A 144,179-nucleotide genomic window follows, 5' to 3' on the forward strand; every position below is an offset into this window, starting at 1 on the left:
ACTTGTGAAGTTCTGTTAAAAACAGTGCTACTCTCCTAAATCCTACCTTCACACATATGTGTTTTTGTGTTTGATCACCTGAAGGTTATAAAGAGTGAATTTCCTTTTTTAATAAATCACCTTCAACCGTATTGAAAAAAAATTATAAAGGAATAAGTATTTTAAAATAGAGAAATATTGCAGATGTCTGTTGTACAAGGATTAGATTTATTTGGATGTTTTTTATCCTGTCCTGGACCACAGGGCAGGACGATAAGATAACCTCTTGATGTCTTGCCTTCCCTTTTTCGTAGCTCTGTAATTGCTTGATATTCTTTCAGTAGAAACTGAGAAACAGGGTTGTCCTTCAGTATTGCATTTTCGTCATGTTTTTGCTTAACGCAGATTGAAGTCAGGGTGACAGGAGGAAATGGTTCTGTTACACCATGTTTAGTAAAAATTCACCTCTCTGCTGTGGTCAGGGAGCTGTATTAATTCATTGCCAGCAACACTTTGGCAAGGATACAGATAAAACTTCAGTCTTTTTCAAGTAAGAGTGCAACTTAAAAGAAAAAATTAAGTGAAGAAATTTTGGGTATCACCAAAGTTTTAAAATATGATTATAAAAGCTGTTTCTCTTGCCCATTAGTGGCCTTTGCCTATCAAGATCAAGTCTCTTCTAGTACAAAAATTATCTTTTTCAGGCACAGCATGTATATTCCATTTCCTAAATGACTTTTCCCTTTTAAAAAATATTTTCTTCCAGGGGTTGGAAAATAGGTTCTTTGAAAACAGCAAGCTCTAACTGGCTTCCAGTGTGCAAAACTTTTAATAGCTTCAAGCAGAGGTTGGTGGATACACAGCAAGGTCACGCATTTGTCATAACCGGTAGTTCTCCTTTGTTTTAAATTTTCTAAAGTGAGAAAGCTTTCTATCTGCAAAATAGCTTCCTACAAGAATAATCCCAGAAAATCTGAGATATTTTGTTGTAATCATCTTAAAATAAGACAAATAATCTTAATTAAGGAGAGTATTATGGAAGTCAAATAAAATTTTAGAAATTAGATAGAGATGGAGAGCTCAGTTTTTTAATAACTAGTTGAAGAGTGTAGAAACCTGTTCACAGTTAGCAAAAGACAAAGGAGAGGCAAAAGTCACTAAGGTAATTAGTGTGAATTATTCAGCCAAGTTGCCACAATTCCTGTGGCAGAAAGTTGCTCCAGTGCATAATCTTTAATTATTGGATAGCACAGGATCTTAGTGTCTGTGAGGCCAAGGAGAGGTAGCTTAGTTATACCTTTGAAAATATATTTGTTCCATCAATACCTTAGGGAGAATCCAAAATTTGTGTCTAGGTGAAGCTGTTAATTTCTGTGGATGCCTCCTTGCTGGTCTCTTAATTTTAAAAACTTAAAAATATGCTATAAGAGAGGAAAAAAAAAAAAAAAGGGCAAATATTTTCCAATCTTCCCTAGCACACAGTGGAAAAGCCCTTACCAAACACCAGTCCCAGATTCATTGTGTCAGAGAACAGAAGCAGAACACAAGTGAATCCATGACAAAAAACGGGGTCCAGCAGAGGCAAGAAGGACAAGTCTAACTTGCAGCATAGGTGAGAAAGGTGGAGGAATTCCTCAAAAGTTGTATATAAGATAAAAAAAATTAGCAAAAGTTCATGTAAACAAAATTTAATCAACTAGAAAAGCAGAGCAATCTTTCCCTTTCAGTTGCTAAAAAAATATGTCAAGAGCACTAACAGAGCTGTAAAGAGGATCTTGACCTTTCTAGCCTAGTAGGGAGGCTCTTCACTCATCATCCTTCTGTATACTTTCAAAAGCAAGGAAGAAATAACAGAGCATTCTGTTGTCAAGTTCCTCTACCCGTTGCTTACCAACGTCTGTTTTCAAGAACAACTCGCTGTGAGAACTTGAAGCAGCTTTTCAAGTTGTGTCCTGTAAGGTTTAAATGCTGCTACATCTGCTTTCCTGCCTAGCAAGTTAGTCAATAAGCAATTGAAAGGCAATTATCACCTGTCTACCTCCCACTCCCAGTATGGATATTTCCACTACAGCTCACCTGAGTGAACATATGTCACAGCAGATACAGGCTGCCAGTGTTTCTGGCACATACTGCCCCGGTACTGCACACATTTTGCAGCAGGTGTCAGAGGCAGATGTATTTTCACTGATATTCGTGGGATGAAGATTTATTTATTCCTACACAGACGTAATCGTGCCAGGAACATTTTGGAAAGCCAGCAGGTAGCGCAGAAAGATTTTTGTGAATGAAAAAACATTTCTGTAACACATTCAAGGAAATATCTAATTAAAAACCTCAGCAATGAGTTGAATGATTTCTCATATTCGGAAGAATAATAATTATATTAAGTCTAGGGTGTCTAATAGCGTTGAGTCATGCAGTAGCAAGCAACTTTAATCCAATTGCTTCCTTTCCAAATACGAGCCCTGGCCATTACTTGGGCATGGAACTGAAAGCTGTAACAAAGTCTTTAGTCCTGTCAGAGCTTCACGAAATCACAGGATCTCTAGGTAGGCTTAAGGATCTGCCAAGTCAATACAAAACAGAATGTCTTGTATGCTAACCTTGCCTTGTATGCAGATGGTGCCTGCCTCAAGGAAATTTGCACCTGTAAAGTTTAAATTTGAACAAATCATCAGGTGAATGTCAGGCAGGTGGCCAAGGCTCTTTAAGCCTAACACAAGTAATCAAGGCTTTGTAGGCATTGTAAATTACACATAAATTGTCATGTCAAAGGGCCTAGCCCTTTGGGAGAAATAGTTTGACAATATGGATTTATGCACTCATTTTGTAATACAAGGTCAAAACACAATGTCAAGGCTATAGAGAATAAAGGACTAGAAGCCATACCTCGATTACATTAAAGAAAATTTCAAACAGGTCTAATAAGTAGTCAATTCCACTACAGTTGAAATTAGTGGCGTCCCCTTGGGTAACCACTGCTCGTGCTTTGAGTACACCATCATCTGCAGCTACTTGGGATGGATCTCACAGGATTTGTGCCGTTTACTGAGTGCACAACAGAATGGCTGTAATGACTGTACTGCAGTCCTCGGAAAAAAAAATGCATCTTCTTTTTCTCATGTGCAAAACCGTGAGAAAAATGTGTAATGATTTGTTAGGCAACATAGGGAAATGGAGCTTTAAAGGCCACATATAAATAGGTGGTAACTAAAATTTAACTCCGGGATACCAACGTTCCTTGGACGCTTATGCATATAAACACATGCACATATATATATATATATACAGATATATAAAACATATGTGCATATAGAGCAAAAAGGGAAATCTGCAGTAATGGAGGAGCAACGTGCTTTCCAAGCAGTACTAGGAATTATCTTAAAGTCATGGACTCCCCTGCAACACTTGCACAGTTTTTCAATACTTTCTTTTTTCACTAGCTTCAGCTTCTTGGCGTTAAATTGAGCTGGCACTGTTGCAGGCCATTTTAAATTGATACTTGCAGAACAGCAAGAAGTGTGAAGCTGCCAATGAAGAGTCAATGAGGAGCCAGTGATAGCAGTTATCAGCTTCTCCACACAAATGTCCTGAGTTTTCTAGCTGTGTGAGCCTTTCCAAATTTGATTAAAAAGGGATTAATTTTCTTTTATACACACACACAAACACACATACATAGGTGTATGTATATATGAACCGGTTTATGTGGGGTTGCAACTTATAACCCTTCAGGTTGATTTACATTTGAATGTATCCCCTTTTCCCAGGGTGAGCTGTGATTACAAGCAGCAGTGAAAATTTTTGATTGGACAAGCTCATACAATTTTACAAGCAGTTTGCATTATTTCACTCTTCAGCCAGAACTGGAAGAGGCTGTGCCTCAACAGGGAAGCCAGTGAGTTGGTTATGACATTATTCCTATCATGCTGAAAATACAGGAGAATCCTGATGTCTGAGTAAGGCAGAGTTTTTCTAATTCCATTGGTATTTGTCACTATTGATGTAATGCAGGGCTTTCTGGGTTAGGGAGGGCAGGTCATGCCATTTAATATGGAATACATGAGCTGCTCCCATCCAGTTCCTTGTCATTGGCTAATCACTTTCTCATCCCTTCAGAGAGAAAACACACTTAATAACAAAACAAAGTGGTTTTTATTTCTTTGGTCTGTGACTTGAATTGGCTCATTTGATATTAGATTGGGTGTTTCTTGGTCAGAAGCAGGGGAAGTGGGAAAGGGATTTGGAAAAGAAGAAGTAGGAATCATGACTTCTGTTGCTGTCAGTTTACCCCATTCACCAATCCCACTGAAACAAGCCTTGGGAACAGAATTAGCTAAATATGTAAAGACAAGATGTTGAATAAAAAAAATGGGTCAGAAACACAAAATTTCTCTCATCTGCAATGTGATAAGAGTACACAGTTGTTAAGACCGCCATGTGAATATGCTGGTACAAGAACTGGCCAGCAGGCCGACAGCATCTTTATATTATGGATTGTATCTGTCAAGATGTATTGCCATTTTGCTTCAGACTGGTTAGACGACATAGGAGGGTTATGTACTGAGGTTGCTGTGGTTAAGTTCTCATTTATGTAAACTGGAATTTATTAAGCTGTGTTTTTCTCTGCATATTTTTCTGTGTTCTTCAGGAAGAAGGGTGCCATGAATGTATCAAACACTACAGATCCTGCAAATCTATTTCTTCTTTTACTCCCTTACTTTAAACTTGTTTCATATACTGGTGAATTGAGCATTTTTTTTTTTTTCATTGATGGGGTAAATCACATGCTGTGATTCTTGGGGTTGTCCTCTATAGGGCCAAGAATTCAACTTTGATGATCCTTATGGGCTCCTTCCAGCTCAGGATAGTCTATAATTCTACCCTATGCTATGAAATCTCTGTTTGCCTCTCTGCTTTATTTCTCTTTCCACTCTCATCTGAGCAGCCCACTTGTGCTGGTACGTGTTAGATCCAGAAATCCTATTATAAACGAATTGCTTTTTCAGAAAGCTGCTAATGTATGTTGCTGGAACTCTTTCTTCTGACTTAATTATAAGCCACAGAGAGGAACTGCCTACTGGCAGAGTTGGTACAAGGTAAAGGATGGAAGTATTCACCTGGGAGCAGAGAAGGAACTAGGACTTTCAAGGAATTTTCATATAGCTTGCTGTGCTTTTCTACCAAGGAGTCTCCAGGCTGAAGTTTGTCTCTCCTCATAATTTGCTTTGGATCTGAACACATAAGGCAAAAAGGAACAACAAACTTTCTCGCTTTTGATGAAATTTAGCTCAGTTCATCCTGTCTTGTGGATTCATGCCTTAAACACTACATTCAGGCTTGGACTACATGCCCTCATAGAGAACTAAGGCCTGTATACACCTGTGTATGCTACTCAGACCTTTTTCTGAAGGCAGAAACTGCTATTGTTCACTTCCAGAACAAGTTATTGAAGACATTGGGAAATTTTGGATTTGACTCCCAAAACCTTATACCACAAACTGTTGTCTGTATGGGCCAGACACAAACAGGGAAATGGTAGTTCCTAAGAGATGCCTTGTATACACTGGTCAGAAATAATTTAGAGTGATACAAAAGTCTGATGTGCTCACTGACTGACTTTTAGCTGATGATCACTGCAGAGGACAAGCACAGCACAGCAGGTGCTTCTCACTGCATTGGAACTTATTCAAGATACTGTCATCTGCATTTTAGCCAACCCTATCAATATTTATAGTCAACATTTACTGTTAAAAATATAAGATTTTAAACACCTATGTACAGTCTCTTTATAGAAGACAGAAAGATCTTTGAGATCCCTGGAGTTTTTCTGAAGACCCTTAAGTCTCCTAGAATCTGCTCAGTAGCAGCACAGTCATTAGCTCTCTGGTCATGGGCCCAAAAAACTTGTGCTTGGTTGTCTGAGAGCAATACTTCAGTTTCCCAAGTGCTGAGCTAATTTGGCTTTGCCACGGTCCTGCTTACCTGAAACTGTGGTTGTGTGGGACTCTTCCCTTCTGCTGCAGGTCTCCCCACCTGCTGAGCTCTCCCACGTGTAAATTTCAGCTGATAGAAATTAACGCTGCCAAAAGAGATGGGATGCTGTGTCTGGAACAGTCTATGTGCCAGTGCCAAAACAAAAGAAGGGCAGATGGACGTGTCCAGGGCAGAGAGAAAGCTAAAATGACTGAATGAGGTCTAGTGGTTTTTTTTTTTTTTTTTTTTTTTTTTTTTTTTTTTTTTTTTCATTTTCTCCTGGCAGATTTTATCCCAGCTTCTTCTGCCTCCTACTGGAGGTCTTATGTAGTCCTCCAAGAGATTAAAAAAAAAAACAACTTGAATCACTTGAGTCACAAAGTGTATTTTCATATTTAAAAAAAAAAAATCTCATTTTAGTGTTCTTGCTTGTAAGACAGACCTCAAATCTCTGAAATACAGTCTCCCAGTTAGCCTTATTAGATTGAATGAAAAACTATTTAAAGCACTAACTACCTCAGAATCAATGACAGTCAGAAAACAACTTATCATCTCCCTTTTTTTTTGGCACCCATTTCTTGTGGATACACAATGAAGTGCTGCTTAAATCCGTTTTTTCTTCTCCAATACTGAGAAACAGAGGTTTTAATTGCTCTCTTTTTCACAGTGTATATTTTACTTAGTTGTCTGGTCTTGGCATCCTGCATGTTTTGTAATTATTGCAAAGGCAAGAAATCTGACTGAGGTATCCTTTATTCAGTTCCCGTGATTTTGCGGGTCAAGGCTGTGCTAGCCTTTGCACAACCACCACAAACTGGCTGTGAGTAGTTTTGAGTAGAACACAAGGAGAGGGTTACTCGCCTCCAAACAAATGTTTTTTCAATAGCACTGGAGGAGTTTGATCAGCTGGTGAAAAACACTGTCTGACTGGTGCCTGCAGCAGTAGAAAACTTAGTTCAAAAGATCCTGAAGTTAAAAGAGCCTTTCTAAAAGAAACTTTCACCACACTGTCTAGAAAATACTGTTTCAGTAATGCCTCTTCTTTTTAGGAATTTTTGTTGTACCCATTGTAGTACCTTAGCACTTCATGTGACTTTTGGAACCTGTGTTAGAGACCTGTGTCCTAGTATAAATGTACATTTATCTGTTTTTTGAAATAGTTGAAAACATAACAAAATAATTCCGTCAAAATTATCCCCTGTGTCTATGATTTTAAGCATTCTGAGAAATCATTATCAGTCCTACTGATGAGTTCATTGTACTAGGATCTCTTCCACCTCAGACAAATATGATTATTAAGGCTGTACTAAAGTTTGGGTTTATTAAAACTTCCCTTCCAAATCAAAATGATGAATTTGAGTCTTAATGGAATAGTGAATTAAACAGTTTTTAAAAAATCATTACGTTCTACTAGGTTAATTATTTTAAAGTTATTGTTTAACTGTATGAATTGCCCAGACAGAACAAGGGTCCTTCATCCTTTCTTACAATTCATCTTCTGCTGTGATAAACTGCTTTGTCTCCACTTGTAATTACCTTCTGTAATTGCCACTGCCCCTCTTGTAATATTTGCTTGACAGACTGAAAGCTAATATATATTTAATGATTATAGCACCTTTAATATTTGCTGTTGTCAACAATACAAAGCTCAACTGTGTAAAGCTGTACTGGTAATGGATAGTGCTGTCGCTATTGTGCTGCTAGTAGTGAATTGGTGTGATGCCTTTCATCTGCAAATGCTGGCAAGGTCTTCAAGTGTGTCTTCCATTTGAAGACTATGGCACACAAGACCTGATGGTGGGCCTGTGTGATCACAGGAATGATTTGCTTATCTGTCTGGACTGCTAGAACCAGTGTCAGTAATCATCCCTGAACGAAAGCACCTGCCAAACACAGACCTGATTCTTCTGTAGGTGACTAGTGAGACTTCTGGAACAGGATGCCACATCCATCCTATGCACTATTCACGGAGCTTCCCAGACCCTCAAGCTCTCCATGGCATGAGGATATATATCTTGTGGCTGTTGGCTATGTGAAGATTTATAAGTTGTGGGGTCAGCAAGCTTGATGTCTTGTCCCTGCAGTATAGATGTTCTTTAGCAAAGAGCCTGTACTCTGTTCCAGCTAAATATTTGATTCTGATAACTAACCCCATGAGTCATGTGCAGAGGAGATGCCTGACTATTTCTAGGTTGAATTACCTTATTAATATTAATGTGTGCTAAGAATGTTCATAAAATTAAAACTTCTCCTTATCCACCTTCGATACTCCATTCTTAATCTTGTTCTTTGTATTTCTCTCCTAGGAAGTAAAACCCTTGTATTCTATATGAATGAAAACCATTAACAACCAATCAGAGTGGCACAGTTAAGTTACTTCTCTTCCTTTCAGGGCTCTTTCTGCAGTCTTTACAACTGCAGTATTATAATTGTGTGTTTTGAGGCTGAACTTTTATTCAGTGTAATTTCTTTCAGCTCTTTTCATAGCATAGAGAATGAAATAAATTACAGAGAGAAGCACTACAAAATTAGCTTAACTCTGATGGCGCAAGATCTGCAGTGACCACAAACTTTTCATTACTACCCTCGATGGAGCTTTATTGCCCTAGTTTGAGCTAAATTCTTATGTGTCACTTTGAAACTAGAAGTTATCTTACACTCATGGGCTCCAAACATTAAGAAATTCACTTGAACTCCTTTAATAGTTATGAGGTCATTCCAGCGTGATCTAAATTTAGTATATAATGGGGAGCACGCCACTCAGCTGAGAAGTCACTTAGCGATTTTTTGCTGTGTTTATCTGAATGTTGCTTCTCTTGAAGGAGATCATGTTCATATTTACACTTCCTCTGCTTGAAGTTTATAGGTATGGACCAAAACTCTTTTTCCTCATGGCTTTGTCTTCCATTGTAAAGTTATGATAAGAATTTTGAAACAGCTCAAAATTATTGTGCAAAAAGAGGGGGAAGAGGTGGCTGGCAGCACATGAGTGAGAAACAAGTTTTTAAAACTCTGAAGGGAAATTTTTTCTTTAAGTCATGTGGGTTACACCTTTATTGTAATTAACTCTTTTTTCTGGCTCATGTGCCCTTCAAGAAGTGTCTCCTGAGTCAGCAGAACATTAAAACTACCTGGCATTTCTGCTGCCAGCTGAAAATCCTTTTGGCAAACATGCTTAAGAGGCCCTTTATACTCTGCCTGTTCCTCAACATAGGTGGTAGGGAGAAGGCCATGGGCAATGTAAGGACATTTGTTATCCTGGCAGGCAATCCTTGGTCATGAGTCAGAATCCCAAAGTCCCTCTAAGCCTTTATCCCAGACTTCTCTCTTTAACCATGTGTCAGAATGGCGATATGAGGTCAGATTACACCTTCTTCCCTGTAAAGACACGAGTAGGCACCTGGCACTGAAGGCCAAATTTGTTTTTCTGATGTCACAATTTTTCCTCACTTGCCGGCCTGACTTGTGACAGCCCCATGAGTTCTCACTGATTTTTTGTTTCTTGGTGGGTTTTTTTGCTTGTTTTTGTTTAATTCTTTGGTGCCTCTTTTCCTATATTTGATCCAATTCAAGTCCATTCTCCTTAAATCAGGTGCTCTGAAAAGGTCAGTCCTATTTTCTTATTTTCTTTATGTATTGGCTTGTGACAATTATTTCCAAGCATGGGATAGTTAAGGAATGCCTACAAGGCATGTGGGCTACAAAAGAAACCCCCAAAAAACCAAAAAACACAAACCCAAACAAAAAAAACCACCCCACAGCTATTGTGTTGTTTATTAGTGAACCATTTAGTTTATTAGCAGCAGGTCATGAATTTAAAACAAAAACTTCTGGATTAGTAGAGAGAGACAGGTTCTCCTCTCTATCTTTCCTATCTGTATCTAGTACTCCTACATCCTGGAAAATTACTGTCTGTAGCCTAGTAATAGACATGGGAAGCCCTTTGAACTGCATATTATATATGAATGGCTCAACAGTGGGGCTGCTGGAATGAGCAGTCGTGTCAGAGGGTTACTCTCTGTTCTAGTAACATATTTTTGCAGATATCTGCACTCTGTAGAATAGACTGTCGAAGCAGATCTATCTCTGAGGCACACAGGAATAATGGAAAAAAGCAGGTATTTGTATTCATGTCTCTGTAGCAGCAGTATAGTTGAAGGCAGAAGAACCTCGGATTTCAATGCTTCAAGTGAAACGAAGTAGGTATCCCTGTAATTTGGACAATAGATGGCACCCTTTGTTTCTTTCTTAAAAACACCATCTCCTGCTGCAGTTTCATAAAGCAGCAAGTCTGCAGGGGAAGGGTGACAACAGTGTGTGTGCTGGTTCCCAGCCAGCTCAGAACAGGAACCTTTCTTTGTTTTCTTTATTGTACCACAATGGAAAGCAACACAGCAAGAGCAATAAAGCTGTGTTGATCCACAGTGTGCTGCTATGGTTTTCAGGGGTAGAGAGTCGCTTTGTCCTCTCAGACACATTATACAAATAGGCTGCTGTGCTATAGCAGCCAGGTCCAGTTTGTGACCTGGCTGCTCACTAACCTGAGTTTGTGCGACCAGGTTTTGGTTGGAGGGGGGAGGGGGGGGGGAGGGGGCTACAAAAGTTTCTGTGAGAAGCTGCTGGAAGCTTCCTCTGACAGACCCAGTCCCTGGCAACTTTAAAGATGGATGTGCCACTGGCCAAGGCTGGGTGAATTAGAAATGGTGGTAACACCCCTGGGATAACAGATTTAAGAGAAAGGGAAAGGTTATTGCACTGATGTAATTCTGGCCAGAAAAGAGCAGAGTGAGAACATGTGAGAGGAACAATTCTGCAGATATCAAGGATACGAGAGAAAGAGGGACAGGAGATGTTGTAAGCACTGGCGGTGAGATTCCTCTGCAGCCTGGGATGTACACCATGGCAAAGCATCTGTGCTCCCCATGGAGATCCACAGGGATTCAGAGATCCACCTGCAGCCCATGGAGAAGCCCCAGGCTGGAGCAGGTGGATGCCTGAGAGGAGGCTGTGATGCCATGGAAGGTCTGTGCTGAAGCAGGATCCTGGCAGGGACTTGCAGACTTACTGAAAGAGGAGCCTATACTGGAGCAGGTTTCCTGGTAGAACTTGTAAACTCATGGGGGACATACACAATATAAGCCTCTCTGTGAAGGACTTCCCCATGGAAAAGTAACCCATGTTGGAGCAGTTTGTGGAGGACTGTTGCCCATGGGATGGATTCAGATTGGAAAAGTTTGGGGAGAACTTTCCTGTGGTAGGGTCCTCACATTGGAACAAGGAAAGGACTACTCTTCCTGAGCAGTGAGAGGAACAACTGTCATGAACTGACTGTAATCTCAGTTTCCTGTTTCCTTGTGATGCCAGGGTGGAGGAAGTAGAGCTGGAAAGGAGGAAGGGTAGGGGGAAGGTGTTTTTAAGATTTATTTTACTTCTCATTATCCTTCTCTGAATTTGTTACTAATAAATTCAATTAATATCCCCAGTCAATGCCTGTTTTGCCCATTATGGTATTGGTGAGTGATCTCTCCCTGTCCTTACCTCAACCCAGGAACATTTATTATATTTTCTCTACCCTGTCCATTTACAAAGGGGAGTGATAAAGAAGCTTTGGTGTGTGCCTGGAATCCAGCCAGGATTGACCCACTACACCTGCCTAAGCAGGGTGTTGCATTTGGTCTATTTTCTCCTGAGCTCCTGACAGGCAAAGGTGACTATAAACGGAATTGAGTTTTCCTATATTTCCCCTCCTTCTTCCAGGTTTAATTGTCCCTGGAAAGCTATGAGTTTTGTTCCTTCATAGTGCCCTGTTACACCTTGATGAAGATATGCATCCCCAAAAAGAGCCTGTGCTACTTCACTGACTTGGTCAGAGTGGAGGGATCCTGTGGTTGGCTCCCTTTAACGACACATCTAATGAGGCTGTCTCCTAAGCTTGGCTCCTACCAAAGCCTCCTGTTCTCAACAATTACTGATCAATCAAATGTAACACACATCTAATTTCTGTTCATTCACACCAGTGGGCTCCTGGTGGGCTCTTGTGTCTTTAATTTGTTGCACAATTAAATGTAATGAGAGAGATCAATAGATGACATGACCATTATTTAGTTCAGAAAATGTTTCTTAAATTAGGTGATTCAGTTCAGTTCAAATCAGGTACAAGTGTAAGTAGCTCTAAATGGAATCTGTGGTTGAGTAAAACTATGCTTCCACTTACAAATGTGTGCATCATTCACACAGAAGGCTGATCGTTAATTCTAATGTAATTTCTGACATGTTTCCATCTTGGGAATCTTTGTAACTTTGTTAACAACCTCCTGGGAGGATCTCAATCAGTCATAGCCTTGTTGTCTACTCAGAGTCTGTGTCCTGTAAAACTCTGGGTTTTAAGTGCTACATTTCTTCCTCACAATGCCTGCACAATCCTTCATGAACTCTTAGACATTCTTCCTGTCATGACTTGAATGTCCTTGCATGTTTACTGGAAGTTGACTTACCTCTGGACAAACAGTCTTAATGAGCTGAAATTATTTTTAAGCATTTATGAAATTTTGGGGACAGATATACAGATGTCTTGTGGTTCTTTGAGAATTGTTTATTCCCAGATCCCTTGGGAGCTGCAATTTTGGAGACTTCTATATTAAGTCAACAGAGTCTCCAATGAAGTCTGACATGTGACTGAGAGACAGCACTTCAAAAGAAGGGGTGTAAATAGGTTGGAGTTCGAGTTAAAGTTTATTGAAATTTAAGCTGAAGTCAGGGTAAAAAGGGGTTGAAGCATTGAAGCCATTGAAGCCAGGATAAGGGTTTGTTTTCAGAAGAGCTGTGCAATCTCAGAAAAAAACCCCAAAAAACCCCCAAGGTGAACCACAAGCCAAGCCTGCTGAAGCACCTATGTCATAGCAGAGGTAATTATGCACAAAAGGTCTCACAGCGCAGGTAGAACAGCAAAATAGTGTGACTCAGAGCCCAGAATTATGAACATTGCCTGAGACTCAACTCATCATACTAATGCTCCAGGCACATTTCAGAACAGTCATCTCTGGGCTGTAGCTTTTTCAGGAGTTATAAATTGGATCTTCCTTTGGTGCGTACAGAGATTGCAACAGAAAGGACTGACCCCTTAATACTGAAAGGTCACAGATATAAGAATCTGACCTGCTGAAGTGATTTCTAATGTGACTTACGAATTTTGCAGTATTATAACATTTACTCAGCAGCTCTGACAGCTCAAGACTGAAAGCCATATGGACAATACAAAAACAAAGCAACAAGCAAAGTGTTTTATTTTTGCTGAACAGTTTTGTTCAGTACATGATAATTTACTGTAGCAAGTTCTATTCTTTCTTCAGCCTGACTTTTTGTAAGTCTTTGCATGGATTTTACTTTGTTGCATATTTATGCGAAATATATCCCCGAAAAGCTGTTACTTGTCAAGTGTTTCCTTCTAGTAGATGTTTTGATTATAGCTATGCTAGAACTACTCTTTTATTAGTCTTTTAGGTCTGAAGTGAAGGTGCCTTGTTTGCACAAAATGCTGTTCCCACTTCTACCTCATGCTAGGTCTTGGCTGCAGCGTGCAGCCTGTGTTTCCCAGACACTGACCTTAATTTAATTACATATTGTTATCCTTAGAATGAACAATGAAGATAGACCAGAAAAAACAAGCATAGATATGCTTATATGGCAATTATTTATACAGCAGATTATATTGCTAGTATCCTTGTCGCCTTTTGCGAGTTTTCTATAAAGAAGGGATTGAGTTAAGTAGGCAAGTTTTGCTACAGCTAATGCACAAGTGGAAAAAGATAACATCCCTTGGTTTGTTTGTTTATAGTCAATTCTCATTTACGTCAATTGGATTATCTGAGTGGTGGATTTGTCAGTTTCATGGGTAGAGGATCAGCTGTCCTAGGATAGTACACTGATATGTAACCAGGGCTGTCTGGATTTCAGAGGGAAGTCATCAGTGGAAGAAATACAGCTGCTGCTTCTGTAGCAGCTGGCTTCAAACTACAACAGCTTGGGCAGATTTGCAAGGTATTTCCAAGGCTTGAATGTCAGGGAGTCCAGTGTTGGCTCCTTCTCTATTTCACAACAGCTCCGGTTTATGAGACTCATGAACTCCTGCAACCAAAATGTATTGGGCCTCTTTATGAAATGACTGTTTTTTCACTTCCCAGGCAATGGTCCTTGTCCAGAAGGATGATTCAGTAGACTGGAGTGTCATATGAGTACATAGATGCTGATCAATCTATTGGATCACCTGTATGAGGAGCAATTCCTGTGGGAATGCTGTGGCAGGCATGCAAGGCTGTGTTTGAGCCAAGGTCAGTTGGCTCTGATAGATGAATACTGCTGATGATGGACTGGGATGCAGGATGCAGTAGGCAAACACCTTTGAACAAACTATCTTCTATGACTTAAATAGATTCAAGCCTGCCAATAGGTTTTATTGTTAGCAAGCAAACCTTCTGTCTGTTCACTGGCCTGGGCACTATGCTGTCTACTACTCCCTTGCTTGTGATATTCTCATACTATGCCAGCATTTACAGTTTTCCTGACTTACACTATTTTTTGGACTCACTTACAATTTTCCTTTTCCTTAGTATTTTTTTGTCAAGTAAACTGAGATCCACAACTAAACAATATTATATAATTCTGTCTCTCTTTCATCTCCTTCTCTTTTTCTCTTTCCAGTCAGTCAGTTTTTAATACTCTAAATTTGTCATGTCCTTCTTCAGTTTCTTTTCCATCCTTAGTGCATTTTCTTTAATAGGATAGCCCCTTATTAATTTTTTTTAATCTAGTTGATGCCTACTTCATCAGCTGACCCTTTTTTCTCATTCCCTTTCCAGCAAATATCCCAAGCCTCTGCTTGTCATGGGTAAGCTATGATTATAGCTGGAAGGTTAGCTCATCTATGAATCCTTGGCTAAGGCCAGGGAATTAACGGCAAGCTCAGCTTTTGGTTACTGAAACACTTTTCAGTATTTCAACACTTTAAGGACACAAGACACTTAACATTCCTTTGCCAAAATCAACACCTGTACAGCAAAGGATGGATCCTGAAAAAGTGAGATGGAGGTCACTTTAAAAAAAAATTTTGCAAATTTTTTAATATTGTGACATTCTGAACAAAAAATATAGCAACATGTTTTCCTAGGAAGTATGCACAAAGGCAGAATTATGGGCCATGCTTTTAAATATAGAAGGAATGCATTTTCACTGCTCCAAAGTATTGTCTCCCTCACTGATTTCCTCATCACCTCTTGTGACTGAAGTCTGATAATGCTCACAGAAATCCATATAGCTGTATGGCAAAAAGCCATGCAAATTTATGGGTAGTTGTATTAGAAAATAAAAATGTATTAGAAAAATTGGATGTGGTGATTACTATTTATTACTGATATTTGTGAAGACTAAGATGATTGAACAGTAAGGATATGTGATGAAGGATCCTTCAGGCATGTCACTATACCTTGAAAATCACTGCATTGAAAAAGATCAAAGTGAATCCTGACACTACTTCCTTCAGACTTGAAGACAAAATTGAAAGTTTAAACTCACAGCTCATGATTTTCCCTGACATTCCCATTCCAATATAATGGGATTTCAGGATGTCACTGAAAGCACAGCAATGTAAAACTAGCATTTGAAGCTTAAGCCAAGCCCAGCTGCAGTAATTAATACTTATTGTTACTGCCAGGAATAAAAAAAAAATAAGTATAAATTGTTGAAAAAACTTGCTTTAAAAAAATTTAAAATATGAAGTTTTTTAATTGAAAAGATGAATTTTAAAGGAAGTGAAATTAAAAGAAGTTTTTAAAAATATTTCTGATGAAAAACTTTATTTTTTGAAAATAAACCTTCCTTCCTTCCTTCCTTCCTTCCTTCCTTCCTTCCTTCCTTCCTTCCTTCCTTCCTTCCTTCCTTCCTTCCTTCCTTCCTTCCTTCCTTCCTTCCTTCCTTCCTTCCTTCCTTCCTTCCTTCCTTCCTTCCTTCCTTCCTTCCTTCCTTCCTTCCTTCCTTCCTTCCTTCCTTCCTTCCTTCCTTCCTTCCTTCCTTCCTTCCTTCCCTCCAAGGTATGATCAGAAAATATCAACCATTCAAGCTGAATTATCAGGGAGGGCAAGGGTCCGGATGGGCTTCTGTGTCCATGTCCATCTTCCTTCTTGCATCCCCAGGACCCTTCCCTTTTGCCCAGGGCTCAGGAGCCCATATCAGCCTCTTCAGCTTATCAGCCCCTGCCCTAGCAATGCTGATTCTGCAGCAAGATGGTCTCTGGCTGCCCATAGTCCTGCCCTTCTGGTCCACTAACTAAAAGCAGGAGTACTGCTGTCAGTGACAAGCATTGTGGTAAAAAAATCCATGTGAGCCACCATCAGCAGGAAAAAGCAGAATTTGATGTAAATTGATCAGCCATGCAAACTGCATGGTGCTAGTCTGTGTACATATGTGTATATTTACTTCAGAACTGAATGGACATGGGAAGGAAAAGGTAGTCTGTACTAGAGGAACTCAGACTGTATATGCATTTTTGTTTTATTCTGCTTGCCCTTTTCCAACAAATATACATAAGCATGAGTAACATTAGCTCTGTCACACTTTCCTTGAAGCAAATGAGATGCTGTCCTAGCGCTGGAGGTGCTAGGATTGTTTCCATCCTGTGTTGAGTCATGCAGTGCAGACACTTTATCCTGCCCGTGTCTCTGCTGTAAGACCACAGATCATGTTATCACTTTACAAATATAGCATATTAGTATATCTGGAAGGCTAGTCACGCTGTGGGGTTCAAACAGATCTGGCTGGCCGTGAGCTATGCTATGCTATAAACAACCTCCGTGTCCCACATTGAATGACTGCAGAGCACACTCAGGAGCTCTGGACACTTGTGGTTTTTAGTAGTAGGTAAGTGACAGTTTTGCTGATTATTGTGTTTCTTCAGATGTGTGGGGTCAAGGTGGAAAATGGCAGGGAAAGTGAGAAGTAGCTATCAGGTTGCTGCTATTGTGCTGTGGGTCTTTAAAAACAATGCCTATGGGAAAAATAGCTGAAACAGAGAGCATTCAGTCCAAGGCAGTATGTTTGGTGGAAATCTTTAAAGAGAGTGAGATTCACCTCTTGCATTGTTCCTCTAAATAGATTTACACTTGTGACAAATCCAAACTTTATAATTTAGCAAACCTTTCAAGTTCCACTCTGTGACTCAGTTATAATAAACCACTGCTATTACATCTCAAGGACATATGCTGGTGTGAGAATGATTTTCAATAAAAAAATGGCTTGAGAGGTCAGTCATTTATCTTTGCTGTCTGTCAAAATCTAGAGTGGAATTTAAAAAGAGTTATAGAACTTCAGTTTCTGAAGGCTACTTACAGTTAATCTAACTGGCATAGGAAATACAGCCCGCTATATCTTTTGTGAACACAGCTTATCATTTAAAGTCAAATATTGTCATTATTGTTGTTGTTGCTACCAGAAGTATTTATGTGTTATCAATGACATGTTACTTTCTGTAGGTTAAAATGTGCTGACCAGCTCTCTTCCTCTCAACAGCAGTTAACTGAGCACAGTTTCAAGGATCAGGGATGGATGATAATGCTTATTAACCAAAGAGGTAAATCATAGTGAAGAGTTTCATTCACGTTGCTCTCCTCAGACATTAGAATTAAAATAACTTGACTGCTGGAGTGGTTGAAAGCAGCATCATCTCTTGCTTGTCTAAATTATCTGCCATCTTAAATCACAGAATTTAATATCTTTGCAGTTGGTTATGACCATTTGGCTCATTATACAACTAATGATCTTGTATCTAACACTGGAAATAGGACTGCTATAGGTCAGACATAGGTTATTGTTCCTCTTCTACAGTAGAGGCTGGTGACAGGATTGAATTCTTCAATCACTATATGTAAAATGGCCCCTGGGGAACAAAAGAAAATGATAAATTTTGAGGGTCTTTAATTAGCGTCACTTAGGACAGAGAGTCTAAAATAACATTTATGATGTGGTCACTTGCAGAGATAATTTCAGGGGCTATACTCTCTAAGGGTAAGTGAAAGTTAAGTAATAGTAATGTCAGTTCTCAGGAATAGTTTACGAACCTTAAGACAAATAAGAAGTCAATGAAACATTGTCTTAAAAACACAGTGGACGTGAAACAAGTTTGAGAAACCTGAGAGTGTAATGTTATGCTTAATTAAGATAATCTAATTGTATATGAAAGCCTCAGTGTTTTGCTCAGTGACAATGAATGCAAATTTATTTGCCACAGGTCTATGTATGAGAAGTTAAGGGAGATCTCTCTAATCAGTCCTTAGAACATGTTTTTGGTTTCCCAGGACTCTGTTGTATTCTACCTAAGACAATTGTTTACACCTGCTGACTACAACCACATTCATAGATTCAACAGCTTTACAAATATGTAATACATTTTTGAGCTGTTTTTCCTTTGATAAGAAACAATCTGAAAATACATGTCCATTTCAAATACATCATCCGTCTCTCAGTCTTAAGAGAATTAACCTCTCTTCAGAAAAACCCAGTGGAAAAAAAAAAAAAAAAGAATGGATTTTTGTCAGAGACATCAGTCCAGTGTTTCATTAGCTTCATTGTAAGTGGAAGAATAATTAGTCAGCTCACTGAAGTGCTAGGGGAATACATCTGTAATAAATCCTCTTGCATATGTAACATCTATCATGCTTGATGGCAAACATATTAGTGTTACAAGAGTTGAGAAAGTATAAGGAATATTGTAATTCAGCTGCTAATTAATCCATAATTAAAGACCTAATTAATGAATAACCCTGTGAAAAATTGTCTAAAAATCAAGATGTGAAGACTGCAGTGATAAAGAGGACTCTTGTTTGTGAGAGTGGTTAATTAACATCTAGAATAGGAACTGATTAATGAAAACTGTCAGTAAAGCATTATGCTGCAGCACTGGACAAAGAGAAATATGTACACAAAATGTGTGGAAACCAAGTTCAGCCCTTGCCTATCTGTTTTTAGTTTTATAGTGTTCATAGCTATTTTTACCTGAAATATAATGAGTAGGTAATAAAAAGAGATATTTTCTTTTAGTTGTGATGTGTAAACAATGCAAAAGTAATTTATTTGTGTATGAAAGAGGTTAATGCCAGATTCTATTCACAAATGTCTCTTCTATGAAATGGCTAAAGAAGAGAACTAAAAAAAGACCTTAATTCATCAAAGCATTCATGATTAAGCTCCGTGATACAGAAAGACCCTAATTTCTGAAATTAACTTCATTGAAAGTTGGACTAATTAATAGCTTGAAAGTGTCACTGTCTGTCTGTGTTTGTTTATGTAGGAGCCAGCTGGCTGAGAGTGTACTCTTGAGAGAGCTGCAAGGAACATTTCAAACTCTCAAAACATCTGGGCTCATGTCCAGGTGTCAGGATTGCCTTCTCCAGCCCTGGAGCAGCTTGTCTCTTTCCTCTTGTATTTATTCTGTGCTGTAGCTACATTTATTGGATCTCTGGGGACCCAGGCCTTCAAGGGGACACCCACTGTGATCCATTGCATTGGCCTGCCCACATATTCCCCAGGAGCCAGGAATCACATGCACGCACACATATGTGTTCTGAAACACAATCATCCTGGATCCCAGACCTCAAACCCTCACTGTCAAATCTGCACTTTTGGTGAGACTAGTGACAAATAAACCAACCAAATTAGCAAGAAGGATAATTCCCTGCTGGTGTAGAACAATAAGAGATTGTTATTTAGAAGCAAAACAAGGTAGGGAAGAGCAACTTTCCCACTTTGCAGTCGTCTCCCACTCCACAAGTGTCACAGAGAAGCACGACCACATTTACAAGCTGTGCTCAGTTAGCACAATATAGTTGTATATGGGGAACATTGCCACAATCTCTATTGCTCTTTCAATCACAGCATGTTTCTCTAATTTAACCTTTTCCTGATAACATAAAAAATGTGTTCAGTTGCTATCCAAATGTCAGGTTTCCTCTGAATTATTTAAAGACTTGAGAGATAAATAACTTGATAATTCTGAAGCACAGTGTGAGTGAGCTTATTTCCTAAGAAATTATTTGCAGGATTGGTAGGAAATATTTCACTCACATTTTCCCCCATGTAATCCTGCCAGTAATATTCATTAGAGTGTAGCAGATCTCCCACAGTGATTATCTGAAAGAAAAAGGGCCCAAGTGAACCAGGTTATTAAGCAAATTGAAGAAACAAAAACTTTAATAATTTAATAACCCACATAAAACAGCAGAGGAAAGTATAAACAGTGCTGATTTTTAGGGCAACCAGGTACCAAGCAAAACCAAGAGAGCTGTTAACAGAGACTAATACTGGTTGCATCTGCAGTATCAAAACTATTTTGGACTCTTTCAGACCCAAGAGAGGACACAGGTCTTTTTCTATGGAATACTGTGCACACACAAGTTGGCCAGCATTAACACAGATGCCAGCTATGCTCAGAGGACTTTAAACTTTACTATAATAAAGCCAGTGTAATTTTGACTTATCATTGGCTGTATTCTATCCACTGCAGAGAAGACAGATAATGTTGGTAAACAGTGAGGAGCTGTAGAACAGTTTGGTACAGTTAATCTTAGCAGACCATAGAGTCATCATATCTAAGAATACTTCTCTTCTCCTCCACTACTTTTCTTTTCAAAGCAGATTTTGCCTTGTATTTTTTTTGTAGTATGCTTCTCAAGGTGTCTACACATTGAATAATGTACCTCAGACACTGAGGTAAGTGCAGAAAGGCTGAAAACAGTTCTTTCAATGAAGTTGCTCTTTTGAAAAGCACTTTTTCTCTGTGGAAGGCTTTCCATCCAGAATTCAGTGTTGCTTTTAGCTCACGTATCCTTAAAATGTTTTTTGAAGATAGGGTAGTCCATGGGACCTCATGGTGCAAGCGCATGTGACTGAGATGAAATTCCTTTAGCATTAAACACCAGGAGCTGCCAAAAGGCATCCTAATTTTGAAACCTAGTTGCATTCAGTGGTCCTCCATACCCAGGCTGGTGACACTTCCAGAGGTATTGAAAGTAATTTTCTCCCTTTATATTAAGCCAAAGAGGAAAAAAAAAAAAAAAAAAAAAAAGAAAAAAAAAAGAAAAAGGAAGAAAAACAGTTGTCTAATGTCTGCTCATGGTTCAGAGGTTAAGTGGAAACAAGTGGTCATGGCATATCAATACAACTGGCTACTATCAAAGATGGCTGTGGAAGCATCTGCGGCAGACCTGTGAACAGGGGCTAGAGACATCAGTAGCTGAAGAGAGCAAAGGCATTTAAGGCACAGCATACTAAACCTCTTCAGTTTTACTGAAGAGTTGACATCTGAAGTATGCATATATTTGTAACAACAACATGGATAACAATAAATAAAAAATAATAAAGATTATAGACATTACAAGGTAGTTACCTTCTTTTCCATCTTATATATTTTCAACACCTTGCTAAACAGATTCTGTTTTAGAGCTTCTGAGTACTCCTGCTATTTAAAAAAGAATGTCTGAAATAGATGCTAGAGACCAGTCTGGCTACTTTTGGTGAATTTATGCAATAAAATAAATGATGATATAATTGCTGAAATAAAATTAATCCACACAGAAACTTAGGCAGATGCTTTTACTAGCAACAATATTTGGCATTAATATTACATAATTTAAATAAAAACATATAATGAATATTATCCCTAAGATTATGGGGTTTTGCCAGTTAATCCTCCAAGTGCCTAAGAGTATTTATATAATTATACACATGAGGACAGTGTTTGATTTTAATGGGCCTATTTATAGATACATTTAAATAAATAAAGTTTCTGCAAGGTTAAGGAAAGATGTTTTCATCTTTCTGAGACCAGAAATTGCATACAAGTGCCTGTAAAGGCAGTTTTTCTTTTCTAAGTGTGTAGGGATAGCTCACAGCAACAGGGCACCCAAACCCAAATGCTGGGAGCAAAAAAGTGCTCTTACAGAGCAAGTACTTCTCACCTCAGCTGGCCCAGAGAAGTGGCAGATTATTAAATTCACCTGGTAAAAAGATGGGTCTTAGTGTTGGGATGGGGCCTACAAGAGGAAGAGTCAGAGAGATTTGCTTAGTAGGAGAGAGGCTTGGTAATGTGTTCTAGTGAAGGCAGAGGACTCTGGAATGATGAAATTGAGAATATTTTGCAGACTATTATATCTTGAACTGAATATACATCTGTGGGGAGGGAAAGAATCTGTGGTTTATAATGTAGAGGGAAAATTCCATTTATAGAGACTCCTGTGATTTCCTGTGATTGATGAAAACAGGGATGAGGTTGACATAGCCTGCTGGTTGAGGAAGAGAAGTTGCAAAGGCCATGGTGCTCAAACAGACTTTTTATTGCCCCTCTTCCTATAAAAAATGTAAAGAGTAGGAAGGAGTGAAGCCAAAGAAAATTTCTATCCTCTACAAGTTTCTGTGGTTACAAGCTCTCATGTCACCTTGTGAAGTAATGCAATGCTTGTTTGAAAAAAGTGCTATTTTTAAATTTTTGAGATTATTTATTTATTTATTTATTACATTACCTAAAAATATTTCCTTAAATGTAATGTGTGGCTGCCTCTAAAGGGAAAATCTTAGAATAACTTAAAAAAAAAAAAAAATCCTGAATGGCCAGCTTTGTTTCTGAGCTAATCATTAGAAAAAGACAAAATCAGGTTGACTTCCCAGTATGTTGCCTTTTAAGGATATTGATTAAAGTCTTGCAGATAACTTCTTGGGAGGTGTAAATTGCTAGAGATAAGATTATTTGCTTCCAAAGATACACACAGAAGAGTAGTTTCTCCATATATGATTCTCTTGTAAATAACATTGCCTCCTTTTTGTGTTCCTGAACCCCTTTTTTCCCAGAAAAGTGCTGTACATTGATTATCATATGTTACTGAATAGCCTTATTTTGTGATTTATTTCACTAATAACTCAAAAGATGGATGAATGTTATAACCATGGATCATCTAAGAAAGGCGTGCTGATGATCTACAGCATAATTTAGATGTAGTTGTTACTCAAGTCAAGATGATTTTAAGCAGCGAACTGAGCGTAGTTATGAAGTAGGGTCTTGTGAATGCAGGCCATGACTGCTTTTGTGATCAGGACTTGTCCTTAATAAAAGCAAGGTTGCATATTTCTGGTAAGAAATAGTTTTTGTTTTTCACTTACTGTGAAAAATGGGTGGGTCAGGTAATCCTCAAGTATGACAAGAGGCTGTCCTTAATGGTCATGTATACATATGGAATGAGAAAGAACCAATGCTCTATTACAAATTGATGGGGAAAGTAGAAGAGGAGGGGTGCTGCAGTATGACAGACTTGGGTCAATAACTGTATGACTGCTTTGAGCAGAACAGTTGGATGAGGTGACCTCTAGAGACCCTTTCTAACTTTGCTGTGGTTTCTGACACTGAACAAAAGTATAATAAGTGATTACCTGTGAATAACCTAAGGTCTGGGAGGAAATGTAGCTGTGTTCCTAGCTGAAGGGAAGAAGTTAGAATGAAGTGTATTGTTGAGAATTTCCTCTATCCAAATGTAGCTTACCACCTGTGAATAATAGATGATAGCTTCGAGTTTTCCTCTACAGGCCTAATCTGATTTGGAAGAAAGAAACTACTGCATATGAATTTGAACATGTATTTCTAGAAATCAAAATCATTATTAGCAGTTGCTTCTTCTGTCACAAATTCTTGCCATGCATAACTAGGTATCCTGAAGAACCTACACTTAGTATCAGTCGAGCCTAGCTTTAGCCAGTTTTTGTTTCTGGGCAACATCTCATCACCAGGAAAATGATGGTGTCAGAATTTTGACAAATACGTATCCTGCCATTGTACTTGATACTTCATGCCCACTTTTTAGACAGTGATATAAGGTAAGCAACAGCCCTGCAAAGATTGTTAGGTGACCTTTTCAGAGTTGTAGATGTCAAAAAGCATTTCATGTTTGTCCTGATGCATATTTCTAAAGCGTAAGTCACCCTGTAATCTGACCAGGATTTGTGGCTTTGTTCCTTTTGAAGACATTAATTCTGAAGCTTTATGATGGACAGCTCTCACCTACCACCCAAGTTCCTTCTCTTTTTTGATTTTACCATAGAAGAAAACCCACAATGCCTTGCAGCATAGTGTAATATGTGGATAAAAGCAATATGTGGATAAAATGAACTTTTCCAACTTAGTGTTTAATAAATCAGTGCCTCAATAAAAAATGGGCGACTTAACCTGTGAGACAGGAAGGTGAGAAACAAGTCAAGGAAAAGGAGAGCTTTCACAGTCTATTCAGGCTCAGTGTTGATTAAGGCCATCTAGTTGCAGCAGAGGTCAAGTGTCCAGCTGCAACTTCACTGTCTTGCGAAAATTCAGCTTCTGCAACAGCCTTTCTACCAAAACACACTTATATGAATTGTTCTATTATAATTAATTAGGCCCTGCAGAGTGACTGCTGGTCTGCAGTTACTGTGAGGGATGAAGTCCTTGTCACTGGGTTTCTTTCTCCTGTAAGCAGAGGTGAACATTTTATTTTATGAGGTAAAGAGTTCCTGTAAATTAGTAGTGAATATGTTTTAGAAGGACGAACCTTTCCACACAAAATAAGGTCACTGTTTTAATTACACTGTTTTAATGGGGTTTTGACTCGGCTGTTGTCAGCTGTTAGTTCCAGATAGATTAGGAACTATTTTTGCCTCATTTTTAATGCTAGCAAAGATATACAAGCAATAGGTGCAGCTGTATGAACAACAAAGATAATGTTTTATATAAACATCCTAAGATATAGAAGGCTATGTAAGAATGATTGTGGTTTCTGACCAGTTTCTGAGCCAGTACTTGTCAGTATTTGAATGGGCCTTTCTTACTGAGATGACTAACATGGTGAGCAGGTAGGTACCTTTGCTCTGCATGTACCTATGCATAATTCTTTTTAGTCCATGCTGTGCAATTTCCAGAGGACATAAAGGTGTTTTCCTGGCTCAGAATAAATTATTCCTTTGTGTGTTATACTCTATAGAGGGATGTGTAGGTGAAAGGGGGTGAAAGAGAAAAGGGACAGTTAGAGAGTAACAAGGGGAAAAAATACAGAGGGAAGAAAAATTTCTCCTTTGTCCTCAATATTATAACAAAAGAACAGATAATAAATAACCCCAGCTGAAGGACACAGTGCTTGGAAAAAATGATCACAGTAACATCTGAGGAAAAAATTATGGACATGAGCTTGAAAACACACAGGAAAGAAAGGGGAGGATTTATATTTAACTGATAAGTAGATGGTCAAGCAGGGTTTTCTTCTACTTTTTTTTTTTTTAATTTCCCCTGTAAATGGTATAATAAATGTATTCTCTATTAAAACCTCACACAAAGTTTAAATAATTTTCCTCTGTTGATAAGGTAGCTACATTTCATGAGAGCCAGTATATTGCGATGATTATACCTTCACCAGTGACTCTGAGCAAGAAAATATAGTTTCACCTCTTTTATCAAGATTTGTTCACGTACTTGCATTAGAGATTTAGGAGGTGGTTAGTTTCCTATATTGGTACTGAACCCTGTAGGGAACACCATCTTGTAAGCCACGCTGTGTGTCACGCAGGGAATCATAGAATGGCTTGAGTTGGACAGGACCTTAAAGACCATCCAGTTCCAGGACAGGGATACCTCTCACTGAACTGGGTTGCTCACACCCTCATCCAAGTCTTGACCCTGGTCTTGAGCATGGATAAATAATCCACAGCTTCTCTGGGAAGCATTTTCCAGTGCCTCATCACCCTTACAGTAAAAAATATCTTCAGAATATCTAATCTAAACCATGTCTTTCAGTTTGAATCCATTCCCCCTCTCTTGTTCTCTCCATCCTTCTTGTAGGATCCCTTCAGGTACTGGTTGGTTGCAGTTACCCCAAAGTCTTCTCTCTTCCAGGCTGAACAGCCCCAGTTCTTCCAGTCTTTTCTCGACGGGCAGGTTTTCTATCCCTCTAATTATCCTGGTGGTCCTTCTAACTCCAACAAGTCCATGTCTTTACTGTGCTGAGCAACATAGAGGAGTATGCAGCACTCCAGGATGGGTCCTCATGAGAGTGGAGTAGAAGAGAAGAATCCCTTCCCCCAACCTTCTGACCATTCCTTTTGATGCACTCCAGAACATGTTTGGCTTTCTGGGCTGGGAGTGCCCATGGCAGGGTCATGTCCAGCCTCTCATCCACCAGCACCCCCAAGTCTTTCTTGCAGGGTTGCTCTCCTTCTGTTCATCCCCCAGCTTATGTTTTAAGGTGTTGTCCTGACCCAGGTACAGCACCTTGTCCTTGGTCTTCTTGCACTTGTACTTAGAGCAGAAAGTGACACTTTGCCAAGTGGGAAGTGGGAAAATAAGTGGGAAGTTCCCATCCTGCTTCTCAAGCTTCTCCAGGTCCCTCTGGATGACGTCCCACCTTTCAGGCCTGTCAACAGCACCACTCAGCTTGGTGTCCTCTACAAATTTGCTGAGGGTGCCCTTGATACTTTTGTAAATGTCATAAAGGAGGATATTGACTAGTACTGGTGCCAATACAGACTCCTGCAGGACACCACTAAAGTGAGAGGACCCTTAAAATAATTGGGAAGCTGGACAGGAGCAAACCCAGATCCAATCACTATGATTAATGATATGTTCTCCATTTATTTAATCTAAAATGGCAGGTTATATACTCTTCTATATAGTTTACAAATGCAGATACATTTTCATTGGCATACAGCACAGGAAAAATGCAAACAATAATTATTTTACTTGTTCCTTAAGGTGGCTAAAGTGTTCACACTAATAACTATACCTATTAAACTCTAGAAAACCCACTATCTCTCATTAACACCTTAACATCTAATTTCTAACTGCACCACAGGGTTCACAGTTGGCCTTGGTGTGGGGCCCAGGCTGGGTAGTTCAAACCTAATTCCAAAATACCTGCACACTACTAGTCACTGATGTCCATCAGGACTCTGAGCTATTGACCACAACTCTCTGGATGTGACTGTCCAGCCAATTCCTTACCCATCCTACAGTCTACCTGTCAAATCCATGCCCCACCAAACTAGACATTGTGGAGGATTGTATCAAAGGCTTTACACAAGTCCAGATAAATGACATCTGTAGCCCTTTTCTTGTCCACCAGTGTAGTCACTCCATCAGAGAAGGCAACTGGGTTGGTCAGGTAGGACTTGCCCTTGGTGAAGTTCTGCTGGCTATCCCAAATCATCTTCCTGTTCTCTTTGTGCCTTAGCATATCTTGTAGGAAGATCTGTTCCAGGACCTTCCCAGGAACAGAAGTGAGGCTAACAGTTTGGTAATGCCCCAGATCCTTCATTCTAACCTTTTTAAAGATGGGTGCAGTGCTTCCATTTTTGCACTCACCGGAGGCACTTCCCTTGACTTCCATGACTCCAGATGTCAGGGAGATTGGCTTGTCAACTACATCAGCCAATTCCCTCAGAACTCTGATATGCATCTCATCAGGCCCCAAAAACTTATGTTTGTTTAAGTTCCTCAGATGGTCATGAACCTGATCTTGTGGGAGGGAGTTTTCTCTTCCAGTCTGCATCCTGCCATCCACCCAGTCAAAAGGGTGGGAAAAGAGGCTGCCATTAAAGAATGAGTAACTAAGCTTTCTCCTTGTCCATTGCTACCAGTTTTCCAGCATTTTATATCAGAGGTACCTGTCCTTTGACCTTCCTTTTCTGGCTGACATCCATTCTTAACTGCATGGAGCCTGATACACTGATACCAAGCCTTTGCCTGTTGGAATGTTTCTATACATGTTGTGGTTTAGGAATGGTATTCCCCAATTTAATGCTCCTCAAAACACACCAGATAATGTGCTGCTCTCTCACTGCCTGTCTTCCCCTGTAGCAGGATCTAAAGAAGAATGGGAGGCACAAAAAGGCAAAGATCATGGGTTGAGATAAGAATGATTTAGTGGAAACAGCAATGAAAAAGAAAATTAAACACTAACAAAAATACTAATAACAGTGTACAGGACAGGCAAATGATTCACCTGTGGTTGCTCATTATGACTTGGTGTTATCTGACTGTGCACTCTAGTAAACTGAAAAAGGCAGGTGTGACTACCTCAGCACGTGCTGAGGTAAATAACCCCAGGGTTCTGGCCATGCCCCTCCTGGCTGCTGCAAAGTCAACCCTGTTGACTGGCCAGAATAAGGACATGTTAGTAAGTTGGCACCATCTGTTCACAAAACCTTCCCCATGTCTCTGCCCTAGGTAAATTCTTTTCTGTGTTATAGGGCTGATCTTTCAATGGCTTTCATAGATAAGCATATACTTATGGGAACACTGGAATTTCACAAATTCCATTGAAATAGGATAGCTTGAGGTCATGAAGATCAACACATAATAACTCCAAATGAATTGCTTCTGCATGATTTAAAATGAATAAATTCTTTATGAGCATTCATTTTAATATTAGTCACAGAAATTATTAAAAATGCAAAGCCTTTAAAGCTATTTTCATCAGTACTACTCAATCAAACCAGTATTTTTTTGCAACTCTGTCTTTATCTTGGAAACAAAAAATGCAAGGAATACAAAAAAATTGATGCGTAGCTGTTGTCATGGATTTTATGTAGAAGTCAACTGTGTACCACATTAATTACTGCCAGCACAAAACCCTAAATAAATTGGGTAAGATGGAAAACATACTATGTTAATATTTCTTATAACTTCAGCTCTTTTCCCCAGACAATTTTAATGAAACATGATAGTTTGGATCTTTATTTTTCTCATTATTCCTTTTCTGAATAGTTGACTTGTTCTTACAGGAGAAGCTTAATGTCAACAATATGGGGCATCAGGTGGTAATATTTGACTTTTCTGTCATAAGAGGACTGTGGGAAACTCGAGTTAAGAAGAACAAAGAACGTCAGAGGAAGGAGAAAGAAAGATTAGAACAAAGTGCATTGGAGAAGTAAGACAACTTTTGTATTGTTCATTTTAACCAAATCTGTTCTTATTATCCATTAACATTGCCATATGCTAAATATGATACATAGAAATATATAATAAATATTATGAATATACTAAATAATTGTTGATTATTAAATTTTTTGGGGTTAGGTTTGATTTCAATGACATCTTACTTTCTTTCTTCATATTATAGTAAGAGAAATGCACCACAAACAGTACTTATGTTTCATTACTTCCTGCTCTGTCCTATGTAGATTGTGATATATTAATGATATATTTTATTGTTTACCATAGACATAAATTGAAGAGAAAAATAACATATATTTTGTATCTTTCTATTTCTCATATCCTGCATAAAAATATGGACTATTAATTATAGAATTAGTGAACAGATGCTCATAAGTTTCAGTCCTAAGAAATATTTAAGTATTTTTGTTGTGTTGGCAGGAGAAAGAAAAAGAGTTAAATTAGTGGACACATTCAATTGCTTCTGAATAGGTAATAGTGAAGAGAATAAGAATTGTTAAGTTATTTTTTTTTAGTTGGTGTATTAAAGAAGGCCTTGATTATAATGCTTACACTCAATGATGATTTTATTGTTTTTATTATATTGAATTTATTTTTTCTTTAAGCAATATTTTGCTTCCCATAAGACACTGTTAAATATTAAAGTGTGTTGCCAAGTTTGGAAACATATGACTTATGATTTTCCTCCCTCTGAGAAGAGAAAAAAGTAGAAATCATATTCTGTTTTAAAAATAAAATGCACAGGGTTAAACAGTGCCCTTGTTTAAGAACACAACTGCATTGAACCTTTTGTGTGATGTTTCAGTGCTCTCAGGATACCCTCGCTAGTAGATTCTCACAGCCAGTGCAGCTACATTGACAACGGAGCAGCTGGTCTAAGAGAAGACCAGGCCAATACAAAGTATGGCTGGTCATTCTGTGGGACCTTTCTCTTCAAAACAGTCATAGCAGTGGGCTTGGCTTTCCCATCTCCACCAAAGCTTATATTAAAAACTCTAATCCTAACAAAAAAAAAGAAGAAAAAAAAGAAAAAAGAAGTTCATCCTTCAGATTGAATTCTCTAGCAAGGATAAGCTTTCTTTTGGGTGTGAGCTGTGTCCTGGTTTCAGCTAGGAGAGAGTTAGTTTTCTTCTTAGTAACTGGTACAGTGCTGTGTTTTTGATTTAGTATGAGAATAATGTTGATAACACACTGTTGTTTGGATTGTTGCTAAGTAGTGCTTATTGCACCATAAGTGCTTATGCTAAGTCAAGGACTTTCCAACGTCTCATTCTCTGCTAGTAAGGGGCTGAACAAAGAGCTGGCAGGGAGCGCAGCGGGACAGCTGACCTGACCATGATATTCATAGCATAGAACGTTTTTCTCACTATATAAATTGGCAGAATTGGCCAAAAGTGAGTGATTGTTTCTCAGGAATCAACTAGGAGTGGGTCAGCAGGTTGTGAGCAGTTGTATTCAACATGATTTGTTTCTCTTGGGTTTTCTTTCTCTCTTTTCATTATTTTTATTGCCATTAATAATATTATTATTAGTAGTATTATTGTATTTTAATTTGTTTCTATAATTAAATTATTCTTAACTCAATGCAAAAGTGTTACTTGTTTTTTTCTGATTCTCCTGCCCATCCTGCCAGGAAGTTGGGGAGTAAGTGTCTGTGAGATACTTGGTTGCCATCTGCCATGACAGCTGAGAGATGGATATTTGCTGTTTCCGTTATGGTAGAAAACAAATGTGAAAGGATTTGGGATTGGACTTGATTGAACCTTATTTCTATCCTAATGTGGACAACATGTCAACATCCCCCTCCCACTTTTTTTTTTTTGGTTGTTTATTTTGGCATTCTGTGGTGCAGATGATAACTTTTGAGTTGACTAGTACAAAAGCAAATTATGCATGGTAACTTCTCTCTGTAAGAGGGAAAGGCCCTTATGTCCTCTGAGGTAGCTAATAAGTGCTCTCACGGCTTTTGTCAGTAGCATATGTTAAGAGAAAGTTCTTATAGTGACTTGTCTTTTCAATGAAAGCAGTGCGTTCTCTCTGTTTTTTCTGCCTGTGGTTAATTGTGTTTCTTCCACCTGAAAAAGTAGAGCTTCACTGCTTTTTCTGTGGTTTTTCCACTAAAGATGTCTAAATGCATTCTCTTATCTTCCTGTATCACTCAAAGATAGGAAATTTGAGATATAATCCACAGAAGTAAAAGTTCCTATGCACTTGCTGCATTTGCAAAAGAATTTTTGTTTTCTTCCTTTAAATTTCCATTTGCATATTGTACTTTGTATAGTTGTGTGTCTTCATGCATTTAGATTGCTTTCCAGTTAGTTTTACTTGTAGAGCTCCTGGAAAAAAATGAGGAAATACATTAGACTTTGTCTTCTGAATATGAGTGATCACTATTACACTCACAGAAACAAATGGCAAAGTTCATGTTAATTCTCATGGTGCAGGCCTTATAGAATAGTCAAGGCTGATAGAATAATGGTCAAAGTAATAAGAATATTAATAATAAAATGCCAAATTTATTGAAAGAAAATTCTTTGTTTTATGAGGTGTGCAGAGACCACTGGCATTTAGGTCCTAAATGTCAGCTCACAAGCGGTTCCTTAAGTGCTTTTTAGTGCTCTCAAATGTTGGACTAAAAATATGAGAAGACTTCACTGGTTTTTAGCTTGAAAGTATAGATGAAGTTGTATTTCTAATTAAATAATAGAAATAATGTTTCCATTATTTTCATTATTTCTGTTTCATTATTTTATGGAGTTCTGCATTGACTTAATTCAAGTATCATACTCAGGGTTTAAAATTTTACTATTGCCAGGTAGGTCCCCTGAAATCAATGCAAGTTCATACTGTGCCATAATAAGAAAGTATTTTGAAAGTACTTTGATCCAAAATGATAATTCCAAAAAGAATTTAGAGAGGGCACTTCCCTGAAATGAGGACTGCATTCTAACATTTAAGATTGTAGATATTTACTTTTGCCAGAAGTCGGAGTCAATTCCTAGATAGGGTTGAAATTAAAAGAATTTCTCTGCAAATACACTCATGAAACAGAGTTTGGAATCTGGCCTTTGGGACTGCTTTTTTTTTTTTTTTTTTTTTTTTTAAAAAAAAAAAAAAAAAAACAAAAAAAAAACAACCAAAACAAAACAAAACCATTTTTTTCTCAAAGATATTATAATTTGCTAATGCCTTTGAGATTGTGCATTTCCTTTATATGCTATGTTACTATGTAAAATGACCTGTTAATGTGCGTTGAAATGTAGTATGTACTACTCAAGCACAAGTTCCCACTTTACCTCTAGGGAACTTTGTTTGCCTTGGGACAAGGTAATTTAGTTCCTGCAGCCTCCTTAAACTGTAATTTGTAAGATAATTTTTGGCTGAAGATTTTCTTAAGAGGAAAATATCACATTTGAAAAGCTTCAACTGTGCATTAATGGTGAGGCCTTCTAAAATTCGTTTACAAGGCAGATGTTTAAGCAACTGGCCAGTGGAAGCTGTTCTTAACCAACCACTTAGAATACCAGCCTTCTGAGGTATTGGTATCAGATAAATTTTTTTAAATGGATTTAATTCAGTCCTCTGTTTCCTCTTTGGCTTTGTGGGACTGTGAAAGTATAGCAGTTTAAAGAACACACATAAAACAGCAACTGAATATAAAAGAAAAAGAAATGCAAGAGTGTTGGGTAGGCTTATTTTCATTTTATGTCATATTCTTGATCCCATCAGAGAAACCCTTCTGAAATCTCCTGTAGGATATGAACTTATACAAACAGCTACAAAAAGTGTGCACTGTTCTGGGATTTCCTATATGTTTATGAAATTGCATATTATGGAAAGAAGTTTGTGTTTATAGCTCTGTTTTATATTTAATCTTCTAGATTCTGGTAGTGGTGAATGATCTTTTATTGTTCCCAAAAATCTTTAATGCTGTCAGATGACCTTGATGTGGTATGAGGATTTTCTGCATTGAGATTTCTTTCTACTTATTTTCTTTTCTCTCTTTTATTTTTTTTAAGGGAATAAGAGTGAAAGTTTACTCTTAGGCTTTTTTTTGAGGGATTGCAACATGTTTGTCATGTTTGTGTGAAAAGCAGGTAAGATAAATCTGAAGGCTAACAAATTAAACATTCAAGTGAGGAAATTCCAGAGCTGTTTGTCCAGATTAGCTATCTAAATCTTTGCTGTGAAATGGTACAGCCTCCTCTGTCCATCAATAAACATGCAGCAAAAATAAAAGTTTGTTCAGCTACCTCTTCCAGTGTCTCTTCTCCAAAAATTTATTCTCAAAGTCTGGCTAATTAAACATGCATGTATTATTTTTTGGGTTATATACTTCCTGAATATTAAAAGTAAAAAGCCACCAAAAACCTACACTTTACAGGCAGACTGGCTTTTTCCCCTGAGAGATTACATATTTTTTTCAATAAAAAAGATTTGTCTCTAGCTCTCTGCCAAACTTCAGTGTTATAACCCTATTCATACCTGAACTAAGATTTTATTTGTTCTGTTTATCTTTATTCTCCTACTCAATACCCAATGCAGAACCTTTTCCAAGCTAGTCTAAAACTGAACCTGGGAGTCCTTTGGCCCCAAATACAAATTATAGTCAACAATTTTGGTTTTGATCTGCAGCACTAATAAATATATTGAGTTATTTGCCTTTGTTTGTAGGCACTTGTGCATACAGACCAAGCATTCTAAAGTAATGCACAGAAGCACATTGTAAGATAAAAGCTGATGTTCAGCCACAATCCTTTAAAATGCTTGGAAGAGCCTGACAGTGACACTGAAATCAAATCAATCCAATTGAATTTGAAGCAAATGTTCCTCATCCATCAGGAATATTATTCTGGGCTGAGCTTCAGTTTTACTGTGATGCTCTTCTAAAAATTCCATAGGATTATTTAATGATCCTGCATGCCTAGTGATTCTGATTTAAACACTACTCAGGAATTCTAAACTACATGGTGCCACCATGTAGTGTCCCAGTCTATTCTTGTGTCCTGGTTTAGAGGAAATAGTGCCATCTAACGAAACTTCCTTTCCTTACCTGGGAATCACAGCTTTCCCCCAAGAGCTTCCAGTCAGGCATTGAGCAGCAGGTACCTGCTGAAGGAAGAACAATTGAAAGAAACCCAGTTACTCCTCATTTGCTTTGATAGCTCTGAAATCCCTACCAGTGCATACTTCTTTTCCAAGTTGGTTGCTCCTTTGAAAGGTCCAATCACTGAGTTTATTGTAGAGCAACTCTTTGCATCAGGTTGATAGATTCATAATTTTGCTGGAGAAAATAAAATTGCAAGCAGGGAACTCCCATGTCCTCGAAATAGGTATAATATGTCCTACATCCAAAAGAAATATGTATAATAATAATAAAAATAAAAATATATATTCTGAAGTTATACTCCAATAGTGAAGTAGAATTTGGGAAATGATTACCTGAAGAGGAATACAGCACTAGCCAAAATGAAAATACTTGAATCTTCTATTTCCCTGCTGATCTTGTTTCATTACTGTAGAGTATTGTCCTGAAAGCTTACTGTAAAAAGGCAATATATTGGAAAATAACTTGCCAGAGTAAAATTCCTCTGTACTACATATGCCTGCCTTAGTGACAGATGTGCCTTTGTGTTACAGATATATATATAAGTATGAAACTTAACTTTTCTTTTTTTTTTTTTTTTTTTTTTTTTTTTTGACAAACATAATCAGCATGCAACCAGCCTCTTTTAAAATTAATGGAACTATTTGTATGATTGAAAAGGAAATACTTCAATAATTAGCTGAATTGGAACCTTAGATCTCATCTGGGCCCTTTGTCCAAGAAAAATATTTTTCGTGTTCATACACTTTCCTGAATTAGGTTTGACTTTACTATCTTCAGTTTACTTACTACTGAAAGTAATTGTTTCTTTAATCTGACTTTAGCTGCTTGATCAAGGCCTAGAGAAAGATGAAAATATTTTATTGTTAAATAGTATTAAAAAGACATAAATTTCAGGAGAGCTGGGGTTTCGTAACTTATTTATCATATGTGGAAGTGTGTTTCTGGAATATGAGGAGTCCTTAAAGTGTCAAGACCAGAAATTTATTTTCTCTAGAGGTATAAGAGTATTTAAAAGATTATTTTATTTGTGTGGATATATTTTTCTTTTTGTCTCACTGGTTTAGAGGCCTTTTCTTTTAGATATCTTTCCTGAAGATTCATCTAATGGCCTCCAGATATGACAAACATGGTGGAAATTCTGTCTAATTTGATAATTGTCACCAAAAGAAGACTTTAAAAAGGTCTTTATTTTCAAATTATCCCTTAAAAAGTACCATCATCTAAATTGGAGGAGAATGACAACCATGTAGCCAAATAGATTCCTTTGGTTCATTCTCAACTGGACCTGCAAATTTACAGCTTTGTCATCTTTTCTTCATGATACACACTGACTTGATGCAAGTTGCAACTCCAGGCCAATGAGGCTAGTAGTGATTAATTTGGCTTGTATGTAACTCAAGGGTATAGTCAGGTGTTGAAAATTATTAAACACTTGGCCCATGAGAAATATAATGTTTTCATTCTGAGATGTACTGTACAAAATCATGCACTTTTGTTGCTCCATTATTAAGTCACCTTCCATCTGCTCTAAATGTGATTGTACACAATACTTACATTCTTTAAAAGCCTAGCAGAGCATGTTATCATAACTTAATGTTATGGATAAAGAGGAAATTTGACACAGGATTTCCATATCTGTGTGCAATATACATGTTGAATTCCCTATCAGGTTTAATTTTTAGCCCTGTCTTTCTTCTAAGGTAAATATTTCACTGACTGATTTGCTTAACAGCCATTTTTATTGTATGCATTTTATTTTACTTAGCTAGCAATGACCTCCTAGTTTTGTGTTTTGTACATGTTATGAGCATATTTTCAGAGGGCAGTTTGCTTTTTCAGCTTGAGTGTAACTCCCTTCTTACCATTTTTTATATTCCTTGTTTTGAGAGAGTAAAATTTTAGATATGAGCCCTCTACTCTAGTGTTCCTAGGGTCTACCTGACAGAGCCAGTGCTGATGTGTAGTTATGCAGTTTATATTTTATTGAGCCAGACTTTTTGACCTCTTCTTTCTGTTGTTTATGTTTTTAACATTCTTAGAATTTATACTGTGAGGAATGAGTCAATCATTTTTTGGGCTGGAAAGAAGAGCAATGAATACAAAAACTATTTTGTGTTTTTTTCAGTGCACTAAATTATGCACTGAGTGAAATATTTATTGTTTTGATTGTAAGTGTAGGAATTCCATGGAAATGAGAGTGTAGTAACGCAGAGTTAAGCTTCACAGAAGGACAGAAAAGCTCTTTGTGAAGGACTGGAGAATGTGAGAAAGAGCAGTACAGCAGTGGTAAGTAAAATTTGGAATATTTTAGAAAAAAAAGAATTCTAGGTGTCTGATCCTATGATCCTTATGGCTCCTCTTTCTTAATTGTTCAGATAGTTTTGTTCTCTTCCAAGAAGTTCAGTTAGCACCTTCCCCATACCACTTCACTTCTTAGCCATACAGAGCTTTTATAGCTATATAGCTATACTCAGTGGTACACAAGTTTTGGATCAAAATATGAGTAGGTGGTTTGGGACTTTTTGTTTTTCCTTATGGTATATGAAAATACTGTTTTGTAGATTTTCCTAGCAATCTGTTGCTATTACAGTATCCACAGTCTGTTGTGTTGGCAGTTTCTGGGGTACAAATGACAGATTGAATAGTTAAGATCAACACTAAAACTGAATTGGCTCATGTGTCAAAGCATCTGAAAGGTTTTTAAACTATCATGTCTTCTGATATGGAAAACTCTGTCATCTGAGCATTTCTAGACTGCAACTGAGATACCCTTAGTAGGGCTGCTTAGAGAAACCAGGTGTTTGGATATCTCTTCCTCTGTAATAGAAAATTTAGAAATATTAGCTACAGCTTGTTGACATATCACAGTGTGGGCTAAGGAGCTGTATCTGCTTTAATGTATTTTCTTGTCTTTGTTGTATCAAATAAACTCAGATTTGTGGAGATACGTTGCACAGTTGGTGGAGTTTTCCTTGACATGCTAACACCTTAAGTCCACACAATGGATTCCCTGGGCTGAATGTTTTTCTGTCTGTCCTGTCTATTTTTTCTTAACTCACTTACATATCACAGCTTGCTGTGGTATGAAACTTTTCACAATGCAGTAGACACTGAGAGCCACTGGTAGATTTATTTCCAATATATTTTTGTATTCTCACAATTCCCCTAATTGATACTTTAAATACCAGGAATTCTTCCAGATGTTGACTTGTGAAGTGCATTCTGATCTCTCTCTAAGGAAAACTGAAGCCAAGAATGAGAAGCATTTCTGCAGCTATCAATAACTTCTATAATTATTCCTTTATTGCTCCTTTCATATTTTGAGAAGTTAGTGTTCCTCTCATCTCTGTGAAGCTTCCTTCATCTGATATGCTACAAATCCTTTTCCTACTCATTTGTATACCTGGAGTAACTTAATTTGCTTTTTTGGTGTATATCAGAGCTCATGTTTCCTTCTATTTTTTTTTTTTTTCACTTGAAGATAAATACAATTTTACCTTTCTAAAAATATTTCTGTAATTTTTGAAATAGGGGATAAAGAGATCCTGACTGTTTTTTCATTAGAATGTACTTAGTCTAAGTTTGTGCTGTCTTCATATAGTCTGTCAACACTTTATCCAGTGAGCTACCTTTCAACCAACCTCACTGTTAATTCACCTGAAATATTTTTAGAAGGTGCTTTTCTGTACCTTCCCTTTATAAAGATGTTACCTAGGAATACATTGCAGTCATTATTATAGAAGGGGCTTTCTGCAGTTCTCTTATGTTCTGTGTGTACTCTTCTCTGGTAGTCCCTCAGACTTGCTTCTCTGATAAATGGTTATATGTATTTTCCAAAAGTACAGAAAGTGCCTGCAGTGTGCCCCTGTGCTCTGTGTCATTGCCTGTAGTGGTGTGTTTTTTTTCTTATCAGTTTTATGTGTGTATTTGTTCCTTTTTTTATATTGTTTTTTGTAAGTTGTAATGGTTTACCCCATGTCACCCCATGTTCAACCCTTCTTGGTTTTACCCCATCCCCAGTTATGTGTCAATCATAAGTTATACAGCCCCTGGGTCTTGTCTGTCACTTTAGGCTCTCTTCCAAAAGTCTGGAAAGTTCCAGTGAGGGCCCCAAGTGATTGGACAAGACTGTGGCTGTCTCCCCACCCAAGTTATTGATTTGTTATAAAATGTGTCATTTACCTGCAGAGCCATACCCACATGATCCCTGATTTGTCCCCAGTTAAACCCATCCCTGAGTTCCTCACCCCAATAAAAGATGTTGCTTTTGAGGGTTTCCCGCCTTTTCCCGCTGCTTCTGCCAAGGGGTCACTTCTGCTGAGGGGTGTCTGCTGAGGCAGATACCCTGAACTGAGGTTATCCCCACTGGGGGGTGAATAAAGCCACTAGTTAAACCCTGAGCAGACTCCCTCTTTCATTCCTGCTGTCATCACTTGACTCCTTCAGGCAAACCAGAACCCAAGGGATCGGTGAGGTTCGTCCTGCTACCAACCGTGCCCTTTACTGTTGGGGTGTCAGGGCTGGCTGAGGCAGAGAGACACAGACACCTCTACAATTGCCATTGCTGTGCTCTCTGCTTCCAAGTCTCTCTAAAATCCCCTGAGATTTCTGTAAGTGCCATTATGTGTACAACTGTCTCAATGTCTTTCTATCTAGGCATGAAGTTTTGCTCTCTCTTATTTTGATAGCATTAAGTCAACTACAATGTTTCATCTGTGCTACTGTATTTCCATGAGAGTGTTTTGCACTGCATTTTCATACCTTGTTATGGATCTCCAAAAATTATCTGTTTAAAAAAGATTTTGGGACATGCTTCTTGTACCTAAGTTTGTAACTGGTTTCTTGTGTGTGACTCAAAACTAGACATTCTGATTTTAATCCTGACAAATCTGGAGGCCTTTTATGATGGAGGCAGGCATTGGTGGATAAGGGCAAAGCAATTGACATCATCTACCTGGACTAAGGCAAAGTGTTCAGTGCTGCCTCACACGACATGTTTGGCTCTGAAAAGGGGGTCGTGGATTTGATGAGTGGACTGTCTGGTGGATAAAGACCTGGCTGGATGGCTGCATGCAAAATATTGTGGCCAATGGATCAGTGACCAAATGGAGATCAGTGATGAGTGGTGCCCCTCAGGAGTAAGTGTTGGAGCGGATGCTGCTCAGCATCTTTGCTTTGGCAACGTGGACAGTGGGATCGAGGGCACCCTCAGCAAGTTCACTTGACAACACCAAGTTGCTGTGTGGTACAGCTGGAGGAAAGGGATGCCACATAGAGGGACCTTAACTGGCTTGACATGTGGGTTTGTGCAAAACTCACGAAATCCAGCAAAGTGAAGTGCAAGTTCCTACGCCTGGGCTGAGGTGATCCCAGACATATCTAAGGGCTGGGCATAAAGTTGGTTGAGAGAAGCCCTAAGGAGAAGGAGTTGCGGGTGATATTTGACAAAATACTAAACACGAGCCAGCAATGTGTGTTCACAGACCAGAAAGCAACTGTGTCCTGAGCTGCATCAAAAGCAGGTCAAGGAAGGTGATTCTATTCGTCTGCTCTGCTCTTGTGAGACTCTACATCCATCTCTGGTGCCTCCAAAGCAAAACCAGCATGGAATTATTTGAGCAAGCCCAGAGGAGGCCATGAAGTTGATTAGAGGACTGGAGCATTTGCCTTATGAAGACAGACTGAGAAAGATTGGGTGGTTCATCCTGGAGAAGAGAAAGTTGCTTGGAGATCTCATAGCAACCTTCCATTTTCTGAAGAGGGGCTACAAGGAAGCCAGAGACAATATCTTTGTGAGAAGCTGTAGTGACAGGACAAGGGAGAATGGTTTCAGACTGAAAAAGAGTAGGTTTAAATTAGATATTAGGAAGAAATTGCTTACTATGAGGGTGATGAGGCACTCAAACAACTTGCTCAGAGAAGCTGTGGATGATGAGAGAGCTCAAGCAACCTGGTCTAGTGAAAGGTGTCCCTGCCCTTGGCAGTGGGGTTGGAACTAGATGATCCTCAGCATCCCTTCCAACCCAAATAATTCTATGACTCTATGATTCTGTTTCATGTGACACTTTTTTTTACATCTTAGCATGTAAAAGAATCCCTTGATTAAGTGGTAATAGATGTAAATGTTTTGTTAGTTCCTATTTGAACTTTATAAACTTGCATATGCTTCTTTTTCTAGGACATGACATATTTACTTTCTCTAGGGGTACTTTATTCTGAACTTTGTGTCCTTCTTAAGGTCCCAGTTTTCTTCAATCCTTTAGATTAAGGTTTCTATCATATGATGGAGATGACATAAGCGAGTCTTACAGGATATAGAATTCTGAGTGAGAATTCTAGAATTCTAGAATATAGAATTATAGAGCATGAGGTCAGATTTATGATACAAAGGGCTCTGCAGAGCCTTATTTTGGTGTAAGGAAGGCTTGCTTCTGTTAATCAACCAGTTCTTTAGTTGATTAAGCTAAAATAAATCTCTGCTAACTAAAAGCATGAGCTTATGACAATGCTTAATTACGTCAAATTGAATTTGCACCTGAAGTTGTATGAGAGAAAGCTTGCCTTGGAGGTGATGCAGAAGTTACACTGAAATTGAGTCTGAAATCAGTTGGCATGTGATAACTATGACCTTTACCTTCTAAGATATTGATGTAAAAATTAAAATAAATCATTATACTTGAACAGGAAAGGGCAGGGGAAAAAGGCACTTCTTGCCTTTTTTTTCCCCAAGAAAATGTCTTCATGTACCACCAGGTACTTGATTTTGTTTATGCATATAACTTGTTCTGTGAGAATATATTTCCTATCCTATCAAATTAAAGGGCATAATTTTTGCTCTTTTCTGTAACAGTTTGTTCAGTCTCCACTTTTCTGTTATTCTCTGGGTGTTGCTGTTTTATAGTGAGTTTTATAGTGAGAATGAAATCCTGATCACTTGAAATCTTTAAGGATGTCTAGAAAATCTTAACGTAACTGCAGGAAATGGATATTTTCTTTATATATATGTGTGCATATATATGTAGCCTATACCTTAGATGAATAATTATATTTGTTAAGTATTTCTGCAAGCACAGATTAAGCTTTGGAACTTATTGATATATTATTGGTATATATTCAATAATGATTCACAGAAACATTTTTTGACACTATTTCAGGATAAAACAGGAATGGAATTTGATACTGGAGTGCCGTAAGAAAGGTATTCCTCAATCAAAATACCTCAAGAATGGCTTTGTAAACAGCAACGAGAAGAATCTGGGCACTGGTGGAAACACTCCTCAGCTCAAGAAGAGTCGTGCCTTGTCAGATGGAGTAAATAAGGAACAAAAAAAGTTTATTTTTCAGCTTTCTGGAGAACAGTGGATGGTAAATATAATGGAAAATATGTTTCTGTTGGTGAAGAGTTTGGTTATCTTAGACCATATCTTTTAATCTCTCCTTTTTTATGCCAAATGCATATGGAATTGATACTTTTTCACAGTATCAATAGAAGTGACCAAAGTATTTTCTACCTCAGCCTGAACTAGTGTTTTAGTTTTCAGGTATGGGTATTTTAAGTTCTCTGCTGATACATGCAGTTTATCACTCTCAAAAACTTTGGTATGAGCAATAATATTGCAATAAAGTCTCTGTCTCTAAAATTCCCCAATGGGTGAAGAGAGATGAAAATAACATTCGTTGGCTTATTGCTGTCTTCTACTAATCAGAGATCTGTATTCTTGCTCTAATGGTGTGATAACACTTTCTCAAGCTGTGCTCTATTTAAAACTAATATTAGCATCAATCCACAAGGGTCTTACTGAAAAAAAAAGCTTGTTTGACTTGCTGGTATATTTGATGTGAAATAGCAGTTTGCAGGTAAGATGTGAATTCGTGCTAGTTTGAAGTGGAGCAAGTGGTGGGTTAGAGCTGGTCTATAGCTTTCTGGAGTCATATAAGATTTAATTGAAATGTATTTGGAGAAGCACTATTTTATTAATGATAATGTGAAATTAAAATTTTGAATTTCATGTAGTATTTTCATTCTAAAACATATGTCAAAACATTGGTAAAAAAGCTAGAACTATTTGAACTATTTTTTATTAACCTGAAGTTAACTTTATTCTAGATTTGATCTTGAATCTGATGGTGTTTTCTTTTTCAGTTTTCATTTTTTTTATCTTGCTTTAATTTCCTTCTGAATAAATATACAATATTTGAAATTTCTGGACTATAGAAAACTCTGGTTCCCATTCAGAGCTACTAAGGAGACACCTTCTTCAGCTGATACAAATCATTGATCTGGTAGGATTGGTTGCTGGGGAGCTATCACAACTCTTAATTCAAGAACATGGGATTTTGATGTTTAGGATGTGTAGTCAAATACTGCATTCTTTTGGGTATTATAAACCTTAGTTTACAGGTACTTTAGAAAAAAAAGAGAGAGATTACATCTCCTTAGACACTGATACAGTCGCAACTGCAAATATCCATAATGAATCAGGGTGCAGAGAGTTGCATAATCAAACTTTTCTGTTGCTTATTCTCTTTTGCCAAGACACTGAAATTTTGCATAAGTTAGGCTTTACATTGGGAAGCAAAATCAAGCACACATTTTGTTCTGTGTTCCAGAATATTTAATTTTAATTAGATGTTCTGAAAAATTCCATTTAAGAGAAATTTGTATACTCCTACTACACTATACCATCTTGAGCAGTACATTCCTAACTACCTCGGGTTTTGGTATCTTCTTATCAGAAGCTCACTGTGTCCATATCAAACAGCCATCAAGTCTCATTGTCCAGCTCTAGCCTAGCTAAAGTGGGTTTCCTGTTTCCACAATAAACTGTGAGATAGTTCAGATGTCTGCAGACAAAGATACAATCACAGCTGATTTGGAGATCAATACTCCTTCGAAACTGAAATGTCACTTTCTAACAGCTGGAAATTATTTTAAAATTGTGAAAATTAATTCGACAAAGTTCTGAAAGAACTGTGTATAGACTTGCTGCAGAAATTTTATAATGTTTTTATCTGTTATACAAATCATCCCACTTATTTTGCTTTTTAAAATCTGAACTGATGCTTCTGAACCAAAGACAGAATCAGACAGAATCTGTCTTTTCTCCTAGTACTTTCTCATAAAAATAAAGTATTCACATTTAAACAAAATCAATTTTCAGACTATAAAACCAATGCTGCACAGTCTGGGAATCTGCACATGAATAAAATCTGTGGACATATGACAGTTTTCTCAGAGAAGGATGTATGTTATGTAGCTGGGAGCTGTGGTGTCAATTGTGGTTTAGGGGTTTTTTTATGTGTTTGGTGCACAAATACATCTATGAGTTGAAAGTTTCGGTGATTAAGCACTCAGGGACTTGGAGAAGTCAGCGCTGGGATTACCTGTGCAGATTTATGGCCACATAACCAGCTGGATTTGCTGTTGGCTGGCCACTTACCATAGGCAGCAGCAAACAGCGCAGTCCTGTAAAGTATCCATTTGGGGATGAGCTGCTGAATTTTCTATCTTCCTTTTAGCTGATAAGTATTTCTATTATGTTTCCCCTTTTCTCTCATCAATGAAGCAGTAATAAATCCTCTAGACAGTTGATAGCTAAATCTGAGTAGGTTGTTGGTGTGACTTAGGGGTTTAATTTTGAGAACAAGGCTTGCTTCTGAGCTATACCATTTCTTTTTATGGATGCTGGGAAGCTAAGTCTCACAGAGGAGTAATCTCCAGCATAAGGATGTGGCTTTAACACATCCTTTTCGTAGGTCTTAATGTCAGAGTGCCGAGGCTGTCTAGATGGTAAAAATGTAGCCTTGTTTGAAAGAAGCTGCTGCTTTGTGCTCCATATTCATATAACATCTAGCTTACTGGTTTTGCATTGTTGAGTAGGAGGTTAAAAAGGGTTTTTTTAAAACATTCTGTGATGGAATCATAGAATTGTTTAAGCTGGAGAAGACCCTTAAGATCATTGAGACAAACCATTAACCTAGCCTTTGAGGGATGTAGTCAATGCCTCTGGTCATGCTTCAGCAAAAGCATCATGAGGCTATCTGGCACCCAGAGAACATGGCCTCTCCTTATCTGTGGGGATACCCTGCTTAGCCAGTGTGCTTGTGGATAGGTAACAACATTCAACCATCCACAAGAGTTTAGGATATCTTGGGTAAATATTTTGAAAATAATCTGGGTAATGGTTTTTTGAAAATAATGTCAGACCTTCTTCTGAGAACATTAGCAAAGGTGAAAATCAGAGCAGATCACATATTTTGAATTCCTAATAGGAATTCCTTCCTTCGAGACCTCGTGTCACTTTTTTTCCACCTCTCAAATATCATTGATATGATAATATATTTTCATTAGGTGGAGACCCACTGTTCCTTGTACTTGTAATTATTTTAAAACATCTGAGAAAAGACAAAACTCTTTGACTGCAACAAAATAGTGAGGGAAAAAAGGATATAATTTTGTAATAATTAGCCCTTAGCACTTTTTGGTATATTTCTACTTTTAATGTTCATGACTATGGGCCTCCTTACAGGCATGTGTTTCTGTGAAGAAGATGAATAGAGTGAGTGATTTATGGATTTAAAGCCAAGGAATTATGACACAGTGTTACAGTGTTAATGTAGACAAGGGACCAGTATAGTTTGTGCTTTTAACAAAACTGGAGTGACAGTGAGATCGGTGAAAAGGGACTGGAAATAAGAATCAAGTACAAATCAGGTTTTCTTAGAAGCAAGAATAACATGATACAGCTTGCACTGGGCATGCCTTCCAAGGGATAAGTACAGAAATCTATTTTTGTAGTAACATCCGTGGCCGGTGGGGACAAGGAACTTTGCAGACCTGAGATATTCTAGAAACACGTGGTTTTATTACAAGGGTCGTGGGTAAAGAGGACCCGCTTCCAGCCACCAGCCTTGGCTGAAGCAAAGCCTCAAAAGAGAGAAAGGAGAGAGAGTAGAAGAGAACTAAGGGGTAGAAACAGGGTAAGAGTGGGAGAAGGGATAAGACAGCAGGGATAAGAGAGAGAGGGCAAGAAGGGTAAAAAGCAAGAGAGGGAGTGGAGAAGAGAGAGCAAGAGCGAGAGAGAGTGCGAGAGCAAGAAAGAAAGTGCGAGAGAGCAAGAGAGCAATCACCTTGTTACAATACCTTATATCTCTTTTTGTGTTGAATATTCTAATTTACAGTGACCAACCAGTGCAAGATACAGAACATACAAACTTTGCATGCAGCCTATGAGAACTACTATATTACCATGTCATTTTATATTCTAAACTCTAAAGACTACTTTCTTATCTGTTTTCTCCCTGATGCCTTGGCAGAGTGGAAAGGCTACATTCCTGAGTCCTTTTGTTTTCCTGTCCTTCAACCCATCTCCAGCTAAACACCGTCTTCCTGCCTCTCACACCTACATCTCGAAACTAGCTTTCATTCCTATTTCACTCATAGGTTTTACATCTGCAGTATTTCTTACCATACAATCATATCTGTAAGTCCTTCCTGTTCCATCTTTCCCAACAATTTTGATGCCAGGAAAACAAAAGGATAAAATGTTGGATTGCAGCAGTGAATGACCCACTACAGTGTTCCGTGTAGCTCACATGAAAGTAAAAAGTTCACACAAAAAATACTAGGTTAGACAAGTAGGCACAAAGTAGTAGCTAAAGGGACTAGAACTTAATTTTACCATATGTGAATTCTGAAAAAAATTGTATTCTGTTTATGCTGATCCATATTTCCTTGTGGATCAACAGCACTGTAGGTAGAATTAGTCTTTATGCTTGAAGAACAAGTACTCAAGAAGTCCCTCTGAATCTGAAAGACATTTTAATGGTAACCTGGGTTCTGGTGTAGCCATGCCTGTCCACGTAGTTAGCTTCAGCCTGTGGGCAGTGGTTGATAACTACGTTTATGAGGTAGTCTTACCTTTTTCTGTCAAAGCTCCATCTGGCTGGGGCTGTTTGATAGTGCCCTTAAGGTTCAGGGGTACCTGTCTCTCTTTTACACACCAAAGAAGTATTTTAAGCTGGACATTAAAGAAAAGTTCTTCACAGAAAGAGTGATTGGGCATTGAAATGTGTTGCGGAGGGAGTAGGTGGAAACACTGTCCCTGGAGGTGTTTATAAAAAGAGTGGATGTGGCATCTAGTGCCATGGTTTGACAAGGTGATGTTAGGTCATTGGTTGGACTCAATGATCTCAAAGGTGTAGGGGCATCTGTGGATGGCAGGGACAAGGAACTCTGCAGACATGTGATATTCTAGAAACACGTGGTTTTATTGCAAGGGTTGTGGGTAAAAAGGGCATGCTTTCAGGCACCAGCCTCGGCTGAAACAAGGCCCCAAAAAGAAAGAAAGAGAGGGTATGAGGTAAGGGAAGTAAAAAAGCTAAGAGGGGTAAGAGAGGTAAGAAGACTGCAGAGGTCAGAGTGGTAAGAGAGAGGCAGAAGAGAGACTGAGGACCCTGTTACAATACATTATATCTCCTTTTGTGTTGAATATTCTAATTTACAGTGACCAACCGGCGTGAGATACAAAACTTACAAACTTTGCATGCAGCCTATGAGAACTACTATATTACCATATTATCCTATATTCTAAACTCTAAAGACTACTTTTCTTATCTACTTTTTCTCTGATGTCTTGGCAGGGTGGAGAGGGGCTACATCCCTGGGTTCTTTTGTTTTCTGTCCTTCAACCTAACTCCAGCTAATCACCGTCTTCCTGCCTGCCATGATCACATCTCAAAGCTGGCCTTCATTTCTATTTCACTCACAGGTTTTACATCTCTAGTATTTCTTACTAGGCAATCATATCCATATGCCCTTCCTGTCCTGTCTTTCCCAACATTAAGGTCTTTTCCAAGTTAGTTGATTCTGTGATTCTGTGGTTCTGTGACTCAAGTGTCTACCTCCCATAGGTGTGCATTTCTGCCGACTGGGGACAGTGTATTAGTATTTGTACTCAGGAAACAAAAGAGCATACAATAAAAAAAAGGGCTGGTATTATAATCATAGAATCACAATCTGATGTTGTGAAATCAGACAGGTTTTCTCTTCTTTTTCTCTTTTAATAAAAAAGGGGCAGAATCCAGTTGTATTGTCCCAGCAGTTAGTCTCCTAAATATTCCTGTGTTTGCAAAACACTTGGAACTTTGAAAGCATGAGAATGGTGTTTTGTGACACAAGTAATTTCAGATTCCCAAGGTATGCTTCAGTAAAAGAAAATTATTTATTTGAGAGTTTTGAGGCAAACACACTGTGAAATATATATATATATATATATATATATATATATATATGTATGTATGTAATGAACCTTTGAATTGTGTGTTTGAATTGGATGCCTAGGGAAAAAAAAAGCAGAGCCTCTGTACACGTAAACATGTATCTAATCAATTAAATTAGTTCTTCAGAGAAACAGCACCATTAGAACTAGAAACTGAGGCAAAATAATGCCATGAATATTCATATGAATTTTTAAATTGAATCACTTTAACTCTGTTTTTCCCCTCTGAGTGTTTACTTTCTGCTGTTAATTAATGAATGTTTATTCTCTAGTGAATCAGTGAATTTTAAATGTTTTACACAAAATATTCAGGATAAACAAATTTTTTAATGTTGTCATATCAATATTGGCAAAGGAAAGCTGATGATGCTCCTCAAATATGGAGTAGGGCTGTTCTTGGCTATGCTGCTTTACCTAAGTAGAGGACTTGGATGCATACCTGCTTAAAAAACTTCATTGTCAGATGTGCAAGTGAGTGGTGGTAAAATTCTTTACTCATAAATCATGACTTTCTTGCATTTTATCACCTCACAGAACAAGGCAGCAAATTACTATATTTGTGTTTATTCTTACAGTTTAATTGTCTAACATAATATGTTCTCGGTGAAACTGAGAACACAAAATTTCTATTCTTTATTCCCAACTGTTTCCACAGTGATGTATTTATTTCCTACAAAGGGTCAAGAAGCATTGCTGCATTGAATGGGCAGGGAAAATCTCTCTTGTGCTCATGTAAATTCCAGAGATCTTCCCAGAGATTCGGCACAAAACAACAACAACAACAACAACAACAACAACAACAACAGAGAGATAGAGAAAAGAAAAGAAAAAAAGACTCAGTCATGATCACTTTTTATTATTAAATGTTGTCCTGCAACATACTACATTTCATAGAATCAAAGAATCAGGAAGGTTTGAAAAGACACCTAAGATCATTGAGTCCAGCCATCGACCCATGACCCTAAATGCCTGGAGATTGTTTATCCTGGTGGCACTACCAAGATGCAACCCCTCTTTGCTTCTGGGCACCATCTGTTGAGGAGCTGGAGTGCAAGAAGCATGGAAGAAGCTAACGGCAGGGCTTCTACTTAGCCCATAGAAGCGGAGCGTGGAGGCTCTCCTGCTCTGCCTGTTGGCATGGGCCTTGCCTGCACTCCTCTTTCTCTCATGAAACAACAGGCACAGGTGAACATGGTTGGCAAATCATCCTCTCTTATTGACATGCCCACAACAAAGTCCCCCAAGCCGGTCACTCGGTCACACCACAGATTTACAAATGCTCATGGTTGAAAAGAATGACGAAAATCAGAGGGTCCTAAAAAACCCATTAGGTTCTATCAGTAAATTACTGTTACAATTTGATATTAAATTCCTCTGCTCAAATGATGATGCAAATGAGACCAAATGCTGGTACAAGACCATCAGTTTTACTTTGTGTATCAACTTTATTAAGTGTATAGGGGAAAAAAGAGTGAGGTGGTGTCCTAGGGTGACTTTATGATGCTTGTATGTATCCCCAATCATCTGTCCTGTTTATGCTGGGTATTAAGTTCTGCACCTTTAAGACTGGTTCTGAGACTGAAGAGAGGGAAGAAGAAGCACAGAGTTTGTTCTCAGAAACTGCACTTGCTCCCTTCCATTCCTTCTCATGAGCTGTGTTGTCTGCAGCACAGACAGTATGGAGAGACCTCTCTTTTGCTTTTTAGTTTGCTTTTAGCTAGCTGAGGCAGAGAAATTACCCAGACTGTGGCACTTCTTTTTCTTGGAATTGATCAGCCCTGCTCTGGACTGAAAACCCCCAAAAACACCAGGAGCTCACACCTGTGGTCCACTGAGCCTGGGACATGGCATTTTCCAGTGCAGGGGGGACTGATTGAGCCAAGCTACACCCCACAAAAGGGCTTTCTGAATTTGCCATCTCTTCAGAACAATGAGAGGTTTTATTGTTTAATATTCATTTTTTATGCTTGGGAATACTTTGCTTGTTTAATAAACAGGTTTTTTCTACTTTTCTCCAAGGAAACTTTTTCCTGAGCTGGTAGGGGGAGGGGCTGTTTGATTCTGCTTTCTAGACGGACCCCTTTGGAAGTTTCCTTCCAAATTTGCCCTAAACCAGGACAGATGGGGAGGACGGAGAGAGATATAAAGATATAGAGGAGGTAGAACGAGCAGAAGATAGCTACCAGTGAGTGCTTGTTTAAAGTATATGCTGCAAATATTATTAGGCCTTTCCTTACACCAACCTTGTTACTCAAATTTTGATGGGTGGTCATAGTCCTTGATCATAGTCTTTATTGATGGGATGGTGGTGATGTGAACATATCAAACTGAGGGAGAAAATAAGGATGAAGCAGAAGAGATAATGCAATAAATCATGTATGAAACAATTGCCATTACAATCATTTAGAAAATAAATCCAGTTAACAACACCATTCCAAATTGCAGTACCATGAGTCCCCACCCCATGAGTTCTAATGATCAGAGTGTAGACATCAGCCAGGAGCTGGGGTTCCAACCATTAAACCACTCAAGCGGCCTTGCTCTTTTTTTTATTTGTGACACAACTACTTTCTACAGTGAGGTTAACGTTTTGGCAGGGAAACAAACAGTGCCTCCCTTCCCAAGATTTTTTCCTCTGAAGCAGGGCACTGACTTTTATCCTCTGTGATCTTTAACCCTATACCTTCAAGGTGCTCAATAATAGAGTTTTGAGTATTTCCCACTTTATCTGTGCCCAATCAATACATCATCAACGTATTGGTAGGTCCTTATCTCCTCATCTGCTGAATTGTAGTTAATTTTTGGGCTAGGGTAAAATATGCTAACATGGAGGAATCCTAGTATCACGTAGTATTTTGTGAAAGTGTACCGCGTCTCCTTCATGTGAAAGCAAAACAATTCCTGTGGCTCTCCTGAAATGGAACCATAAAGTACATATCTTTCATGTTGGTGGTAGCTAAACTTGGATGAGCTTTTGTATTATGGCAATTAACTCAGCAATGTTAGACATTGCTGCTGTTAAACATGCAGTATTAGCACTTAATTTTCCATGTTCAATCACCATTTTCTGTTTGCCTTTTTCACTGGCCAAACAGAATAGTTACAAGGAGAGTGAGTGCAAACAATTATCTCCTTTTTCCACAAGTGTAATATCACATGAGAAATTCCTCCTGGACTTGACTGGAAGTACATTTTATAAAGAGATTTTCCTGCCCCAAAGGCAAGTTTCTCACTTGTGGCACAAATTTGTCATCATGCACAGTCCATTCTTTCAGATATTTCTGGAAATGGTCTGGAAGCCTTTGGGAGTTTGGGATGGCCTTGATATTTCCCTACAGTCCTAGGCTGCATCTTGTCCTTGATCCTATGCTGAGGAGGTATTGCACTGTGCTTATCTCTGGCAGCTACAACAAACATATTTGTCCTGGAAAAGCTCTGCTCTGCTTGGGCCCACATAGCCTACTGCATACCTGCCTTCTCCAGCCACATCCTGTTCTTTTCCAGGGCAAGTTATTATCATCAAAAATCCTTGGTTATTATCAACAATTCTTGTCTTTTATTATCAAATTATTTAGATGGATCCACAGCCATCCACCTCTATATTGTTGCTCAAGACATACACATTAGCCCCTTCTGGGATTTTACAGGGATTCTGCACAGGCTTAGGGCCAGCTGCCATCTCCAGAGATCCACCTCACCCTGGCAGCGGGATGCTACATCTCCAGCTGTCCTGTGATACAGAAGCACTGGAACACCCTGCTCAGAGCACCAAGTGCCCTCCTGAAGAGAGAAGCCTGTTGTGTGGGAACAGCTTTGGTGCAGACCTGTGTAGGATATGCTCAAATGGCATCCTATTCCATGCCACCAACTCTTTCTCCCAGAAAGTGGTCTCTTTGAAAGTGATTCTCTTATATTCCACATGCCTTCAAGGCTGAAAAAACATTTGTCCTCCCAATCCATGTCTTTGTCTGAGCAGGACAGCAGCTGCCGGTTATAAGAGGGCCCGTTACAGACCCACCTTGGCAGATCCAATTTGATGCTTGCAGATGTGTGTAGTTGACTGTCCCAGTCCTCTTCTCATGCCTCAGGCAGGATGGGCATGGGAAAACTCTCTCCCTTAGTACTCCAATTTTTGTCTGTGTGTCCTCTTCTTGGGACAGCTCTTGGTCTCTGTTATGCTCTCAGTCTTTCTCCCTCTTAGCCAAGGCCTCTGCCTCAGTTGCTGATGCTGACAGGAGTGCCCCTGCTGCCAGTCCTACTTGCTGCCTGCTGAGGACATGGGCTTCCATCTGGCTTGATGTGGAAGAGCTGGGGGGTGACCAGCAGGGCCTGTGAACTGCAGCTTTCTGGCTCTCTCTGTCTGCTGCTCTGGTTGGTGCTGTCATCCTCATATCCATCATTTCAGCCACATAGGGGGGCTCATAAAACAGGGTCAAAGTTGAGCCCATTTCTCTACTGCTTAGAGGTGTGCTACTGTTGTGGGATACTCCACTGTTAAAGCTCCAGTACTCTGACTATGCCTGACATGTGAGGGGCAAGGGAGGCTTCTCTTTTCTAGCATTCCAGATCTAGCTTTCATTGTGTTCTACTTGAGACAGCTCTTGGGGGTCATAGATTTTCAAGCATTCCCTCTCCTCTACCAAGACCTTCTTCTCAGTCTCGAGTCCTTCCAGGACTGCCCCTGCTGCTCCCCCTGCCCACTGCCCACTGAGGATGTGGGTTTTCAGAGGGTTTGGTGAGGAGCTGAGGGGTAGGCAGCAGGGGCTGTTTGCAGCAGCTTCCTGGCTCCCTGCTGTAACTTGCTTGATGAAGTTAGGAGCTGCTGCCTTGGCCATCTCTTGAGCTTCACTGGTGAGAAGGACAGAGTGCTTCTCTACCTGCAATGCCTCTTATGGCTGCCTGTGGTCCACCTATAGGCAGGAGGAGGAGGAGGAGGAAGAGGAGGAAGAGGAGGAGGAAGAGGAGGAAGAGGAGGAAGAGGAGGAAGAAGAGGAAGAAGAGGAAGAAGAGGAAGAAGAGGAGGTGGTGGTCTCATCTCTCCAGTCCTTCACCCTATGCCACTTCAGCAACCTCTGCCACTGAGGCATCCAGGGCCGATGCTACCTCCTGAGGGAAGTGTTCTCCTGGGACTGGGGACTCCAGGTCTTAGTGCTCTTTAAGTAACCTCAGCCTCAGGGCATGGCCCTTGGTAATAGTGGTCTCTAGGCACCATGAGACCCTTGCATCACGAAGGGCCCTGGATTGTGCTGTTGTGACAGTGGGCCACAGCCCAGTACCCTTATAACAGCAGGGTGAGAGTGGCAGACCTGGCTAGGACTGGATGGACCCAGCTGGAAGCAGCATGGACAGCATAAGGCAGACCCTGCTTTTTCCACACAGAGGCTCCAGCTGACCTAAACCATTCCCTTCCACATAGCCTCGTGGCCCTGCTGAGGTCAGCCCTGTCTGGCTTCATCTGCTTGGAATGCCACCATCCTGGACATCTAGTGACTGTGAAATGATGTCAGGGTGTCTATCAACTACTTGTTGATAGAACTGTCTTGTTAAGGTTTAGGGCTTGTCACCCAGCAACTCTTTCTGTGCAGAACTGTAAATTAATCAAAGAATGCTTGTGTGTGGCTGGCCTTTTACACATTGGGTGAAAGACAACACACAGTTGTTTTGGGACAATAGGGAGGGGCATGGAGACACTGCCAGTGTTGCTCTGCGGACCTGCAGCAGGGAGTGCCTGGAACTAGCTTCAAATTATTTTAAAAGAGTGGGAGATTTGGATCCAAAATTTTATTTTGGCCCATGACAGATAAAAGTATAGAGCTGGAAAAGAAACTGAATTTAAACTTCTTAGAGCTTTGATCACAGTTTTAGTTCAGGCTCAGGTCTAGCAGGTGAATTCTCTCCTAATTAGAAATATTATAATTAGCAGTGGTTGTATGTTTGTTATTTATTTCCTTTTAAAACTTTTTTCTCTCCTGAAAATCAAACAAGTTTGAGGTATTGTTTTTGCTGTTAAAAGCAGAAGACTGGCTATCGTCCAAGTGTCAGTCTTCATGCAGCAAATTATCAGCAGGCTGCCAGCTTTAGCATGGTAGCAGAAGATTACAAAAGAACAAAAGAGAATCAGAGAGTAAAGCAAACATAAAACCTGTGGAAGTTTCAGTTCCCATCCCTATCTGGTTTGTAATAAAGCAAAATATCACATCAATTTATGTTCCAGCAACAAAAATATAAATGCATTTTAAAATGGAAAATATTGAAAAAGCACATAGTAGCACAGTGTTTGCATCCTATGTAGTTGGATAATAGCTTGCATTTGCAAATTGTAAATATGATCATATGTTATAAAGAAATATTAGCAAGAAAGAGAAGCAAGTTGGTAGTTGGTAGAAGTATGGAATCTACTTCCATTCTTTTGAAGTCAATGTCTAAATGTATTTCTGTTGCTGCACAGGAGTATCTTGGTGCTCTAAACAAATCTTAATGCAGACATAAAGATTAAAGAAGAATCTTTATGCATTAATAATAAATATTTTTCATATTTTGGCTTAATTTTTCTAAAATGGTGAATGAGTTTGATCTTGATTTGGTAGAGAGCCTTGTGTGCTGCACTGTTTTCAATGTATCAAGGAGAATTTTGTGGAGTACCCCTTTCAGTGTGGGAGAGCAGCACGGTTGGTGGCTTCAGAGGAGAAAGGGCTGTATTTGTCACCAAAGAGCTGGAGCTGATGTGTTGTGACAATGAAGTGCAAAAAAAAGATAGGTCAATAGGCAAAGACTGACTTGCACTGTGGAGAAATAGAGTGGAAAATAATGTCTGTAAGCAGACATCTTTTCCCCTCCAATATGATTATTCATCTTTCTCTCTGGATCATGGTTCTTCCCTACAGAGATATCTATGACACTCCAGCTAAATACTATCCCCCGTGTGCTGAATTTTCCTTTCTTTACAGGTAGGGAGAACAATACTAATTGAGTTTGCTGTTGTCCTCTATTATTTTATTTATTATGCAGAAAAATGTGCAGCACTGAAGATGAAAAATAGTAACTAATTCCACGAAGTTGGAGAGATTTCTCACTACAAGTCTTGAGGCATTTGAGGCAGTTCATTTTTTAGTTGTCAAAAAACTTACAAATATAGAAGATGAATCACAACACAATACACAAAACACCTAATAAAAAAATGAAGTAAGAAATGAAATTATCTGTATTAAATGTGGAAGGGAAGACAGCAAGGCAGAACAACAAAACATAAGCTTTATGTCTGCACATGTAAATTTGAAAAGAACTGAAATGAGAGGCAGTAACAACTAAAAAATGGCTTCTGATCAACAGTCCAGTATATCTATAATTATAATTAAATGTTTTAATTTAACTGAGGGTTAAGTAGCACTATTGCTAATCCAGAAATCCAGCACTGATTAAAAAAAAAAAAAATTCAAATGCATTGTTCTTACAAATGTCTTGGTAGACCTATGAAATCTAGAAGAAAAAAAAGAAGAGGGTAATATCCTTTTTTTAAAAAACTAGCAATTCCTACTGTGTTGTATCCTTCAGGCACAGGAAACAGACCTGAAATTTATAAAAGAATCAAAGGCTGAAACTCTCACATCTCTTCTTACAGAGCAAAGTTAGTGGTAGAATCTCTTCCAGATTATTTATTCCACATGTTACCAGTGAACAGTGTTATATAACCTAGGAAAGACTGCTAAATTACACAATGCTTAAGAAAGTAGAGTATAAATGGTCATACCTTCAACTTTTGGAATTGATTTTTGTTTAAGTACGTTCAAAGAATTTAGTCACATAATTCAAACAAAGACATGTACATCTGAAGTGAATACCAATTAATTAAAGCAATTTTGTAAGAATCAAAGGCTTTATAAAGTTGTTTTATTCATGTATTGAAGATTTTTGTTAAATAGAATAATCTGAAAATGACTCAGAAATTACAGAAATTTCAAAATTACTGGAATTTTGATAACAAAGAATTCTGCATGAATAAATCAAAAATTACTTGCAAATGTGGACTGAATTAAAAATAAATTTTGCTTTTAATTTTAAAATAATTTTTATTCTTTCTAAAGAAATCCCTTTTTTTTTTTTTTTTTTTTTTTTTCTTAAATAGAAGTTAAGCCAGGTGATATGTGTGTATACTAAATGATGAAACAGAAATGGTTTCTGTTCCCTCTTGAAAAACAAGTTTTGAAACATTAGCAGGTATTTGGAACAAAATCACACCTTTTTCCTTTTTTTTAGCAAACTCTATTTAGATATTCTCTATGCACTCTTCTGTTCTGTGCTGCATTTTACTACATCTTGATGTGTGAATTAAAGTGCTGAAATGTGTTTTAAAGAAATCCTCCATCTGGAAAAAGGAAATAATGTGTGAGACACCAAACAGATTGATTTCTTCAGATAGGTTTCCATTTTAGAGCAAATAATTGTGTTAGGAGTTAAAAAAAATGAATATGTGATGAAGACAGCTGCAATGCTCTTCAAAAGCAGACACCTTCTGTAAGGCTTTGACAAACTACTATTCTACATCAAGATAATTAAGTCAAGGTGCATTTTTCTCCCTATTTGGAAACAGGGTAACCAAATTCTAACTTCATGCTTTCTGTTTATTTCATTTACAGGAACTCCCAGATTCTCTGAAAGAGCAGATCTATCTAAAAGAATGGCATGTGTACAATACATTAATACAAACCATTCCAGCCTACATTGCACTATTTCAAGATCTGAGAGTACTGGAATTGTCAAAAAATCAAATCAACCATCTTCCAGCAGAGATTGGTGAGTTGATCTAAGATACTCAGTTAATTATACTCATACTATTTAACTCTATTTCAGGGAAATGAGCATCCATGGATATTATTGTTAATTTACTGATAATTTTCTTCGTTGTTTACACTGAACAGTACCCACTACATTTTTATATCTCTCTGACTTTAATTATACTTGTCAAATTGTATTGAAAACCATGAATATAGTGCAGGAAAAGGCACATTTTTGCTCTCTGATTATAAGGCAGTTATTGCTTGTATTCAGGTACATGGAGAGTTGTTTATGGGAACAGGTGGTATTTTATATTCCTGAGAGATTAAGAAAAATAGAAGTATTACAGGATTTTAAGCCTAAAACAAGATGAATTGAAACATAAGATTGTGGGAAAAGGGAACCAAAAATAGAATCCTGCAAAAAATATACATTTTAATTTTTTTTTTTTCAGTTCAGTAAGGATCTTAATTTTTTAAAGAGATATATCATAGAGTAATTGGTTCATAGAAAAATTTGGATTGGAAGGGACCTAAAAAGTCATCTAGTTCTGACCCCACTGCTGTGGGAAGGAACACCTTTTGTTAGGCCAAGTCGTTCAGAGCCCTTTCCAACCTGATTTGAATGTTTCCAGGGATGGTACTTCCACTGCTTTTCTGGGCAATATGTGCCAGTGCCTCAACACCCTTATAGTGAAGAATTGCGTTGTAATATCTAATATCTATCTAATTCGTAATATTCTTCATAATATCTGTACTCAGCCTAGTGTTATAAATTTTAGAGAAACAAATTCTCAATGCTTGAATGCTTTGGCCCTTGCCTATCTTAAGTTACATAACAATAATTTTAATGCTTGCCTCTCCTGTGTTTTTGGATTTTACAATAGAAAAGCTTGTTTGACAGATTGTATTGGTATTGAGAGAGATTTACTGCTCTTACAGGGAAAGATACAGCTGTAACACGTGGCATTCAAGAGTTGAAGAAATTGGGCCCATTGTGGGCTCTCCAGTATTAAGCTCATGCACCCAGACATACTAACACCTCAGCCTTTGATTTTAAATACATGCTTTAAGTCCTAAGTTTCCCCATGAGTGCCATTCCTTATGTACACCAAGAGACAAGAGCTTAAAGACTAAGACCTCCACCTCCCTTGATATCATAAGTTTAACAAAGAAAAACAGGAAGAAGAGCATCCTTAAACACAGAAATCTGAGCTAAAACTTTCTACTCTTTTAGTATTCTGTTAGTCAAGTAACACTCATGCTTTTGATTTATTTGCTCACACTATATTTTAAAAAGAAAATTTTGCATAGACATCAAGACCTATTTTATAGTTTCAGCCTGGCATCTAAACACACTAACAGATCATAAACAAGACACAAACAGGAGATAATGAACATAAAATGAACACTGTTTTATCAGCACTTTGACTGCAGAACTCAGTGAGTTTAGTCGACAAACACCTTATAAGAAAGATGTAGTTTGGAAGAAAGGGAAAATCTCGGGGTTTTGGTTTTTCTCTGACCTGAGATTTCAGGCTGGTGGTTCGAGTGGGTCTTTTTCTCTCTCTGTTGTCTCTGACCTCTGAAGGCCTTGCGTTGGTGTGAGAATGATGTGGAGTCTCAAGGTCTTGGTTTTCTTGGTTTCTCGTGTTGTTTATTAATTCTTATCTTAAAAGTTCTTTGTGTCTGGCCAAGGTGTTCACAGCAGCTCGGACACGAGGTGACTCCCCCTGTGATGGGAGGTCACTCTGTTTTTATACAGATAACTACGTCCTTATTATTTACCATTCCATACCAATACTAGAAGGGTCATTTCTACTTTGACCCAATCCTGTCAGACTACTTTGTGCCTATGTCACTGCAGAAGATGGATGCCAAGGGAGAAGAAGAAGAAGAACTCAAGGTTCCACCCTAATTCCACCATCTTGCCTCCTTGCATCTACATTCTAAAAATGCAAATCTACAAAATTTTCTACCTGGTGATAAATTACACTACTGTCTTTCACACATTTGTGACTTGGAATTCTTCTCTGCTTGGAAGTTTTTCACATGGACCAAAATCAAAGACTGTGTCTTCCTGGGCTCTGTGCCAGGCAAACCCCCCTGCACAGACCCCAGACCCTCTTTCTTGGGTCCCAGGCCTCTCTACTGAGGTCTGTGACCATCCGGGGCACCCAGAGGGATGCCCTGGGCTTCGACAGGAAAATAGCATGGAAGAAAGGGGAAAGGCTACAAGTTTCCTGGCAGAGGCTACCCTTAACCATGAAACAGAGGTTATTAAAGGGTTGTTGCTTATCAATTGAGGTAGATAGAGACAGAAAAAGTTTTTCTTTATTTTCATAATATTATGCACTGTTAGTGAAAACGATCCCTAAGAAAAAAGATACTACTAATGCTATTAAAATCTGTTTCCACAATAAAGGCATTAACACAGATCTCAGAATCAACAGAATTGTTAAGATTGGAAATGGACTCTAAGATCATTGAGACCAACCATAAACCTATCCCTACTGTGTTCATCTCTAAACCATGTCCCTAAGTGACATGCACACATTATTTTTTTTTAGCATTTTTGAGGATGGTAATTTTACCTGTTGTTTGGGTGGCCAGTTCCAATGCCTGCACAACCCTTCAGCGACGAATTTTTTCCCTAGTATCCAATCTAGACCACCTCTTGTACAACTTGAGGTAATTTCCTTTCATCCTTTCACTTCTTCCACTTTTCATGTGGGTGAAGAGACCAGCTCTCACCTTGCTACACCCTCCTTTTCAGGCAGATGTAGAGAGTGATAAGGTCACCTTCCTTTTCTCCAGGATCAACAACACCTGCTCCCTCAGCTGCTCCTCATCAAATTTGTGCTCCAGACCCTTCTCCATCTCTGTTGCCCTTCACTGCAGCACCCCAGTGTCTGGGGCTGTTGTGGATTAGAAATGGTATTCCCACTGAAGCCCTCCAAACCATGTGACATTCACTCATTCCCATCTCCATCTCCCCTCCTCTTTCAGTGATGTGGAGAGGAAAATTTGATGCACAAAAGGTAAAGATCATGGGTTGAGATGAGAAAAAAAAATACTGGAAGCAGCTATAATATCAGTTACAGAGTGAAGCAGTGATACCCAGCCACACTTACTTGATCAGAAGGGACCCCTTCTCCCACCCCTGAAAAATGCTATGAGGTGGAATAGGATAACTTCTGGGTATTAGCAATGCTCCCTCCTGGCTGCTGCAAAATTTAGCCCTGTTCTGGACAAAACCAGGACAGGGGCCCAGAAATGAACACAGGATTTGAGGGATGGTTTCACCAGTGCTGAGTACAGCAGGACAGCTTCCCTGGTCTGGCTGGCCACACTATTTTTGATACAGGCCAGAATGTCTTGGGCATTCTTGGCCAGCTGGGCACACAGCTAGACCATGTTTTACTGGCTTTCAAAGGTCCCCAGATCCTTTTCTGCCAGGCAGCTTTCCTGCTCCTTTTCCCCAACCCTGCTGTATGGGACTGTTTTGACCCAGGGACAGGACACGGCTCTTTGTGCTACTGAACTTCATACAACTACCCTTGGCCCATTGATCCAGCTGATCCAGGTGATTCTGGGCATCTTGCCTACCCTCTAGTAGATCAATCCTCCCGCCCAACTTAGTGTTGTTTGCTAAGTGACATAGGAGACACTTGATGTCCACATCCATATCAACAATAAAAACTCTAACGAGGGCTGGCCCCAGCACTGAGCCCTGGGGAGCATCACTGGTGACCAGGTGACAAGTAGGTTATTCTAGTAGAGGGTAATGTAGAGCCTGTATCAGACCTATTTTGGGAAACAAGGAAAAAAGACTCATTGTTTCTAGTAGCACAGATCCTTCAGTTGCATTAAAATGATGGGATTTCTGCTCATCAGTAGCTTTTATGTTATTTCCATTTATTCACTTTCCCTCCATTTTTCTCTCTAGATTATACCCATGATTTCTTTCTTTCAATTTATTATTTTTTTTTTAAATGTAAATGTTTGCTTGGAAGGGTCAGAAAATGTTAGAAAATGTTTTGTTGCAGGGCTTCCCTCAGACAAGGTATTATAGCACTCACTACCCTCCTCTTACCTAAGAACTTTTGTTCAGAAATTTTATTTTACAAGATTCATTAAATCTAAGTACTCCTCTGTGGAAACATAGATTTGAACATTAGACACTGCACAACCAAATTAACAAATTTTCTAAGCCATAGGTATTATTTATACATACATACATACATACATACATACATATATATATGTATTATATATATATATGTAATTTATATATAATTCTACATTACAGTAGTAATTCTAGCCCATCCAGAAAATTACTTATAATCACTGATGGATTGTGTAAAGAAATAATACAAACAACCACTTCAAGACTGTGTACCTGAATTATTCAGCACATTTTTGCCAAAACTTCCTGCTGTTTTTCAGTCTTACTGAGTATTGTGTATTGATAAGGACCTTATTAGTAAGGCAGTGGATCTGCCCTTTTTATTATGGCATAAGTTACAGAGGATCCTTGTCTCAATTTGTGTAATGCTCTCTTTATTTACATGTAAGGGGACATGCTTGCGAATAGCTGTGCTTTTATTTCGCATACTACATATCCATAGCGAGATGGATATTAATGAGTACTGGAAATGTTAATTATTTACATAAGACAATATTATGAAAGGTCTTAGATATTTTAAAGATTTTGAATACTATTTGTAAATGAAAACCTTCATATCTTAAGCATACTTATATATGTCAACTTACCTACTAAATTTTCAGAAGGAAAATTTTTGATGTGGGTTTGATTTGGGAGATTTATCTAAGCAAAGAGTGAGGACTGAGTATTAAATCAGAAGGTAAGGTGTCTGGAAATGTTAAGTCCTAAGGTATTCATCATTTTGTCTTCTGCTTACAAACCAGCAATTACTAGGTAAATATCACAGCTAGAATGTACTTGAGAGCAATGACAGATATTTGATGTTGGTAGTGACATGCATCTTGTTGAGTCTTTAATCTTCAGATAGAATTGAAGTCAAGTCAAGTCTAGATCAACAAATCACGTGGCACCTGGTAACCTGGTAAGCCGTATTATGACAACTTTTGATTCTCACAAGAGGTAAAGGTATGAGAGAACATGAGGTGATAAGAATATTTTCAATTTTCAATGAAAAAAAATATTGCTGCAGTAGAAGTTCCTGGACTTCTGGAATAATGAAGTTCATATTCCTGTTTTACCAGTGATAATGCTCCACTGTGAACTACAGAGAGGAAAGAGCTGAATCCATTATTAGCTATTTCAAATCAGATTTTTATAGTCACATATGTACATGAACAAGAACAAATTTGTAACAGAAGGCAGCTGAGAATACTTTTGATTGTTTTTGTGTAATAGCACGTATTTTAATGAGAATTGTAAAAAATAAGAACAGAAAACTGCAGAATGGAGTTGTCTGTCTTAAAATGGTTCGTCTAGGGATAACAGAGAAAAAATCATGTATGGGGTGTAGCCAGAGGATTTTCTTCGTTTTCTGAGTGAGATTGCAGCTCTGGATTTGACTATGTGGCTGCAGAGCAGTTCCGATATCTAAAGTGGTGCTGATGTATTAGTAATTGCTATAACTGAAACTATCCAACAATATATTCTCATATTCACATAGGAAATAGTGAACTGAAGTTTCATATGTTCCCAAAGCCTTTGTGCTGGCATGGAACTGTAAGGTATATTGGGATTTTTTGTCCCTCAAATTACCCATTATACTTTTCAAAGAGCTGCTAATAAAATATTTGTACTATGTCCTCTCCCATTTTTGATTTTCCAAATATTTAGGATTAAAAATAACTGCTTTTGAGACATAATTTATTAAGAAACCATAGGGTATTTTTGTCTCTTTTCCACTCCACAGTATAAAATTTCCTTTGTGCATATCATTAATCCAATTTTCTAGAACTCAGGCGGGAAAACTATTAGTAATAGAATTTTAAGTGACTTCTTGATACCTAAAATAGCTTTTTCTATTAGTAAGATTCCCAATGTGTTTTGTGAATTTCCAAGAAGAAAATAGATATTTTAATTTTAAATGCCTGTTCTGAGGAACTTCAAACTCATCTATTACCTTTGCCATTTATTCAGTATTCAGTGTTATTTGTCCAACAGCTCAGTTTTGTATGAATCGCAAGAAAATTTTGTTTGCATCTCCCTTTTGAAGAGGCAGTATTAAACACTGGTGTTGCAAGCTGACTGTTTTTATGAGGACATTTTTGACTCAGTTTTCAATGGCACCCCCTCTTCTCACACTTTCTGAGTGGATGGTGCTGAGGGCAGAGGCTGGGGGAGTTAAGTCACTTGCACTGTAAGCAAGGGTCAGGTTCATGACCAGCTGAAGAAGCTGAATATAGATATGTCTATATGAACTGATGAGGTGTAGCTCAGAGGGTTGAGGGAATGGCCTGATGTATTCACTAAGCCACTCTGGGACATTTGAAAAGTCATGACAGTCAGGTAAAGTCCTGGGTGACTGAAAGATAGGAAACACTGTACTCATTTTAGAAGAAGGTAGAAAGGAGGACCTTGGGATCTGCTGGGCACTCAGCATCATCTCTGTCACTTGGAAAATCATGGAAGAGATCCTCCTGAAAGCTATGCTAAGGGACACAGAGACCAGGCAGATGGTTTGAGAAAACCAGCATGGCTTCGCTAAAGAAAAGTCCTTCTTGTTGGCCTTCTACAATGGAGTAACTTTATCCATGGACAAGAAAAGGGCTTTTAACTGTCTGGATTTTGGTAAGGCCTTTGACATGGCCACCACATCCCTCTCTCTAAAGTGCAGAGGCATGGATGTGATATGTGGATTGTTCAGTGGATTCAGAGGTATTGTCTAGATGGTCTCATCCAGAGTGTATTGGTCAAGAATTCAATGTCTGGATGGATGTTTGTGAGATGTGATGGGCCTCAGGAGACTGCGTGGTAAACAGTGCTATTCAGTGTCTTCATCAATGATTTGGGTGGTGGGTTTGAGTGCACTCTCAGAAAATTTACAGACAGCACCCAGCTGCGTGGTGCAGTTGACCTGTTTGAAGGATAGGTTAACTTGTCTGTTGTACAGAGGGACCTGGACAAGCTCAGGAACTGGGCTCGTGAATCTCACGAGGTTTAACAAGACCAAGTACAAGGAGCAGTGCTTAGGTTGAGGCGCAGCTGGTATCAGCACACACTGAGGGATGAACAGATGGAGAGCAGTCCTGCTGAGAAGGGCTTGGTGGGTGATAGGCTGGATATGACCCACCCATGTTCACTTTTAGCCCAGAAAGCCAAACCTGTCCTGGGCTGCATCCAAAGCAGCGTGGGCAGGAGGGGAGGGAGGGGATTCTGCCCCTCTGCTCTGCTCTGGTGAGACCCCAGCTGGAACCCTGCACCCAGCTCTGGGGTCCCAGCACAGGAAGGATGTGGACCTGTTGGCATGATATCAGAGGAGACACACAAGGGTGATTAGGGGGTTGGAGGGCCTCTCCTATGATGACAGGCTGAGAGAAATGGGCTTGTTCAGCCTGAAGGAAAGAAGGCTCTGGGGTGACCTTATTGTGGCCTTTCGGTACCTGAAAGAGGCCTATAAAAAAGGAGGGCATGTAAAAACAGGACAAAGAGTAATGTCCATAAACTGAAAGAGGGTAGGTTTAGTTTAGATGTTAGATATTTTTTTTTTCTGAGGGTGATGAGGCAATTAAACAAATTGCCCACATAAGCTGGGGATGACCCATCCCTGGAAGTGTTCAAGTCCAGATTGGATGAGGCTTTGGTCTAGTGAAAGGAGACCTTGCCCATGGCAGTGGGGCTGGAATTAGATAGTGTTTAGGGTCCCTTCCAACCCAAGCCATTCCATAATTCAATGATTCTATGCTTGCAGATTAATGTAGAAAGTTGTCTAGTGTTTACTCCAGTTTGCCCAAGTGGATCTACATTTGCATCGATTGGGATCCTTAGATAACAAAGGCATTCTGTAACCTCATCTGTATTTTGTCTCTGACATCTTCTAGAACCACTAATGTGTAAAACGAGAATTTGTATTACCATTATTAGAATGCTGCACTGCTTATATAAAATTAGAGAATTACCAATTCAAGTTTTTAAAAATGAATTAAAAATTTAAATGGAGAATAAATGCAACAACTATGATATTGGATATCCCATCTAAAACCCCTAAATCTTAATTGGGAAGCTTTCAGGGAGGTCATGGATTTCTTCTTGGCTTTTACTGCCTCTCCATGGAAAACACAGAGATGTTAACTGTTTAATTCCAGAATTTACATATTTTATAGAATGAAAATTCAGTGACAAAGCATAATTAAAAGCAGTATTGTGCACCAGTGATTTTACTATTACTACTTTTAATTCAGAAGTTGTGCTTAAATATTATTTGAATGTATATGTAACATGGGTAGGAGTCAAATCCTGCTCTACATTTTTGCAGTCATGGAAGGGATGTCAGCTCCTCCCTCCCCATGGCTGTATTACATACTCATTAAGCCTGATGTTGTCTGGGCAGCATACCAAAGATGGTGGAGAACTTCTGCACTAAGAAGACATGGATAAACCCCTAGATTCAGATTTCAGGCTTGTGGAAGTCCTACATACTGCCTTTCCTCCTTTCTTATTCCCCCTTCTCCAAATGACAATGTCTATGGTATTTGAAGGTTATTTTGGGGTTCATCCCTCCACAGTTTTGTGCTCATTCTGCCAAGACACAGGACTTGAGAATCTTTAGTTTTTGTTAGTGTTTTTTATAGTCATGTATTTGTGCTCTCCCTGACAAAGTTAACCTAGCAGATCTCACTCTGTAATCTGGATTCCCATTCTGGCAGCTCATGTAGCCTAAGTCTATCCTTTCTACATTGTTGGTTGTAAAAATTTTAAACAGTTATTTAGAGGAAGTTATTAGAGATGTGGTGCTGAATGGAAACCAAGCAGAAATAATAATAAAAAAATATAAAGGAAAAGCAAGTTGTTCCCAACTAATTTGGTTTCTATCTTTCAAGAAAATGACTGAGCTTCAAGTCGTAGATCTTGTCTAGCTGGTATTCCATGATGTATTTGATACAGAGAAGTACAGAAAATGAATGTTTGACTCTAACAGAATGGACTTTGATGCCATTGTAAAAATAGAAAAAGACTTGATACACCAGAGACAAAGATATGTTTATTTGGAAAGAGATGGTGTTCGTCATGAAGAAGGTAATTTATGGATTTTCTCATGGATCAGTCTTGACTTTATCATTTAGTAATTTACAGGAACAGGGTTACTGAAATTTTCTGATACAGTTTGTCTGTGTATTGTCACTGCGACATTAGTGGAAATATGGTAAGGCTGATGAGCAGATAAGCTTCTGAAAAAATACAGAGATTAAATTCACAGTTGCAGAGCTCAAGGTCATGCATTCAGTTTTCATGCAGTGTGTCAGACATCATTAAATGCAAAAGACTGAAGAAATAAAATTCCAAATCTAACAGTCACAGGAGGACTATCCAGTAATTTTAGATGAGAACAGATGCAAAATAAGTCTATTAGGACCGTTTAAGGAGGGGAATTTTTATTTTGCCAGTAGAGACTAGAAAAAATGACTTATTCAGGCTAGTAAAATAAATTCCGTAATGTCTGTAACCTGTGAAACATCAGAAGTAAACACCAGGGAAGAAAAAAAGCCTATTTAAAGATGAACTGGACAAAAGAATGAGTGATTCAAAAACTTCTACAAATAACTTTAGGCTAGAATTCTTAAGATTATTCCAAATAAGGAAAATCATGAAACTCAGTAACGTCTTATAACAGCATAACAGCAGCAGATGTAAAAAATAAAGAGTTTTTCAAATGGAATGTGAGAAATAAAAAAAAAAAAAGTGATTATGTGGTCATGCAAAGATTCTATCCAGGAAATCCCAAATAATCTTATATATGTCTTATTGCCCTGGGGTCATGTTAATGCTTGACTACTGCTCACTTGTCAGGTGGCATAACTTAATCTACTGAAGAGCCCAGAGGTGAAAAATAGTCCCTATAGAACTCCAAGAGATTGCTCCCTGAAGGCAGTCTTGGCAAGCTTCATCCCATTCATCTATGTTGTCCTGAGTTTGTTATGGAAATAAAATTCAATTGCATGACTTATGCCTCTTTCCAGTAATTTTCATAATCTTAGACACAGCAATTACTGAAATTGACTGTAGAATCTGTAGTGTCTTTCTGTTGTGTTAGAGAGATTCTATATCACAAGAAAAAATGTGATGCATTTTTTATTTATCTTTTTTCTCATACCTGCAAACCACACTAGGAGCATTGACATGCATATTTAGTTGCTGTGAATGTCAGACAGAGAAGCTGTGCTTGAGTCCATCACACTACCCAGAAAGGCTGCTACATTTTTGTGATTTATTTTTCATAAATGGTTCTGTTCCATGCCTCTAATCATCAGAGATGACCATCTAAACAGAGTTAGACAAGACAGTGACTAGCATGTTGGTAGCATCAGATGTCTTGCCTAGTAGTCCATTAGTAGTCAGTTCTCCAATTGCTAATGGAACTGAGAGGTAGAAATTTCTCTAGAGGTAGAAATGAAATGACTGAAAAATTAGCAACTGCATCTGTTGTGAGTTAACACTTAACAGGCAGCTAAGTCTCTTACAGCTTGCTCAGTCCCCTGCAGTCCAGCCTCCCACAGCTGGATGGGGTGAGAAAAGGAAAGGCAAAAGGGAAAAAACTCATGCATCAGGACAGTTTAAAAAGAAGATGTAAATGATACAAAAGCACTCATCACAAACTGATCCACATTCAGTATCTAAGCAATAGGGACCTTGGAAAACTCACTCTCATTCCACTCTTGTCTCCAACTTTTACTGCTGAGTGTGAAATTATATGCTATAGCATATTCCTTTGGTCAGTTTGGATCGAGTGCCTGCCCTGTCCCCTCTTAGCTTTTTGTCCACTTCTAGCTGACTCACTGGGGCAGCAGAGTGAGAAACAAAATATTTTGCTGTGTTAGCAGTGTTCAGTTACTACATTGTTTGGTCATAAATTCAAAACATAACACCATATGACTTGCTGTGAGAAACACTATATTCCAGATAGAATCACTAGAATATTCCAGTGCTGAAAGAACAGGAAAAACATTCCAGTGCTATTGAATAAATGGCTCTTTTTTCATTCCAATAGGATTTACTCTCCTTTAACAAGGGATTAATTGATTGAGGAAGTACACTGTGATTTGCTGAATTTCTAATTTTAAGATGTTTCTGTTCCAGTGATTATTTTGTTAAGATGAAGTGGTAAATTCATGGTTTTGACATTTAGCATGTGTCATAATATCTTCATCTACATTGTGATACTAAATCTGGTGAGGCCCCCTGATCAGTAAGAAGGATCACTTCTTCTATTATTTTTAGGTGCTTAAAAATACAGAAACAAGGTAGTTCACACATTGACACAATTAAATTAGTTTTATTACCCCACCAACCTTTGTCAGATAGTACTGTAACTGGCAAAGCAATGCCTGTTATAGTCTTACAGAAACGTTTTCTTCTATTTTAACTAAACCAGCAGCTTACAGTAAAGGACACACCATCCTAAAAGGAGAGCTAAATTTTGAAATATACCTTAGTTTCTGGCAGAACTAAAACTGGAAGGGAGCTGGGTGGAAGACCTGATGTTTTTCTTGGCTGCAACTTGTAGAGATTAATATAACAGAGTTCCCACAATATATGCCTTGTCTGTCACATGTGAGGTCATTTGGGTGGTTCAAATTTGGTAGTCTTCCATTTGAAGACAATATTGTGTCCAAGGGAACCTATGGGGTTTATGTAAAATGCAGTGTGATCTGGTGGCTGCTAGTGTTGGCCATCAAACTGCATGTCTCTGGCTCTGACAACAGCAATTTCTCAGAAAAAAATTTAGGACTTGCTACTCCCTATGCTTCCCCTCTGTCCTTTTCTGTGGAGGCACCAAATACCTTCTGGTGAGGATTTCCACAGATTGCAAAAGGTGAGCAACTCTAAGCCCACCTTTTCTTTGGAAGAAGTTTAACTAAGTGTTAATGTCTTAAGGATAAGATCTCTACTATGACACTGTCTTGAGGACACTTAGTACTCTGCAATGTCAACCAAATCTAACAAAACTCCATATTCTTACAGAAAAAAAAAAATAGAAGATTGTTGCAATTTAGAAATGGTACCCCCCAGTTCAATGTCACTCTAAGACTCTTCAAACTATGCACCACTGCATCTTGCTCCCTGGCTTTCCCCTTCCCCTCTCCCTGCAGCACTCTGGAGAGGAGAATGGGAAGAACAAAAGCCAAAAATTAAACCCTGAGAGAAGAAAAATTTACCAGAAACAGAAATAAGTTAATAAAATGTACAGTAGCAACTGCAATACTAATGACAGAAGTTACAAGAAAAGATGTGTTTCACACAGAAAAAACCCCTGATAATAGAAAATTAATAAATCAGATGGCTCCCTCCTCCATGTTTACTTGACAGAATCAGAACCCCTTCTTGGAAGAAAGTCTCTTTCTCCCACTCCTGACAATGATGTGAACTGGTATAGAATAACCTCTGGGTCCTGGCCATGCCCTTTATCAGCTACTGGAAAAATTAGCCCTCTCATGGCCAGATCTGAGACTCTGATTAATATAAGTTTTTGGTTGCTGTATGTCTTGTGTTGCTTAGAAATATCTAGTCTACTTTGAGACTCTGTTGATGATGATATTGTTCTCTCCCAGTTTCCAACTGCTGAATTGCAGTTGTGTTTCTTGATTCTGCACTTTTTTCTGAATTCTGTATTCTGTCACTGGGTAGAAGGGAATACTACTGGAAAATAGATGAGTGGAGAGGAATATTGTAGATGATAACAAACTGAGTACACACAGTCGATATTCTTACAGGAAGGGATCCCATCCAGGACCACCTTGACAAGCTTGAGAAGTGGGTTCATGCGAGGTTCATGGAAGTCAGCTAGGGAAAGTACAAGATTCTGCACACATCCTGGGACAATTTCTAATATCAGTGCAGACTGGAGGTGAATGGGTTGAGAACAGCCACAGAGAAGGACTTGAGGATATTGGTGAATGAGAATTGGATATGAGCTGGCAATGTGCATTTGCAGCCCAGAAAGCCAACTGTATCCTGAGTTGCAGCAAAATAAGTGTGACCAGTTGAGGGGAGGGTGTGACTGTGAGACTCCACCTGGAATACTTCATCCAGTCCTGGGGCTTCCACTACAAAAAAAGCCATGAGCCTGCTGGAATAGATTCAGTAAATGACTATGAACATTGTCAGAGGTCTGGAACACTTCTATGAAGAAAAGCTGAGCCAGCTGAGAGTGTTAAGACTGGAGAAGAGAAGGTTCTGTTGCCACCATATTGCCACCTTTCAACACGTGAAGTGGATTTATGAGGAAGTTAAGGGGAGACTTTTTACCAGTGCCTGTACTGACAAGGACAAGGGACAGTGGCTTTAAATAGAGTAGGTATAGACTGGATGAAAGAATTTTTTTTATGATGAAGGTGATGTGAATTATGCCTGGAGAAATTGTACATGACTCATCATGGGATGTATTCAGTCAGGCTGGACAGGGCTTTGCACTAGATGATTTTTGAAGGTTCCTTCCAAATGAAACCACTTGGTGATTCTCCAAGTCTGTGATCATTCATGTAATACAACAACCAGGCTTTCCATAAAACATTCTCATCTTGTTATGTATTTAATGATTCCTTTGCTAACACATCAGCTGTTTGATATATTCAAATTTCTTCCAGTTAGATTATATCCCAGAATAACTTGCCTTTTTTTTTCCCAGGATATTGCATTTTAATTATGTTTCTAACCCTCCTTTTGCTGACAATTATGCAATGTTATAATTTGAAGAAACAAAAAAATCTTTGTTACTAAATGTAGCATAGAATATTATAGTGGCTTTAAATTAAGCCAGTAGATATGACAAATCACAGTAAATAAAAAAATCGAACACATGCACACATCCATTATATAATCAAAAGTGTGCAATGAAAGACAGAATTCTTGATGTCATAACTTTACCAGGAGTGATTGTTCCCAATGAAGAGGTTGTATAAAAGTTACTGAGATGTGTTCCAGTTGGCAGGCAAATTTTCTACAGTGGACAAACCAAAAGCCAACTTGTCTAGTTTCAGCTGAGGTCAAAAGGGATCTCATCATTGGAAGAAACAAAATATTTGAAAGTCTTTGCTGTCTCCATTCAAACTCTCTCCAAAACCATTGCTGATTAAGGGGCATTATTGCCCCTCAAAATGTTAGTTGCCCCTCAAAAAGCTGAAAATACTTATTAATCTTATTCATCATCACAATAACGAGCTTTTTCTTTGCTTAACTGAATATACTTTTTTTTGCTTTCTCTCTATTTTTTTAAGCACACTGATTTGGATTATCTTACCCTCACAGGCTGCTTAAAAAACCTCAAAGTGCTCAATGTGAGTTTCAATAATTTGAAGTCAGTTCCTCCAGAACTGGGTGATTGTGAAAATCTAGAAAAACTGGATTTGTCTGGAAATATGGAAATAACAGAGCTCCCATTTGAAGTAAGATAACAATCTGTGTTTGTTTTCATATTTTTTATTTGGCTTAAAAGGTATTTTATCACAGTGTTCAAATATTTCCTTAACAGATTAAATCACATTCCTTGTGATTTTAATGTTTTTAATGTTTTTGGAATAATATAATTGAAAATGTCTTGGAAGCACTTACATAGTCCAAAATACTGTTTTAGTTTGCAAGTGACTAATTTTTACTTGTACATATTCTGATGTATGAAGGAGGACAGGATCCTAAAGGAGATTTGGCTGTGGTAAATGCTGTTTTCTGTAAAAATGAAGTGCATCTTGATAGTCAAATTCACATACACACTTTGTTCCTAGTGTCTGTTTTCTTTTAAAAACCGTATGGAGAGTTCTATAAACAGAATTGCATTTTGCTAAAAGCAAAAATATCTCTCTGAAAAGGATATTACATGTGAGGAATGGCATGAAAGTATAATGGACTGAGAAAAGGACTCCCAGGCATGCACCAACATTATTTTTTTTGTTGGCTTCAAAACTGTTCTCTGCCACAGCTGCTCTGAGACTTACTGTCAGGGAGAAGTAAAATCATTGGCTGGTACTTAACCACACTTTTAGCTGTCATCTGTATTTCTCAGGTTCTTAATATCCTGATTTCTGGGGGGTGAATAGAGGGATCTTTAGGGAAAAGTGTCAGGCTCTTCTTTACTGATTCCTACTTTTTCTCTAAACATCTGTTACTGGTGATTCACAGGCAATGTTGGAGTGGATTAAAGTTATGAAAGATCTGATTTAGCTCTGCTTATGCTCTCTTCTGAGAAAAGTAATAGCAATTAATTTTCTCTGCTGACTTTTAATACTGAAGTACTTTATGTCAAAAGAATTGCTAAAAAAATTGTCTGAATTAAACAAAAACAAAGAATGAACTTTCCTACTACAAAAAGAAATGAGAAAGAGATGCTAGCAACAGAACAAGCATTTTAGGTCTCCTTTCTCCTGCCTCTTATCCTTTGGATAGCAAAACCAGGGAATGAAACAGATAGAATTTAACTCAAAAAAGGAATCATAATTGAATCAGAAAATCATGTATCCTGAATAGACAAAGGAATTAAATAAAACTATCTTAGAATAGTGAGTATATTCAAACCTGTGAATCATCAGTTTACCCCAGTCTTTGCTGTTTTAAAATCACTGAGATCACTGAGCGTTTTTCCAGTTGCTTAAAGAGATCTTGTAGTGCAAAGATTTACCCATGTTTATGTGTGATGGGTAGCCTTTGCATGTAAATCTACCTGAACATGTAAGTCTTTCCAGGGCAGAGCCTGAGAGACTGGCGTTTTTTTTGGAGATCTCAAAAATATTGTTTCCTTACAAAACTCTCCTATTCAATGAGATTGAAAGCCATAAAACTGAGTGTAGGTTAAGGCCTAATGGTTCACTTAAAACCTATGGAAAAAAAAATGGAGTTCTGCAAATAACTTTATGTAACAGTAAAAACTGTAAGCAACATAATGTCAGTGTGTACCAAAGGTCAAGAATAAAAATATTGGCACTATCTACTGTGTTTCTCTGGAGGCTGATACTCAATTTGTGTTTGTAGTGATCTGGGAGGTAGGCTACACAAGCTCTTCTGATTTAGATTGTAAACTCAGTTTCTCAGAATCAACATTTCAAGGGTAGCTATGAAAGCTGAACACACAATTAAAGGAACACTTTTGTTGAATGATGCGAAATGCTACAAAGTGTTTGACCTTTGGCATACACACTATGGCTTATGTTATTCAGCAAAATTGCATCAGTATCCTTGCTAGCATAACAGGTGTCTAGTGTTGACTCTCAGACAAACACTTATAGTGATTAAAAGATAATTATTTAATGAATTAAAATATTGCATTTGTCTAAACAGTCTAAAAAGGGAAAACAGAAAGACAGTGTTGGGGGTAGCTTTGGATAATAGCCAAATACCTACCTGTCTGATCACTTCAACCTCCTCTTCAGCACGATGTTGGGAGAAAACAGTTTGAGAAATCTCATGGTTCAAGATAAAAGACGAGGAGATTGTTTCTCATTTACTTTTGTAGGCAAAATAGTCTGTACTTTGGGAAGATTGATTTAATATTTGTCAATATATATTTCAGTAGTAAGAAACAAAGGCACTAAAAAAAATCTTTCCTCCCCTCTCTCCCAAGGTCAACTTCTTTTCAGATTCCTCTTCCATCCCTGAGTAGCGCAGAGCAGCAAGGGAAGTTACAGTCAGTAAACTGTGGTTTATAGCTGCTTCTCCTTCATCCTCAGACTATTGTTCTCCCCTTGTGTGGGTTCCTGTGGGCTGAGCTTTTTTTAGGGATAGCCATCTGCAGCAGCATGAGTCTTCCATGAGCTGTAGTGTGGAGACCTACTCCACCATGCAGCACCTCAACTTTCTCCTGCTTTGACTTGATTTTCCCTCTGTTCTTTCTCACTCTTTTTATTTTCCCCACTTCTCTGGTGGACTTTTTCCTCTTTCTTACATCAGTTTTTAGGGTGGTACCACACACTTTGCTAAGGAGCTTTGCTGTGTCCCGTACTCAGTCCACTGGAGCCATCTGGAATCATTGGTATCCAACTGCAGCAGTCTGTGGTGTCTTCCTGTAGAGTGTCTTCCCTTGAACTCCCCACACGGCCAGCAGTTTGTTATGGACAAGCTATACAAGTATTTATGACCACAAGTTAGATTCTATTATTTATTGTCTAATACAATTGTTGGTAACATCCATCAATCTAGTGAAATGCTCATAAGGGTTGGTCGTGTCTCTCATGTGGAGCCAGTACTGGGAATTGGAGATTATAAGCAAGCAAATATGTGCAAGCTCTGTTTTGGTAGGAGAATGGCTTCCCTTTAGAAAGTTAGGAAGAGAAAACTTGGTAACTAATAGAAAAAATAACATAAAGTGTTGATAAAAATGTTTTCTGTTTATCTCTGTTAGGAAGTTAAGTTTTTATTTGACTTTCAAATCCTTAAAACGCTTTTCTGGGAAGATTAAAGAGAACAGCATCAGTGTTCTTCAGTGTAAAATTTAGTCAAGTCAAATTAATAAGGGTCAACCGCAGCCCAGTAGAAATTATTAAAGTCTAATTTTGTCTCTTTTTTTAATTATTATTTTTTACATAGAGTAATAGCCAGAGAGACACTCCATCCAAAACCATAACATTGTTCTTGTCCAAATGCACCTCATGGAATAGCTGTATCAGCCTGTTGGGAACACGTATATCCAAGTGCCTGGGTTTTTTCAGACAATATTTCTGTTTGGGTACACTTTGGAACAGTTCCTTGTGGGACCTGCCCTGTGCCATGGCATCAGGAGGAAAGCACATTGCTTGTTTGTCTGTTTATTTCTAGAAGGCTCCTTCTCTGTTTATATAGGCCACTTTCAACACTCTGTAAGTCACCTCACTAAATCTTAAAATGAGATAATCTGATGCTACATGAAAAAAACTGAGGGTCTCTGCTCTCATCCTTTACTTTTTCAAGGCTTAGGACTTCATACCATTCCATATTAGGTCCAAGGAAAAGCAAACTGTTTCAATGCCTAGTTTTTAATTTTTAAAAATTTATTCTATTGTTGGATGTCTAACATATTTAGATATTAAAAAGTTACAGTTAAGATCAATATTTAATTACTAAAAATTGGCAGAGAAGATTTATGGATCTGCAATGGAGTTCAAATCCATATTAGCCACACTTGCAAATTAATAATGTCTTCCTCTGGATATAAGTGAAAATATAAATTGAAATAAAATATAAATGTACATAAAAGAAAAGTCAACCGTCATGACATTACAGCTTGTAACAGATATTTTTAGACCTCTGTAGCCAAGTTTAGTAGAGGAAGGTACACAATGAGGCTTATGGTGCAATCCTCCCTGATATGGCACATATCTCATAAGATTCTTAGGCAGAAAGACTTTGTTCTTCTACCTAGGATGCTCAGGAGAGGCATGCCCTGTGCCTCATCCAGTCTCCCTCCTACTGTAATGTGATTAGACTGGATATATATTAGTACTGTAGTGTGATTATACTGGAAAAATTACTAATATTATATATTAGTAGTTACAAGGAGAAGGAGATGAATGGATCTATTTCCAATTTTCTTCTGTATTTTGCATGTGAATTCAAGAATTAATATGATGCTGGTATTTGTACTTTAACTGTTAGATAGAGTTCCTCTCACTATCATCATCGTACAGGTTATGCAATAAATTTCTTCTTCCAGGAAAAAAAAATCTTTATTGTAAATAATACATTTTCTGACAACAGTCAAAAAACTATTCTGACCTTATTTCCCAGTGTGCTTTCTTCAGAAAGTATTACTTTCTACAGTTATTTACTGAATGACACAGTTAGAGTTTCTTGTGCATGATATTTCAGAGACAGATTTGTTGTGGATTTTCTTTTCTGTCAATAATTTTGCTGCAGCCAACAGTATCTATGTGACTGTCCTGGGGTGACTTTATGATGCTTGTATCCCCAGTCGTCTGTTCTGTTTATGTTGGATATTGTGTCCTGTACCTCTAAGACTGGTTCCAAGAGCAAAGATGGAGAAAGAAGAAATGTGCAGTATGTTCTCAGAAACCACACTCACTCCTCCACATTCCGGCTCCTGGATTGTGTCATCTTCAGGACAGACAGACAGTGGGACAGAGATCTCCTGTGCTTTTAGTTAGTTTTTAGCTAGCTGAGGCAGAGAAGTTCCCTGGACTGTTTATTTCCTGTTTCTTGGGGCTGTTTAGACCTGTCCTGGATTGAAAAACCCAGAAAGACACTGGGATCTCATGCCTGTGGCCCACTGGGACCTGGTCCTCAGCACTTTTTTCCAGTGTTGGAGGGACTGATAAGAGACTGAGCAAGGTGAGCTACACCCATGGCAAGGACTTTTTCCAATTTTGCCATCTCTCTTCAGAGCAGTGAGAAGTTTTGTTGTTTCATATTGTTAATTCTTTATGCTTGTGGATACATTGTTAAATAAATAGTTTTTTCCACTTTTCTCTAAGGAAATGTTTTCCTGGACCCACTGCGGGGAGCCATTTGGGTTTGCTTCCCAGAGAGACTCTATTTGGAGGTTTCCTCTTGAATTTGCCCTAAACCGGGAGAGTGACCCAAAGGAACTTCAGTGAGAAGAGAGGGAATATGAAGAAGTTCTAATTTCCCACCATTTGGTATGGCACATGCTGTCAGTCACATGGCAAGCAAGTAATTCCACAGTACCAGGAACAAGACAGAAATGCTTGCAGTAGATGTTCTGATACAGACAACAAAATTTAAAGTTTTTTTTCAAAATTGTTTTACCTTGAACAGTGCTCAATACTACATCTGAGCAGTCCTAGAAAGTGATCAGAATTTTTCCTGTATCATCTGGGTACCACAAAGTGAAGAAATTGGAGACTGTTAAAACATATGAATAATTTGTCAAGCAGAGTGCATATCTATGAATGCCTACATTTTCATGTCAATCCTGTATAAACTGATCTTTGAAATTCAGAGAAATTAAAAGCAGCTTCATGGCTGCTTTAACACACTGTGTTTTCAAAAGGTCAAATTAAATCTTGTTTTGTATTTCTGATGCACAGTTTCAGCTAAGTCACAAAAAAGCACAGAGAAAAAGACCTTTCAAAATCATAGAACTGTAGAATAGTTTGGGTTGGAAAGCATCTGTGTGCAATCCCCCCGCCATGGGCAGGAACATTTTTAACTAGAACAAGTTTCTCAAGGCCCCATCCAATCTGACTTAGAATGATTCCAAGAATAGGATATCTACTACTTCTCTGTGGAACCTCTAGCAGTGCTTCACCACCCTCATTATTAAAAATGCCTTCCTTATATCATCTAATTCTAAACTCTTTTAGTTTGAAAGGTTTATCCCTTGTCCTATCACAATAGTTCCTACTAAAAACTGTCTCCACCTTTATTGGAAGCCCACTTTAAGAACTGAAAGGTGAAAGTGAGGTCTCTCCTGAAACCTTCTCTCTTCCAGGTTAAACAACCCCAGCTCTCTCAGCTTGTCCTTGCAGAGCAGGTTCTCCATTACTCTAATAATTTCTGTTGGTCTCTTCTGGACTCACTCCCAGAGTTCCCTGTTCTTTCTGTGAGAGAGCTGGGTGCAGGGTTCCAGCTGGGGTCTCACCAGAGCAGAGCAGAGAGGCAGAATCCCCTCTCTCCCCTGTTGCCCACGGTGCTCTGGATGCAGCCCAGGACATGTGTGGCTTTCTGGGCTGGGAGTGCCCATGGCTGGGTCAGGTGCAGCCTCTCACCCTCCAGTACTCCCAAACCCTTCTCCCCTGGGCTGCTCTCTGTCTGTCCATCCCCAGCCACTGCTGATACTGGGGTTGTCTTGACCCAGGTGCAGCACCTTGCACTTGATCTTATTAAATCTCATGATGCTCACATGGACCCAGTTGCCGAGTTGGTCCAGGTCCCTCTGGACGACATTGCATCCCTCTGGATATCACATCACATCACATCACATCACATCACATCACATCACATCAATCATCACATCATGTCACATCACTCAAACAGGTCAATTGCACCATTCTGTGTCATCTGCAAATTTGTTGAGGGTCCATTTGATCTCACTGCTTACATTATTGATGATGAAATTGAATAGCACTGTTCCTATACAGACCCCTGAGGCACACCACTTCTCCTCAACTTCCATCCAGATATTGAGACATTGACCTGTACACTGGGGTTGACACCATCCAGCTGATTCCTCATTGACTGACCATTCCAGCCATCAAATCCCTGCCTCTCCACCTCAGAGAGAAGTGTGTTGTGGGGAACCACGTCAAAGGCTTTACAGAAATCCATGCAGATGACTTGTGTATCTCTTTCCTTATCTATTGATTGGAGCCATTCCACCATAGAAGACCACTAGGCTGAGCAGGCAGAACATTTCCTTGATGGAGATCTGCTGGCTGTCCTGAATCACCTTCCAAACTTCTGTGTGCCTTAGCATACTGTATTGGAGTTGCATGGCCAGGTTTTGATAGTGTAGGTGCTACAAGGATGGCTTCTATCAGAAGCTGCTAGAAGCTTCCTCCAAGTCTGGGAGAGCCAGTGCCAAGGCTTGGCTGGTCAGAAGTGGTGGCAATGCTTCAGTTATATTTAAGAATTAAATAAAAGTTTTTGTGCAGATATAGTTGCAACCAGAGAAGAGTGGGGTGAGAACATGTGAGAGGAACAACTCTGCAGACACCGAAGTCAGTGCAGAAGAAAGGGGAGGAGATGCGCCAGGTGCCAGAGCTGAGGTTGTGCTGCAGCCCTTGGTGCAGGTGATGGGGAGGCAACAATGCTCCTGTACCCATAGAAGTCCACAGGGATGCAGAGATCCACTTTTAGCTTCACCCTGGCCTTCTTCACCCCATCCCTGTACAAATGGACTGTGTTCTTATAGTCTTCTCAGGTTACCTGTCCTTGCTTCTGCTACGTATTATTTTATTCTTTCCCTTTAGTTTGACCAGCAGTTTCCCGCTTATTCATTCCAGTCTCTTGTCATCCTTGTCTGATCATTTACACCTGGGGATAGAAAGATCTTGTGCACTATGGAAGGCATCCTTAAATATCTGCCAGCTGTTTTTCACCCTTGTCCCTGACATAAGTTTCCCAAGGGATTGCCATTGACTACGCCCTTGAAGAGCTGGAAATTTGTTTTCCTAAAGCTCAGGGTCCTGACTTTACTCTTTGACTGACTCATATCCCTCAGGACTGTGAATTCCATCAGTGTATGATAACTGCAGCCTAGGCTGCTTGTAATCTTTATGTCACCAATTAGCTCACTTGCACTGATGATCTACAGGTCCAGGAATGCATCACCTCTGGAAAGGCTTTCCATGGACACAGGAGTTATAACTGGTGCTGTTTCTCTGCTTTGCTTACCTGAAAAATATAATTATAAATACTAGTCTCTTAAATTGTTTAATAATGATAACAGGTGTTGACCCTAAAAAAATCCCTGACGTGATCAGGGATTTATTAGGCACTAATACTAGTCATCTATGGCTTTCAAATGCAACAGTATCCAGAATAGGCATAAATAATTTTTTATACATTAATATGATTCCAATTGATATTTTCAAACGGAGGTTCAACAGCTGGAGAATTTTCAGTGTCTTTTCTCCTCTTCTTGTTTGTCTGTTCAGCCCTCTTCATCAAAGCCACACATTTAGCAGGAAGAATAGAGGCACAAGCTCTATGTGTGTGTGTGGAGACTTCAAATAAGTCCCCACTGGGCATTTTCATGTCACTTCTTGTCTTTGTGATCAGTTATTGACATGCCTCAAGGCCATTACCTGGTAAGTGGCACACCAGCCATCTATATAGAAATGTAAAATAATAGGTTGTTTTGCCAGCACATTATTCTTCAAATCTGTATGCTTCCAAACCTGTCTCATTTCATTGTTATTAGGTTGGGGTTTTTTAATGTGTGTGACAATTATAAATAAAAAATGCAATCACATGTACAAGACATTAACTTCCCAGAGGTTTCACTATCCAATAAGGCACCAGAAGAACTCACCTGTAGGTCCTTCCTGCCTTATTAAATGGGACTATAAAGAATCTTTTGAATTTTTACTTCTGTAAGATTTTTCATAGGTTGCAAAGGAGCTATGTATCATATTTGTTAAAAATGGAATTGTAAGTTGCAAAGGAGTCATGTACAAGATTTGCCAAAAATGGCATTTTATTTGTCGAGTTTTTCAGGACCACAAAGCAGAGAGGACTGCTATAATAAAGGATTAACTTGCTGCTGGGAAGCTAACCTCTGGTAAATTTTTCTTTTAAATCACTAGAAGAGTCCAATTGACTGTAATTGGGCTAATATTTCTGTACATACATTATTCAATCTCAGAAGTGGTTTTCCATTTGCTTGGCTTGGTTGCATCTCCATTAGACAGGATTTCATCTTGTACTTCTTTGCTCAGGGCTTATATTCTCTTTGAATTTGCTTAAAGCTCATGATGAGTTGCTTTCCAATGCAGTTGGTCAAAGTGTCAATCCATGCAAAACAACAGCTGTGTTATGGAACTGGTGTAAGATGCAATATCAAACATTAGCAGGAGGGGTGTGAAACCTAAAAAAGCAGGTGCAAAGGTGTTAGGTGTCAGAAGAGATTCTCGGAGGCCTTACTGCTGCAGGCATTCTCATCAATGTTTTAATAGCTGAAGGGCTAAAGAAGGACACAGGTCTATGTTAGGAAATAGGATTATGCAGTTAGGCATGGAAAAATGTGTTAGTTGATCCCACTCTTGACACTGTGCTTCCAAAGCCGCCTAATTAATATAGCATCATTTTAAAACCACTTCACTATCAGAATAAGTCAGCAGCTAATAATAACAGTCCGCTTCACTGGAGATCTGACCCATCTTACCTCCATGCTGTGGTGCCAGTGACCTTTCCTTTACCTTTCACATTAGTTCAGTAAAAGTAATATCACCTTTCACAGTCTAAAATGTTTTTGTAATAGGGAATGACAGACAGTAGTTTTACAGCATAAGGGAAGACTTAACAATGACCAAAGGGGCATAATGTGAACATTAAAACATGGATATATTATTACAAAAAACATGAATATAACTGTAAAAGAATTCAGTGGTAGGAAAGAGTATTTGGTACTGCACCAGCTCTGCTCTTTCTCAAAACAGTTCCAAATCTCTTTGAAGGCAAAATAGGCTTTCAAATTTCTAATAATATATCTTCCATTCATCTGTGAGATAATCTGAGGCAGATTTTATATAGCTACTGAATAGAAGCAGAGAGCAGAACAAATACATAGCACTATCAGACTTGCATGTTATGTCTTGCAAAAAAATTACTCTGGTGCCAACATATGTGTATTGATGAGAATCAAAACAGAGGGAAGGGAGAGAAAAACTATTTGTTTAAAATGCTATTTATTTTTCCATAAAGCACTGATAATGAGAGATATTATTTATTCACTAAGAAGAATGGAGAGTATATTTGAAATTAATGTGTTTAATTTATTACTGAATATATTTTAATCAGCTGTTAACTAATTACTGGTAGTTACATGATCAATTCATTAGAGCTGTAAAAAACATTTGGTAAGGCTGTAATTTTTATTCATCATCATTGATCAGTGGGAAAGATATAAAGACAGAGATACTCTGATAAGTTTAAAGTAGACATCATCCTAGGAATTTTTTATCTCATATAGAACTCAGGTAAGATTTCTGCCTTAGTTGTCCTAGACAAAAGAGCATAGAATTATACCCAATGTGAAGTGGAAAGGATGTCAAATTTGTGAGGGAATTCAAAGAAGGATATATCTCAATGGTTCCTGCTTTATTTATTGAAGAGATGCCAACTCACAAGCCTGGACTTCTAAACTGCATTCTGTCCTGGGTTGTAGTGTAGGATGTACAAAAAGTATTTATTCTATCACCATCTTCATGAACTGTTGGAACCAGGTGAGGCAGTGTCTTCCCAGGCCCCCTGCCTTTGGGGTGTCTTCTGCTAATGGCCCATCAACGCCTGGCCCATGACTCACAGGTAACTCCCTCCAAGAGTTATCTCTGTTTAATGGGCCATCAAGGACCCACTTCATGACTCATCATCCCATTGGGAGATGCTCTGCCCAGGGGGAAGAGCCAAGCATTCTCACCTGGATATAATCTGGGATTTGGGACAGTACAAGCAGCCCTTACCCACTGGTTTCCCAGAGGACCAGAGCTCCCAGACCTTTCTACAGGATCACGGCTTCAGGAAGACCACCTCATCTGGACTGCTTCCACCACCCTGCTCAGGTTGTATTCTGACTCTGTCAGTGGTCTTTTGTGTTATTGCATTTATTTTATCTTACCTTTTTTCCTTTCTTCTTATTAAATTGTATTTCTGACTTGGACCCTCTCACTCGTTTTGCTTTCAAACCACAACACATTCTAAACTGCAATACAAAGCAGTATAAGCTCAGATTAAGAAATGAATGGCTGGAAAGCTCAGAACAAATAAAAATAATGGAGACAATTCTTCACTTGCTCTTTAGACTGCTCATATAATTCACAATTTTGACTTGTCATAGGGCTGTTTCCTACTGATGGAGTTTAAAAGGTGACGTGTAATTTTATGAATAATAAAAGCAAATGTTATAGAGGTAATGGAAATGTAATTTGTAAAAATAAGATTTCCGGAATTCTCTTATCTTTTACTTTGCAAAATCAACCTTTTCTTTTTGTTCTTTTCTATCTATTTTTAGTTGACATATGTTTTATTAGATTCCCCATCACCTACATTACTGTGGTCACGTCAAACTTTTTTTTTTTTCAACTAACCTGAGGTGATACTGATAATCTTGGTTTGCCAAATTTCTTTGGCTCAAAATTTGAGATTCCATGTACCAGTTTACACGCACAGTGTGGATGTTGGGTACATGTGACCAGTGTTTGCCTGTGTGCACAGTTTGTGTGAAGAATGTGTATGACTGTGTGGAAGGACTTCCTCTGACTGTGTCGGCTACACGACACACGATTATTTGGCTACAAGACTGGAGAGTGTATGCATCACACACTGCTGCTGAGGGATAGCTGCTGCTGACTCCTAGCTTTCAGTCGTGTCATATGCTGGTTGCCATGTTAATTTCATCTTGAAACACAGAATTGGTCAGTTGAAAGTTATGTCTGAAGGGTGTGACAGTGGTAGCAGAGTGGCTACTAGTGTCTGGATCACATGTGGGTGTCCCTATTTCAATATTTGCTGCTCTTTTCTGCCCTTATGATTTCTCTTTGAACACAGTCCTTTCAGTGAAGAGAGGCGAATTAAGGAGAGGCCAGGCTACTTCAAACTGTCTTTAATACAGCTGAAATACATTTAATTCTCAAATGTAAAGTGCTCTTTGAAATAGTGTTTAGAGGCAACAAAAAAGTCATCAAGATTAGATGGCCTAATGTGATGCTTCAGAATGCTTCAGATGCTTCATGATGTTTCAGCTGCATTCATGTAGAATGTTTGACTACGTTTTTCAAAAAAAAAGGGAAAAAGTGAGGAAGTGCTAAAAAAATAGATTCTCTTAAATCTCAATTTCATTGCCATTAATTAAGGTCTTGGTATACTTGTTATGTTTCATACCTGGAGTGATCCTCAGCAACTCAAGATTAGAAATCAGGAAATCTGTGTCATACTTTCTCTGATGTACTTTTTCTCCTTGGTAAGTGACTTCCTGCCACTATGTTTCTGTTCACTTTTGCCCATTTGCTTGTAGTGACTATTAATGGTATCGAAACATCACATTTGAGAACTCTTACCATGTGTTTTTTAGAGCATTGCATCACAGAAATTTATTTGCAGGGTTTTTTGCACTCTGGTAATAATGATATCAGTATAGTAATAAACCCTAAATTGCAGATCTGCTTTACAAGAAATTAAACTTTTAGATGTTTTGACATTTGAAATCTCAATAAGCAGTATTATTCTACAATACACTGGTGAGGTGTTTGTGCTGTATTCTGAGATTGAAAAAAATTGAACTGTGGTTCTTTGGACTGTGACATAGAAATAGAGGTTTTCATTATTTGTGTAAATGTTTCAGTTTCAGAATTCTGTGAAGTTTTTAAAAAACATTGTTGCAAATTCTAGAACCTAATTGTGTAGAGGTTTCATTTTATCGAGAGGTGCAATAATTTTTGGTGATGTTGCTCTTGTGAGGAACATTGTGAAGGAAAAATATGTAATGAGCTACCAATTTCTCACTCAATTGTTCTAACCTTTACAGTTTTTCCTACTCTTGATTTAGGTCTTTCAGAGCTACTGCAAACCAAACATTTAAAGAAAATAAGAAAATGTTTCCATTCTGTTATTATCTATTGTTCATCTCGAAATCCCATATATTACTATAATTTACCTAGAGGAAAATTGGGAATGATGGTGTTTTGTGTATAATATTGCTTTACTTAGTGGGAAGTAATTTGGGATTAATTATTTTATATGAAATTACATATATATCCAACTGTTTATTTGTTTTTTTGACCACTTAATGCATAGTGAGCACAAGACTTTCACAAAGTTACTTTTTTTTCCCCATCTTTTCCCAGGTTTCAGTCAGTTTAAGAAATGTTCTTGCATTAGTCTGTACTTCTCGGTATTAGATTTTATTTGCAGTTGTGAAAATCTTGACAGCTTCAGATGCATGCTGTTAATAATAAATGTTACTCCTATGTATTTGCTCAGCAGTCATACTTTCTTTTGCTATATTCATGTTTTTATATGCTCAAAGCATTATATAGATATTTGCAAAATGTCATGGTCACAGAAAATATCTGATACTGTATATGATATACGCAAATATGACAAAGTTTTTGTTTTATTATAAAAAAGTTACGGGGGCTATATATGCCTCTAGCAGCAATATGTAGCTAAACCAAGATAAGTAGCTTGGATGCAATCTGAAGGGAATTGAGTAGTAAAACATCTGTTTGTAAGCTACTTATATTGATATAAGGCATAGAAATAAAAGTGTAAAATGTATCTGAGCTTATACTGTTTCAGTACCATGAAACCTGATTCTACACAATTTATCTTCTGAACAGCTATACTGGGACAGGCTAGATGACTGATTTTGTTAGCCATTTTTTCCTCATTGTTTAAGAGACACGGGGCAATATTTAGCAACCCAAGGAGCTTATGGAACAAGCCTTCAGCTGCATTCATGCCTATATCTTCCTGAGGTACTCTGAGCAAATGGGAGAGCTCTTGATATAATCTAGACCTAGCAGCTTCCCCGAGAAACAAGGGCCTCTTGGCTACACTGAAGACCTGGCTAGATATATTCTATGCAGGCAGGTGGGTTTTTTTTTTTAAGGCCATTTCAGCAAATGCTTCATTAATGTATAATGGAAAAAACAATCAACTAACCAACCAAAAAATCCAAGGAAAATATAATTTCTAGACTTCCTAGTAAAAAGCAGATGATGTTTGTCAGCTTGCTATGTTAACATCCCTACCAAAGATTTCATGGATGAGTGGTATAACTAGAGGGCTGCTCTCCAGAACCTGTGCCACATCTTCGTAAATTTCACATATGGGGAATTCTACCTCTAAAATGCATCTCTAAAGTCCAGCTTCATTGCAAGCTTTCTAAAGTATGTATATAGATAAGTATTCATTTTTATATTTAACAGACATCTAATAAAAACAACAAAATTCAATGGTTGCCCTAAGGTTACCTAGTCACAGAATGGATAGTATATTACAAAATAGCACTGAAGCACTAAGAACTGTAAGAATTCATGGTCTTATGCTCTTAATTTCACCAACAAGTTCTTATAAAGTTGCCAGATATCTATTTGTACAAAAAACTGCTCATTGTGCATACATGTATGTGCCATTCCTTAGCTTTCTTATCCAAGTCAGAAAAAAGCCTCTTGTATATCTGATTATTTTACTAATACTAGCTTTATTTTCAATTTGTTTTTGCATGTTTGTGTCAAAGCAAGACATAAAACTTCCTAGAAATACTGTTATAAAATGGGGAGAACAGAATCCTTTGGGAAGAGATATAGTCAAAATTTTTCCTTTTAGCTTTGTCATTAACTGAAAGAAAGTATATAAAAAACCCATGTGTGTCTAGCAGCATTATAAGAAAGGAAGGAAGAGAAAGGAGAGAAATTTTGCTGTAATCCTGTCAAGCCACAAAACAGTGACTTCTTGTGTTGAATTGTTGACAGTGTCCTCAGTTGTAGGTTTCTGTACTACCAGTGTCATACACATGTAGTCTGTGGAGTTAAAAAAAAAAAAAAAAAAAAAAAAAAAAAAAAAAAAAAAAAAAAAAAAAGAAAGAAGGATATTTTACAACAATATGCTAGACTATCTCTTGGTGATGGAACAGAATATGTCTTTAAAGAATCTTTTGATAGGTTCAAAGACTTTTTGTCTCCAAACATGCTGGATAGGTCAGTTAATGTCCATATGCTACTGACATTGCTGTTCTTCCTCATCTAATGGTTTTAATTGAAACTTTAATGGACTTGTATGTGAAGACTACATTCCCCAGCTGAGCTACTGGACCTATTTACATTGATGAAAAAATTTTAATTGACTTTTGGAAGAGCCTAGTTTTCCCTTCTTCCTTAATTTATAAGTTTTAGAAATTTGAATATGAGATGACTTTATGATGACAAAGCTCAATAATGTATGCAGACTGTGTGTAGCTGCAACATCAAAGCTATGAAAATTTAATGTAAGTAATCAACATAAATTTATTTTTGAGACAGAAGATTTGTTTTGGCTTTAGCCCAGGAAATCATTAATTGTATACTTAATTTCATACATGTGACTCTTCTGTTGGCTTGGAACAACTCTTATGCTTAGACTTAAACACAAAATCCACATTCTCAGGGATTTTAACTGTATGATTATAGTCCTGCCCTTGTTGCTGTGTGATTTTTCAATCACCTGTGACTAATCAATACCTGATACTTTTGTGAACATTACATATGTTGCAAGTATTGCATATATTTGGATAAATTTGAATATTGAATATTGAGTAACACTGATTTCCTAATTTTTTTGTAGAGCTAATGAAAGATTTATGCATACAAAACCCTATTTTTATAATAAGCAATGTTGCTTTCCATGAACTTCTAATGCTAAGATCATCCTATTTACTCTATTAGACACTAAACTTTTGTTGTTTGGATGATGAAGTGATGAACAGTGAAAGAGAACAATGTTCAACTTCCAAGTAAATGGTTTGGCATAAGGATAGCAGTGTCTGTTGGTGGATTAACTCTACGAAAGTCCTAGGATTTTAGCATTGCAAAATCAGAATGATGCCATCACAGTGAATGCTGTCTTTCACTTAAATTTCTTGGGTATATCTTACCAAGATGTCATGATCCAATCAGTGAGAAATGTCTCTGCACTAATTAAGTGCAAACTACACTATATGCTAAAGTCAACAACACAGATTTTATTTAACCATCAATATGAAGTAGAAAGAAAGAAATAGAAAAGGCAGAGGGGAGGGAGATAAAAAGTAGAAGATACTTGCCACCCTTGAATCCAGCAGTGTCCTGTTGGTCCTTAATCACTCTGGGCTTCTTGGTGGTGGGATTCCTAAGGTCTTTCAAGGCTCCTTGCTATTTACACATTTTAGCAAACAAAGGAATTAATTTTCATTGGCTACACTGTTCTCTTATTCTATTGGTCATGTAATTACCTCACTTCTAATGATAGTAAGTCTAAGTCCTTAGTTTTTCTCTTCTTTTGGGTTGATGGGTTTCTTGGGTTGGTGTGCTGTGATTTGGTGCTTGCGATCTTCCCCTGCAGAAATTGCCTTTTACCCAGATGGAGATTATTTCAGCACAGTTGCTGAGCTGGCTTTCCTTGAGGCTTATAAACTCTGCATTCTTTGTGGTCATTATCAGTGATAGATTTTTCTCCCCAAGCTTTTTTAACCTCCCCCATGAGATAACACTGGGAGAATAGCACCATCTTTATCTTTTCTCAAGCTCATGATGTGTTGCCTTAATTTACTGTCCAGGTTCCAGGTATCATCCACAGAGGCTTCTTCAGAGGGGCTTTGGTGATTACGGATGATATCCATACCATAGCTTGGGGTGAGCTTTGTTTGACTGGCAATAAACATATCAGAAGTTGCTTCTTTACGCAGTTTACCACAGTGTGAATTTTTTTCTAGATGCGTTGTCCAGGATGTACTATCCAGATCTTCTCTCTATCAGACCTGGAGTTAGTGATATCCTGTCACTCCATTCTGTGCTTATCTCATTTCATGGCGGAGTCCTTCTCCTTAACAGAGGCCTTAACAGTGCTTAAAAAATACCACTGTGCTCTTTAAGGAATTGCATAAGATACAACCAAATGAAGTGCTGTTCAATTTCATGCATTTTTGGGCCTCAGAGGGTTTAGTCACAAAACACATGAAATTAGTACTCTGTTTCTAAGCCATTGGCTTGACTGTTGAATGCCTTTGCTTTACCAAGTTTAAGAGTCCAGTTTAGCAGTCTGATGCTGAACTGGGCAATAAATATACAACCATATCTTCATGAAGGGTATCTTCCACCTCTTAAGATTCTTGTACTAAGTTTCTGTAATGGGTGCTTTTATCCATGAATGTCAATGAGATCATAGAAGAGGTTACACTTGCAGCCCAATGAAAGAAAAGGTAGGAACTTGGTTTGAAGTCACAATATCTAAGTGGACAACTGTTACCCCTGCCCTTAGAGGGGCAACACGTTGCGACGTGGGTGTGGACCTTCACAGAGGACGGCAGGCAGCAGCTTGGTGAATCATGGAAGGCTCCTTTATTATCTGACTCCAATAGGCTTATATACATTTTGTACAGAGGGCCAAGATTGGCCCAAAGAGGTTACAACCTCCTGACTCTGTTGGTCAATATGACCATCAGTCAAGTTCTCTCTCAGAGAACAAGAATGCAAAACATACAGATAAATTCTAAGAATACAATATTGTTTACATGAAGCAGCGTGCAAAGCTGCTGCAAAGACTCAAACACTTGAAACCAAGAAATGCAGGGACGACAGACAACTATGCAGTTTGCTCCTGGGATGTTTCTTTTTCATATATATCCTGCTGTGTTCAGCAGGTTAATAGTGAGTGTCAATCTACGGGAAAAATATATATGATAGCCTATACCACTGAAGTGGTACAGTTTGTTTTTTACCTAACTTCTGAAATTTCTGGGCAAAAATGCATTTGTAATGTGTGGATAGACATTTCTAGGTTAATCTTTTTCATGTCTTGTCGTGCATTGACTTTGATGGGCTGCAGTTTCTGTTATTTACATGTCACTGCAAAACGGTATTTTAACGCAACGTTACACCTTTTAATTTGTCGATGCAAAGTAGTAAGCAATTCATGGTAAATAAGCCTGCAACCTTATGTGCAAATCCTTTTCACAGCAAAAAAGCAGAAGAAAAATAAAACCCCACCCATTAATCAAATAATAGTTAATTCCAGAATATGTTGTCCTTTTCTTTCAACTGAAGGTTTAACTGCCAGAGAGAAAAAGAAACAGGGGACCTCTGCAATGTTATCTGGATTAATTCTATGAACAAAATTATGAGGATAAGCTAAATGGTGCAGTTTGTCAAAGAAAAATGACAAGAATGATTAAACATAAGGACTACAATAAGTCTGTCCAGGTAGCTAGAGTATTAAATGTGGCTATTCTTTTTTTTTTTTTTAATGGACTTGAATAAAGCCTATATAGTGATTGATTCAAAGTTGCATCATAAAGGTAAATAGTAAAAATCAACATCAAACAAAAATTAATGATAATTTAAAAATGATATGAGAGCCATGCCTGTTTGAAAATCAAATGTAATAAAAGGTGCAAAAATCCATCAGTCTTTTTAGGAAGAGATAAAATACAGAGTGTTTTCTTTAGAAAATATAATACACAGCTGCCATAATTTCTAATGCATCATCTATCATAGGCATTTGTTGGTAACATATCATGAAGATATTAAATTAAAAATTCCATTAGATTTCAAGATACTCTAGAAAATGGACTGCTGTGTTAAATATTACCCTAAAAGTACAAGTACTGAAGGCTTGCAGCATACACAAAATAATCATGGCTCCAAATGTTCTGAGGCATGCTGAACCAAAATTTGTATTGATAGAGCAGATGGCGTTGTCTTGTTTGTACATTTTTACGGGAATACAAACTCCTGAAAATGTATATTTTAATCTAATCAAGTATTAAAATATCAAACCAATCTGTATACCAGACTATTTGAAAAATGGAAGAAACAGCTATATTTCTTAAAAAGGTAATACTTCCATATTAAGATTGGTTGTCATATTTAATACAATAAAGCACTTTCAGGGAAGACTAGTTGAAGAAGTGTAAATTTGCCATCTAATCTTAATGTTACCAAGTTGTTTCACTGTGACGGGTAACTGCATGTAAATGCAAAGTGTTTAGGAATTCGAGTGAACAGTAAAGAAAGTATATTTTAACATATATCTGCTTCTCTCTGTTTAGAGATTATGGCTTTTCTTCTTTGGAGATGGTTTGGGAACATTTTGGGTGGCATTTAAACCTGTGGATAGAATTTTAATTCTGTACTTGCAAAATTTTTGGGAGGAGAGTTTGTTGAAATACATGTATCAGCAGTTTTAGCAAGATATTCTGAGTTTAGAGAAACCTTAAATCCTTGCTTGGGATTTGAAATCATGATGATGATTTGAAACCACAAAGGTATTGTAGTATAAAGATGGTGCCTGTTATTTTCTTTACTATCCTGTTGTTACAGCCTAGAAGAGTCACTGTGCTTTCCTTGTTCAAGGAGAGATTCTGTTTTTCTGGAAACAAGATTCAGCATCTTGAATATGACTGAATGTTCATTGCTTGTAGTCAGTCTCTAAAATGACAAAATGGTTGGAAAGTAAAAAGTGTCACAATAAAATGTGTTTGCCTGGTCTGGATCTGTAGTGAGACATATGCATGGTGATGACTCACCAGGACTGTTTTAAGACAGTGGTGGTGGGGGGGAAGATTTTGAAATCATACCTTTGACTTCAGGAACTCTGAAACTCTATTTTTGAAAGATAGACTTCATTGTGTAGTCATTTGTAATAGGATAGCTTCAGTAAATCTCCCTGAAAATATTTCTCAAGATGACAAGATTTTGCAGCTTGTGAGGTTATAACTAAAAAAAAGAAACAGCAAGCAAATAAAACCCATAAAACCCCAAGACAAACAAGAAACCTATATCCCACAAAACCAAAACCAACAACAAAAAACCAACCCCCCTCAAAAAAAAAAAAAAAAAAAAAGAACCACAAACAAACAAAAAAAAACCCCCAAAAACCAAGCACAGAAACAAAAATAATCCACAAAAAGCCACCATCAAAATATCTCTAAAGAAATGAGTTCTCTCACAGTACCATGCTGTGAGTGTGAGGATTTTGAACAGCAAGGGTCAAATTAAGATAAAAGTCTGGCAGTATTACAATTAAAAGGAGCTTGCATAGAAAATATACCCCCTGCCCCGACAGGTCTTAATTCTTAATAATTAAAAAATAATTGTCAAGGATTCAGAATATATTTTATTACTTTATATTTTTTTGATATTTTATCCTTTGCATGTCTTCTCCTCTCCTTGGAAGTGGAAAATGTGTTTGGTTTGAGGTTTTTTTCTGTATTCTGAGGTACCTTCAGACAAAGGCCGAGGAAAGTTTTTTGCTACTTTTTTTCCCTGTATCATGATCTATAGAGTTTGATTGTGATGGTGAGTGATAATTAAAACCTCAGAAATACAATTTCATTTCAAAAATAGTTTTTTGGTTTATACTTTATACTCCTTTGACATTCACCTTAGCTAGCTGCATGCTTTTATGAACACTGGTGGGGTGCATAATTGATTCACTAACACAGAGAGCTCTATTCAACTAATTAATTTCTTTAACAGGTATATTTTACATTTGTACTTAATCTTCATTGCATTTAGTATTTATTACTTAAAAATAGAATTCCTTTGAAAATTATTTCAATAAAATATCTACTTTACTTTATTATATATTTAGTTTGCAGTATGGAAGATGTGTTTTTAAAGATCTTTGAAAATTATTGGACCAAATTATCTGTTGGCTTAAATTGATAGTTTCATTTTCTAATAATGTCCTAGTATTACACTCTCAATGCACAGTAATTATAACAAAGGGAATCTTTGTAATTTTTATAGGGGTTATCAAATATCTGATTTTGAGAATCGTAATCTGGTATCTATTAGTTATAAAAATTGTCTTTTGTTACCTCAGAACCAAATAATTTTCTGGTTCCAGACTTGTCATCTAAACCTGTAGGGGTTTAAAGAATAAAAATTTCATTCAATCCCCTGATGCTGTTAGAAAGGTGATGAACAATTTGGGAGGTAGGTATTTCTGAATTACTTTTTTAATAAAATGATGACAAAGAGACAAGGCTGGCAAAATGGTTGAGTAAAAAAATAATGAATTCTTATCTTTCTAAGTGCTTTTAGGGGAATAAAAATGGTTGATGAATGAAATGTCTTCTTGTATTTGCAAAAGTAACTAAAATAGACGACCACTTCTTTCTAGCTAAGTAACCTGAAACAACTCACATTTGTGGATGTGTCAGCAAACAAGTTCCATTCTATTCCAATTTGTGTACTCCGGATGTCTAATTTGCAGTGGTTGGATATTAGCAGCAACAGCCTGAAAGATCTCCCAGAAGATATAGACAGGTAACTCATCTTTTAATTCAATGACAGGTATAGGAACTCTTAAGTGAATTTAGAAAGTAACAAGCTTCCAAGGGACACTACAGATGGAAAGTCACATTTGGAAATGTAGCTGCTGTTTTTGAACATAAACATTTTTGTTATTACTGATGGACGGGGCTTGAGAATAGAAACTACTTTTACTAGCTCGCTGGTGACAGTCAGTTAACAAAATATATTTTCTACTGCTTTCATAATAATTTGTCATTATATCTAGACATTGTTTTTGGGAAGTTCACCGGATATATTCTGCCCCAATTCCAGCAAAGGAGAATCATCATATGGAATTGGCAGCAGTAACTCTCTGAAGGGTGGATGTGTAGGAGGAAAAGGTGACCTAAAGCGTATTTGAGTTACTTAAAGAGCTTGGCAAACTTTTTTGGTAAAGAATAAAAATATTAGTAAGATTCAAAAACCCTGCTGACAATTCTCCCCTTCTACTCTGACATATATGTGAATATGTGTACACATACTCACTCTCCCAGTTTAGATAACCACTTTGAACTAGTTTTTAAAAAATTCATGTTGATCCTTTTAATGGGATTTGCTAGCCTGAGAAAGCACTTTTCTTATCCCTGAGCTTATCTATTCTAGAGTGCTGCAGTGACTTAGTTTACAAAAATTTACCTAGCCTTAAGTGAAAAAACCCAAACATATTAACTGAAGTTTGTTAAAAAAAATATTCAGGGTTATTTATTTATCTAGGAATAGAAATCCCTGAGGCAGAAGAAATTTCACAGAAAACTCATTCACTCCTAACTTTTGCAAGGCCTTTTTTGCTGGGCAGAAAGTCTTTTCTGGGACATTGTGTAACCACAGATTATCCTGACAGCAGCACTGGTCTTAACTTGTGTTAGTAATTCACAACAAACAACATAAACTTGCCATTTTTTCCCAAGGGATCTGACCAGAGATTCAACTAACTTCAAAGAGTTTCTAAGAGGATATTTTCTTTTAGTGAAGGATACCCTCTCAACATGAGCAACTTTTCTTCCCTGTAACCTATATTCCCTTAGCTTCAAATTATTCCCTTCCTACATTTCATCTTTATTTTGTACTCAGTCACCAGATCTGATGCTAGAATATCATAATCAGGCACCAAAATATAAGGTCTTCTTTGTTTGACTTTGGGCTCATGTGCATTCAGAAGGATGAAAAACGTTGGGATAACCATTGCATCAGTAAACTTATACTCTTATTCAGACTCATTATTTCAATGCCTGTGGTGTCAAAGAACCTCAGTGAATTAATATTGTCTGTAATGCCATTACAATAGTCTGTGATTAATAAAGATGATTTGACAGTAAACTGAAGCATTACTTAATTTTTTTTTAACCTGAATTAAAACAAACCACATGGGCCTGATATGCATAGTCTGCCAACACTGTTTTAGGAAGGGACCCTTCCAGTCAAATAAGAAAATTTTGTTTCATCAATTTGTTATGCTTTTTGTCTTCTACCTAATAGAAGGAATAAAGGCTCAGACACAAATTTCTATTGCATTAGGAAAAGCTAGGGGAAATAAAACAAAAGTTCCTGCACAAAACACTGTCATTAAATTGATTTCATTGGGACAACTTGCAAGAGCCTTTTGATGACGAGCTGGTCTTTCTCTTGTTCCCCACAGTATTAATTACTAGTCGAAAACAATAGATGGAGATGTACTGCCTACCACAGAAAAACCTAATTCATAGAAAACCAGCATATAGGCAAAAGTATGAGCTGGTGGCCTGTATTTTTCTTTAGTTGCAGGATGCACATGGTGAAGCTTTATATCACGTTTTGTCAACATTTTCTGTATGAAAGTGCAGGAAAACCTTTTATATTGAGCGTGCTTCTGATTGCTTGTCAGAGGTATGCTATTAATACTACAATGCTCAACCAGTATGGAGATTTACATTAAAATTGGTTGAATTTTTTTCAGAGTAGTGTTTGAGTGACTTTTTAAGATTACAAAGATGTTGCATGCAATTGCTCCTATTATACACAAGATTAAAGAAGTATTACTATCTTGGATAGAAGTTCCTGTTTGAAATAAATATTTTACTTCATCTCTATCTTTGACATCTTTACAGGTTAGATGAATTGCAGACACTTCTCCTACAGAAAAACAAGTTGACTTATCTTCCACGAGCTCTTGTCAATATGCCAAAGCTCAGTTTGCTAGTTGTCAGTGGTGATGATCTGGTTGAGATACCCACAGCCATCTGTGAGTCAACCACAGGTTTAAAGTAAGTAAAAGTGAGAGAGAAATGGAAATATTATTAAGAAGATAAGGTAAGATACACCCGGGATAAATGCTTTCCACCAGCATCAGTTTCTACAAATTCTGACCCAATTTATATCAGAGTGGTAAAAGAGGTACTAAAAAGAATTTCCTTTCCCCTCTTAGAGCTATTCCTTGCACTAGTAGCTAGAGAGATGTTGATAATACATCAGTGTTTTTAGCAATTGCTGAAAAGTGGTGGCACAGCATCAAGGCTGTCTTTCCAACTCTCCAACCCAAGAGAACACTGTAGGCTGAGGAATTTGGAAGTGGATACAGCCAGGACAGTTGACCCAGGGACGCCAATTCTTGGGTTGGTTTTCTCACTTGAGATTCAAGTTGTTTAAAGTTTTTGGCCTTTTAAAAGCCCCGAGTTGTGTTGGTACGAAGAAGCGGAGTCTTCAAGGCTTTGCTTTCTGGTTTCTCGAGTTGTTTATTATTTGATATCACAAAGTTTTTCTCCGCTCCCAGCCGAGGTCCGGACAGCGGCTGGGACACGAGGCGACTGCCCACCGATGGGACGTCACCTTACATTTATACAGATAATTACGTATAGGATATTTACTATTTCACACCAATGCCTAGTGCTTACACTAAGAGGGTCACTTCTGCTTTGACCCAATCCACTCTAACTATCTTATTTTATCACCATCCCAGAAGATGGAGGACGAGGAAGAAGGAGAGGGACACGAGGTACCACTCAAATTCCACCATTTTGTCCCCCATTTACTTCTATTCTAAGAATCCTAAAACTACTGAATTTTGTATGTTCTACTGTGTTAAACTACTATTTTCACTTCCTGGTGATTTGCAATTCTTCTCCTAGTGCTGGAAGTTTCTCTCATGGGCTAAGATCAAACTCAGTGTCTTCCTGGGCTCTGTGCCAACGCCTCCAACCCCTCTGGACCAGTTCCACACCCCCCTGTCCAGGGCTCAAATTCTCTTTCCCAGGTCCCAGGTCGTCCAAGGGGATGTCCTGGACTCCAACAGACCCCAACTGGCCAAAGGGATATTTCATACCATATGGTGTCATGCTCAGCATATAAAGCTAAAAGAAAGGAAAGGGGTGGCAGATCGTGTGTTATTGAAGTTTTTGTCTTCCAAAGAAACCAACTGTATATTCTGGGTCTCTGCTTCCCAGAAAGTGGCTAGACATTACCTGTGGAAAAATAGAGAGTAATTTTTTGCTTTGGTTTGCTTTTCTTCTACCTATAGGTTTTGCTTTTTTCAAGCTTATTTGCAAATTTTTCATCTGATATTCTCTTGTCTAGTTGAAGAGAGGAGCCAAGAGAGGTGCTTGATGGGCACCTGGGCTGAACAAGTCAGCTGATCAAAAACTCACAGCAATTCATCAGATTTTTTGAAAGCCATATGATTTGTTGGAACATTTATTCTTCTGAAAGTAACAACTTTATTTTTTTTTTTCTTTCTTGGAGTGAAAATCAGAGATTTTCAGAATGCTATGCACTTATTTGCACATTGTATGAGTTGTTTATGTAACCACCAAGATTTTCACTTGCAACTGTAGCTTTATGAAATTTCAAATTACAAAGTAGAGCATGCTCTGTCATATATTGTAAAAGATAAATAATGCAATAACCAAAAAATGGAGGTATATATTGTCAGATGAATGATGCTGGCAAAATTCTAGATTGCTCGGCAATATTGTTAGGATGAAGTTCATATTTCTCGTTAACAGATGGGGAAATTAGAGTGTAGTAGTTCTGTAATAAAGAACTATACCTGTTATCACAAAGAATAATTTAAGTAAATAGATGGAAAAAATAAACCTGATAATTTTTATATGGAAAGTGGATTATAGAGAAAATTCAACTTGAAATCTGAATTTCTAATAATAGATGTATCCTAACTATGCCATTATGCAAAATTGAGATAATGCTCTTCACATTTCTGCTTCTGGCTCTGGTAGCAATTTCTAAAATGTCATTCATGATGGCCAGTGATGTTCAGTTGCCTGTACATATATTTTTGTGTTAATCTCTCTAGATTTGTAAGTCTCAAGGATGGTCCGGTTGAAACGATTATATGTGAAGACACTGAAAAAATTATAGAAAGTGAACGTGAACGTGAGCAAGTTGAAAAAGAGTTTATGAAAGCATATCTTGAAGACCTAAGGGAAAGGGGTATGTGTAAATTTGCAGTAAACTCCCTGCTTTCTTGGATATAAATATTCATTTTTAAAAGGACAAGCAATATACCCTTTAACTCTAGTTGTCTTTTATGGTATTAAATAAGACTAATAGTGAAATGCCAAATCTGCTTTTTTAAAAGTCTGGATCTTTATTAAGACCTTGATATTGAACAAATGTATACAAAATTAATTGTATTTGTATATGCCTTAACCTTCATTGATTCATGATGTATACAAAGAATATTCTTAATCTCTAGATTTATTTACTTCTCTTGGTATTAATATTAGCGATTTTGACTTCCTGAAGAAGTGCTTCTCCTCAAAAGGAAGCACAATATATATATGAAAGCCTCATTTTATTGGTAGAATATTCTTTGACCATATTATCTGCTTCAAGGTACTAACAATTTAACCACTGTACAATTACAGAAAAATACCTGCTTTTATCTTTTTTACATAGCACCTGAAACTTTACATATAGCTTCATGTTGCTATTCTGTTTTATATTTACAATCATTGAGAAATCCTCACTCTCTTTAGTATTCTTTAATAAGATTTGTTAGGAAAAAAGGGGAATTTTTCCTGTGAGACAGAATACTCCATAGGCTCATTTTAATTCCTTTAATAGTTTGTGTGTAGAAAGGACTTTCGGAATGAATATTACAGTAGATTTTCATTGCTTGCATTTAAGTTGTCTATATACTGGTCCTACAAAAACTGTTAAAAGAGAAATATAAAGAAATGCCACAGGATGTGGCTTCATAATACTTATCATGTTCTCATGCTGGGCTTCTGGTTTGTTAACATCTATAAGCTGTGCATATGAATACTCATTGTGTCTATTCCTAAACTGATTTCTGCTATGAAAGTGCTGGAATCTGGTAATGGTAACAGCAGCAGTTAAAATGGAGAGAAGAAAGCAATGGAGGAAAAACTAAGGTCATAATTTGGCTTTAGAGAAAGCCATAAAATATGTAGTGATAGAGCTGTATCTACAGTCTTAAGGACTGTGGAAGTCTTTTGGCTGCCTGAAACCTGCATTTGACCCTGTTCAGAATAGGCCAGCTTTATGATTTTCTGGGGCAAAGCAGCTCAGGGGTACAGTTTTCTTCCTTCCCAGCCAGAACTTATCTCCTGCTTTTTATGAAGAGTTTGGATCATGAATCACTTTTGTATTTCCTGCTTCTGAACTTTTGTGCTATAGATAATGCCAATACTTTTGAAAAATAGATTGTAGAAGGAATATCTTCTATGAAAAATGAACCAGCAGAATTTCTGAAAGATAGCACAGAGATCGTTTGCAGAGTACCTTCGAAACAAGACCAAACCCAGCTGTTTCTAGCTAAGGGCTCCATTTATTTGTTCTGGATTACATAACTAAAGTCTGAGATTCATTTATTTTTCTTTTTTTGCAGAGTCTACTCCTTCCTACACTACAAAAGTAATGCTCAGTCTCCAGCTCTGAAGATTAAAAATCTCTAGATCTCTACTGAATATCTGAATAACTCTCCTTTTATCCACCTGAATAGTAAACACATGAAAATATAGATGGCCAGAATGACATCAAAATCATATTGAATTATTTATTTGTTTCTATAGTCTTTTCAAGTAACTACAGATAAAACAAGGAGCAGTAGAATCTTCATAAGATGCTGTTTCACATTTTAAGTCAACATGTTTATTTTCAAGTTCTCAGCAACAGCCACTAATTTGCATGTAGACCTGCTGAAAGTAAATATTCACTGTAACTAAGTATACACAGGCATAGCTGAAGAATGAAGACATTGTATGTTGTACTTGAAACAGTTAAACACAAGAAGTGATCTTAGGTAGAGATCAGATTTTATAAAAGGGGATCGACTATTTAGAAAATGAATGTGATCTGTTGTTTTCTTAAGACCAAACACATATTTAGGTATTTACAATATTTAAATGAGAACACACCCATAGTTTGCATTTACATTCTGTTCTGTAAGAAAATTTCCCTTGGAATTTCCAGTTTAGATGAGTTTCAACAACTTTACATATAGAAACTGTAGCAGTTCTCCTTTTTTTTTTTTTTTTTTTTTTTTTTTTTTCCAACAATATTTTAAGATTTTACCTGTTTGCAAATTCAAGTATCAATGTGACTGAAAGTTCTGCGCTAAGCCATCTTATAGTATAGTAGTGTACTTAGTAAGATTATAAGGCACTAAACAGTATCAGCTAATACTATCAGCAAAATTATGGTAGAAGTCTTATATTAATGGTTTCAGATCACAGGATTTTGGGGACATCTGTTGGAATTTTCCAAGTTGCGTAAGAATGAGTGTGCTGGTAAAACATTGTGCTTGTTACTAAATAATCTGTTTATATACAATTATTTAAGTGTATATAGAGTAGAGTTTCAGAAACCTAGCTTTACATGCACTTTTTTGTTTAATAAAGCAATATTTTTAATCCAAAAAGACTTGAGACTTTGAGAATTGAGACTCAAATTAGACTCAAAATATAGAATTTAAATGGTCCTAAACTTATGAGTGCAGTTGAGTGAGATGATATTTACACCTTTGGATGGATGAGCTATTTCCAGTTTTGAGCAGTCGAATGTCACTTAAGCAGCCATATTTAAAAAGCAGAGCAATGAAGAATATGCTCCTCAGGCTTTCATATATAAAAAGAACTTTAAATATTTTCTTTTCTTTTTAACATTCTAGCATTCAATATTTAAAAGAAAAAAAAATAAGTGTGTTATTTATTCCACTGATAGTCTTCTGCAGTTATATTACTATCAAAAAGAAACTCATTCAAACTGGTCTCTATGGACAAATGCAGATTTTGAGCAAGTTCTGATCAAGAGGGAAGTTTAAAAAAATAAGAAAAATTGAACTTGATCTGGAGCAAAATAATAGAAGAATTTTTTTTTTATTATGAAGAAGAAATTGAAAAAGGATGAAAGAGAATCAAAGTGGGCTTTGAGAAATTAGGCTATATGAAACTATCCTACCAAACTTTCTTTTATTGAAATTATAAATTTGGTTGATTAAGTATTGATATTGATAATAATCCACTGAAAATTATAGGAATTGAAATCACAGAAGCTGTGTTTATAGAATGGAGTTGTAACTACAGAAATCTAGGGATGCAAACACAGTTAACTAAACAAAAGTGCCACTGCAAATTCTACTATCAGCAGTACTAGATATATAAACACAAAGTACATGAATAGACAAGTCATTTTTGTCCTTTACATTGCTGCTAATCTTCCTCAAAACTTTTTTGCTGTTTACAGATAAGAGTGCTATATATAATTTGGGGACAAATTGGAAACAAAAAATTAGCATAAATAAAACCTATGCATTTTTAAATTCATTGAACAGCACTGTTGACAAGTCCATTTGCTTGACAATATTTATAAATGCAAGATCACTGTCTAGAAGCAGGATTTTTTAATGCAGCAGGCAAACATAAGGCAGAAGTCTAAAACTTGAATTCACATATCTAAATTAGAAACAAAAGGTCTGTTTTCCCAAAAAAAGTAACCATGAGGTGACTTCTAAAACACAAATTATCAACCAGCAGCAATGTTTAAGTTCACATTATCACTTTCCTGAAACAAATCTGTAACAATTAAGTAATGGAATATACGAGGTCAGTAGTATTCAGGAGGTCCAAATCGTGTTTTCCAACTTGACTTCATACATTTGTCAATCCAATTTTCATGGAATCACAGAAAGATTTCAATTGGAATAGACATCTAAAGATCATCATCCCAACCCCTCTATCATAGACAGGGACATCTTTCATTAGATCAGTTTTTTCAAAGCCCAGTCCAAGCTGATTGCGAATATTTCCCAAGATGGGGCACTCACAACATCTGATGACTCACCAATGTTAACATAAAGAATTTCTTCCAATCTAAAACTAAATCTACATTATTTCAGTTTATTACTGAAACTTACTCTTTGTCCTGTCACCAAAAATCCTGTTAAAAATATCTTTCTCCAACATTCTTATAAGTCCATTTGTATTGAATAGTCTGCAATAAGACTTCTTTTCTCTAGGCTGAACAGCCTTAGCTCTCTGAGCCTTTCCTCAAAGGTGAAGTGTTTCAGCTCTTTCCTCAAAGAAGACATGTTTCAGTGATTTTTGTGGCCCTCCCCTGGATCTACTCTAACAAGGCTACATCTTTCTTGTGCTAAAAATGATGCAGTACATCAGGCAGAGTCACAGGAGAGCAGAGCAGAGACTCATCTCCCTCCTTTTGCTGGCCTTGCTCCTTTTGTTGCAGGATAGGGCTGGCTTTCTGGGCTGCAAGAGCACATAACTAGCTCATGGTCTATTTTACATTCGTTAGTACCCCAGAGTCCTCCACAGGGCTGAGAGCTTTTATTCCTAGCTCTTGTAGAACGTTACTTCCTCAAATGTTATCCATAGATAACGTTTTTTTTGGTCACCATTGTTAACAGAATTTGTTGAGTATCTTTGCTTAAGGGGAAGATGGTGCACAACAGGCTCCATTACACCTAAGCCATGCGGTGGGTAATGACAGCTGCGAGCTGTTACTGAAATATCTAATTTCGCATAAGTTCATACATTTATGTCCTTTGCAGGAATTCATACTTCTATGTCCTTTACATATTTATCATATGATGTTAAATATAACTTTATTTGAGTCCTCCGCTGTAGCAAAAAAATATGCAAATCAAAGGGCACCACATATTGAATTAGATCTAATTGTATTGCCTTTCTACCTCAACTCTTTTACTAGCAATTATAATTAAAATTTTTATCTTTCACTAGAAAACAACACCACCAAAGAGAATTTTGCTCTTGGCATGTTTAATACTTTTCAGATTTTGAAAGTGAATAATTTTATGAATGACAGGAATTTTTTGTATAATGGCAATTTATGTTATTTACAAGCTTCTGATGTCAGCCGCTAGATACCTTAAAGAAAATAATGTGGTTGTTCTTCCACACAGCATTTTTTCCAGCTGCCAAATACTACACCTCCAAAAATTCAATACTTTGTTCTAGTTTACATGTAGCTGCTGTTTCAAAGCAGCAAGACTGGGAGGAATTGAAAGGTGTCTTCTAGAATACTCATGGGCTTAATGTGCAAAAGTAGATCACAAAATCACATTTAATTTTGTTCCTTTTCCTTATTTTGTATTATGGCCTTGTTTCTAAAAATAGCATATTATAAGCCAGAAAAACAAACTTATAAAGATAGCAAACAACCTCACATTTAATTAACAAGTGTCTAGGAGTAACATAGCCTTGCATCAGATATCAGTTTAGTTTACAGTTAACACTGTACAATATTTTTTTTCCTCCCTTGACCATTTATGAAATATCTCATCCCACCTAGATGTTCATGGACTTGAGAGACTTGGGATGCCTGGTGGTGGGTGAAGACTGGGACAAAGGGCTTTTGGAGTATTCCATCCTTCTCTGTATTGTTAATACCAGATTTCCCTTCTCATTTACTAGAGATGGGAGTACACATTCCTTGGAATTTATTTTCTGACCTACATACATAAAGCCCCTTCTGGGCTGGAGATCTCTTCACCTTTTGGGAGAATCCTTCCCTAATTGCTTGGTGATGATTTACAGATATTTCCTTTCTGTCTTCTGGAAGGGCTGTTTCCTTGTTCATCTCTGACACTTGGAAATATATCCCTTCCCTTGCTGAGTATGGTTTAAAGCTTAGACAAGAAGCCCAGCCAGTTTCCTTCCCAGAACATGCTCTCCTCACCCAGTGAGCCCCACTGACTGTCAGCTGTTTCTCAAGGGTACATCCTAGATCATAGAAGCCAAAACCCTGAGCATGGCACCAGCCATGCTATCAACTGTTCTCTTGTTTCATTCATCTTCTTGCTGGGTCGCCAGTTTCCAACTAGGGATATAGAGGAGAGCACTACCCATGGTGCTTATCCCTTCAACATCTTTCTGAAGGATGTGAAGCCCCTCTTGATACTTTGCAAACTCATTGTTGCAGCCTAATTTGACCCGGTGTGGAAGAGTATGAGTGCCTGGTAGTCTTCAGGTGTGGCAGCGTCTTTGTGACACTGTGAGTGTGAGCCCCAGGAGACAGCTAACCTCTCTAGAGAGGAGCAGATGGCAGATGGGTACTTCAGCAACTCTCAGTGGGAAGTCAGCAATTACTAACAATGTTCATGCATTTTGGTGTCACTCTTTCTGCACAGATGAGCTCTTGCTTCATAAATGGGCGGGAGGAGGTTGGAAAATAAGGGTGTTTTTCACCTGATTTTGAGAGCTCATTTGAATTGGTCCTAATAAATAGAACTACAACTCAGCATAACTCTGGTTCTGCACTTCTAGAGTAACTACTATACACTGAGCAGTTCAGGAAGACTCCCCTTTCTTTTCAATAGCTGAATCTGCTACATGGGCTGATTCCAGCTGTGACTACATTCTCTACTACATACAGCTTGCTCTCTTCTTCCCTTCACTGGTCCATTAACAGCTATGGTATTGCTGAGTGCAAATAGGAGATTTACATGGTGTTTTCATTATCTGCTGACTGTCATTAATATGAAAGGATCATTACTGTCTCTTACTGCTCCCTGGAACTTTCTGTTTTCTTGTTGCCAGCTGCAATGTAAGCACTCAAGGTTCAGCAAAATCTTAGTAAAGATGCGTTTTCTATCTATAATGCAATTTTAGATATATTGCCTTGGCTATGTTCAGAGTTTCAATTTTCATTAATGCTTCCAGCCTTTTCTTAAAATCAACAGTGACATTTATTAAGTAATTAAATTAGCTGTCAAATATTCGCAAATAGATCTATAAAGAAGAATATCAGCTTAGAGCACTGAAAATCAGTTTTAGTCTATACAAGAGCAATATTTGAGTTCAAATTTACATATACAACATTGCATTTTCTTTTTCATTTGTTACATAGGTTCAGAAAATTTGAAGCACAGTGTATTTGAGCCTGTGTATTATGTAATGACATAAAATAATACATCTGCAAAAGCCAATTTGTTATACTATAGGGCTCTAAGTTGATAAGATGTTATTCAGTGCTTTGTTCTTATTCTATGTCTGCTGATTTCAAAACTGTAATGATCTGTCAGCTATGGTATCTATACAACTTTCTGTCAAGATAAATATTTGAAAATAAGTTGATCCCAAGCTTGTGGTGGCGCCTTGACCCCAGAGAAGTAGGGCAGGTCATCTGTTTGCTCTGAGGGCATTCAGAGAGGTGAGTTCAGTTGCCACATATTGGCAACTTCAGAAACCACTACTGGCACCACTTGATACAACCAGGCAACTAAATGAGATTAAGCCTCACAAAAAAAAAAAAAAAAAAAAAAAAAAAGAAAAAAAAGAAAAAAAAGTATGGCTTTGTTTTGTTTTTACATTTTAAAGAGGACCATATCCATAATGCCAGGTTTACTCTCTGTAGCTAAGGAAGCTGTCTGTCAAAGAATATATTGGCTTATTATGGTAGCTCATGATTCAGGAATGAAAGTTTAAAGAAAGAAATAGTATTTTAATTGCATTGAAGATATCTTTGATAACAGCTTGATATGGAAAAAAAAAATGTATCTGCTTTTATGCTATAAGTAGGCCTTGGATATGTTAGCAAGTCTTGCTGTAGGAAAGTTTCTGCTCAGGTGTTCCATGGTTCCTTTTCCCCTTTAAACTAGTCTAAGGATGTATTTTATTCAGCCAAAATACTCAGAGCTTTCAGTTTCAGAGTAATTGAGAAAAGACTTCAGGACTCTGTTTTCCCTTCCCTTCCCTTCCCTTCCCTTCCCTTCCCTTCCCTTCCCTTCCCTTCCCTTCCCTTCCCTTCCCTTCCCTTCCCTTCCCTTCCCTTCCCTTCCCTTCCCTTCCCTTCCCTTCCCTTCCCTTCCCTTCCCTTCCCTTCCCTTCCCTTCCCTTCCCTTCCCTTCCCTTCCCTTCCCTTCCCTTCCCTTCCCTTCCCTTCCCTTCCCTCCAATTAATCATGGTGTCTGGGAGAAATGAGTGATTAGTGACAGGAACCAAATGTCACTTTAGTCCCTGGAAACTATTTATAGGCACTCTGACAAGAACATCCTGGAAGCTGTTTGCATGGCTTCATCAGGAGAAGTTCATGCCTGACCAGCTTGATAAGCTTCCACATTTGAACACTTGGCCTGGTGGAAGAGTGGCCAGGCCCAGAGTGAGGTGGTCAGCTGCTCAAAGCTGCTCAAAGGCCAGTATCAAATAGTGATCCCCAAGGACAACACTGAGTTTGAGCCTTTTTAATATCTTCATTAGCAATTAATTAGGAAGTAATTATTATTGTGATGATGGTACAGAGTGTACCTTTGGCAAAAGTGCTGATGACCTAAAACTGGCAGGAGTAGTTGATGTATTAGAAAGCTGTGCTGCCATTCAGCAGCACAGGGGTTGTGCTCTCATCCTGGAGAAGCCTCTAGAAATGTGCTGACAGGAAGCTCAAGAAGTTCAATGAGGAGAAGTGTAAAGCTCTGCACTTGAGGATGAATAACATCAGGCATCAGTGCATGCTGGGGCTGTCCAGATGGAAAATAACTTTGCAGAGACTGCTCTGGGAAGCCTGGTAGACACCAGGTTGTACATGAGTCAGCAATGTTCCCTTGCTTCAAGAAGGCAAGGGCTAATGGTATCCAGGGCTACATAAAGAGGAGTCTTGCTAACAGGCTGATGGAAGTGACCATTCACATCTCAGCACTGGTGAGGAGATATGTGTCAGGTCTGTGCTTCTCACTAGAGGTGATGTATTGACATGCTGGAAAAAGTCCAATGAAGGGCCATGAAAATGATTAAGGGACTGGAGCATCTCTCCTACAAGGAAAGGCTGAGAGAGTTGAGACTGCTCCACCTGGAAAAGAGAATACTCAGAGGGACCTTATCAATGTATATAAGTACCTGAAGGGAGGGTGCAAAGAATATGGAATCAGGCTGTCCTTAGTGGTGCCCAGTAACAGGTCAAGACACAGTGGGCATAAATTAAAACACAGGAGGTATTTAATGAAAATCCAGAAACACAGTTTTACTATTACTGTTACTGAGCACTGGCATAGATTTCCAGGGAGGTGGTAGTCTTCATTCTTTGAGAATAAAAAACCCCAACCCAACCCAAACCAAAGAATGCAAACCAAAGTCAAACAAAAGCTTTCTGGAAATAGTCCAGGACCATTTACTCTAGATGACCCCTGCCGAGCATGGGGTGTTAGACAAGGTGATGCCTAGAGATCCCTTTCATCTTCCACTGTTCTGTTACCCAGGAACAGGATGGGTGTCCTGAAAACATCCAGTTTTGCTTCATGTGGCTAATTCTAGCTGTAATGTTTCAACACTACAGGGAGTTTGTTTGCATGGCCTGATGCGCAGGTTAATTATGGAGATTTATTGGAAGAGTGCTATCTGCTGTGTTGTCAACTCTGATTTGTAATATAAAATCTGACTATCTCTATAATGCAGTAAAGGTCAGAAGAGAGAAAATGAAATAATATCTTAAGTCATGGCTGAATAGTGCCTGATGCTCATCAGCATTTGTGGATATTGCAAACAACTCAGTAAACAGAGAAATTTGGTCTGCGCAGCTCTAGGACTGCTTCGCTGTCTCATGGAACGAGTATCACTGTACTGTGCATCAGATGTTTGGACTAACAGATGTGAATATTATAAAGAAATTCAGCAAGTGTTTGCAATGATGCCATTTTGCACACTTGTGGGAAGTTTTCTCTGTTGCATATCCCTTCCTACTACATGGTGAGAATCACAGAATTATTAGGGTTAGAAGGGTTCTGTGAAGTTCATCCAGTCCAATCCCACTGCCAAGCTAACGGTCACCTAGAGCAGGTAACATAGGAACATATCCAGGTGGATTTTAAATGTCTTCTGAAAGGGAGACTCCATGACCTCCCTGTGCAACCTGTTCCAGTCCTCTGCCACCCTCAATATATAGAAGTTCTCATGTTGATGTGGAATTTGTGTATTTAGTTTCTGGCCATGTATCCTCATCCTGTTGCTGGACATCACTGAAAAGAGTCTGGCACCATTCTGACCCCCACCTTTTGAGATATTTCTATGTGTTAATGAGATCCCCTCTCAGTTTTCCTAGCTCCAAACTAAACAGGCCCAGCTCCACCAGTCTCTTCTCATAAGAGAGATGCTCCAGACCCCGAATCATCTTTGTGACCCTCTGCTGGACCCTCTCCAGCAGCTCCTTGTCTCTCTTTTACTGAAGAGCCCAGAAATGGACACAGCACTCCAGATGTGGCCTTAGCAGAGCCATGTAGAAGGACAGCATCACCACTCTCAACTTCTGGCCATGCTTATCCTGATGTAACACAGGATACCCTTGACCTTCTTGGACACAAGGCACTGATGGTTTATGTACAACTTGTGATCCACCAATAGTCCCAGATCCTTCTCCACAGAGCTGCTATATCTGTCTGTACTCCCAGCCTGTGCTGACACTTGGGGTTGTTCCTCCCCAGGTGCAGGAGGATTGCCCTTAAAGAAGACCTATATAGCCTGTTAGTAGGACTTCCTGTTAAAAGTATTATTTCGGAACTAAATCTCATTTGCTATTAACCTAGAATTGTGGAAATGGCACCATAAATGTCCTGTGTTTCATAGTACTCTCTTTTTTGTCTTTGGGCTTTACAAGGCTTTACAGTAAAGGTGAGCACTTTTTCACTAAGTAAACAATTGGATTGGTGTTCTTGGATGCTAGTTTTGTTAGCGGTGTTTTGCTTTTGATGTTGAAAAGAATAAAAAAAAGTGAAGGAAAAGCAGTTTCTTTTTTTGTATTTAACATCAAATCAGAAACACAAGTAGCTCTGAGAAGCTCAGGTCAATAAGTAAGATAGTTTTGAATATATAATACCAAGTGAAGGTGAGAAGAGTTCTAGATGAAATCTCTGAAGTCACCAGTAAGGTATCTTGATCAGAGTTTGACAATCATTTCTTTTTACAGTGTTATGTTAGCATAATTAGATTTTCATATTATTTTCAGCCCCCTCAGGGAACTCACGTGGATTAAGTTTTTTGGGTGTTTTAATTCTGATAAATTCTCTGTCTGCTTGACTGTTTCTACTATCACAAAGGGGTTAAGTAAAGCATTTCCTCTGAAATGAATGTTCACCAAACTACAGCCTTGCCTCATTAGCAACCAGATCGTGAAGAAGTTGTAGGTTATCCGTTGTAGGTTATCCAGTTGTTGGCTCCTGACATTTTCTGATCTATTTAAAATCAATGTAGCAGGTACACATGGGAAGTGCCACTGTGAACTATCAGAATAACAATTTTAAGCAGCACCTCTGTAATATTGGAATAGGAATGAACTCTGGAAAACAAAATGTCAGACATGTTCTTCATACTTAAGTATTGCATTTTACATGTAGTCTTCTGGGAATTGTAGTCCATTCCTCATGCATTGTGCAGTTACTAATTTCAACAGTTTTCATATCTGGCTGATGGTTTCAATTTCCTTCCTCAAAAGCTCCCAATGAATTCTTCACGATCTATTTCTATCTTTTATTTGAAAACCATATAGGCATAGAAAAAGCGAGAAACAAAGAAAACCCAAGGCAAACTAACCACTGACTGAGAATTCACTGATCATTCCAATACTTTTTTGGAGGAAGATGAATGTTTCTGGACAAGTTTTCCATTTAAATTTTTAATTAAACTAAGCCATATAGATTATTTAAAGGGAAAACTGTATTCTCAACATTGTATTATCAACATTGAAAAAAAAAATTAAGGCTTTAATCTTTTGTACAGCATCAAAGGTCAGCTGATTGGAAGGAAACACTGATGTATATGCACTTTGAAATATAGTTCAATGTGTTACTGCAATCCAAAATGCAAGGCTCAGATTTTTTTAAAGCTTTCTTATTTTGTGCATTTTTCTCCTATTTAATTTTCTAAATTTCTAGGAGGCAATATAAGGTATTTTCAGGATAAATGGTGTGAATGGAGGCAAAGGCTTGAGGCTTTAGGGATGACAAAGTCCAAAAAGTCCAGATACAGCAACAACTGTGGGCAAAAAGCAATGTACAGACAGCTAATTAGAATTTAGCTTTATGTGTCTATTCCTGCAGGCAAAATTTCAGCATCTGTTGGCAAAAAAAAAGGACTGGTTAGCTAGCAGAAATTCTGTAATGCAAGGACAGTAGAGGCTGTAGGACTTTTTTTGGTTTTGAGAGGGATGGTAAACAAAGTGTAGCATTTCAGAGTCACACAGATTGTCTCTTTCATGTAAAAAATACCATATACTGTCTGCTGTACTCCTTGTAGTTCTATGTTCAACATGAAAGGCTTTTATTAACTTATTATTTGTTAGTGGTCTATATAAAAAAAGTATGCCTCCAAACTTGTATGAGTTTGGCTTTCTAAAGCTTCAGACAGATTTTTAGCCCAGGAGATTTAGCTGCTCCTCATTTGTGTCACTTCAAGATACAAATTAGCCAGCTCTCTTTCAAAAAAATCTATATATTAAAAAGTACTAAACTGTGTGGAGCAGAAAGACTTTTTTTTTCTGAATCTCCATTCTCCTCTGTTTGTGGGAAAGAAATTTTCATTTTCATTTTCATTTTAGAGAGGCTGTCCTTGCACATAGAAAGCATAGCAATTACATCTGTTGGTAGAAATTTCCATGGTTTAGTGTTGTTCTTCTCTCTTTTGTAAAGTGTGTAAACAATTTAGTGTTGTAAATAGTAGCCATGTCACACATATAGAAGCAGAATGAGGAGTCAAAAGTAAGCACATCATTTCCAGCTCAGCCAGATGCAAACTGCTCCTCCTAGTTTGTAGGGGACATGGGGAACCATGGAGGCTGTAAAGGTAGATAGTTAAGGCACACAGTGAGACAAGTGGTGTATCTGGATGATTTTTGTGGTGACAAGCAAGCTACCTACTCATATGCCTTCTGTCTGACAGCAGAGTGCTGAGGAAATGGCAGCTAAGTGCAGGGGAGATTTGCTTTCTGATCTGGTTGAGATTCTTAATGTGACATATTTTTGGCACCACAAGTGGTATGAACAAAGAAGAGGTACAAGTAGCTGGAGCTGACAGATACTGTCAAATATGGGAGACAGGTAGCAGCCTCCAGCCCCTTCTCCCCTCTCTTACTTTATACCTTGATCTTACTCTTAATCCTGGGGGAATCTGGCTAACTTTTGTGTTAGCCACACAAATCCCCACATTTAAAAAGCACAGCTCCCACCCATCCAGTAGTCTTACATTCTCTTGTTTAACTGTGCTTATTGTGGTTCTGAAAAATGCAGATAGTAGGGCAAGATGGAGAGAGCACCTTGGGTCATTGGCATTTCATGTCCTTTTCTTGCCCAGCTGGAGAAAAGGTGCATGCAGAGGGTTGGCGTGTAGCTGCTGAAAGTGGCTTGTCCAGCACAAATGTTGAATATATTGCTGTTTGCCTTGTGCTTGGGATTGGTATTATGGCATAGAGGCACAAATAAATGCTTTACATGTTTCTGTTATTCCCATTTCACAACTACTTTAGAGAGTCTGTGGTCAAATTATTAGAAATCACATTTCATAAGTGTACTTTAGAATACAAAGATTTTGCTCACCAGTTTTAGTGTCACTGAAGATTACTGTAATATCTAACATTTTAATATAAAGCGTTGCCAGAAAGGTTTATTAGAAGGGAAGCTATCTGGCATTGGAGTGATTGATTCCATATAATTCATACCTTGGAAATCAGTGGCATTTTGTGAGGGGAAAACCATTCCCATTATCTGCTTTGACTTTAGATGTTATAGTAGAAATTTTCAGGAAATTACATACACTCACATACATTGATTTTTTTTGCAGTGCCAAGGCTTAAGCTAGACACTTGCCTGCATTTCAGTGTCTGTCTAGATCAGTTTAGTTAAAGAAAATAGAATGAATTTTATGTTCACATAATTATTTTTTAAAATCAAGTGTTTGAATAAAACTGTCGAAAGGAGGAGACTACAGCAGTAAGTACACTGTAGCAATGAAATTGATTTAAAGGGATTATTTGGCATAATAAATGAGTTCAAGTTAGGTAGATGAAACTTCAAGTACTGTGAAAAAGACTGTCAAGTGTGCTGCAAGTATGTTTTTCCTCTATATCCAGGTCCTAATACAAAATTACAGAATCCAGAACCCTTATACAAAATGACAAAAATAAAAAGTAAATGTGAATTCATGGTATCATCATTATATTGCATGCAAATTTTTGAATAGTTCAGGAGCTGCACAAGTGTTTCACTTTGCCTACAGCTTGTACATTTCCTACTACTGTCTCCTCCATTTCTATGAGGCAAAGTCTTTAGATTCATAAACTGTGAATACCCCATGGATTCTATGTACTTCTTCTGATTGTAGTGACTGTAACTCATAATGTAAGTACTCTGTGACTGATTTCTAGCCAAATTATCTTGCAGACCCTGCTGTCCCACAAATGGGCATCCACTGTGTTTTCTCACTTATGTAGAGTGTCTCACTCTTTCTCACTCAAGCCAATTTTCATTAGAATCCTTGAAGCACTCTTCTTAGTAACTTTTCTTCTGTGGGGTTTTGAAAACTTGTTGATTCAGATTGAAAGCTGAGATTTGTTTTCAGAAATGCAAGTAATCGCCTGCTGTCTCTCCCTTCCACACTAATTAAATGGAGAGATATGCAGAATTTATCATGTGTTAGGAAAAAAAAAAAAAAAAAAAAAAAAAAAAAGAGGAGAGCTGAGTGATTATTACCACAGCTTTAATGTCATCTAGGATGTAGCCTGACTTACTTAATGGATGCATAAATTTCACAAGGTTATTTTATTATTTTCCTTGACAATTAAAAAAATTTAATTAATATTTTATTTGTTTCAATAATGCCTTTTAGACCATATCTACTTTCTCTTTTTTTCTCCCCTAAGTTTACAGGCATCTTCAGTGCATTTTCAGATGGTTTAGAAAACTACTATTTTCTTGTCATTTTTGATGTTGAAAATTTAGTTCTTTCTCATAAAAGAAGTTATAATTTGACATTATTAATGCATTTGGTGAAATATTATGAAGATATCAGAAGAAAGCAGCCCCAGAATTTAGACTGATATAGATGAATAGACAGTAGCAGAACAAGTGCTCTATTTATCTAAAGTCAACAGTTGCTGTTTTCTTCTTTAACCGGCTATTGGAAGTATTTTTACTTTTGTTGTTTTTGTAAAACATAGATGTTAATGTCACATGCCAAATGATTTTTGTACTTTACAAAAAATCCTCTAAGATGTCATACCAAACTTATAAGTCATTAAGAGAACGTGCTGATGAGGTTTTTAATTGATTCCCGCATTCTTCACTGTATTTTTGACGTGATTGCCTGACCTTAACTGAATGTTGAATAAGTTGGCTACTCATTATTATTTTAAAATTGTTCAGCCTTACAGTTTTATATTACAAAATTATCTTATGCTAACTTCTAAGTATATATTTTTAAATTACATTTGTTGTTCTTGTGGGAAGACTCATATGTCTTATTGCTAAAATTATCTATCAACCTGCCTTCTGATAGATGTAACTTTTTTCAAAATCTATGAATGCATATTTCCTTGTCAAGCAGAATGGGGAATGTCATAACATCCTTTCCCTTTCCTCAAGTTCATACTATCAGTGTTCTCAAATGTTGTTGTCAAGCCTTGTATTCTGACAATTAGAAACTTCCTTCTCCCTTTTTATTTTTGTTTAGTCAGCATTTGTTTTGTTCTGTACCAAGGTTGCACTTAAATAGATTTTTTTCCCTGTCCTTATATGTAATTCTCTAATGCATTTCATCAGAAACATTGTTCATTCTTAAACAATTATCACCTACTCTGTAAGATCTGCAGTTCTCTCTCCATGGTATTTGCATTTATTCTAGGATGTCCACTCTGTCTTATTGTTTTGAGTAACAGCCACCACCCCCTTTAAAAAAAAAAAAATATATATATATATATATATATATATTATTTTTTTTTTTTTTAATGTTGGTGAATAAAATGGCATGCAGCATGGTGAACTATGTATGTGTTTCAGCACTGCTGTTCGCAACAACATTAGTTTTGTGACATACTCAAGCATGTACAAAAAATGTACTGGTTTTCTATGAATGTCCACATGATGATTTTTCATTATGTTGGTTAGTGAGAAATCTTGACTCTTCTCACCATATTAGAAGTGATCAAGGGGAAGTCACGTGGTTCACATTTTAACCAATTACTTACTGCACAGAACTTTTAGGGGTGTCCATATTCTGATTTTAGTTTTCACAAGTACTTCATTCACTTATTTACAATAAAGAAAAATTAATGTGTTTCATTTTGAAGGAGCTCTTTATGCATCAGGAAAATTTTTATATGAAAGCCCATGGGATACTTCTGCAATGTCTCAAAATATTCTTCATGTTTACTATGTTGCCATCATGAAATATTCCACCTTAAAATCAGATGATATTTTTTGGAAATTTTGAATTAGGTTCAAAGGTAAGTCCTTGTGCTTGTTTATAAATTTGTGAAGGGGTATCTATATGGATATTTTAAAATATTTCTCAAACTTTAAACATATGCCTTCTCCTACCCTCAGAATAGTGACCAGTAGCAGGACTCAAGGAAACTGCATGAAGTTGAGCCAGAGGATGTTTAGGTCAGATATCAAGAGAAAGTTTATCACCCATAAGATGTTTGCACACTAGGACAAGCTCCCACAGGGAAATGGTCACAGCACCAGCCTGACAGAGTTCAGGAAACATTTGGACAATGCTCTCAGGCACAAGGTGTGACTCTTGTGGTGTCCTGTGCAGTGCCAGGACTTGGACTTGATGAATCTGATGGGTCCCTTGCAACTCAGCATGTTCTATGAAAATGAAACGTCTTGTAATTCTGTTTAAGAATCTTACTTTTGTGTGAAAGCCTTAGTGCTGTGCAAGCATGCACTGTTCAGTAATAACCAAAACACAGGTGTGCTACCAGCAGTGTTCTAGACATGAACACAGAGTGTAGCACCCAAAGGGCCACTGTGTAGAAAATAAATTTCATCCTGGCCAAATCCAATACAAATATCAGTTATTAACATTAATTTTATGAAGTTCTCACATTTCAGAGTGAATTTGATTAGTCAATTGAATATTAGATTTTTTTTTCTTTTTGAACAGAAAAATTAAAAGCACATACAGTGAAGCTTTCCACTTCTCAGAAATTAATAAGTTTGTTAAAGAATTGCATTTTGGAACAAGAGAATCAAGTGTTTTTTTAATATCAATATCATTATTTTGCTGGGAGTTGTCACCAAAGAGGAAATGGAAATTTGTTACTAAACTGTGGGTTCCTAATTCACTTTATAAATCTACCTGTTTGAGTAATGTAAACTTGTTTAAGCACAGTAAACCTCAACCACCCATATTGCTTGTCTTAAAAAAATTTAGCCAGTAGAAGACACTAGGAAGTAAAAAGCTAGCTTGTCCTGTTAATTAAAAAACTTACAAGGCGTAACTTAAAATCCCCTTTTAGTGTTAATTTCCAGCACTTTCACTGTCTTTGCCATATGTTACTGTCAAGGTGTTGATTACTACTACTGTTGGAGCTGTGGAGTTTTTTCCTTTTGTCCAGCAGACTGGTACTGCTGCTGATGCTGCGTATTTTTTAAGGAGGTGTGCAAAATCTACAGCAATATGAAAAGTGAGATAAAAAAAAAAATACAGCTTTTAATTAGCATAGAAGCTAAGTCATGTTTTTATGTTGCCACTGTTAGTGTGAATATCAAAAATATCGTGTCAAGCATGACTAGGAAGGAATTCTTTCCCTGTACCCGGCACCTATGTCCCTTGAATCCTGTATTCAGTTTTTGACCCTTCACTATAAGAAATACTTTGAAGTGCTGGAGCAAGTTTGGAGAAGGTCATCAAAGCTGGAGAAGGGTAGGGAGCACAAGTCCTGTGCCTATTGCCAAAAAACCAGAAAAAGCCAGACTTCCTAAGATTATATTTTTGTATTTGGGAGCAGGGCATTCTTCATTGTGACACCAGATACGCAGGGGATAGCTCCACCCATTTTACATGCTGAGTGTGGAAAGAGCTCCTGTTTTCATAGTACATTTTACATGTATATTCATAGGTTTTCCCAGAAGGAACATATATATGGCAATAATTTCTCCAAAGCCATTAATATATATATATTCTCTTCCATCAGCATATAGGTTCTTCTGTCTTGGGAGTGTTTGTGATCTCTGGAGGTCAGCCACCTCACAGTTGTGTCTGACCACATGACAAACTGGTGTTATTTTTCCAAATTAGGAGAGAAGTTTACATATCTGGTCTAGTTCATTATTTTGTGAGTCCTTGAATCAATGAAGTGTAGTTTCTTATTCCTCTCCTCGGTTAATGTTTATTGTAACTTTTGATGACACAGTCCCATAGCCTAATGATTTTGTGAAATTATTGTATTAGCCCACCAGGGATAAGCAATTCTTCACCTGGCAACATGAGGAGCTGTTGAAGGAGCTGGGATTGTTGAACCCAGAGAAAAGAAGGGTCCACAAAAGGGGTTTGTTAAACAGTTGAACTTAATGATCTTAGAGGTCTTTTCCAACCTTAACCTTAACAATTCCATGATTTTATGAATATATGAACTACAAGTTGCCAGGGTCACTGCATGCAAGCTGTGCAACTAGCGAGAAGAGAGATTGTTTTGACTCGGTTCTGGATTATATTTTGTTTACAAACCATCTTGATTGAAAGGAATACCAGTGCCTGTGTTTTTTACAAGCTTTCAGATAAGAGTGGAAATAGATTTAATTTATAGCTTCTGCTAAAATAAATAATAGCTTCCGCTAAATTTACTGCAGAAACATTCTACTTAGTAAGATTAAGTCATAAAAAGACAAGGAAGAACACCCTAGTATAAGGCCATTGGGAAGTCACTGAATATCACAGGCATTAAAATATCTTTGTTGTATTTAAATTCTTCTGTTTATTTTTTTTAAAGCTGTTTTAATTTAAAATGAGAAAATACCTTCCTTTCAAAATCAATGCTGATATAAAGTCTAACTTGTGTTGTATTGTACACATTCTCTGTTTTAATGTGGCACTTTGAATAATTCCTTTGTTTTATATTTGTTATATTTTCTGAGTCTGCCTTATAGAAGTATTTTGATATATCAGATTTTTATTATAACCATAGTTTACAATTATGAAGTATATGTTTCATATTGACAAATGAGAATACACATTTTGGTTAAATTTTTTAAACAAACATCTTTTAAACAAGATGCTTTTGTGTTGAGTTTTATTAACTGCTTGTGAAAGAACAATTGAAAGTGAAACCAGACAGAAGAAAACAAATATTTTCAAGAAAATTTCTTGCAACCCATCAGGTAGGATACAGATTGCACACAGCAAAAAACTCAATATGAACCTGACACTACATTCATTATTGATGTGATAATATCATTTCAGTTCCCTTTAGATATATTTCAGCTACCTGAATAGCTATTTCAGCTATTTAGGCTTTTGCACAACAAACAAACAATCAAGCAAACAGATGAATTAAAGGACAGATCTTTTTTTGGCTACATACATGGAAGACATTTCAACAGAAAAGTAACAAATGCTAACGGCTATGGACAAAGCTTTTTTCTCAAACTGAGTATCTCTACACCTTCTGTGATATAATGTATGAGGTGCCACCAAAGGTTAATAGTCATCTTTCACTCACGGAAACCTTTCCCTGTTCTTCCAGCTCCCTGTCCACGTGAACAAATACAGACCGTATGTGTGTTTTTGTAATCTGGTTTCTATCTTGAGTCTAGTACCCTTTTCTTTCTTTTTGCTACATGGTTTAAGAAATGTCTTAACATCTGACAAGTTTATGTGACTTCATTAATTCCCTTCTCTTGATTGACACTCATGGCATTGACTCCAGCCTGAGCAAAAAAAGAGAGGTGTAAGCAAATTTTGGCAGGAAACTAAATAATTTAGAAAGTAGGATAATTGAACTGAAAACCATAGTGAAGTTCTTGCTTGCGGAAAAGACAAATCCAAAAATCACAAACAGGAATAGAGGTCCAAACTTTCAGGGTCTGAAGAGATAAATAGAAAATTAAATAATCTTGTTAGCTGAAAATTAGCTCATAATCTGTTCTGAGGCCTCTAACAAACTTAAGTCTTTTTAACAATGTTGGGAAAAGTGTGGCAGGTTTATTTTTCCTATTACAGGCATTTTTTTTCCTACTTTCTCTTAATGAAATTTTAAAAAGATAAAAATAATATTTAACTCTCAAACATTCTTTTTATGCATTTGTGAAATTTAAAATCAAACTAAATAGGCCAGACACTCACCTGTTGTAATTGGAGGAAGATTACACCAGAAAACATTATTTTATCTCATCCTTGAGCAAAAAGATTTTGCTCAAGCATCTGCCACTAAGTCTATGTGTGCTAATGTGTAGCATAAGCAGAGAGCTTGTAGGACTACTGCTCCACTTGCACCTTCCTACTGGTAGGGCATTGATCCAGTTTTCATAACATTGGGGGTAATCCTGATTCCAAACAGCATTCACTCTTCTGAGAAAACTGAGGGGTGGGGGGGAGGTGAGGGGGGGGGAAAGGCTGTAATTCTCTAAGAACTTTTATCTTGGTTCCATGTCTTTATCTCAATTGCACAGCACACTGACTTATTCTACCAGTGTTCTGTTTCTAGCTATTGAAATTGATGTAGCTCTATTTCAATCAGTGAAGCTGTGTAGGCTTTTAGCATCTGAGGATTTGTACATTTTTCTGGTGCACAGAATGAGATTTTTCATGGGTTTCATATTTCTGTAGACTTAAGCTTAATATGCTACATCTATCACCCTTCAATTACTCCATATTTTTGGTTTAAATACAGTGATATTGAGATATTTCCTCTCAAGTACCCTGATGCTGTGCCATCACTGACCCATAATTGTATGTTTATTTCTTAATTATGTAAATCCCTGCACTCTGACTGAGAAAGGTTTGATTTGCATAATTATTAGACTGCTATTTCTGAATAACCATGAAGTGTCTATCAGATATTTTCATGTTAACTTACCGTAGACATTGGACTCTTATTCTCCTAAAGGACATAACTTTTTGTTTCCATGCCTACTATTGAAGAAGTGTCTTGTCTCTGCCTCAGCCAGCCCTGAAACCCTGACAGTAAAGGGCACGGTTGGTAGCAGGACGAACCTCACCGACCCCTTGGGTTCTGGTTTGCCTGGAGTCAAGTGATGACAGCAGGAAAGAAAGAGGGAATCTGTTCAGGGTTAACTACTGGCTTCATTCATCAGAGTATCTGCCCCAGCAGACACCCCTCAGCAGAAGCAATGGGGAAGAAAGGCGAGGGAAAAAAAGAAGGAAACCCCCCAATGTGACTCCTTTTATTGAGGGGAGGAACTCAGGGATGGGTTTAACTGGGGACAAATCAGGGACCAAGGGAGGATGGCTCTGCAGGTAAATGACACACATTGTAACAAATCAATAACTCGGTGGGGAGACAGCTGAATTCTTGCCCAACCACTTGGGGTCTTTACCGGAACTTTCCAGACTTTTGGGAGAGACCCCAAAGTGACAGACAAGACCCAGGGGCTGTACAACTTATGATTGACACATAACTGGGGTTGGGGTGAAACCAATAAGGGTGGAACATGGGTGACATGGGGCAAACTGTTACTACTTATAAAAAAGAATATAAAACAAGGAACAAATACATACATAAAACTGATAAAACCAAAACCACACCACTACATACTATGTCTTTCTTTGCTTCAGAAAATTAAATGCAACTTATCTTCAAGAAGAAATCACTATTTCAGAAGAGGTAGAAAAAATAAAGACTTGACAGTAACCTAATCAATGAAGACTGACTGGATGATGAATTAGTGTGTCCTTCTCTATAAGCCCTTCCTTTCCTTTCTCTCTCCTTCAGCTCTTTGATCTAGAGAATCATGTCATGCATTTGAAGAATGCAGCTGGTTTGTATATCAAAAGTCTCAAACATAAAATCTCAAATCAAACCAAAAAAAGAAAGTAATTAGAATCAAAGGAAATCAGTTTCAAGTCATGTTTAGGGCAACAGTTTTTGTATACATAGAATTAGAATTAAATCATCAATAAGAAAAAGAATTCTGTGAAACCAACAAACTGCAGTTTGGATGCTAGCTATATATGGGTTGTAATAAAATCTTTTTATGGAAGCTGAAATCTTCAATTTTGATGGGATTAGAAATGTGTTTCACACTGTAAAAACTCCTGGAAGAATCTGAATTAAAAAGGCCATGCAAATGGCTTAATTTTTCCCCCAAATCCATCAAAGTATGGTTAAACTGATAGGTATTTTTTGCCCGTCTAACAGTGATTAAAAACAATTTCTGATAATTTTTGTCATTCTTTCTTTTAGATTGAATAGTGTCTTGTTTTTATTTCTATTTAAAAATGCAATTGGGTAGGTTTTAAATCAGTCAAAATCCTTGTTTAAAAGATAAAGATCATCAGCTGTTTCTAGAACCTGTATTACATATAGCTTAAAGAAATTAATAAGAATGGACACCAAGAAAGAAAATATTGTAATGGTCGGGCCTAATGACATATGATACAGTAGTCAGCTAACCATAGTGAGGAATAAGATGTCCATTGATGTTCATGAATTTTGTCATATCATTTCATAACATTCTAATTGACAAGGAATTGAGGTCTTTTTGTTGAGAAGTGGACTACCTATGGATGCAAAATAGACTGAAAATTCTGATACCGATGCCTATGTTCCAAATAATCAGAAATATTATATTAATCTGTGACAGAATTACAGAATTTTTGCTAGCCAGTCAGCAGCAATCCCAAAAATGTTTGGTGTCAGCGACTCACTAACTACCCTATTGAATAATTTATCTTTTAATCATAGAGATCGCAACATTCAATTTAATCTTATGTGACTCAAAATTTGTAGTTCTTTCATACTGTGTTGGGGTCTTGAGTTTATGGAGCTTAAAAATCTGGTGTCATTGCAATCATATCTTGCATGACCTCTGTTGGGAGGGGTTTATTGCATGCACCAGGAAGCAGGTCTACGAGATGAATGTCACCCTTTCTAAGCCTTTGGCCATCTTACAGTCATTAACATATTTCCTGAGATCCCGTCAGATACTCATTTTTTCATTGTATGAGGCTTCTTAAGGGACCATATTTTTGCCTTTTATTTAATCCAGTTTTTAAAATTTGGTAACATAATATACCATTAATGTCAGGAGATTTCCATTGCAATTAATTGAACAGGATGTTGTTGCTGTTGTTATGCATGCCATATGTACAATTATTCCACTTAGTTTAAATTTTAATTGAGCAGAGTGAAAGACTTGTTTGCAATTAGAAAGATGATTTTTTTTCTCCCTACTTTTTCTGCTTTCAAAAAGCTAACCAGACATATGAGAGAACAGTTTACATTTATTTTGAAGCTGACACAAAGGAAATGTTTCCTGCTTTAATTATCACTTTTTTCGGTAAAATTCATCCATAATATGAATTACTCTGTAGGTGGCCCTTTTTATAGAAGGGATTTCCATATTTTTAAATTGGCAAAAAAGAAATTAAAGAAGGAAATTTATGTTTTTGAGCATTAAATATAATCACAAGTTAAGTCAGATTGTTCTGTGTTTGTTTGCTCATTTGTTTTCCACCTGTTCTTCAAACCCTTCTATGCAATTTTCTTTACCCTGTGTCACCAGCTCCCATGTTCTCTGTCAATGTGATGGTGACACTGGGCCTTCATCAGTGCGGCGATGTGCCTCATTGTGGGCAGGATTCTCTTTTACTTATTTTGCATTCACACAAGTGTGGTTGTGGATTCTGATGCCGCCACCTAAAATGTAGCATTTCAGTTTATAGAGATTTAAAGATTAACTCCTATTCAAAGTCAGGTAAATAAAAAATTATTTTAATATGTTTATTTTAAACAATGGCCTTCGGATGCTAAGTATGAGAACCTTATATCATCCAGAGAAGATATACCGGTAATAAGTTTCTCTGTTGCTTTAGAGTGACACACTGTATAGTCCCTGTTTATGCCCTATTTAAGAGGTCTAACACATGTACAAGATATTATGGTGTAAATATAGTTACAAAGTCATGGAGCTGAAGTATCTCATATTTCTTTCTGACACTGTGGCTGAAAGTAAGATGAATTTTTATAAGGTTTCTACTGAACCAGACAAATCTGAATGGATTATGAAATAATTCAAGTTAAGACAGTGTGATACAGAAACTTAACAAAGTTCATTCTTTGCACAAAGAAGACCAAAATGTCTTCTGTATAATTGCCTTCTCAGCTCATATTCTGAATGTTTTTGACTGCAGTTATCAAGGGGATTTTTTTTTCTGTTGATTCTAACATATAGTTTCCCATTTCTCTGCTATCTCCTGCTGCGTGTTCATTTAATAGGAGTATCAGAAGGTTAAAGAAAAAGTATTTATTCTCAGAAAAAAATATTAATTCGTGATGTGAAAAGAAAGAATTACTGAAACAACATAGGATACACATAATGCCTTGGAACAGGTAGTGAAAGCTAAAGGGCAAGTGGTGTTAAGGGCCAAGTTGCAACTATGTTCAAAAACATGTGGTAGTAACTCGCTTTCTCAAAAAATCTTCAAATTAAATGCTGAACTACTGAGTCCTGAAGCTTGGTAAAAAACTCACTGATGAAGGGAAGCTGTCTTTGAAAATCATGGTATCTAAACACTTGCTTAGCGTTTCAGCACTTCTGTCCAAGTTGTGGATGCTCCATTCCTGGAAGTGTTCGAGGCCAGGTTGGATGGAGCTTTGAGCAACCTGTCTAGTGGAAGGTGTCCCTGCCCATGGCAATGAAGTTTGAACCAAATGATCTTTAAAGTTCCTTTCACTCAAACCCTTCAGTAATCCTATAAGAGCAGAATGCTTGTACAGACCTATGAACCTGTCTGTGACATGGTATAGTTCATGATTAAGTACGAAACTCTTCATTCTGTGTTATAGTAAACTTGTTGTGTAACAACAAATCAGCCAACCAATATATCAATGAAACCCCCAAACAATAAACCAGCCAACAAAAAACCAAAAAAACAAAAACCCAAAAAAACCCACAAAACAAAACAAAAACAAACAAACAAACAAACAAACAAAAAAAAAAAAAAAAGAAAAAGAAAAAAAAAACCACCACCACCAACAAAAAGAATAAACAGGAAAAACTATCCTTTCTATTTCAGCACCATAACAGCTATGGAAATCTAGAGCAATCATTTCAAACAGAGATAATTTTATTTCTCATCTCATACTAGCTGTTGGACATAATTATAGGTTTCAGTATGTGTTCAGTAATTCCTAGAATTTTATTTAATTGGCTTTTTCATTCAAGCTGCATTCCTCTCCGATAGCTTAAAAAAAAAAAAAAAAAGGGCACCCCAGCCTGATATACATTGTGCTATCATAATTTTATGTATGTTGTATCCAAACACTCTTGATTACTGTTGGCTTTTTGTAAGTAAGTTTCCTGGACCATAACCACAGTTCTGGTTATGTTCAATTAGACAAAGTCAGCTTAGCTATTCATATCTCCTCAAACAATGTCTTAATTTATAATCTTGTTATGCCCTTCTCTTTTTGCAATACACAGATAGTACGGTGTATTTTCAGTCAGAAATTGACTAAACAGTTAAAAACTACTTACATTTTTAGCATAGCTGGAGTCAATTTTCATTTAATTTTTGCTTTAATAATTTCCCGCATAAATGAGCAAACTAAAGAAAATTAAATGTTATGGGTATGAGGGATATTTGAAGTGCCCTTTGATGGCAACACTCCTAATTATACAGCAGTGCAGTCTAGTCTTGTGAGCACTTGTGGTCTGTGATGCTGAACTGTGGAACAGAAAATTCTCAGTACATACACAGTTACAAAGCTAGGGTATGCTTTGGGTACTAACAGAAACTAAGCAAAGCTCCCAGGTGCTTGGTGTATGGATGGCTTGCAGGTCAGACCATAGGAAAAAGAGCTAGTGAAGCTAGCTTGGATTGTGGAATCAGTCCTTTTACAGTCTGGTTTAACTTTACAGGCTGGTTTACTTTGCTTATCATATCAAGGTCTGTGCAAGAGCTGCTAGTTGTTTCTGGTGCAAACTCACTTATTCAGATATGACTTGTGTGACTGCATCACACACACATCTCAGCTTCTGAAACTGGCTCCACAAGGTTTAGTACAGAGCCATGATATGCTCTTGGAAGCATTTTGAAAATGCAACTAAACTTTGCTTTTCCAATTTATAAGATTCTATAGGGTCACTAAAGACTTTTTTCAAACATAAGGAAAATTTCTAAAATGGATAATTTCCTTTAAGACAGATCAAGACTGAGTATTTGAAACATTGCTTCAAAGAACATTAAAAAAATTACCTATTTTCATCTTCACTCAATTGTCTTCAAAGCAGTTGCCACCTCAGCACTGGAATTTGCCCTTATCTCTTTTCTTATCTTTAAGAACTGGAGAATTAATGACGAGTGTTTCCAGAAAGATGACAATTCTTCATAAACATCTGAGCAGGAGAGTACCACAGCACAGAAAACTTAACATGCTATCTCTCCTGCATATTTTATCACTATCAAATCAGCAGGGAACAAGAGACCAATTTGATCTAGAATGCTCAAAATGCTAATAAAAATAAAGAAAAAAGTAAGTAAAATAGTTGATGGAGAAACATTAAATGAAATTTGCGATTGTGTGATGCCTCCCAAATTATACTAACTCAGTAGGGGATTTTATGACTCCAAATGATTGCTGTTTTGAAGGGAAAGGCTGTTGTTTGGGAGTCCTAAGGTATATAGCAGATGGTATTGAACTGAAGCCATGGATGATATTCACAGCAGAAACAAAAAAGCCTTAAGATAGAATTGTCAGGTTGTACAAAAGTAAAAATCCACTCCAGCGTCTCAGTATTATTATGTGAAGTATTATGAAAAAGCTAGATTAGAATGGTACATTGATGTACATCTATTAACTAGTGTTAAATTTATTTTAAGCCTGTCTGGAATATGTCTTCTAATAAACAGGTAAAACAGTGTGATTCCTGTGTTTTATAATTATAGGATTGGCTATTCTTAATCTTTCCACCCTACTTATAAGATGTGAATAGACACTGTGTGAATATTAAAATCAATGTTTTTGTTTAGGTGATTTTACTTTTGTTTTGGGGTGATTGCTCTGAATTAAAGAAAAAAAACACAGGTAAATAAACTTTTTTAGCTTTTTTGTTTATCTATGCTTGTTTTGAACTCTAGCAACTAAAAAAAAATATATATAGGGAATAAACAACAGTCAGATTGTGTCCAGCAATGCTACAGTTGTACCAGGCAAGTTGTCTGATAGCTATATATTCAATATTCTGATCTCTTTTGAAGATACCAGGATAGTCTTAACTTTCATAGGCTTTCCCTCACCAGCTGCTGCTATAACGCTCTCTTAATTCACTTTAAAAGAAATAATGCAAAGATAATTTTTTAAAAATATAAGTGTTTGATTTGTAATAAACGGCTTTGATAGAATTTGTTTTACCTAGTTTCTTGACAGCAGTTCCAGGAACAAAACTTTTTTTCTATGAATACCTAGACTTATGGACATCCTAGTACTGAAAAACACAATGTTATATTTTTGGGGCCCACAAGCTGACTCTACAGCTCTGAAGCCAAGGAAGCTGGTCAGCTTCCTTCAGGCATGCTAGGAGCTGTGTCAGTTAGCCTTATGTTTTTTAACAACTTAAAGGAGTATTACTTCATTTCTATACTTCCCTCCTTCCCCCCTGCCCCCAAGAATCCTTGATCAGATTCTCCGCTGATGAAACTATAGTACAATATATAAGTTTGGGCCATTCAAGTGAGATTCATGATTGTCAAAATAGGAGAAAAATTCTGGATAAAGCTCTTTGTGCTCTTATGATGAGAGGCAAAGCTGAAAATTATATTTTATGTGTATTTTTTATAGCTGTCAAGAATTCTCACTGCTAGTCACTAGGCTACAGGGCACTATATGTGTTAAGAAGTTTTGCAGAAAGTATTCTAAGATGCTAATGGAATTGAGAGTGAATCTAGAAATATTTTTATAGGTCATGTAAATATTTATGGGTATGAAAATCATCCTGCATGCACTTAGGGAAGGAAGATGTTCAGTGAGAAATTCTATTTGTATACAAGATTTTCCACCACAACAGAAATTATTTTGGAAACTAAAAGTCTATAGACTTTAATTTCCCTGTAGATACCTTTAAAATTATTTTTTTAGGTAGAATCATAGAACAATTGCCCCCAATACATGTACCACTCTGCCTTGTCAAAGAGGGCAGTTTCTTCCTTATTTTAAAGTATCCTCCCCTCCCTCAATAAAAAAAAAGGAAAAAAAAAAAAAAGTAAAAAAGAAAAAAAAAAAGTAAAAAAAAAAAAAAAAGTAGGCTGTTTAAATTATCTGTATTTCTTTCCTGTAGAATGGCTGAGTTTTTTGGGTACTTTGTGTTGAACACTGCTCACTAGGAAGATGATCAGCTGCCACTCCTCCACACAGCACAAGTACCATGTGGTGCCTTCACTGCTGAAAGAACAGGGCCTGCCAGGCCTCAAGGAATGAAAAGAAATAAATTTTCTTAAGGAGTCAGAGGAGCTTTGCAAGCTTGGAGAGCTAGGCAATATGTTCTTGTGCTTGGGGGACGAGCCACAATATGTTGCTTAAGACCACAGTTACAGTTGGAATGTTTTTCTCTAAGCCGACAAATTTTGTATTGGAGAGAAAAGGAAAAGAAGCACTCTAATGGTGAGATTCAGAAAGGGTGCCCAGGCACTCTGTGGGCAACCTCCAGGCACTGAACTGGATGAACAACTTCCAGAGCCACCCAATGCTCCTCCAGATCCTGTAGTCCTGTGTCCATCACGAGCTGAAGATCTTTGCCGTGGTGATATTTGTGCAAGAGCGTGCACTGATGGCTGTGCAATGGTGCATCAGAGGGTGTCACCCGCTGGGCTGGCAGGCTACCTGTGCCACCAGGGGCAAGGGAACAGCCTGCATGCATCCCTGGCCCTGCTATTTTCGAGGAGAGTCTCAGATGCATACCAGCCTCCTTCAGCAGTGCTGCAAGACCCAGTGCCAATGAGTGCCCCAACACCTCCTCCACGGCAGGTGGAGGGGGCCTACATTAACTGCAGATAACCAGAAGCCCCCTCTTTGCTGTGATTGCCATCCCTGCAGAGCACAAAGAGACTCAGAAGAAAGCAGTGTAGGCTGTGCTTAGGCCCTCCTCTTCCATCTGGGGCAGTGAAAGCTCTGCTGTGAGCCAGCGGAGGAAAAATAGCCCCCACCACTCCAGCTAATAAGAGGCTGACACAGCATCAGTCACCTTGGACAGTGTCTTGGGGGCTGACCAAACCAGGACTGAGCCATCAGCTGGGGAAGGCACCCTCCAGATCAAATTATTCAAATAAAATAATTGCATGAAAACAACAAAAGTCTAAATGTTATGACAGTGCATGTGGTGTTGCTGTCCTCATGGTTTTTTGCTTTTCTTAATGGGTAGGTGGGGATGTTTGCAGAGGGGTCCCTCTATACGTGCCAGGTTGTTCCAGACTCTTTTCTGTTTGCTCTGAAGGCCAGTTGTTGGTATTCTCCAGGCCATTCCTGTAGACAGGACCAGGTCAGATATTTCCAGCAGGAGGGTTTCCAGGTCCGGTTTGTGCCCCACAGCTCATCATCACCCCAGACCACTCATGAGCTCTTCAAGGCCAGCCTCTGCCCGCCCATGCTGGTTTCCTGCCCTCCTACCAGCCTGTGCTGCATGGTGCAGCCTCACTACAGCCAGGACCAATTCCCTCCCCCTGCCTGGAGTCACCCTGCTCTCTCTGTCATCCCACCATCCAACCCTGCCAAGGCAGGGGCCCATAGAAGTTCACCAAGGAGAAGTGCAAAGACCTGCCCCTAGGGAGGGATAAAACAAGGCCACCAGCAGGGTGCCTGGCTGGTAAGCATCCAGAAAAAGGCAACCATGCTACTGCTGTCATGTTGTGACCAATTATAAGAATTGCCTGTACCTAAATTAAGGTGCAAACAAGACCATATGTTGGTGCCCTGTGCCTGCCAATCTCTTTAAAAGAGGCATCTGGACAATGTTTTTCATAATGGACTTTTAACTTCTGGTTTGTCCTGAAGTGGTCAGGCAGCTGGACTAGATGATCACTGTAGATCTCAACTAATGGCGATGCCAAAAATGCTTTCATATTTTTCAGATTCTGTACTGCCTTAGTGTGTGACTCGGAAGTTCATATAAAATGTTAGCAAGTTCTCTTCACAGTTTAGTTAGACAAAGCAATCCAGCCCAAAACCAAGGACATCTACAGCTTCAGGCCCAAAGAGTATAAACAACAGCGAAATGAGGAGAGCAAACTGGAAGGATGGGACTGCATAACCTGAAGCTGTAATTGGACAATTGACCCCAATATGTAAAAAGATTAAAACTTATAAAAGTGTGAGAAATCGTGTCTGGTCATCCACCTTGAGTGTAGCCTCAGCCAGGCTCTTGTACTGCCCAAGGTGTATCCTTTGAAGGCCTTTTAATAAATACCTACTTTATTCCTTTAGCTCTGTCCAGCTTCTGTTCCAGGTAGCCTCTTTAGGCATCAATGGAACTATTCTATTCTATTCTATTCTATTCTATTCTATTCTATTCTATTCTAGTCTAGTCTAGTCTAGTCTAGTCTAGTCTAGTCTAGTCTATTTCTATTTCTATTTCTATTTCTATTTCTATTTCTATTTCTATTCATGGTCGATTTCACCTAGGATTAAACCTAGGAAGGTTTTACAGGAATCTGTGGAAGGGTGATTCATTCACCCTTCATTCAGTGATTTCTATGCGCGTGTATGTCAGAGATGGTATACACAAGCACACGTGTATAAGTGGATACACGCAATCCCCCTTGCCTGTATATATTATAAATATGTTTACACATAAACACACTATCCTGCATGCACAAGTGTATATTTACTTTAACAAATGAGATTTATTCAAGCTTTGAGGTTTTTTGACTGCAACTGTAAAGCATATAGCTTATAAGGTAAATAAATTTCTGATTCAATATTTCACAAAACCTTGTAAGTGGCTAAAGCTCAATCTTATCCAGCTGTTCAGCCTGATATATTATATTTCATATAAAAAATCAAGGCTATCATATTCAATTTAGAAAAGTCTGACAAGAGTAACATTCCTGTTTACAGCTCCATAAAGTGAAGCAATACCTAACTCGTCATAATACCAAACTTATCAGACTAGTTTTATGTGCTTAGGTTTTGCTGACTAATTAAATTGTAATTGGTACATTTGATAATAAAATGTTGAACTCTCAAAAGTGATTGAGAGCACGAATGGAGAAACTGGCTGGGAAGGGACATTTTTATTCTTTTCCCTTGTCTCCATAACTCTGAAGTCTGCAAAAAATATTGTATTGGCAAATTTGATGCAGAAAAACCTGTCATTTACCTGCTCTGGACATGATACAAAGTCGCCAGGGATTCTCTCTGTACATACGTACTGTGTGTCTAATTGGATGACCCAAAGTTAAACAGCAATTTTCTGAAATAGCTGTCTAGAGCAAATGTCAAGCTGATTCACAAGTGGGTTCTGTCTGCTGCAGTTGTTTCTGTTCTGAATCTCAACCTTTTTGTTCTGCATGTTAAAAATATGTTGTGGAAAAGATAGTCTCTTGCCTAAAGAACTTAGAATTGAGTTTCTGTCAGTAACAAGTATTAGCTGTAAGCAAAATGTACCCATTAAATTAAACTGGATTTATTACACTGTTTCATCACAGAAATAGCTCAGTGCAGCTGAGCACAAGTTCCATTCTTTTAATATCTTAACTGGCATTGAAATCAATGTTAGGAGGGTACAGAATCCTCTTTCCTACCTTGCTGCAGGGCAACTAAACTCCTTTGTGCAAAACTAAATAAAATGGACTGACTAGGTCCTCCTTTTCTTCTTATTCCCAGGATCTTACAGTAATCTTTGAATTGGGATGGTACTTTTGGATACACTGGGTTCAAATGCTTATTGCTAAGTAGAAAGTGTTGTTATTAACATTATATATTGAACTCCTAATGCTAAAATTTGTGTAGAAGGGAGAAAAGCCACTTCATCCTGAAGTATGATGAAAAAATCAACTGTTGTGACTTTTGTTAAAGCAAACATGTGCTTATATGCATTAATCTAATGCATAGGTGTGTGTTTGCAGCTTGAAGTATATCTTCTATCTTGAGAAATGTTGTTAGGAAGAGTTTATTTGGTCAGTCTTTGAGGATTTACTCTTCCCTAATAAAACAGATCTTCTAGTAATGGAACAAAGCAGATCTTCTGCAGCTGTGGAATCTATCTCCTAAAATCAAATATTTGTGAGTTTGGGCAAAATTTTTAGGCTTATGTTTCTGAATGAGAGGGAGCAGTTATTGTTGGAAGGTCCTCTGTAAATGTGACATTTAACCTCCCAGAGGGATATTTTTGAAACCACCATATTCAGGAGTTAGTGAGTTAGTGACTCCACCACTGGAGTTGACTTGTTTGTGTCTTATTGTTGTTGTTGTTTGGTTTTTTGTTTTGTTGGTTTTGTTTTGGTGTAGTTTTTTTCCTGAGTTTGTTACAAATTTGTTTATGACACTTTAAGTGTCTCTATCCCAATTTTGAATGCATTACACTTCAGCCAAAATGTTAGTTTGAGTTTTGATATATTGTGTTATATAGATCTTGTTTGTTCCAGCAACTTCAATGATTAAAAATCATTCAAATTATTTGATTTTTTTAACCTAATAAGTCTCATGTTACCTATTCCAGGTGTGATTACTCCTGTTTTAAACTCTTTGAAGCCTTCCTGGACTGCAGGTAGTCATCAATATATTGTCTGCTTTAGAAACCATTTAAATCTCTAAATCTGTAAGATTTTTAAAATAGCAGGTGCTTTTCAGTTACCAAGAGCTATATCCTTTGTGGGAAGGGGTAAAAATAACACAAGAGTCTTCTAACCCACAGCCTTGTAATTGTGAATGTTACAACCGGTTTCAGCAAACATAGTGTTCTGGTTAATATCTTTTTTGGGTCAGACAAGTTATTTAATCAAACCTGTAAAAGGAAGGAACACATGGAGAGATCTTTTCTGAGAGGACTAATAAGGTATAAACATAAAATATATAAAGAACAAAGTAATTTTTCTTTCTTTTTTTAATTTTCTTTTTTTTATTATTTTATTTTGAAGTGATAAGTTTGCCTTTTGCAACTGGAAGCAGAGCATGACAAATCTTATTGCTTGCTTGGTAGAAGAAACATATTTTGGAGAGGGTTTAAAAAATATTTGTGCTATTTGCATCTAGTTTGGGTCAATTAAAAAATAATTTTTCATGGTGTATCTTACATAAGTGAAAAAAAGTCACGTTCCATAATTTTAAAGACTATAAGGCCTATAGATATGTGTAGGTTTGGTGAGATTTTTGGCTTAGGTATGAATGTTTTTTCTTTTTGATTTTGTATGCCTAAAACTCCTGCAAATATATGCTTTTGCACCTCTGTGCAAAAGATATTTAAGAAGATTTAATTTCTTTCTCTTATTTTAGGATAATTTTTTGTTTATATCCATAGTTTCTGCTTCTTAATGATTTTTCTGCTGTTTCTGTGATACCTTAGCCAATTATCTCTGCTTCTGTCTTTAATTATCCTGTCTGAACCCTTTTGCAAATTAATATTCTGTCTGCAATCACTAGTGTTGAGAGGTATGGTATGCCATACACAAATGTTGTATTTTAATTGTGAATCCAGTCTGCATTATTGTCTGATTCTGTAAATAATCATTATCTACTGCCATCTTTGTTCCTCATACTAATTCATAAGTTGATACATGCATTCATGTGTATGCCAACACATGAAACATATGCCTCTATATATTGACCAATGTCCATGTTGATCCAATGCATTGCTTGGAAATAATAGTATTCACACTTAACATTTTTCCTCTTGTTAAGTTTTCTTCTTTCTGTAATTGTTGGATGCCTTCCAGCTTATTGTAAATTCTTCAAAAGCTTTTTGCTGAATGCTGTAAGTTGATTCAACAGTAAGAACTGGATACTTGTTTAATACAGATAGCTTTCCCCTGAACCACTCGGGGAATTTAGAAAGGATCCAATTTATGTGCTGCTCAGGGAAAGCCTTATTTGTATTTACAGTATAATTTTCAAAACCATCCCATCAGTTAAATTCATGTTTTCCTTTTTCTGTCTTTCTGGAAGTTGATTGCAAATGTATTTCTGCTGGAGTTATTATTGGAGACACAAAAAGAAACAAAACCCAAAATCTCTGAATTCCTTTTTATTGTGATTTGTTGTTGTTGTTGTTGTTTTTTAATTTTTTTTTTATTTCCTTTCTAACATAGACAATCTATTGTAAGGAATGATCTTTGAAAATTAGTATTAATTTCCAGACTCAACAGAAAATAATATCCCTGTTTGCAGGCAGACTTGCTCCAGGGTGGCTTTTATCTTGTATTAAATAGCTGATTAGTGTTAGAAATGTTTGCCAGGAAAACTAGGATATGGGTTTTTCGAATGTTACTGATGTTTGTTTCTGGCATTTGCTGTGATATACTGAACCACTTGGTTTCCCTTTTACATTACAAAAGATTTTTTTAGCAGGTCTAATATATCATTATTTTTCTGACTTTTCCAGTCATAGATTTGAAATATTGTTCAATTACATAGATTTAAAAAAACTGTGCATAGCTGGATTGAAGGAACACTAGTACTACTGGGAGTTATTAACAAAACTTTTCCAAAACACAGCCTAAGCAAAAAACCCCTATGTTCAGACATCTGTTAGCTTCATACTTCTATTGGCATTTGTGTGAGGTGCATAGAATTCTTTCTCACCTTTACCACACACAAATAAATCCATATCTTTCCCCTGCAGATATCTTAATTTTACTCAGTCACTAAATTAGATTCATTATCTACCAAATCCTTTTAGTCTATTAAAGATAATGAACCCTGTGTGGTAATGCAAATAGGTTAGGCAACAGAAAATACATTTTTATATATTTTTTGTTATTGCAAATTAGCCCTTTAGATGTACTCTGACATACCGTATCTTGTTGAGGTGAAAAATGGAGACTAAGGATGCCTGATCCTCATGCCACTAAATTCTCAAACCCCAAATCATTATGATTCCCTGAATAATAATGATTACACCAGTGTCCACAGGAAATATCTGAAATTAAACAAATATAGTTTTTTAATATTAAAATCTCATCTGAATCTGGAAAGAGCATATTTTGGTATAGAGATGTAAGTTTTGAAATTGTACAGAAAATTGGTTTAGAGAAAAGTTTCTTTGATTTTACTTTTCACATTGTGTAGAAAAACTTACCAGCAGCATTTCTAGCACTCCAACGAACAACTGAGCTCCTCACAGTCATTCACTCACTTTCACTCAGGGACATGGGGAAGAGAGTCAGAAGAGCAGCAAAAGCTGTGCCTGTAAGCAAAGCAAACCAAGGAATTCACTCACTGCCTCTCATGGGCAGACAGGTGCTCAGTCATCTCAACGAAAGCAAGCCTGTACCATGGATAACAGCCACCTGGGAAGGCAAATGCCATTATTCTGAATGTCCATAACTCTAAATATCTTCCATTCTGTCTTCTTCCTGCAGCTTTTTATTACAGAGCTGGTTCTCATGTGATATGGAGTATCCACTTGGTCAGCTGGAGTAAGTGGTAGCAGACGTGTCCCTGCCCCAGCTTCTTGCCCGAGTCAGCTTGGTGGGATGTGGAGCAGAAAAGGACCTGACCCTGTGTAAGTGCAGTTCAGCAGTAATGAAAACTGCCCTGTATTATCAACAATATGTGCGGGCACAAACACAAAACCTAGCACCATGACAGCTACCATGGAAAACTTTAACTCTTCCATCCAAGACCAGCACAGAGATAAAATATCTTCAGTGCCATCCTTCAATCCCTTAGTGTCTTCTCATTCAGAACATTTAAGCAAAATATACTATAATTGCTGTTGATTTGTAAATCACCTGATGAACATCTATGTGGTGGAGCAGAAGAGGACATTGCATAACATATTTTTAATACTTCGATGCAAGAAAAGTTTTGGATTTTTCCCTTCCTTCAGAGGTTAAAAACTTTATTGTCAATCTGAAATTGTAATTTTCTTTTGTGTTCTGCATGGACTGGTCAGACAGTGCTTTCTTCATTTTGTAATTTTTTTTAGCCAGGAAACACTCAGATATTACAGCTGCATTTTTGCCTCAGTTATGAATTCTGAAGTTTTCCACTTAGAATTTTCTATAACAACTCTGTCCATATCTCTTATTATAGATTAACAGATTATATCTACTCAATTTTTTTCTGAGGTATTTTTATGCTGAATTGATATTTCTCAAAACCTTTGATGTCTGCCTCCTACCTTTTCTACACCTCTCCTTTCTTACAGATGGATCTCTTTCACACTTACACCACTGAGCTGGTGCCCTCAAAATCAAGCCCAAGGAACACCAATGCTCCTGTGGAAAACCACCTCTCAGTAACAAATGTCCTCTTCCTTGCTGTGTGAATTCAAGCACAGAGAAAAGGTGCAAGGATAACCATGTAGTCACCCATCCAACAAACCTGCTGCCTACCTCTCAGGCCATGGTAAGAGAGGGTAATAGCCATACCGTGGTGGAGGAGGAAGAAAAGTACTTTAAGTTTTATGCTCTGGCCTCTGTCCCACCCAAAAATACCTCAGGAGTTTCAAAATGCATTCATATTTCTCTGGTGCATGCCTACGGTTCAGCACTTAGTGAAGAATAGATTTTAGGTTTAATTTTTTCTTCATTTTGTGTCACAGTATGAAGGAAAAAAAAAATCCATCTAAATTTTCAGTTGCTTGCTCCATCAGAGCTTGCATAGTAGTAACCTTTAGAGCAACAGGTTTGATTTCACCACCAAATGTCACAGCTCATTAAATGAGAAATAGTGCTATCTCTTGCAGAAAATGTTATGAAACACACATAGTAACAACTTAATCCTTGTTGTGTACATATTCTCAAGACATTAGAGATGAAGACTGGGATTTTTCAAGAGTGCTTGATGTTGGCAAAATTTTGATGTTGTTCAGGTAAATGGGAGATATAACACTGTCTTCCACAGAAGCACTGTGAAACAACTGACAGTTTTTGGGGTGATAAATTGGTTTCTTTTTCTTTTGAGGAAAAGAAAGGAAATATATGTATTCAAATCAAAACAATTTTTGTGAGTATGAGAGTAGTGCATTTGTAGAATAGTATATTGTTGGCAACAGTGGAAAAGTTCTAGGCTGCACAGTCTGGGGATATTTTAGCTGCCTCTAAATATGCTGACTGACCCCTTTGGAGCAGTACAGCACTTTATAAGGCACTTAATGAGGTATCAGAAGATATGCTGCATCATCTTAGCAATTTGTCATTTCTTCTGAGAAGTCTGAGTATGTGAGTTGCTGCCATAATGCAGCACAAAAATATCAATTGGTGTGCTTAGATGACTATTTATGGTCTTGTTTTCATGTCAGAGTAGTAACCCATTTTTCCATGTTTGCTGGAAATGATATTATTGTTACAAACTTGAAAGGAATCCTGAGACAAGTTCAGATTTTTGTTTGCAGTATTGCTTTTGTTGGGATAGTACAAAACTCAGTAAACCAAATTTCTAAAAGCAGAATGGAAAAGCAAAATATTTTCTGAACTCCCTAATTTCCTAGGAAAAGGTCTAGAGGGTATATTTTTACATTAGAATAGAGATCCATTCTGTTCTTCATTGTTTTCCAGATTTTCTGGCTTAGCTGGCTGGAAAGTTCTCACTTCTGTTATTGACAGTCTGTTGCACTGTCCAGGAAAAGTGCAGTCATTGGTTACCTGAAATCTTAATTTTTCTGGAAAAAAAATAACTTCAATAAAGTTCTTGGCATTAATTTTTTCTTTAGGTCTGAACAAATGAATGGATACAGGGCCAAAATTGTGCTATGCAAGAACAGAATGCTTTTGCTGTGTTTTAATCTTCAGCACAAAATGTTTGAATATTATGTTTAATATTTATTTTCTAAAAATGTGTATGTATTTCTAGGAATTTGTCTTTTATTATTAAAGTAGTATCAGGACCCATATATTCCAGGCAAATAAATCCACCTGAGAAGTCTGTTTTTCAGTGCCATGGCCTTATTTCTGTGTCTCTAGCTTTAATCTAAAATGGTTGCATAAAGAAAAACCCCTTGAATTTTTTTTCAGTGAAGTTGTGGCCAATATGTATTTATTTTAAAATATCTGGTGGAAAAAAAAAAATTCTATGTATGACTTCATGAACTATCTGAAGCATTACTTCCCTCTTAATAAAATCCATGTTCACTGAAACTTCTCAAGAGATAAAACTGACTATTTAAATAAGCCAATTACACTTGCTAATCTATATTTATTTTGGAATTTAAGAAAACATTGTAAAATTAGGGGAAACCCATAAGTTGACTATACAAATATAAGTCTCCATATATCGAACTATGACTTCATAAAAATAATTCTCAATACTTACTGTGGATTAATCAAATATTTTTGTGCCCTCTTCTGATGCTTAAATCTATTGGTTTTTGTAAAAGTTGGCAAACTGTATCAGTTTGTCCAACCAGATACTTTTTCAGTCTTGTTTTAAAGTTTCTGTGTGAGGATAAGTCCCACCATAAAATAATAAAAGGAAGGATTTTTTTTAGTTTAACCAGAATAATTAAAGCAGAAATGCTACAGAAAAAAAATAATTTTGTGAAATACTGGCAATTTTTAAATTTTATTGCCTCTTTGGATAGAGTTAGTCACTGAAAATATGTCTTCAAAATCAGTTTTAATTGTGTAGCATATGTACATATATTTCAAATTTTCAAAACAACTTATAGGAGTTGTTAATGAGTAGTTACATTCAAATAAGTTTTTTTAGAATTATGCTAAGGACAGACAAGACAGCTACAATTATGAGGCTTTAAGCTTGGATATATGTCTAATTTTTATCCTTAAAAATATTGTCTGTTATAGCTCAAGTGCAGCTCTGAATGTGAAAAACAGTTTGCTGACCAGCTCAATATTAGTTGTAATTCTCTTAGGGTGTTAAAAATCAGGGTTACAAAATGTTCTACACTCTACCTTTTAAATTTTTTTAACAACTTTTAGTCAAAGAGTGTAATTTATGTGACAATTGCTTGAACCTCACTGACTTTTAAAATGACAGAGGAATGCATGTTTCAGCATCTTCCCCTTCACCTTCACCTTTCCCTTTTCCTTCCTGTTTCCCTTTGCCTTCCCACATCTAACATGAAATTTGGCCAATAAACTTTTGTTGCTGTGACAGAAAACCTAATTAACATGAACATAGAGCTAATACTGTATTACACTACTGTAATCTGATAGATCCCAATTAACAATAGTTGTCAAAAATTGAGACAAGTGGCAGAATTTGACATGTTATATTTTCTGTTGTCATTAAAATGATATATATGTATCTGACATGTTTTTGGGAATGCTAGGAATGTATAATTTATAGGCAATACCTGACCTGTACTTCAGAATTAAATGTATTATCAGTATTTTACAAAATATAAGATTGCTTTTGTGCTGTAGAAATTTTACTTAAAGTTTAGATCATAAACTAAATATTTGAATGTGGGTAAGCTTCTGTTCTGTGAAAGACTAAAGAAGTAGAAGCTGTTTTGAGATATATGTTGTTCCATTGGAAAATATGATGACATAAATTTTGCTTTAAACTGTCCCCTTACTTGAAAAGTATGCAGAGGCACAGACATAAGAGATTTTTTTTTTTTTTTTTTGTCAACAGCTGAATAAGCATAGTCATGCAGGGATTCTGTCAAACACCTCTCACAGGAAAGGCTTGATCACTTCTGTGACTTTTGTTACAAAGATGCTGTGCATGGGCCTGTGCTCTGGAAACATCTGAAAACAGAGATTAGTTTGTGCTCCATCTCCTGGGAAAGATCAGCCTCTCCTTAGAGCCGTCATCTTGCTGGCTTGGCTGATGTTCTGCCTTGATTCTTGGGATGTCAGCAGCCATGCTGAGAATTTGGAAGCAGGAAAAAAATTCAGATGGAAGTGAGATGATGCTAGTGAGATGATGAATATGGTCTTAATGGTATTTAACAGAAATGCAAATTATTTCTTTTTCTATGTGGAGCATGTAAGGCAAAAATAATGCTGCTGTAACCATTTGTTATTGTTAGCTGCTGTTTCTAAATGCCTCATGTAGGTGCAACTGCTCTACTTTCTCTGTGTTTACAGTGGTTTTAGATATTTCATGGTGTTTTTTTGTCACCTTACCACAGAGATGTCTAGCTGATGCACATCTTCTAGTGCTTTTCTTCTTTATGAGAAGATGACTGTAGGCCCATTAAGAGAAAGGACCCTTGATGGAGAAGTATCAGCACTAGAAGAACAATTCAGTGAACCTGTGTTTGAAGGCATCATTTATGCTTATGATCTGAGATCCTGGAGAGGATTTTACTGTTAAATACAGCAAGAGTGAATTTTGTGAGAACACTAAGTAATTTTTTTTTTTAGTTTTATGTTGGAAAACTGCCTTGTCTACCCAGTCTCCTTAAGTGAGAAGATTTCAAATGAAAAAAATGTGTGAAAAGACAGTGCTTGAGGGGGAATTGTTTTGGTGTATGCTCGTCTGTGTTTGTATATTTTTTTAGGAAAAAATATTATGAATTATAAATTGGGATTCCTGTGGATACTCTGGACTGTTGTACTCCTGAACTGAACACAGAGGATTTTTGTGAAAGGTGATCCAATAATAACAACAAGTGGAGCTGGGAGAGCAGAAGGGTCAAAATGATACGTATGGCCAATCAAGAAACAAAAGCAACCTTGGTTTGACCACCAACAGGCAGGCATGTTATAGGGCTGAGAGATGTGACCTGGGAATTTAATAATTTGTGGAAAAATTGGTTTGTGCAAAGTAATATATTATGTTAATTTTCCTCCTCTGTAAAATTCTTCTTTTTTATATTGTAGCTCCTTTAACCCTGTCACTCAGCAGGGAAGTGGTACATTATATGGCCATTACATGGTGTAATTCTCATTCTGTGAAACATCCTGTGTTGGGTGGTTGGTAGCTTTTTCATTTGTATAATTTAATGAGAAACCCTCAAAGCTGACTAATCTTTGTTACTGCAAGCTAAAGGCCCACATTTATGGCACTGGTTATTTGTGATGTTCAAATTAACGTATGATCCCTTTTCATTCATTTCATTAAAACTTAAATTCTTGGCCTTTGTAACCTGCTGAGTCATTAGCATTCAACAGCTAATTACAGGTCATGTTTCAAAAGTATTTCTTCTAAATGACTTTGTGAGCCATTGATTTCAATATAGGAGCATGATGTGTGTTATTACAATGTTACTTCATATAGACTGACGTCGTATTTAACTTTCACCTAACCTGGGTAAGGCTGCCCCTGCAGTTCCCTGGCATCTTTTTGAGATGAATCCAAATGTCATGGGTTTCCAGATGCCTCAAAACATGGGATGTCATGTAAGCTGTGAGGACAACACACTGTTAAGCTTCTACCATTTAAAAATTTGACACCTTTTTCCTTTCTTTTCTCTTGTTTGATACATTATAACAAAATATTTCATCTCACAAGCAAGGGGCTGTATGTTTCTATGCATCTTGTATGAAACTTATAAGATATATCATTCTGAAATCCAAATGTTTTGTTCACCTGTCTTTTTTTATGGTAAGGTCTGTTAATATATACAAGAGATCCAAGGGAAAGGGTTATGACCTACCTCTGAGGCAAGCAACCGAGTTCATTGTTAACAGATATATTGGGAGTGGGTTAAAAAAAATCACTCAAAATAAATATATTAAAATGAATTTTATTTGAGAAACTGCTTTGAAATCTAATTGGAAAAATCTGTATGGATTGGAAAAGGGGTCCTATATCCATTCTGGAGTTTATGATCATCACATATATATGAGAGGAAAATTGGAAAAGAAAAAGTACACAAAGAATGATAGGAGAAGATATTAGATAGATAGATAGATAGATAGATAGATAGATAGACAGACAGACAGATAATCACTACCCATGGCTCCAGTGATACATATGTGATCATGGCTGGTAGTCACGATATGCAGTCCTGCACTGTCAGGGGTAGCGGCCCATGTATGCATGGAAAATTGCTTTTCCTGGTTCTTCCAGTAAATTCCCCAGTAAATCCTCTGTGAGGAGTTTTGGACTGGCTCAATCTTCTTTCTGGAAGATTCTGGAAGTATACTGACAACAACAGGGCAGGTGAATGTGTGTGTCTGTCTCTCCGGGTGTGCCTAGACAAAGTTTCTGCACAAAACTTCTGACTAAAATTTCCGACTTTTGCAGTTGTGCAGTGGTGGCTTGTGGAGTGGAAAGAGACCAGCACAAAACCCCCTCTATCTTGTCTCCAGTTAAAGATGGTTCTTCTTTAGCTTGAAAACAGCTTGATTAGGGCAAAATTTAGCCTCAGTGTCCAAGTGGTTCACTACAGAATATTTGAGAGGTGTTCCTTTAAATGTTAGTCTTTATGTTTGTCTTTAGCCCCTTCAGTGCGGATATGAATCTCTGGTAATAATAGTTTCTGGCACATCCATGAGCTTCGGGATACAACTGTTATCAAATGTGAAAAATATTTTGGTCTTATTTCTGACAGGTTAAAAAAAGTACTATTTATGCTGCTTCTGTCCAGGTGTAGGGCAACTAATGGTGATCTCCAGTTTCTCTTGCATCACTGCTGGCACTGTTGAGCTGCTGGAGATGCAACTCAGGACACTTGCTTTGTTTTAATATAGCCAGGGAGCTTATGTCAATCATCTGTCAAATCTAACTTTAAAAAAAAGAGAAAGAAGATACATTAGAGAATTTTTTTTTTAAGCAGGAAAATAATTGCAAACTTCTTAATGTTTTAAGATGCTCAAAATTAAAACTGAGGGTAATGCAATCAAATTGTCCAAGTGTGCGTGTAAAAAACAGACAAACTGACAAACTGGTTATGCAGTGGGAATTTCTGAATTCAAAAATGCCTCTATTCAGCAAAAAAAGGAAATCTTTCACCCATGAGGACAAGATAGGAAAGATATCCACAAACATATAAATGGGGAGAAGAGATGTTAAAATGAATCTTAAAAATATAGTGATAATGAGAGACCATAATTTTCTGAGGCAGGAGTGATTCTTATCACAACAGGTCAGAGGCTATGTTCAGTCAGGAAAGCCTGGCTGTATTGTAGCTGGAAGCCATGAGAAGGTAATTGAAAACTGCATCCTGAATTGAGAAGAGGAAATCTGCCTCTATGCATGCAGAAATTTGCTGACATGCATGTGGGAAATTAAGACAGCCATTTTCGAGACAGCTGGATTTAGAAGCTGCAAGTTTTGTAACTGAAAGGAAGTAGAAATCACTTTTTCAGTCAAGGATTGAGTAATTGTATTTGTACATCCTGAAGCAAAAGAGATAGTAAGTGAGGTTATAAATAAACTCTTCCCTTATTTGTGTGGGTATGGGAATAAAGTGAAGTGTAGGTTGGAAGTTAATGTGAAGACTTTGTACAGCTTTACATACTGGGAATTTAAATTACAATTGCCACCCTTACCTGAAGAAAAAGTGCTCTAGTAGATTCATCTGAGAGATAAGAATAGACTACAGCCTTAATTCTCTCAATGGCAACGTTTTCCTTTTTTAAAAATGGCTTCAGACACATCCCTTGTACACAAAACCCCCTTTTATACTCTGATACAAAGCAATGCAAAGTAGAATTGTGTTGAATTTGATGCCAGCTGGGGCTAGACGTGGGAATATGGCATACTTCCTTGAGATGAATGTAAGAGAACATTTGTCTCTTTATAGACCTAATGAGTAATCATCTATTCAGTTTGCAAGGCTGCAGTTATCCCTACTACTTTCACTTCTCATAATGGGTGAGTCCTTTCCCATTTGGCCCAATCAATTAATTCAGTAAAAACATTCCAGTGCTAGTTAATTGGGCTACTAGATAACTCCATAGAAATGGTGAATCATTAGAATAATTTTGACATTGTTTAACTTCATATAAAATCTGCTCATAAAGATTTGGAGGAGGGTGAATCTAAGGTAAATATAACAATGATTGAAGACAGAGTGCATTTTATCTCCATTATCATCTGGGAGAATTTTTTAATAACTAGTGTAACCCAAATGTCAAATAAAGCAGATTTTAATTTATCTTAGGTAAAATCGACATTTTGTAAAACTTGCTTTGCAGAGGTAAATAAAAATGCTCAAATAAAACTAGATGCCTAAAGCAGTAATTATGGAAATGTTTTGCTATCCCATTTGTTGTCATGAGCCTGGACAGGTTCCTATACAGCTCAATGCCCCATACCCATTAATTTCTTCTATTTGAATTATTTTCAGTTCACAAACACATCCTCTTTCTTGTTTAAAAATGGAGTTGGGCAGGAAAATAGACCAACATGCAGTTATTTCAGCAATTAAATCCTTTTTCCTGAGGTAGAGGGCACTAACAGGCCCCAAAGACTCCTTTGAATTCCGTGTCACTGAACAATTAAAAATGTTTCCATTAAATGCCTTTCAAAGCAACAGAATCTTTAATTGTTGGCATAAAATCTTTATAATATCAACCCTAAAAAGGCAAACTACTTGTTTGCCAAAAGTACGTATTTCAGCCAATTTGCAGATATCTGGAATTTAAAAATGCCTCCCCACCACCTCCCAACACTGCTATCCCCTACCATAACCCAGATATTAGGACTGGAATTAGTAAGGGAAATTACTGATATACTTTTGAGAAGGACACTGCCCCCATTTCCTTTGAGTTGCTTCTGTATCTTCTACTCATATCAGAACACACATATGTATCCAAAACTCTGCATCTTAGATACTGTCACAAATCACGCAACATTTTTATGAGGCAACTCTTCTTGTCCTTCTCAAGTATTTTCTGTGTCTTGAAATATGGATTGTGATGGAAGTAAATGGGTTTGTCTACTTGTAGCCATTCCCTATTTTATTTACAGGCAGAATGTACTGTTTGAAGTTTTTTCACTTGTAAATAGACTAGCAAGATCCAGCAGAGACCTGGCTTGGAACTTTCTTCCATTTATAGCCATAGGAAACTTAATCCCGTATCTTCTCATCATGAGGTGAAGGGAATATCTTAATTCAAACCATTTTGTTATTGGAAAAGAGATCCTTTTATATCCAGCTTTTCTGTTTTCTTCCATTGTTTTGATTTTTTTTTTCATCTTAAACCTCCATTTTCTGCCACCAAGAAAGAAGAAAAACAAATAGGGTCAAGCCCAAACTATTTTTTTTTCATTTTAAGTGGACACTTGAAGAATAGTGCTGGTTATAATTTGTGACTGTTACTTCTCTTTTTCTATCTTTGTGTTTTTAAATTATTCAGTTAACTAGTATAACAGAAGAAGGTGCGAGGGTTTGTTGAGAAATTTGCAGTGGATGCAAATGGTAAATGAAGAACTCTTGTTGCCTGTAGTGATTGCAGAAGGCTTGAATTTCTAGCAATTCTGTGAACATAAGAGTGACATCCCCAAGGCAATCAAGCACAACAGTTTTGGCTGAATGTGTTTAGAGAAACTAAAGCTGGATTAAAAAGTTAGCTAAACTTTTAAATCATTCACTTTAGCAAGTGTCACAGTATTCCCAAGTGGGGCAGAATGTTATACCAACAGCTGTTAGGACTGGCACCTGGCAAACAGCAGTTAAGTATGTATTTTCTAATTGCAGAGAAAATGGCACTCACCTGAACTGAGCTGACTGGTCAGACATTCGCTGCAGTGTATGTTTGGAGTTCTCACCTCTTTAATTTGATGCCCATGGTGTAGTGTGAAAACAGAAAGGCACATTTTGCTTTCCTGTGGAGTGGTCAGGGAAGGGTGTGAATGTGCCTGTAAAACAGTGGGTTTTTAATTATATTCTATTACTACCCTCCTTAATAGTCTATTTGTTCAACTAAGTAGTCTTCACATAATTTGTTTTATTAATAAGTCCAATTAAAGTGGTATTATTTGAAACCAACTTAACACCCCTCCCCCCCCTCCCCCCCGCCCCCCCCTCACATTTTATGTGAAGCGGTTAACCTCTCTCAATTTTTTAAAATCTTTGACTTAGTTAAACTTGCCTCCTGGATTCCTTTACAAAAACTACAGGAGTTACCAATCAGCTTCAATTGTTCAAAAACTAATTTCTACAATGACTAGTACATATTAGAGAAGGAAAAACAGATACAGAGAAATTTAGTGACCAATTTGCCAAAATATATATGATGGAATGCCTGATTTTAAGTCTGGAATTGTAGGCAATACTCCCTCATGATTTCAAGCACAGAAATAAGACGATATAAATAGACAAAAAGGAGTGTGGATAAGCTAATCTGAATCCTGTGTTTCTGTAGGGCATGCTGTGACAGAAAATATTAAAAAAAAATTGACTGTGCCCTGAGCCCTTACATTTTTGTAAGAATGACTGCTTTTATCACATGGAGAAAAATACATATTTTAACTAATATGGAAATTACTTTAAAAAAAAAGAAAAAAAAATGCTGAAACAGTAATCTCCAACCATTAGCACTTCAGTTACTGCCATCAGAAAATAATTTACAGATCTTCTTGCAGCTGCTCGCAGCTGCTTATCAAGAGATTGTTGTGAGACAAAGCTGGGCCAGAAGAAGTTTTTCTCACCATGCAGCCAGTGTAATTAGTTTAAGAGTAACTTCTCCCCTGTGTACCTGAAACAATTCTATCAGGTAACAAGCCCAGCTGCATAGACACCACCAATAAATGCGCCACCAAGTAGAGCTGGATGATCAGCAAGGTAAGACATTTTATTAAGGAAATGATTACTCAAAGATACTAATCAGCACATTTAAAATGGTTGTAGTAAGTCTTTGTAGAGTTAAAAAGTTAAGTATTTGTTTTCATGTATTTGATGATATTCAAGAAGCTACAGTGGATTTTACTGCATAATAATTTATCTTTTTATTTTGTGGTAAGGATAAAATGTTTTCACATGTCTTTTACTTCTTTCTGTATAAAAGTTTCTGAAATAAGTCAGATTATCTGAGTGGAAGCATTCTTGATTTTGAGATGAGATTTTTATTTCTCATCTTATATGCATTTGTGAGTGTTTGCGGCGGTTTTTTGCTCCCTTGAGAAGCTGCCACTAGATGGAGCAAGCGTTGTTTAAAAAAAAAAAAAAAAAAAAAAAAAAGCAAAGAACTCCCAAACCCACAGGCCCCCAGCCTCCCCAAAAACAAAACAAAACACAACTCGCCCTTCCAACAAAAAAAGAAAAGAAGAGAAAAGGGAAAAGAAAACATAAAAGGAAAAACCCAAACCAAGAACACTGAAGCCCTGCCTTAAAATCTGAGATGGATAAAAACACACATCATTTACAGATGCCACCTCTTTGTTATTAAAAGCTATATGCTAAACTATGGAAGTTTAATGTAATTTTAAGCTGTCTAATCAAGAAAATTCTTTCTACTTTTTTGTAAATATTTTAAGAAATATTAGGCTTAAATGAACTCTAATACATGGGGTGAGTGGAGCGAAAGCATAACCACAAAAGCAATTATTTATTATTTCTTGTAGAATCCATTGCATATCTGAGATAATTGCAATGCCATCATTAAATATTTTTAGAT

The 144,179-nt window shown here is 37.4% G+C and overlaps 1 protein-coding gene across 2 annotated transcripts; it reads left to right on the forward strand.

The window, feature by feature from the left end:
* Positions 1–16,746: 16,746 nt before the first annotated feature.
* Positions 16,747–98,808, forward strand: LRRC2 (leucine rich repeat containing 2). 2 transcript variants are annotated; one of them, XM_083882808.1, is made up of 10 exons: positions 16,780–16,860; positions 17,472–17,569; positions 28,777–28,922; positions 41,213–41,423; positions 55,972–56,128; positions 70,574–70,710; positions 91,787–91,932; positions 94,044–94,199; positions 96,242–96,378; positions 97,802–98,808. In XM_083882808.1, exons 3-10 carry the CDS (start codon positions 28,798–28,800, stop codon positions 97,849–97,851), a joined length of 1,119 nt encoding a protein of 372 aa, XP_083738934.1. In that variant the 5' UTR covers positions 16,780–16,860; positions 17,472–17,569; positions 28,777–28,797; the 3' UTR covers positions 97,852–98,808. The 2 variants fall into 2 exon arrangements, with proteins under 2 accessions (XP_083738933.1, XP_083738934.1); XM_083882807.1 differs by lacking the exon at positions 17,472–17,569 and having other exon boundaries at positions 16,747–16,860.
* The last annotated feature ends 45,371 nt before the right edge of the window (positions 98,809–144,179 follow it).

This window comes from Zosterops lateralis, assembly GCF_965231275.1.
Source record: "Zosterops lateralis genome assembly, chromosome: Z".
NCBI classification, from domain to species: Eukaryota; Metazoa; Chordata; class Aves; order Passeriformes; family Zosteropidae; genus Zosterops; species Zosterops lateralis.

Bases quoted from the DNA above. Each gene is read 5' to 3' on its own strand.
- LRRC2 (XM_083882807.1), top strand. From the start codon at position 28,798: ATGGGGCATCAGGTGGTAATATTTGACTTTTCTGTCATAAGAGGACTG. The intron at 91,933-94,043 runs GTAACTCATCTT...ACATCTTTACAG, and splicing joins CTCCCAGAAGATATAGACAG to GTTAGATGAATTGCAGACAC. The intron at 94,200-96,241 runs GTAAGTAAAAGT...TAATCTCTCTAG, and splicing joins GAGTCAACCACAGGTTTAAA to ATTTGTAAGTCTCAAGGATG.